The sequence below is a fragment of the Tursiops truncatus genome, chromosome 3 (genome assembly GCF_011762595.2).
Source record: "Tursiops truncatus isolate mTurTru1 chromosome 3, mTurTru1.mat.Y, whole genome shotgun sequence".
Taxonomy (NCBI): Eukaryota; Metazoa; Chordata; class Mammalia; order Artiodactyla; family Delphinidae; genus Tursiops; species Tursiops truncatus.
Window position 1 is genome coordinate 54,008,290 of NC_047036.1, and position 144,179 is coordinate 54,152,468.

Genomic DNA, 144,179 nt, shown 5'->3' on the forward strand with positions numbered 1-144,179 from the left:
TATGCACATTCTGTTTCATCACACAAAAAGGTCACAAATTCTTTATCAGCTGATGTTGTCTTTTATTTCTGTTTTAGTTTGTATTTTCCTTTCCCTTCTTCTACCAGCATTAATTCAGCCCCACAGCCAATCCAGAGTAGCATCGACTGATCCAGAGGACTGGGGCAATTCAAAAGAGTAAGCTCTCTTCTGGGCTAGAGTAAGATGGTTCCAAAGTCTTACAAACTCAGGAAGATCCCTGAGTTTCCACCACCTAACTTTGCTTACTAGATGCCAGGCACTACACAGGTGCTTTGTGTGAATTATGTCATTTAATCCTCCAACAACTCTATGAGATAAGCATGTAATTATTTCCATTTTACAGAGAAGGGTATTAAGGCTTTGTGTGGTTAAATAAATTGCCCAAGTTGACAAAACTAATAAAGGGGGAGACCAAGGAATCCAACCCATTTGTCAGCCAACAGAGCACAGATTCTTAAACACTACGCAAACCCTTCTAGTTTCCAAATGCCAGAATAATTTTTTTTTCCAAAATGCAAATCAGATTACATTACTCTTCTGCTTTGAACCCTTCAATAGCTTTTTATGTGTACAGGACTTTATTCAAAATGCATTTTCCATAGAATAGCATTTAAAGGCCTCTACCCTCCCCCCTTTCCTACCTTACATTTTTCCACCCATTCTCCTGGCTTGCACCTTAGGTACCAAGTTGCTTGCTTCTAAATAGGATGAGCTACTTCACTCTTACTGCTTTGCTCATACAGCTCTCCCTGCTCGGAGAGCTCACTCTCACTGTTTGCCTGGGAGATACCTACTCATTAGCATTTGATTCACCATCATCTCCTCTTAAAGATTTTTATGAACTTCCTCCCAGTTTCCAGTTTGCATATGTGTGTTAATCATATGTCTGTATGTATGTCTGTGCATAGGTATATGTATGTTCATGGTAGGTATTGTTACTCCCCGACAGATAAGGAAGCTACTGTAGCTTGATTGTAGCTTGCAGAGGTTATGTAAATGACAGAGCTGGAATTTGAACCTAAGTTTGACTGACTTCAAAGAGGAAAGGAAGGAAGGAGGAAAAGTAGAAGGAAGAGATACATAATTTCAAACAAAGGAATAGAAATACTCTATATGAGACAGAATGGCAAAATTGCCCCCATCAGAATATGAGCAGCGGGCTTCCCTGGTGGCGCAGTGGTTAAGAGTCCGCCTGCCGATGCAGGGGACACGGGTTGGTGCCCCGGTCCGGGAAGATCCCACTCCGCGGCTAGGACTGTATTTTGCAAATGAAGATAGAAGGAATAGGGGATCTTTCTTGGATGCTCAACTGATGGTACACTTTTTTGGGGGGAAAATTGAAAGCAAACATTCCTGCTGCCCCAGAACCATTTGCACAATCCCACTGCCAGGAATAAAGTAGAAAGGGAAAAAAAGGAGACGTTTAAAATCACAGTTCTTCCTTTGGAACAGACTGTCATTCTCTCTCAACAAATAAAAAATAAAAACCTTTACAGCAAACTACAACTAGTAAAGAAGTTCCTTAACCATAAAAAAAAAAAAACCTTGCCCTCAACTTTGTGAACAATCCCCTTAAGTTATTCTAATTTCAGCGTGCCATCTGTTTTCTGCTGGGATTCTGATTGATACAAATAGGAGCATATAATTCCCAGGAAAAGAACTCTAAATGGACAAAAAAAAAAATGAATATGCAAATGCACATTACAACAACAATGGGACAACATGTCCTACCTATCAGATTGGGAGCAATTTCCAAGTTTGATAGTACCAAGTTTAACAAGAATTTGGGGAGAAGTCGGCAAGTCTTGCTGGGAGGATTATTTGGTACACCTGCTTTGAAGAAAAATTTGGCAATGCACCGTGAAGTTGAAGCTTTTCCTTCACTTTACCCTAGAAATTTCACCCCTGAGTATATGCTTTAGGGGAATTCTTGCAGAGGTGCACAAGGAGACATGCACGAAATGTTCATAACAGCATCATTTGTCATAATTTAAAAATGGAAATAGCCTACATGGCCATCCAACAGGTGAATAAATAAATTATAGGATATCTATACTATGAAATTCTATATGACAGTTGAAGTGAATGAATTAGAACTACATCATGGATCCTGGAGTATTCATATGCATGAGTCTCAAAATCATCAGTTTAAGAGCAAGAAGCAAGATGCAGACTGGTATAAACAGTTTGACATTATTTATGTAAATTTTCTAAATGCAAGAAACAACACTCTATTTTGCTAATGGATATATCTTCAGGGAGTTAGTGCATTATAATATGGGCAGAATTAATACCAGCCTCAAGGTAGGAGTTACCTCTAAAGAGGGGTGGAAAACTACGATAATTTTTAATTTTTAAATATCTGAAACAACTATTACAAAATGTTAATAATTGTTCATCTTGAGTGATAAGTACCTGGAATTTTGCTATGTTAATATCTGTTTTGTTCAATATGTTTGAACATTTTCAAAATTTAAAAAAAATTCTTAAAAAAATCTAACACATGAATTCAGCCTTCTATCTAGATCTGTCCCATCAAATGTGTGTGTGTTAATAGCTGCACAATGGAGTAGGGTGTATTATGAATGCATGCTAGAGGAGTTCAGGGTACAGTGCCATCCCACACTCACTGAATGGGAACATTAGAATCAGCCCTCAGAATGTGTCTAACCACACATTCTCTCAATGAGCAAATTGAGGTCACCAGGAGTGATGGGCTGCTAGTTAATGACAAGGTGTGGACCTGGGTCAAGTTAAATTAATTAAACAAGGAGGCCATTAGACTGCGTGGGGGGACTCTAATGCCTTGGTGGCCAACTTAAGCAAACCAAAATCTAAGCCTGTAATGCCTCAAGGTTAGGAAATCCACACCTAAGGACAACCAATCTCAAACAGCCAACTAGGCTTTAAGCTACAACCAATCAATATTTTCCTTGCTTTGTTTCGGCCTTTTCTCTGGAAGAGTGCCTTCCCAAGCTCCTGTTGGTAGAACTCCTAACTGCTTCCGGTTTGGCATAGCCCAACTAGAATCAACTTTTGCTCAAACAGACTTAAAATTTTTAATATGACTCATATTTTAACAGGCATGTGAAACCTATGTCAATGTTCTTCCAAGATCTTGTGCCCCTTCTCAAAATCAAAATCAGGAGAAGAAGAAACACTTAGTGGTTGCCCAGTAAAAGCTCCTAGTATGTTCTTCTTTTCTCTTTATTAACGCTATATAAGTTATTATTTATTACTTTGTAATATTTATAGCAAAAAAATGAGAAGAAACAACTTGAAATGATTCCATCATTCCTGTCATCTGAAGGGGGAAAAAGGAAATTGTTATTTTGTAGAAAGCATTTCTGAACTGAACAACAAATCCCAGTTCCAAAATCGCCTTACCCTTTGTGTTTCTTCCTAGATGATTGTGGGGAGGAAATAGTTTGTCGTGCAGTTGGGTAGCTAAGACATTTTCCACAACTTCTCTCCAGTTTAATTTCACACACGAAAAGATAAGGGCTGCTGTTGCAGGCCAACGTTCACAGTTTCTCCCCACCACACACCCAGACTAACCACACCTAAGATTGCCCCAGGGTTACAGCAAGAGCCGTGACTGGCTTCCCTTCCTTTTCCATCATCTGTTCTGTAATCCCCTCTCTCCACATTGCTCTTACCTGCTAGTGTTTGGTTTTCTCCCAGCCCCCTTCTGTGCCCCTTCTGTCTGATGTCTTAATCACCATCACAAAATGACATTCTGTCTCAACATGTAAGCGGAATAGGGGTTCACAAAGCCAGACGTTGGTGGTCATTGCCCCATCTGAGAGTGACCCAAAAGGGCACCTAGAAAGATATCACATTTCTGCCATGGGAGGGAACCCATACTGTGAGTCATGCCGAGTCTTGGGAGAAAGCCACAAAGGGGTGGGGCCATCTAGGTGATGTCAGTGTCCAAAGGGGAATGTCAAACTCTGACATCATCAGAGCTACTGACACCTGGGGAGTTGGACAGAGATGGAGGTGACAGTGCCTTGTGTCTACATGGCCTATCCATTTTGAAGCAGGACACTAGCCAATGGCTGGAATATCCAGGACAGGCCCAGTCTATCAAACGATGAAAGAATGAAGAGCTCATCAGGTGCTCATTAGATTCACAGCACAGCTAAACGTCAAGAAGGAAAATAGAGTGTAACTCAGGAAACCAAAGCAGAAGATGCCGAGCTGTGTAGACCGGAACACAGCTTGGGTCAAGGAGGTGGATTACAGAGTGATGGCTGTGGGATGTCCAGGGCTGCCTTAGAGTCACAGCACAGCTAAATGTCGAGAAGGAAAATAGAGTGTAACTCAGGAAACCAAGGCAGAAGATGCCGAGCTGTGTAGACCGGAACACAGCTTGGGTCAAGGAGGTGGATTACAGAGTGATGGCTGTGGGATGTCCAGGGCTCATCCCCGACACATGGACTGTAGGCTCAGGGAAGCCAGAGTAATTCTGAACTCCACCCGTGGAGATACTGGGCTGACTGATAATCTCCCTATCTGGGTCAGGAGTTGTTCAACCATTGGGAAGGGCTGTGCCTGCAGGGAAGATTCTCAGGGCTGCTGCCTGAGAGGCTGGGGAGTCAAGTATTGACCCTCACGATTCTTCCAAGCATGGGAGACTGGACTTCCTTCCTGGAATTGCAAAATAAATCTATTCTACAATGGAGAGAGAACCAAGTATGCCTATTCTAGATAAATATATTAATGGCCTCAAACACCTTACACTATATAAAGTAGAAAGAACAGTTTGCTTCACTGATTGTTTGAGTTGGATCTATGAAACCGCCCTTTTTGTGTGTAAAAAAATGTGTCATATATCTGCAGTTTCATAGGATTCAGCCTTAGTAAATGTCCTACAGGCCTTGCACAATGTGACCTCTTTTAATGGGAACACATGGTGGCCATTTCAGTGGTCAGTAAGTGAACTTTCCTAGCTGACTCATTTCCTCGCCCGTAAAATGGAGATAGTGATCCACACTGCCCAGCCTTAAGCAGAAGTGCTTTGAAGCATACTGGTAATAGTAATCATCAATCTCTGGAAGAGACTATGAGATCAAGTTACTATCATGTTAATATTATACAGTGAATGTTATAATAACATCTATGGGTATTATCATAATTAATATTTGTGTTAACGGAGGCAAGCCATCCAAGTCGTGTCACTCCAGCCCCACAGTCTATTATCGTAGTGTGAATTCCTATTTTTACTGTGACGTCTTCCATTTCTTAACTCATAGCAAAACTGCCCATATCATTTCTCTGGTAATTAATGCTCTGCTTTATTTTTGTTTATGGTTCCATTGTATTGTTATTTAACATTTCTAGGTATCTACATGGTCTCACTAAATGAACTCTACAAGATCCATGAAGATGGAGACCTCATTTAAATTTTTGTGTTTAAAACCTATTCGGGGGAGCATGATGAAAATAGAAATATGTAGCAAGATAACTAGGATGGAGGATGCACCATTCCTTATTTTACTATCCAAGGCCTAACCCGGAGTTTCTCAACCTCCACACGATTGATATTTTGGGCCTGATAACTCTGTACTGAGGGAGGTTTTCTTGTACATTATTATCGGATGTTTAGCAGCATCCCCGGCCTCTACCTATTAGACATGAGAGGCACTGCTGTCCCAGTTGTGACAACCAAAAATGTCTCCAAACATTACCATTTGTCCCCCCGGGGGTTAAGGGTGAGAGAGTGGGGGCAAAACTGAGCCACTGGCTAAGCAAATCTCTAAAACATCTTGAACTTGCTTTTGTGTTGCTATGTCATTAAATTCATACATAGGTACATTTCATTCCTGTCCTGCCCCTCGGTTCTTCAGAACCATTTTTTTTTTTTTTTTTAGGTTCCATATATATGTGTTAGCATACGGTATTTGTTTTTCTCTTTCTGACTGACTTCACTCTGTATGACGTTAAAACAGATACAAATCTTATTTCACGTGGGACATATTTTCCTAAGACACCAAAAAGTGATTGAGTAAAAGCTCAGTCCCCAGGGCCTACGAGTGAGGCAGGCAGACCCCAAAGAGCAGAACTGGCTCCCAATGTCTATTTTGTGTCTTTTGAGAATTTCTCTAATATTCCGACAGCTGTACGTTAGTAAAGCCCTCCAGACAATCTCCTGAGGGAGTTGGTGCCTACTTATCTAAGTAGAGCTAGCTGGAATTCACGATCAAATTCCCAGCATCCACATTCTCCTCGCAGTTCATAGTTCCAACTCTCCATCTCCATGTGACTACAACTGTGCAGCCTCTTTCCCACGTAACCTTTGAGTAGACTAGTACCAAGAAGTCAGAGGAATTTCACCTTTTCCTTTCTTGTGGGTGTACCCCAGAGGCAAAGTCTCAGATCAGGCTGAGATTGAATAATCCGCCTCTGAATGATGGCATGTGGAATGTGCCTTAGGAGTCATCCTTAAATAAGATCTAAAATTATAGGCTATCTCTGTCCCTGGCATCTACCATTTAATAGAAATAATGACTTCCTTCTGGATTTAAAAAAAGTAAGGATGAAGTAACAGTTAACTTGGCTCTAGAAACATACTTAACAATTTTACTGGGAAGCTCCAGGGTTCCCGAGAAAGCATGGATGCAGGCTTGTTTCCTGTGAGGTCCACGTGATTGTAAGCTCCCTGAAGGCACGAAGCCACCAGATCCTGTCCTTCGAAGTACCTCCAGCACTTAGCATGGTTGTTGGCATGTGGATGTAATATACAGTAAACAGCTACAATACAATATTTTTCCTTAATTTTTGGTTCTACTTTTGAGATGTGATTTAATAAAAATAAATTTGTACATTATAATATGCTTTAGATATAAAATGATATAGAGTTATATAAGAATTTATTAAAATTTTATATAAATTTATATTTAATTATATAATTTAGTAGAAAGGGAAAAAGAATTAGCATTGAGCACTATGAAATGCCAAGCACTCAACTAAGTTCTTTCACATATTTCATTTAATTTACACTTGTGTATATGTTCCCTCTTACATCCTGAAGATGCACAAGAATAGCTACTGTTTATCCCAAAAAGGGCAGCACAATGAGTCAGAGTCAGTGATTATTTATTAAGCATCTTTTCTTTATTCATTTTTTATCCGTTTAACAATCAAATGCTTATCAAACGCCTACTCTCTGTAAGCCCATTATTAAGACCTGGGGATACAAGAAAGAATAAGATACAAGCCCCTACCCTCAAGAAGCTTACAGTCAGTCTAGTGGAAAAGACAGAAACCTAAGCAGATAATTATAATGCAGTGTGATAAGCAATATGGATATATCCAAGGCATGATGGACAGCCAGAGCAAGGCACCTAAATGAGCCAGAAATAGGAGTGAGGATGGCAGGACATGTCGCTGGTGGGAAAGGCAACTGAGTTGAGCCATTCAGGTGCAAAGGAAATTAACCAAATAAAGAAAGGGAGTGAGGAGAATATATGGGTTTCAGGCTGATGTGACTGCTAAAAATAATGGCATGGACTCAAAAAATATGTGCAGGAAATTGCACAGAGTCTGGAACTTCTGGGGCATTAGGTATCAGTCAGGATATAATGAAAGGTAAGGATGGAGAAGCAGAGATAAGGCTCAGACTGTGGGGACATCTGGGCTTTTTTCTGTGACTGGAGGAAAACCCTGGAAGGGATGGAAGCAGAGGCACAACGGGCTTAGGTGTGTGTGTTTGCTAGTTGACTTTGGCTGCAGAGAGGGTGAGAGGGATCAGACCTACCCAGGGCAGAGGATCAGTGAGGAGGCTGTGGTAAGAGCCAAGCAGAAGGTGAGGATGGCTGTGAAGGGACAGTTTTGCCAGGGATGGAGAGGAGGGAGGAGAGTCAAGGACACGTTCGACATCAGGGTTATTCATCTAGTCAGTGAAGGACCGTGAAATCGCTCCCAGGAACCCGTGGATCCCCAACATGGAAGCACGTGTGTGTTTTTGGTAAAAGGAAACCATCACTTCAATAGATTCTCAAGATTTTGACTTATAAGCAGATTCCGGGACATGATTTTACCTCCTATACAGAGTTTCCGATTCTAGTCATCAAAAAAGGATCTTCATTCTGACTAGCCGTAGGTGTCTGCTGGTGGGGAGTAGTTAAGATCCAGCTAATGGCAAAAAATTGATTTTAATTTAGCTAAGGAAAATAACCCTCTTCAATAATACAGCAGAGTCTAACAACTGAGGTTAGGACTAGTGAACTGAATAATGATACTGCTTTTGGGCTCATTTCTTCTGCCTTTATAATGGAGATGCATGATTTTCATCAGAGAAGAAGAGCTGGTCCTGTTTGCCATTAACTTCATCTACGTCCTCAGACCCAAATTAGAAATGTTACTTGTTCTTTGTTCTCGTCTTTCATACGGACATCCCATTTCCAATGGGAAATTGTCATCTGTCTAATTTTGAATTATCTCAGTGAGTTCTAATCCACTAATGGAGTTAGTTGTGTGGCTCAGTCCATTAGCTTTACCTGTTATGATGTGCGTCGCGGTAGATACTCATGGACAGACAAGGGCCATGAGGAATTACAAGGAGTTTTGGGGGAGAAAGATGAGGGTGTAACTTTTAATCTAATCTGGCAAGAATAGTCTAATGATTCTGATTTCCACTCTAAGAAGAAAGCATATTTTTTTCTACCCCTGTTTTCCCATGAAAGTGTTCTATACCCAGTTATACTAATGAATACCAAACTGTGATAATGCACCCCTACCGATAAAGACAGCTGAATGGAATCAGGTCATTCTAATGGAGATAGCCCACCCACTCTTGAAAAAGCCCTCTGCTGACTGAGGCAGAGCACTCTTCTGTAGGTCTTTTTGGGGGGAGGTGGGGGTGGTGGCAGGGGTCAAAAGGCAAATAAGGCTCCAATACAACATGTGCATGAACAAGATGATACAGCAGTATGTTCCTTTGATCTGTTTTTAGTCAGAAATATATTCTAGGGAAGTCTAACTGTACAAAAATCAAGGGCTAGAAAATACAGACTAAAGGCTTTTGCTAACTCTCCCATATGTAGTCTTCAGTAGACTGTTCAACGTCACAGGAAGGAAATAGGGGCCAGCGCTAAAGCCAAGGGCTACAGTTTGTTATTGCTGGTCACGTCATGCTGCTTGACCTTTGGCAGGGGGTATGATGAGGATGGAAATACTTGTTTAAAAAGTTACTTTGTGGTCATACCTTCTTTATACCCGGTATCTGCATTATGTTGTACTCAGTCTTACCCTAAATGTTTGCTCTGGTTTTTCCATACTCGGCTTCCCCTGTGAACATCATCTGCAAAAATAAGGGAAATGATGAAGTCCAACCTGATGTTTTCTACACAAGATAACAAATGTCTTATAAATCCTGAGTGTCATGCAAATCCCATGTCTTACGAATCCCGAGTTTTTGAGACAGTTTTTGTGGGCAATTTTCAAGCTGTTGTAGAATCATCTTTAATTTCCCACAGCATTCATAATGCCCACCTCTAGGTTAGGATTGTTGTAAAAATATTTTTTACTATGCTTATTATATGTAGTTATTGTTAGAAAGTAGGAAATTTTTGTAATACTGAGAATGGGGTGTGTGTGTACATATAGCGTAAGTTCCTCTCTGCTAAATGCCTAAGAAGGCAGAGTAAAGCATTAATTAAAACTGTTTAAACATATGTTGGCTGAGATGGTGCCCGGAGGATACACACACACATACATAATATATAATACTATGTATTGTATACCATATATACTATACATAAATTATGTATTTGTGTGTGTGTTTGGTATATATGTGTATTATTCAGGCACCATCTCAGCCCCCAACTTATGTTTATATTAATATTATATAATATCTAAATATAATTACATAAGTATTAATATATAAATAATATGGGTATAGAATAGTAATATATTAATATTATATGATTTGTATGTATACATATGATATATAATTTACATAATACATATGTTTATGTACACATATATTATCTCGTATACGTATATATTGTGTATATTATATATGTAGTTATATACAGTATATCTATACATATACTATATATGTATGTGTGTATATGTATATATAGTATATATACACACACATATATACAATGATGTATGTACACATACATATGTATCAATAATATATGTGTATGTATATACATATATAATATATGTGTGTATATATACATATACGTATATATGTGTGTGTGTATATATATAGTTCTCCACTGCACACATTATCTCTTTTAGAAGTTGCACTATTGCAGTTCACTGAAATACCTCTCTGACTCCAACCCAGAGCTGATCCACAGAGAAAGCTTTGGTTCTCTTCTCTGTGCTTAAGGGCTTCCTTGAGAGCAAATTAGGAACTTAGTTGCTTTATGTTTTCAGGAAGTAATAAGCTAGATGTGACCCCAGTGACTTAAAAGAGCATAGATTCTCAAGCATCATTTCACTCTCTGTATCATATATATACAAGATGGAAAACCAAATGCATGTACCCAAGTATCCCCAAATTACAACAAAATTCCTTTGGAATTTGTGATCATTGGCCTGAACCATGGTTTACCCTTGCATATTCTAGCAAAATAGGACATGTTTAACCAATTAATAATATAATTTATCATATTATTATATATATTATATAATACATTATTAGTATACCTTAATATAAATTAAAGTTTAGGGGTGTGATGATCAACAAGGTTTATAGTCCCCAGACCTGGTTTGAATCCTGGCTTTTCTGCTTGTTGTCAATGGAGGAACTTCTAACTCACTTCAGAGAGTGATTTTGATGGTGAAATAAGTTGATGTAGAAATCCCTAGTGTTATGGGCTGAATTGTGTCCCCTCTCCCCCACCTCAAAATGTGACTGTATTTGGAGATTTGGTGTTTACAGTGGTAATTACAGTAACATGAGGTCATATAAGTGGGCCTTAATTCCAATATGACTGGTGTTCTTATAAGAAGAGGAGATTATAACACAGACACATGCAAAGGGAAAACCATGTAAAGATACAGGGAGAAGATTACCATCTACAAGCCAAGGAGAATTGCCTCAGAAGAAATTAACCCTGCCAACACCTTGACCTCAGGCTTCTAGCTCCCAGAATGTGAAAAAATAACCTTCTGTTGTTTAAGACAGCCATTCTATGGTACCCTGTTATGGCAACCCTAGCAAACTAACATACCTCCTAAACCGTAAAACTCCATAAAAGCTGGGTATTTATTATCCTACCTCTGGCAACACATTGTTGTGGAGTACTTTGCTCCTATATAAATATATAGGTCCAAAATTTCCAGTTATAAGTAATTCATATTTCTTCATGTAAAAAAGGAACTCTGATCAGTCCCTCTGACTTAAAACATTTTAGGTATTACTTAATTTTCTTTGAGCTTCAACATAATGACACCTCATTTAATTTAAATCTTTCGGTGATTAACTCCAGCATTATTTTCATTTTCTATGTCTTGCATGTTTGAGACAGTGGGAATTGTGCACTTATGAAAATGCCTTGTAAATATCCAAAGTTGTGGTTGGTGTGAACCCTTGAATTCTTGCTCATTTGTTTATTGCATTCCTCTCTGGGTATTTGGAGCCCTTTATTTTTTAAATTTGATGCACAAAGCCCATTTTGCTGTATGTAAAATTTTAAAAATTTGAGGTACCCGATATACTGACAATATATGACATAATTAAAGAATGAGTCATGAGGGCAAAAATAAATTATACACAGTTAGTCACTGATGTTTGGGGACAAACAAAATGCAGGTTCTGACCCCAACAAAGGGAATATGTAGAAAGCGGTTTGGAAAGAGTGAAGAGAATGTCATTTTTTTTTTAAACATCTTTATTGCAGTATAATTGCTTTACAATGGTGTGTTAGTTTCTGCTTTATAACAAAGTGAATCAGCTATACATATACATATATCCCCATATCTCTTCCCGAAGAGAGGGTCATTGATGTCAAGAATAGAGGGTAGCAGTGAACAAAGGAAGGAGACAAAAGTCAGAATGGATCTGTGTTAGTCTGCTCATGCTACCATAGCAAAATACCACAGACTTGGTGGCTTAAACAACAGAAATCTATTGTGTCACAGTCCTGGCGACCCAAAGTCCAAGATCAGAGTGCCATCACAGCTGGTGTCTGGTGAGGCCTCTCTTCCCGCCTTGCAGAGGGCCACCCTCTCACTGTGTCCTCACATGGCCTTTCCTGTGTGTGAGTGTAGAGAGAGCTCCCTGCTGCCTCCTCCTCTTCTCATAAGGACACAAGCTCTCTTTGATTAAAGCCTCCCTTATGATGTCGCTTAACCTTTATACCTCCTTATAGGCCCTGTCTCCAAATACAATCACACTAGGGGTTAGGGCTTCAACATACAAATTTGGGGGGAGGGGCACAATTCAGTCTATAACACTTGTCCCTCTAGCTCTCCAAAATCTGTGTTCTTCTCATATGCAAACTGCATTCACCCCATCTCAACATCTCCAGAAGTCTTAACCCATTTCAGCATCAATTCCAAGTTGAAAGTGCCACTAAATGTCCTCTAAATCAGGTATAGGTGAAACTTGAGTTATAATTCATACTAAGGCAAAATCCTCTCCAGCTGTGACCCTGTGAAAACAGACTAGTTATGTGCTCCCAAAATACAATGGACAGGCATAAGACAAGCATTTTCATTCCAAAAGAGAAAAATCAGAAGAAAGGGGCCACAGGTCCCAAGCAAGTCCAAAACTTTAGCAAGGCAAAATCCATTAGCTCTTAAAGCATGAGAATAATCCTCTTTGGTTCCATGCACTGCTTTCTGGGCCCACTGGGGTAGCAGCAGCAACCCCACAGCCCTAGATGGCAGCCCCACCCCCAGAGGTCTTTGTGATACCCCACCCCTGTGGCACTGGGAGGGGGTAGCCTGGCTCTGCTGAAAGGGAGAAGGTGGCCCCGCCCTTTGAAACCAAGGAGGAAACAGCCTCCCCTCCTCAGCCCCCAAGTGTAAGCTCCAGGCCTGTGGTAGGAGTGGCAGCTCTACTGATCTCTGAATTGCCTTTGGGGTCCTTCTTCCCTTTTCTTGAGGGATAAAGCATATTCACAGGTGGATAGCTCTATCGTCTTGCCCTGTAGAACCCTGGAAATCTGAAAGCTTTCCTTCACTTCACACTGTCTCAGACTCCTTTTGTTCAAACTGGCAGTGTCTTTGCTGGTATTATCCCATCTCTATTCCACACTTCTGATGAGATAATTGATTAAGATCATGGGCCATCTCATTTTTTTTTTTTTTGGTAAGAAGTGGATTTATTTAGAGAGAAACACACTCCACAGACAGAGTGTGGGCCATCTCAGAAGGTGAGAAAGGCACCAGGCTATGGGGTTGTCCGTTTTTATAGGGGTGGGTAATTTCATAGGCTAATGAGTGGGAGGAATATTCCAGCTATTTCAGGAAGGGGAGGGGATTTCCAGGGACTGGGCCACTGCCCACTTTTTGATCCTTATGGTGGGTCTTGGAACTGTCATGACACCTGTGGGTGTGTCATTTAGCTTGCTGATGTGTTACAGTGAGCGTATATTGAGGCTCAAGGTCTAGTGGAAGTCAACTTCTCCGCCATCTTGGACCCATTGGTTCTAATCAGTTTATGTCACGTCCTTGGGCTGTGTCATTCTTTCAGAGGCTATGCTCTGCCTCCTTCCCCCCTGTTTCATTCCCCCCTCAAAGATTTTACTCCCATATTCTTAGGGGAAGCAGAAGGGAGACGGTCCATCTTCTGTAACTGCTTCAAGACTGAGCAGGTGTGTCGAAGATCATGGGCCTTATCTTTATGGAGTGATTGTCTAGCTACATGTTTTCTCATTTTTTGAAATATAAATAGGCTAAGAATGTTCCAAATCTTCAAGTTCTTGTTTCTTTGTGCTTAACAGTCTCTTCAATTTATCTCTCTCCTCTCTCATTTTACCATAAGCAGTAAAGAGAACCAGGCCACACCTTCAAAACTTTGCTTAGAAGTTTCCTCAGCTAAATAGCCAGTTCCATCACTGGCAACTCCCACCTTCCACAAGGCAACTCCTACCTTCTTTTTCCACAAGAACACACTTCAGCCAAGTTCTTTGCCACTTTTTTACAAGGATCGCCTTTCCTCCAGTGACCAGTAACATATACCTCACTTCCACTGAGACATCACCAGAATCACCTTTAATGTTCATATTTCTACCAACATTCTGTTCATGATGATATGTGTGTATCTCTAAGATAGATGATAGAAGCTTTCTGTACAGCTCCCTTCTTTTCTTTCTGAGCCCTCACCAGAATTGCTAATGTCCATATTTCTGCCAACAATCTCTTCACAATAATGCTCAGCTTCCTCTAGCAAGCACCTCAAAACTCTTCCAGCCTCTACACATTACGCAGTCCCAAAACCGCTTCCACACTTTTAGGTATTTGTTACAGCAGCACTCCACTTCACCGTACCAAAATCTATATCAGTTTGCTAGGGATGCTAACACGATACCACAGATTAGGTGGCTTAAACAGAAATTAATTTTCTCACAATTCTGTAGGCTCTAAGCCCAAGATCAAGGTATCACTAGGTTTGATTTTCTGGTGGGGCTTCTCTTTCTGATGCTGCCTTTTCTCTGTGTCCTCATTTGGTCTCTTCTCTCTGCATGCACAGACATTTCTGGTGTCTCTTCCTTTTCTTATAAGGACACCAGTCATATCTAATTAATTCCTTACCATTATGACCTCATTTAACCTTAATTGCCTTCTTAAAGGCCCTGTCTCCAAACAGGCACAGTAGAAGTTAAGGTCTCCACATATGAATTTGGAGGAAACACAATTCAGTCCATAACAGGACCAAAGGGGTGCATGTGAGAGCTTTACTTGGGTCTGGAGAGAAATGAAGGGTGGGCCAGAAGTAAGACTAGACTTGCAACCTCCTGGATCTGGAGAGAATCTCAAGAAATCATATATGAGCATTTGCTTCAGGAATGTCCAGCTAAGCCAGGAGAGATGACTTTCTATTCTCTTTTCAAGTGTAGAGCGTAGGGACTCTATACCCACATTAGATAGCATAAGTCAAGGACTTTTTGATGTTGAACAAAATATTTCATCTTTTCATCCTCCACAATCATCAAGAATGATTTGCACATACATACTCAACAGGAATTCAAATCACATCGTTCACATAGTGGAGGATGACAGAAGGGAAAGCCACGTCTCCTACTCTAAAGAAACCAAGGCGGTAGTTAAGGGAATAGGAATAGTCATATAGGTCTATTCATCCAGAGACCTCTGTCATCAAGTCACCTCTTTTGCCTTTGTGGAAACTGCATTAGATCAGAAGTCAGGGTACCTGAGCTCTGGTCCCAGTTCGACCCCCACTTAGTCAAGCAGACCTGATGAATTCATGATGTATCTCTATTTCCTTATATGCAAAGTGGTGGTGGTAGGAATAAGTGGTGGCAGTTGTACTCAAACATCTCTAAATACCCTTCGGCTCTTTCTGATAGTCCACATCTATTTAGTATATGTTTAAAAATTTTTCTGACATAGTCTTATAAGTTCAGTCGTCCAACACTTGAATTATTTTTGTGTTTCAAGTTACCATAAAGTGCAGTGGCCCACAACTGGAAACTGCATTTTAATGAAACTTTGACTAATTCTGAATATAGCAAAAGAATTATTTCTGGGCCTTGAATATCATTCTTCTTTTCTGATTCCTCCATATCGTGTCTCTCCTTTTCCCACAATGGAAGTTTGGCTGAGAATTGTGAACCTAAAATAGAGTTGAATATGATATGCCATAAAAGCATGAAAAAATCGGGGGAGGACTCAGTGACATTTACAGCCAGTCCAAAAGTAAAAATTATTTGTTTCTATAAGAAGCAAATTAACTGAATAATTGACAACACCACTCTTCCTTAGTTTCTATGGAGGCAGTGTTTCACTTACAAAGAATTAGAAACTTTATTGCATTGGGAAAAGAAATGAAACACAGTGTGAATTATGACCGTGACAATGATAATCTTTTCTTCCTTTGACTCTGCATGTCAAACCCAGCTCAAGTGGGAGGCCTGTCATTTAGTGTGTAACTTTTCAGAGTGACTTTTGCAATCCTGCATGTCTGAGGTTAAACCTGTTTGACATGGTACCTGGACCTAGAGTGCCTTGAAATTTGATTCCAAAGTTTGCATACTAAAAAATACTAATTTTTGAGGTAGGGGTTGTCCATGTTTAAAAACAATTGTTCCCTATTAGAAAGATCCTCAGATGATGTAATTGCCATATATTGCATTGCAATTTGAGAAGATCAGATTCAAGTCTCAAATTCTCAGACACTGGGGAAGGAGAGGCTAAGAATGTGACAGAAATGATAAGCTTGGTCTCCTGGAAAGAGAATTCGCCCTTCTTACTTTTCAGCACCTTTTGTTGCTGGATTTTATCCCCTTAATATGAGAATCAAAAAAGCTCTTAAAGGCTGACTGTGGTAAATGAAAAGGAAACCCAGAGTATTTGGAAATGGTAATTAGCTGACACAAAATACGACTGAGCAATTCACTTTGAGGAGTAAATAGGCATTTATTCTGTTTGCATAAGAAACACACAGGGGAGACCCGCATGAAATGGTGAGAGGATTCAGAGGCTGAATACTCAAAGTCTTGGTACAATGAACGTGGTCTTAAGCACAATATTTCATAACTCAAATTAGACTCTAAGAAAACAAAGTGGTCCAGAGAGGTGAGAGATTCAAGAGCACTTCAGAAAGCTTGACAGGAGAAGCTCCCTATTTCTTTATTTTTATCCTCATGATGCAGAATTCCTCACCGGAGCTCCGCATTCCTCAGGCTCAGACATGATTAAACACCATACCTTTTAAAATGTTTTACTATTCCAAGCTGAGGAATATATAAATAACCACTTTTCAGCTACCACTCCTTGGCCTGGAATTTAAGCCGAGTGCCTTCTGGGCTACAGTCTGCTTTGACCAGGCTCTGCATCAGAACAACTAAAAAAGCTGTCTCGCTGAGCAGCCTGGAAGTCTACATAGGAGAAACGAAGCAGACGTTGAACGGCCCAGGAAGGTGGTGGGGAGGGGTAGGCAACCAAATGCAGCTCATGAGTTTCTTGCTTCGGCATGTTTTAAGAAGCACTGATGACGTTGTACTCATGTGAGGGACTGAAGGAAATTTGAACCAGCCTAGAGGTAGGACAAAAGTTCTGAAACCCCTCAGGGTGGCTGAGGTTGATAAGGACGCAGGGCTTTCATGACCAGGCAGATAGGAAGACTTGGGTGTCTGCTGGCGTCAGAGCGCTTCAGAATGCACATCTAAGGTGATACTACACCAGCACGGCTCTGATCTGTACCGAGAAGTTCATATGTCAAGGGGCCCTGACTGGGGAGGCTGAAGCCTGCCCTACCTGATCCCGCGCTGACCTGCCTCCCGCTGTCACCCTGGGAACCAGCCAAACTGAATACTCTTTTTAACCCCCCCCCCCAAAAAAAGGTGGTTAGATTCCTTCTCCTCTGCTTTTTCTCACACCACGAAGGCCCTGTACCCGCCCTCCTCTCTTTTGTCTTTTCTTTTCTCTCTCTTCTCTCTCCCCCTCTCCCTCATTTAAGTATTGTTTTGCCCTCAAATCCCAGTTCAAGTGTCAAAGCGTTAATCCCTTCCAAAACAACTTCCCTGTAAATCATGGACCATATGTGCCTCAGAATATGAAATGCCAGTTTCTGAGCCCTCACCCCAGACCCGGAGAATAAGAATTTCTAGTAGTAAAGCCAGGAACCTGAATTTTGACGAAGTCCCCAGGTGATTCCAATGCTCACTGAAGTTTGAGAACCTCTTCCCCAGCCTCATGGCACACCCCTGTAGCAGGTACTGTCACTATCCTGACAGTATCGTACAGAAATGGGTCCTTCTCAGTGGGTCTCCAACTTTAGTGTGCATCAGAATCTCATGGAAAGCTAATAGAAAATGCAGAGGCCCCGTCTTGGTGAATAGGGCCTTTGTAGTGTCCCCAAGTTCCCCCAGGTGATCCTCATTTACACTAAGACTGAGATGGGAGGTTTCTGTGGAGGTGGGCGGAGTGAAGGGAGGACCTGAATGCAACCACATGTTTCCTTTTAAGAGGGAGTCAGAAGGAGATTTGAGCACACACACAAAGGAGGTGATGTGAAGACAGAGCAAAGAGAGATGGGAAGCTGCTGCACTAGAAGATCCCAGTGATCAAGCCACAGAAGGCCAGTAACCCCCAGGAGCTGGAAGACACAAGGGACAGATTCTCCCCCAGAACCTCCACAAGGAGTGTGGCCCTGGTGACACCTTGATTTTATCCGTTGATACCGATTTCAGACCTCTGGCCTCCAGAAATGTGAAAGAATAAATTTCTGTTGTCTTAAGCCACTAAGTTTGTGGCAATTTGTTATAGCAGCCACAGAAAATTAATATACCTTTTAATTAATTTAATGTGATGCAAATGTTGCTTAGGATAATTAACCTAGAATTAATGAGAATAACACGAGGAGAATAGCCACTAGGGTGACCGGGTTATGGGAACAGGGATGCCAGTTAGGATGTTTGCGGCAAAGGCCTCAGGTAAAGGGGCCAAAGTCAAGAATTGTGCTTGTGAAAATAAAGAAGAAAAGAAAATATCCAAGAGCCACTTTGAATAAAAAAATTGGAGGATTATGCAACAGAAGGCTTTCAGGTTTCTAAAAGACACAGATGAAGAAAGATGGTCTTCTTAATGAATGGTGCTAGACATCCGTTCAGAAAAAACAACAACTTTGACTTCTACTTCATACCATAGATCAAAATTAATTCCAGATAGGTTGCAAATTTTAACATGAGAGGTAAAACAATAACCTTGGAAGAAAATAGAGGAGAAAATCTTTGTGAACTTGAAATAGACAAGAAGCCTTCTAAAACAGGTCACCCAAAGTGATAATCATAAAGGAAAAAAAAAAAAGATTAAAAAAGCACCAGAAAGAGTGAAAAAGAGACACATAGTAGGAGATAATATTCACAATACACATATCTGACAAAGGAATCATACCCTGAATATATAAAGAATTCTATTAATCAATAAGAAATGGGCAAAAGACTTAGATTCTTCACCAAAGAAGATAGATGTCCAAATGGCCAAAATACAAATGAAAAGGTGTTCATCTTCATTAGTCATCATGAAATGTAAATTTAAACCCACAATGGGATAATTCTACACAACAACAGAATGGCTAAAAAGCAAGATGAGAAGTTTTCAAGTGTTTCTGAGAATGTGGAGGAACTGGAACGTTTATATACTCCTGGTTCAAATATACATCGGGAAAACCCCTTTAGAAACTTAGGATTTGCCAGTATCTACTAAAGCTGAATATATGCATCATCTATGACCTAGCATTCCTTTCTCAAGACCCAACAAAAGTAATACCCATGTTTATCAGGAGAAGTATACTGAAAAGTCCATAGTTCTATTCATAATAGTCCCAAACTGGAAATTATCCAAATGCCCATCAGTAGTAGAAAGGATAAATACGTTGAGGTACATCCCCACAGTGGAATACTGTACACCAACGAGAATGAACCATCTACCACTAAACCTCACACATACCTACTTATTTTTATTCTGTATCTTTTGGCATTGTTTGAATTTTGTTTTTTGACTTTACCATGTGTATTACTTTTCCAATCACAGCGTTAACTAAAGTTTTACCATGTGTGAGGGCTTGATTGTTCTCAGAAACATGAAAGAAGCCAGACATAAAAAATATACCCTGAGTGATTCCATTCACATAAAAGGGGAAATAAAGGGCAAATCTGTATGCTGTCAGAATACTAGATAGTGGTTACCTAGAGGGGAGAGTGTAGCTTGAGGGAACATGGGGAGGATCCTGGGAAGATGATAATGAATTCTTCCTTTATCTGGTTACTGATTACATAGGTGTGTGCAAATTGTAAAAATTCAAGCTGTACACTTTGATGTGCAATTCTCTGTACAGATTACTTTAAAGTTTTTGCAAGACCCAGTCTAATAAAAGACACAGATACATGCATGTAAGAATGTCTTATGAGTTCCTACATACCACACATGCACGGAACACTGCTTTTTTGGAGGACTTAATAATCTTAGCACAAACATTTTAAAGCTGAGCCCTGAAATTCCTTGTGTCCCTTGTGCTGACTTGCCCTTTCTCCTAATTTTATTTGAAGTCACGCAAAGTTTGGTATTTAGGCATTTCAGCACATTGCGCTTCTCCCAGTGGAGGGAGAAAAGGAAATGTCACATGAAGACTTCTATACCTCAGAGACAGTTCTGCAAAATGTTCTTAATCATCTTATTTTCATCTCTCAGCCAGTCTTGTTGGCTTAGAGGACTTATTTTTAGGTAGCTGCACAGTTGATAGTTTAGAATCCAGCCACTCCACACACCTCCTCTCTTTTCCCTGCCAGACCCCATTCAGTTGGGAATTTACATTTCCAGTGGTCCCAGAAGGATTATGATGACATTGGGATTGAACCGATGAGGAAAGGGCAACCACAGAACAGGACAAGAACCGATGTTTATAATGGAACGTTTAAAAACTAAAGTAATGATCATTTACTTTAAAACTGGGGCTTCATGAATTAGAAATGAGCTATGAAAATTTCACGTCCGGGTCACTGGGTCAAATTACAATTTATGTAACCAAATTAAATAACCCATAAGACAATTAATATCAGTTTTAAAAAATAAAGCACTCGACCATACACCATAACTCAGTGGCATTCCACATGGGGTGCCCAGGCCTGCAGCATCTGTATTCCCTGGCACTGGTTACAAATGCACAGTGCACATTCTCAGGCCTTCCCTAGACCCACTGCATCGGAGATTCTGGAAATAAGGCCCTGTGTCCTGTGGTTTAACAGGCCCTCCAGGTGATTATAATGCACACTCAAGTTTGAGAACCACTGACATACAAGTGTTCTATAAGGAATTCAAAGGTAACCATTGTGCTGCACAAGCAGAAATATTTGTCACATGTTAGAATGAGTGTAGTAGAAAACTACACTAGCATTGTGTAGCATTGTTTACTCGCTAGCATTGTTTTCTTAATGGCCCCATAGGCCAGAAATAGCAAAGGAATATCAGGCAACGCAAATTATCTTTATTTACAGAAACATGGATGTGAGTGGGTATGTGTAAGTCTTTGCATGCAAAGGCCTGCCCTGTCTTGGGTCAGTGGTGCCCCAGCGGCCAGCCTCCATGCATGTTGCTGTCCCCTGTGACCTGCTATTATCACATTTGCTTGGGTTTGAAAAATTCTTTCATTTTCAAATCTCTGCTCCCCACCGAGAGATTGTGGAAACACTCAAAAACAGGCCTACCAGCACATCAGTACAGTTCAGTTAAATTTAAGGCAAAGTTTAAATTCTCTTTCAGGAGAAATTATGCATGCCAGAAAAATCTCCCAGATAGGGTTTTGGAAATCACTTGGCGTATGTCACCAAGGAAAACCAACTTGGGCTGAAAGAAGAGGATCTTTGGATTCAAGTCCCCATGGAAAAAGCTCCGTCATTTACGTTTGGAAATGTTTATTTAAGTTTAATAAACATTTATCAAGCATCCATCATGTATAGAGACCAGCGGTCATCTTCGATTTGACGTGAAGATCAGAGTCCCCTGACGGAGGGCACAGCCCCACTGCCCTCTAAGTGTAACCCCCACTCCCTTTATAACAGGCCTATTACTGCAAGTCACAGAAAGCCAGCTCAAATTACTCAAGAAAAAAGGAAAGGGAAGGATGGCAAAGGAGGCCTGGAGATTTTATTGACTCAACAGATCAAGTTTGAGGAAGCCCAAGGATTGAATATGCAGAATAAAATTCTAGGGTCAATGACGCGGGCACTATCTGATACTCTCTGTCCATCTACTGTCTCTGCTTCTCTTTCTGTTAGCAGCATTCTCTCTCTCTCTTTGAAATGCTTTGTTGAGATATCATTGACGTGACATACCAGTGACCCATTTTTTTAAAGTGTACAATTCAGTGGCTTTTAGCATTTTCAGAAAGTCGTATGTCCATCACCATAACCAATTTTATTTTATTGAAGTATAGTCGATTTATAATGTGTTAGTTTCAAGTGTACAGCACAGTGATTCAGTTATACATGTATATATATATTTTCAGATTCTTTTCCCTTATAGGTTATTACAAAATATTGAGTATAGTTCCCTGTGCTATACAGTGGGTCCCTGTTGGTTATCTACTTTCTGTATAGTGGTGTATATATGATAATCCTAACCTCCTAATTTATCCCTCTTCCTCTTTTCTCCTTTGGTAACTATAAGTTTCTTTCCTATGTCTGTGGTCTATTTCTGCTTTGTAAATAAGTTCATGTGCATCATTTTTTTAGATGTCACATATAAGTGATATCATATGATATTTGTCTTTCTCTGTTTGGCTTACTTCGCTTAGTGTGATAATCTCTCGATCCATCCATGATGCTATAAATGGTATTATTTCATTCTTTTTTATGGCTGAGTAATATTCCCTTGTAAATATTATATATACCACATTTTCTTTATCCATTTGTCAATGGACATTTAGGTTGCTTCCATATCTTGGCTATTGTAAATAGTGCTGCAGTGAACATTGGGGTGCATGTATCTTTCTGAATTATAGTTTTCTCCAGATACATGCCCAGGAGTAGGATTGCAGGATCATATGGTAACCCTATTTTTAGCTTCCTAGGGAAACTTTGTACTGTTCTTCATAGTGGCTGTACCAATTTACATTCCCACCAATAGTGTAGGAGGGTTCCTTTTTCTCCACACCTTCTCCAACACTTATTATTTGTAGACTGTCTGATGATGGCCTTTCTGGCCAGAGTGAGCTGATACCTCATTGTAGGTTTGATTTGCAGTCCTCTAATAATTAGCAATGTTGAGCATGTTTTCATGTGCCTCTTGGCCACCTGTATGTCTTATCTGGAGAAATATCTATTCAAATCTTCTGCCCATTTTTTGATTGGGTTGTTTGTTTGATATTGAGCTGTATAAGCTGTTGTTTGTATATTTTGGAGATTAATCCTTTGATTAATCCAATGTCAGTTGCATTTGCAAATATTTTCTCCCATTTTGTAGCTTGTCTTTTTGTTTTGTTTATGGTTTCCTTTGCTGTGCAAAAGCTTTGAAGTTTAATTAAACCCCATATGTCTATTTTTATTTTTATTTCCATTACTCTAGGAGACGAATCAAAAAAGATATTGCTGCAATTTATATCACAGAGTGTTCTGCTTATGTTTTCCTCTAGGAGTTTTGTAGTATAAGGTTTTACATTTAGTCTTTAGTTCACTTTGAGTTTATTTTTGTGTATGACGTTAGAGAATGTTCTAATTTCATTCTTTTACATGTACCTGTCCAGCTTTCCTGGCACCACTTATTGAAGAGGTTCTGTTTTCTCCATTGGATACTCTTGCCTTCTTTGTCATAGATTAACTGACTATAGGTGCATAGGTTTATTTCTGGGCTTTTTATCCTGTTCCATTGATCTATAAGTCTGTTTTTGTGCCAGTACCATACTGTTTTGATGACTGTAGCTTTGTAGTATAGTCTGACATCAGGGAGCCTGATTCCTCCAGCTCCGTTTTTCTTTCTCAAGATTGCTTTGGCTATTCAGCATCTTTTGTGTTTCCATACAAATTTAAAAATTTTTTGTTCTAGTTCTGCAAAAAGTGCCATTGGTAATTTGATAGGGATTGCATTGAATCTGTAGATTGCCTTGGGTAGTATAGTCATTTTAACAATATTGATTCTTCCAATCCAAGAACACACTATATCTTTCCATCTGTTTGTGTCACCTTCAATTTCTTTCATCAGCATCTTATAATGTTCAGAGTACAGGTTTTTTACCTCTTTAGGTAGGTTTATTCCTAGGTATTTTAATCTTATTGATGCAGTGGTAAATACGATTGTTTCCTTAATTTCTCTTTCTGACCTTTTGTTGTTAGTGTATAGAAATGCAAGAGATTTCTGTATTAATTTTGTATCCTGCAACTTTACCAAATTCATTGATGAGCTTTTGTAGTTTTCTGGTAACATCTTTAGGATTTTCTACGTATAATATCATGTCATCTGCAAACAGTGACAGTTTTACTTCTTTTCCAAATTGGCTTCCTTTTATTTCTTTTTCTTCTCTGCTTGCTGTGGCTAGGAGTTCCAAAACTATGTTGAATAAAAGTGGCAAAGTGGGCATCCTTGTCTTGTTCCTGATCTTAGAGGAAATGCTTTCAGCTTTTCACTGTTGAGTATGATGTTAGCTGTGGATTTGTCATATGTGGTCTTTATTATGTTGAAGTAGGTCCCCTATATGCCCACTTTCTGGAGAGTTTTTATCATAAATGGATGTTGAATTTTATCAAAAGCTTTTTCTGCATCTAGTGAGATGATCATATGGTTTTTATTCTTCAATTTTTTAATGTGGTGTATCACACTGATTGATTTGCAAATATTGAAAAATCCTTGCATCCTTGGGATAAATCCCACTTGATCATGGAGTATGATTCTTTTAATGTATTGTTGGATTTGGTTTGCTAGTATTTTGTTGAGGATTTTTTCGTGTATGTTCATCAGTGATATTGGCCTGTGGTTTTCTTTTTTTGTGGTATCTTTGTCTGGTTTTGGTATCAGGGTGATGGTGGCCTCATAGAATGAGTTCAGAAGTGTTCCTTCCTCTGCAGTTTTCTGATATAGTTTCAGAAGGATAGGTGTTAACTCTTCTCTGTTTGGTAGAATTTGCTCATGAAGCCATCTGGTCCTGGACTTCTGTTTGTTGGGAGTATTTTAGTCACAGATTCAAATTCAGTACTTGTAATTGGTCTGTTTATATTTTCTATTTCTTCCTGGTTCAGTCTTGGGAGATTGTACCTTTCTAAGAATTTGTCCATTTCTTCTAGGTTGTCGATTTCATTGGCGTACAGTTGCTTGTAGTAGTCTCTTATGGTCCTTTGTATTTCTGTGATGTTGGTTGTAACTTCTCCTTTTTCATTTCTAATTTTGTTGATTTGGTCCCTCTCACTTTTTTCTTGATGAGTCTGGCTAAAGATTTATCAGGTTTGTTTATCTTTTCAAAGATCCAGCTTTTAGTTTCATTGATCTTTTCTATTGTTTTCTTAGTCCCTATTTCATTTATTTCTGCTCTGATCTTTATGATTCCTTCCTTCTACTAACTTTGGATTTTGTTTTTTTTTCTTTCTTTAGTTGCTTTAGGTGTAAGGTTAGGTTGTTTATTTGAGATTTTTCTTGTTTCCTGTGGTGAGTTTGTATCACTATAAACTTCCCTCTTAGAACTGCTTTTACAGCATCCCATAGGTTTGGGATCATTGTGTTTTTGTTGTCACTTGTCTCTAGGTATTTTTTGATTTCCTCTTTGATTTCTTCAGTGATCCATTGGTTGTTTAGTAGCATATTGTTTAGCCTCCACATGTTTGTGGTTTTTGCAGTGTTTTTCTTCTAGTTGATTTCTAATCTCATAGCGTTCTGGTCAGAAAAGATGCTTGATGTGATTTCAATTTTCTTAAATTTACCAATGCTTGCTTTGTGGCCCAGTGTGTGATCTATCCTGGAGAATGTTCCATGGGGTGAGTCTAGATTGAAAAGCAAGGATAGTAGACAATATGAGGGGAATTCATCCAGTTAGTCAACCATCAGATACTTGAAAAGAATGTGTTCTGCTGGTTTCAGATGGAATACTCTATAAATATCAATTAAGTCCTTCTGGTTTAACGTGTCATTTAAGGCCTGTGTTTCCTTATTGATTTTCTGTCTTGATGATCTGTCCATTGATGTAAGTAGGATGTTAAAGTCCCCCACTATCATTGTGTTACTGTCAATTTCTTCTTTTATGACTGTTAACATTTGCCTTATATATTGAGGTGCTCCTATGGTGGGTGCATATATATTTACAATTGTTATATCTTCTTCTTGGATTGATCTCTTGATCGTTATCAAGTATCCTTCTTTGTCTCTTGTAACAGTCTTTATTTTATGGTCATTTTGTCTGATATGAGTATTGCTACTTCAGCTTTCTTTTGATTTCATTTTCATGGAATACAGTTTTCCATCCCCTTCATCACAATAATCAATTTTAGAATATTTCTATGATCTCAAAAAGAAACCTTGCATTCCTTAGCTATCACCTCCCCCCAACCTCCCCTTCACTCCCAACACTAAATGACCACTAATCTACTTCCTGCCACACTAGAGTTGCCCTTTCTGGATTTTTCATATAAATAAAATCATACAATATGTAGTCCTTTGTAACTGACTTCTTTCACTTAGTGTAATGTCGTCAAGGCTTTTCCATATAATAACATGAATGAGTACTTCATTACTTTTTGTGGCTGACTAATATTCCATTGTATGGAGGTACCACATTTTATTTATCCATTCATCAGTTGACAGACATTTGGGTTGTTTTCAATTTGGGGCTATTATGAATAATTCTTACAGCATTCTCTTAAGCCAGTTTCTCTGGATGACAGGAACTCAGCCATCACCAGCACTGTATTCACTGCTAGTCCCTAGTCACAGCCAGAGAGAAGTGGAATCTTCCCTACAGGTTTTAGTTATAAAGAAACAGGGGAGGAGTATGATCGTCCTGACTCAATGCAACTTTCAACCAATCTAAAGGACCAGAGAGATGGAGGCATCTCACAAAGATGGCCACTCAATCACTTGTCTAGAGAGCAGGTGAAATGTTTCCCAAAGGAAGTAGGCTGACATAGACATGGGTACTGGAGGGACTTTTAGCTGGGCAGCCTCTCCCATTTTTGTGTATGTTAACTCTTTTCTACAACTTCAGTGAACCTCAGACATATAGTCAGGAGACTTGACATCTTTAGATGTGAAACCATAAAGCTACCAGCTCTACAGTCCTTCATAAGGTCCCAGAGATTACATGGGGTGAATCCAGATTGAAAAGCAAGGATAGTAGGCAATATGAGGGGAATTCATCCAGTTAGTCAACCATCAGATACTGATTACATACCTACTGTGAATTATACATCATGCTAGTAGCAAAGCTAAAAAGACACACAAAGTGATTTGGGGACTGCAGTGAACTTTCTCCAAGCCTTTCTTTCCTTTCTTACTCTTTATTCTGCTTCTCTTTTTAACTCATGGTGGCCAGTGTGTATAAAGGCTTGGCACGGTGTGCCCCAGGGTTTCAGATTTGTAGATTTGTCCCACTGTCAGTCACCCAAGTTTGCTCTGTTCTATGGCACCAAAATGCAATAAGCTCTTGAAGTTTAGACTTTGGACCAGGATAGAGATAGAGGATAGAGAACAATGGATGCTCAAATGTAGACCAAATACATGCTGAAAAACCAAGCAAAGTTTACCAGGTGCTAGGGTGTTTGTTTTGTTTTGTTTTTAGCAAAGATAAGAATTGAGCCTAGTAAAGAGGAATACCAAGAAGGATGAGACCCTTGGGTTACATGGTCCTGACTCCATTCTGTTGCGTTTCACCTTTCACCATTGGGTCTCTATCACCCCCACTGTCATTGTCCTAAGAAGTAGTACCCTTTAAATGTCTGGTTAAGTTCAGACAAAACCCTTAACAAAACTGAGACAGGCTAGAGCTGCCAAATACTATTTGGGAACAAAATTATAATAAGTAAACGTAGCAGAAATAACATTGGCTCTGAAGCTTGTCAAAAGCATTCTATAACTTCCTATCTGTGGGATCTTGGAAAGGCCACTTATGCTCTTTTAGCCTCTTTTCCTCTTCTGGAAAATGAGATTAATAATACCTATCTTGTAGGTTTATACTGAGTACTAAATAAGATTTATTCCCTCGACAAATATATACTGAGTGCCCATTAGGTGTCAGACACTGATTTAGATAAAACAATGACACACAGCCCCCCAAATCACAACCATATGTGACTTACATTCTTGTTAAGGGAGGGTAGACAATAAGCAAATCAATAAGTTAAAGGTATGAACTATATGTATTTCATGCAATGGGATAATCTATGAGTAGCAATGTCTAAAAAGAAAAAGTACATATAAAGTTCCATCTGAAAGCCACCTATTTATACCTATTGCTCAAGAATGTACTTTTAGAGGAAGTTGGCTTCTTTGCCTGAGAACAGCATTTCAAGGGGGAATTTAGCTATCCAAAGGAAAAGACCAGATTCCATTTTATAACCAAGACATTCCGGAGAATGAGAAACAAGGCTTCTATGCATAGTAATGCAAAAGGCTGGTCTGGGACATTAAGACAAGTTGAGAAAAACTTGGCCTAAGGTAAGTAAGTACAGAGTCGAGGGAGTTGGGCTGGCCCCTGACCAGTGTTGTAGGCTGGGATATCATGAGGGAGCAGCCAACAGCTGGTCCCTATGAAGTCTCTTAGTTCATGATTTCCAGGAGTAGGGTATCTGGTATATGGTCTGAATTTTCCATCTTGGCATGATAATCGTCTTATATTATTCTCAAGTCATTTGTAAAGTTTTGTCACACACTAAAGCCAGGTGGTAGTTGTGCTTTCTGGGAAAAGAGAAAGACCTTTGTTCACACCTGGAGTGCCTCTGGGTGGAGAGAAGACAGCAGGGTTGATGACAGAAGGCAAGGAGTGTAGAGAGATGGCTGGAGGAGAAGTCCAGGGTGAGAGGGGACAGAGGTCAGAATAGAGGGCATGTGGGCACATTTTCTGGCAAGACTTAGAGTTATTAAGAAAGAAGAGATTCTTGAAGATGAGATCATGTGGGATGGAGTCTCCATCTACATTCGTTGATCATTCAAGGGAAACTCCAAAGGCAGGAGAATTTGGGACCTTTTTGAGCACATATGGAACTTTCTGGACACACAGTAGACAATAAATGCTCATTCCCTTCTTCCTCCTCCTTTATTTCTGTAATAAAATGATAGGAAAAAAAATCAAAGTTGTGAGAAGCTGTTCACCCAATCAGGAATATTTTGTAGAGCAAGGCAATATTGATAGAAAATGTGTACACAAGTTTTCAAGGCTCCTTGCTTCCCAGTTTCTGGCCTGTTGCCACAGAAAGATCCCATTTTTATTTATTTATTTTGCTACATAAGAGTTGGTGTCCAAATGGCCTTGTCTTCATCCCTATTGAGGCCTAAGAGAATCCTCAGTGGACAGCCAACTCAAGACCCCAGCTCAGTCCTGGATTCAGGTTGTAAATGTCTTCCCCCCACATCAATGAGGGAAGTGTTGTATTTGATGACATGTATGGCCTCATTTCCAAGACCAGTCTTGTTCCCTAAATACAAGGTGGCTTCACCATATGACTTCCATGCAAAGAATACTTCAGTAGACACAACCATATCGCTAACATGGGAAAAACACTATTATCTGATTCTGACACAGTGTAGCGATCAATATATTTTCTTTTCTGGTGCCTTTCTTTGCTCATTATTCTGCATTTAAATGTTTCTCATCAAAGCAGCATGTGGTTTGTTTTTCTCTCCTCTCCACTTATTTCTTCGTCTCATCCCTTTGCTTGAGAGTTACTATTTACAGGTAAGCTTGGAGATGAGGTTTGGTTGTAGCTACACAATTTCATCTATTTTGTCTCATTGCGAGGCATGCTGGAAAGATCTTGAAGCTGGTGAGCATTTTTTTAAGAGCAGTAAATATCTTGTGGGCATTTTAATTTACTTTATAGCTTTTTTCCAAAGCTGGAGCATGTCTGCATTGGAAGAATCAGCTCTTCCTTTAAGTGACAGAAGGAAGCCATTTTCAAGTGGAAGGAACACATTTTAAAATTTACGATAGCTCAGCTTGGCTCGAGCAGCCACATTCTTGTCTACTTTGAGCTTGGCGGGCCACTCTAATATTTCTTCTGGGTCTGTAGATGAAACATCTCTTTTATTTTCCTTTGTTGGGATCTTGAAAAGCTCGAGAATAGAGTTTTTATTTGAGATTTTAATAAAATATACAACCATTATGTGAACAGTTGAGCTTTGCCTAGCCTGACAAGCCAGTTAATAGAATATATTCACAGCACGTTTATGTTTCACTGCCATGATACTGCAATGTCTGCCCAACCACTTGCTTCATCCAGAGGTGGATTTACAGTCAGATCCCGAGAGCACGTTATTCTACTCTAAACGACCTGTTCAGTAGATTCAACATGAAAGTAGGGTTTTAACAGAAATAATATTTTTGGAAACATATAGGCCCACAGTGCAAATGGGCTACTTTAAAATGGAGAGTTATCCCATTGATGTGGCTCAAACCCATGCCGTGAATCCTAGGGCAGCGCAGTGGCTGACACCAATCTTTCCTTCCATCCACCTCCAGGTACAAACATACAAGTAGATCACAACATATCAGAAGGAAATTTTGCTATAAGCAATGCACACTTCTCAGTATTTCACAATATCCCAAGAGAGCACCATTTTTCAGACTTTAATTCATTTAACAAGTAATTATTGAACACCTGTACGTGCCAGATTCTGTGAATGCATATAACAATAAATCAAAAGACAAACTTCTGTAGTCATGGAGTGTTCTAAAGCGGGGGAGGGGTGTGTGCTGGGTAGAAGACAATAATCAGATAACTACCTAATATAAGGTTAGCCAGTGATAAATGTTAAGAAGAAAAGTTAGTTTCCATAGGAATCAAACGAGGTGCTTGTTCTAAATGCAGGTTCCTGGGTCCAACCACACTGAACTAGAATATTTTAAACCCCCCATTGTACCCAGAGAAGGCTCTCCAATGTCTGTGAAGGAAGTCTGGCTCATCTAGAGGTCTACCATGCTCCCTCCAGCCCTGGCAGGGGAACATAGATATGGAGAGCAAAGCATTCTCCATTGCCCTCTGCATGGCCACCTAGGCCTGGAGAGTAATGATTAGTCAAAAGTAGTAGACTTTCTACCAGACCCAGGTCACTGCAGCTTTGGCTGGGACAGCGAATGTCTCTGAAGTCCACTGTGCTCTGAGTTCTTTCACAAGACTGCTATAGGCAAGGATACTGTAAGGAGAAGAAAGAAGGTGTTAGAGAGAAGCAGTTATTATTCAAGGGAAGGATCAGTTAGATTCTCTTCCTAATAACGCATGACCCAGACATCCCAGATAGCAGACCTTTCCCACTCAAATGACAGGGTTTTCTGAAAGGAAGACTAAATAGCCCATCCCATTATGAGAGCCTCAGATGGGGTGTGTCTGTGTGTATCTGTGTGTTTGTGTGTATGTGGGGGGGGGGAGTGGAGAGACACACACATACACACAAAGAGGCACAGAGAGGAGCAGGGGGAGAGTCAACTACAGAGCTCCTTTGAGAGAGGGCAGCTTGTTTCTCTATAAGGATGAGAGGAAAGGTTAGTAGCTTAAGCTGAATGTATGCTTTTATAATTTATAGATGAAAATGGTATCTATAATTTCATAGGTTATTAGTCCTGGAGCAAACCTTAACCAACACCTATCCAGCTTAAGTGAGGAAGGCAAGGACTAGCGAGGTAACCACATCCCCAAAGGCTCAGGGCAAGTGGAAGAAAGTGCCAGTGTAGTGCATGGCTCCTGGAACCAGCCCATCGTCACCTGTTGAAGATAAATCCTATACGGACACTCACACAGGCGTACTCACTGTAACCCTTTTATGAAATCCAAGGTTTATTTGATCAGAAATAACCAAATCCAGATGAACTGCACTGACCATTTACCATTGTACATGGACACCTAGAAGGACCCTGGAGTGAAGTTAACTCAGGTGTACCTGGGGAGTAGAGCGAGGCAGCTCCTGACACAGGTTGAAGTTCTGGGCCACTTCCCCCTGTCTACCTGTAATTTGGTGAGGAAAAACCTTTGGAGAAATGGGGGTGAAGGTTTAAGTTTGGAATGTCTGGTCTTTGTTAGCACAGTTGGAAGGACCATAAAGCATGGGGAAGCCTCACAGAGCCTCTCTCTGAAAAAACTCAGGGACACCGGTGACCAGGAAGGGGGCAGCACCACATCTGAGGATGCACAGCCTGTCATGGGGGCCCTGGATTGGGCACAGCCATCGTGAAGTATGGAAACCCTCCTCAGGAGAGGCCACTTAGAGAGGCAAAGGCCCAGTTCTGGCAACTTGGGTTAAAAGGAAGGAGATTTTGCTGAAAAAGAGGCCTCATTGGGGAAAATAAATAAATATCTCAAACAAGAACACCAAGGCTGTCCCTGCCTCCTGCCCACCCCACCCCACCCCCAGTAATTCTGAGCTGTGCCTATAGGCCCAGCTTCACACTCCAGAGGCTCATGGGACCAAGCTAAGACAATACCAGCAGAGGAATTCAATCAACTAATGCCCTTTGACAATAGTGATAAGAGCTGGAACCTACAGACAGTACTTGGAGTCATAAAGACCAAAAGAGGCTGGAACTAGGCCAGTGGGGCAAAGGGCAGGCATGTTCAGATCTCAGCCCCGCAGCCCTCTTCCCCTCCCCCATCAAAGCCCTAACTGCTTGTCCACACCCAGCCCGGACAGCAGTGCTCCAAGATCAGACTGATCTCCCAGACCCAGGACTGCTGCCCGTAGTCCTCTGTTATGTTCCCGAACTTCACCACCTCTGGTTAGGATTCTCTTCCCGTGGGTCTCCTCACAAGTTTCTGAGCAGGGCCTCATCTTCCTCACCTTGTTATATGACCCCAGAGTGTGGCCGTTTGCTTTGCCCTTGTGGGAGTGCAAAAAATTATTTGCTGAGTTGGATATAGAAGTACCCTTAAAGGCTTAAACTGTTAAGGCAAAGAATTTCAGCTGTCACTAACTGGGATTGCAGGAAAGTATTTCTAAATTCAAAATCTCATGTCCTGAGCACTGAATGCAAAAGCCCTCTCTTTTCTACAGGCCCTATTCCATGCTCACCTCCTTCCTGAGCACATTGCTCTGGTGCACGTAGCCCTCCCTGCCGTTGCTCCTCGGGCTCAGATTCTCTTCCTCTGCCATCTCTTCTACTTTGATCCTTTATTGCTTTCCAGTTCTCACATATTTTGATTACTATATGTCACAGAGATTAAGAACAAAGACTTTGCTGTCAAATAAATCTGAGTCCAAATCCTCAACTTCCACTTATTAATCACATGCTCTTGGACTTAGCAACTTCTCAAAGTCTCAGTTTTCATATCTGACAAATGGAAAAATAATAATCCCTGCCCCTGGATAGCCTCATCTGCCAGAGGACAGACAGCAGAAGCAAGAAGAACTACAATCCTGCAACCTGTGGAACAAAAACCACATTCACAGAAAGATAGACAAGATGAAAAGGCAGAGGGCTATGTACCAGATGAAGGAACAAGATAAAACCCCAGAAAAACAACTAAATGAAGTGGAGATAGGCAACCTTCCAGAAAAAGAATTCAGAATAATGATAGTGAAGATGATCCAGGACCTCGGAAAAAGAATGGAGGCAAAGATCGAGAAGATGCAAGAAATGTTTAACAAAGACCTAGAAGAATTAAAGAACAAAGAAACAGAGATGAACAATGTAATAACTGAAATGAAAACTACACTAGAAGGAATCAATAGCAGAATAACTGAGGCAGAAGAATGGATAAGTGACCTGGAAGACAGAATGGTGGAATTCACTGCCATGGAACAGACTAAAGAAAAAAGAATGAAAAGAATTGAAGACAGCCTAAGAGGCCTCTGGGACAACATTAAACACAACAACATTTGCATTATAGGGGTCCCAGAAGGAGAAGAGAGAGAGAAAGGACCCGAGAAAATATTGGAAGAGATTATAGTCGAAAACTTCCCTAACATGGGAAAGGAAATAGCCACCCAAGTCCAGGAAGCGCAGCGAGTCCCATACAGGATAAACCCAAGGAGAAACATGCCGAGACACATAGTAATCAAACCGGCAAAAATTAAAGACAAAGAAAAATGACTGAAAGCAGCAAGGGAAAAATGACAAATAACACACAAGGGAACTCCCAGAAGGTTAACAGCTGATTTCTCAGCAGAAACTCTACAAGCCAGAAGGGAGGGGCATGATATACTTAAAGTGATGAAAGGGAAGAACCTACAACCAAGATTACTCTACCCAGCAAGGATCTCATTAAGATTCGATGGAGAAATCAAAGCTTTACAGACAAGCAAAAGCTAAGAGAATTCAGCACCGCCAAACCAGCTCTACAACAAATGGTGAAGGAACTTCTCTAAGTGGGAAACACAAGAGAAGAAAAGGACCTACAGAGAGTTAAGTTGATCTGTTTAGGATTACACAGTTTGTGTTAGAACCAGAAGTGTAGTTTACTGATTTAAATTTAAATGCTTTTTCTGTTCAGTCCTTCTGTATTGCCAAAACTGGCACATTCTTCATTATGTCAATATAGCTTATCTTTACCCATTTAAAAACCAGCACATTTATCTATATGTAGATATAGATATATAGATACATGGATATAGATATCATTCCTTGTCCAAATATATATTAAAAACCTTTTCATCTTAAAAGAATGAAACACCTACAAAATTGTGGTTTCATTACAGATGCATGAAATGCAGGATATTAAAATCCTTTTCATGTAGGATAACTTTTAACCACTCATTTTTTCTCTTCTTTCTCTATAATTGTTTATTTCCCTTACTATGTATACTTAAGCATTGCTTTTGAATAATCCTAAGAGATTATGGGAAACTAAGATAGGCTGTAACTTTCAATGTTATCAGTTTGAGCCCTTCCAATCCCAAAGGTCATTTTAAGCCTATTTACTATTTAATATAAAATTACTTGGCTTTCTCAATGCAAAGTGATTGTTGGGTTTAATTATAATATATAAGCAATTTAGGCCATTTCATCTTGGTAATATATCTTGAGAACAAAAAGCCAGGATGCATTCATGGAGTAAGAGTGTAGAGTTACAGCCTTGTTGTTGCAGTCTGCAATCACTATGTTTAGAATAACCTCTGTGTGCAAAAATTAAAAAATCTCTAAGTCACAGGTCCCGAGTTGGGGTTGCGTATAGTGGTGGTAGGATGAAATGGAAAGAGTCCATATGGTTTCTGCTCTCATAGAACTTTCTAAGTGATTTCACAGTTGGTCTAGTGCTCTTTAGTATCTTTCCTTAATAAGTAAATGCCTATAAATGAAATGGATAATCGTAAAAAGTAATAATAATAATAATCCCTACCCCCTAGGGTTAGTAAAGTGCCTAAAATAAATCCTAGCACCTAGTAACACAATAATAAGTGTTAGTTCTCATTTTTACTACAAATAAATAATGAGTAGATCCCCCGTTGTTGGATATTTTTAAGGAAATGAGTCCCTTTGAATATCTGATGTAAAACCCTTGACATTCTCTCCTGAAAAAATACACGTACACAAAAGTTTTGCATATAATTTCAGGGGAAACATGGAGACCCTGAAGCCATCCTTTGATCTCATTTTACGATGCCCCATTATAGAGTGTACCTCACCTTCCAAAAAGAGTATATGATTTTTGAGGGCTTAAATCATGTCTTCCAATTTTCCTACTCCCCATAGCACCTGTAATGATGCCCTGTACTTGGGAAGGCACTCCGTGAATATTTGACGATTTGCTGATGCTAAATTTCAGTTCTCCGTTGGATGTTGGAATTAAGCATTAACAGTTTGGACTTAATTTTCTCTATTCAGGGAGGAAAAAATGAGTTTTGCTTTCATACTCTTTAGAAGACTTGATGTTGGGACTACTTTTGCCCAGAGCATGAGTTGTCAGTTCCAAATGGGACTCTCAGGTTCCAAAGCTCTGTGGCCAGTTCCAAGGAAGGACATTCAGGCCCCAAGCCAAGTCACACTCAGTGGGGAGAGAGCATGTTCTCAGCCAGCCCCTGAACCAAGGGCTCCTCCGTCTGTGCTGACAACCAGATGTCACGGTGACCTGTGGCAGTGGCTTACATTAGGTCAAGTTTGCTACATGTCAATTTTTTTTTTTTTTTTTTAAAGAAGATGTTGGGGGTAGGAGTTTATTAATTAATTTATTTTTGCTGTGTTGGGTCTTCGTTTCTGTGCGAGGGCTTTCTCTAGTTGTGGCAAGCGGGGGCCACTCTTCATCGCGGTGTGCGGGCCTCTCACTATCACGGCCTCTCTTGTTGCGGAGCACAGGCTCCAGACGCGCAGGCTCAGTAGTTGTGGCTCACGGGCCTAGTTGCTCTGCGGCATGTGGGATCCTCCCAGACCAGGGCTCGAACCCGTGTCCCCTGCATTAGCAGGCAGATTCTCAACCACTGCGCCACCAGGGAAGCCCGATACATGTCAATTTAGAGCAAGCCTAACTTATGCTAAATGGGCTAGACATTGAGGCAAAAATTCAATAAGAACTCTGACAATAATTAACTCATATCTCTGAATACCTTTGTAAATGTAGACACACTGTAAACACATGTTCCTTTGTCCAAAAGAATTGATAAAACAGATGTTTGTCAAGATGCAAATGTAGTCACGTGACAGGACCTACATACCCTTTATGTTCCTCCCTCTCTCCCATCCTTTCAGGGTTTGGTTATTCCTTTCTGCTCACCTCCTCTTAGTAGTCGTGGCACATTTAGGGGGAAGCAGAGACTGACTGCGAATAGCTGATCTTTTTTTGCTCTGTTATTGAAATTGGTTTCTACCTTTCTTGAAGTGATGTATCCATTAATCGTGCACTCTAAGACTTAATAACAATGCACACTGAAAATGCAGTAATCATAGTTAAAGAGAAGAAAAGAAACAGTAAATGTTCTTTTTACAGATCTTGGCAGAATGAAAGCTCAGACTTCAGCATTCCTGTTCCTCTTTCTTTTCCCAACGCAGGCGTGATAGAGTCTAAGCAGATTCTTTTTCCTGAGCCTTGGTGCTCTTCAAACTAAATGACTCTGGCACCCTGTGCACAAGAATGCAAAGCGGGCTGGTGAGCAAGCGTTGACTTGTTTAAAACACAGCTGAGAGTCTTGGGAGTGGAGACACGAGGAAGTGTGAGCAGCTTTTGCTAATTCTGACCTTCTGTTCTGCACCATCTTCTAGCTTCGGGGGAAAGAGATCCAAAGTCATGTTTTGTGGGCTTTCAGTGCAAGAGAGGAAATAAACTAATAAGAGATTTTCAGCACAGACTTCTTACATTGACCTTAAGACACAGAAACAAATGCAAGGTGACCTCCAGTCCCCCACAGGGCACCACGTGCCCATGCACCACCATGCACGCATATGCACATACACACACGCACATACGCACATCTGCTCCACTACCTAAAATAAAACTTCTACATATACTGTGTTCATGAAAACATACTTCTATTTTTTAAAAAAAGAAAAATTCCTGAACCCCAGTACTTGGTCCCTCCACTCTCACCCAGATGCTAATTCCCACCATCTCTCTTGACTGGGAGCGGAAATCCGAGGAGCCCCTCAGGATCCAGCTCCCGACACAGGCTCCCAGGCTCCTGGGAGATACTGGACTGGACTGTCTCTTTCTTCCTGTGCACCCCAGCAAGAAAACCAGAGCTTTCTCCAATGTGTTCCTTTCCTCCTGCCTGGTAGTAGCCCCAGAGGCCCACTGTAGTCACTCGTGAGTTAAACTTTCTGCCTTCCGACCTGACCCCACCTGTTAATAATCTTGCTTACATATAACTTATGTTTGGAGACAGAAAGAAGTAGACCCAGTCAATAAAAAACCTGTGTTGATGTGTTGAGAACAGAGCTTTGACGTAATCTCTAGAACTAGGAGCGAGTCAGACGAAATGGGGAATTTTGCTTAGGTGGAACCCTGGAGCCCCGGCTGGGGCAGAGTGAGTGGGTTACTGGGGCTGGATTCAGGGTGTGTGAGCTGAGGAAATCAGCCTTGCTTCTGACTCCCATCAGGAGAGCTGGACTCTCCACTTTGCATTCCTTGAATAGCTCTGACCAGCAACCTGAAGCTTGGCCAGAAGCCAACAGGACCTGGTGCACCCAGCCAATCAAGATGCCATTTTTTTCCTGGTTCATGGTATCTCCAGGTTTCTAAATATGAACTTCCCTTCTTTCAAACCAGGAGGATTACATTTTCTAAGCAACAAATCATTGCAGAGAGCAGGGTGGACAAAGCAGACTCTGCAGTCTGCTTCTGTGCGTCTTGATACTAGCTCCGCTTGCCTCCATGCCATGGCCAGCCTGAAGTAGGCTCAGACACAGCAGCACAGAGGAACTGGACTCAAGAACCCCGATCTCTGCTGCCTGCCTGGGGGCTCAAATGACCAAACCAAATGACTATAGGGAATCACTCTCTTTCCTGCCCATTTCAAGGACTCCAGAAGTCCAAGGGAGTTAGATTCACACAAGGAATCTATTTTCACTTTGGAAAACAGAATATTTTTATTTTTGCTAATTACCAACATGCAAAAAGCCTAGTCGTGAAAGCAAAAATGTGATGCGGATGGAACTGATGGAGCTCACATTCATCAGACCTTATAGACCCAAAAGAGTGTTGTCCTCTTGGACATAAAATCTTCATTTCATCAGATATTTAACACTTTAAGAGGCCATGACAGTTTTGTCTTTTAATATCTTCAGTGGTGGTACATCTTTACCCTTTGAGGATGGATTTGGTTTTTGAAGGCACCAAAAGTCATTTGGACTTAAATCTGAAGACTACAATTGGTCATCAAGTTGGTTATCTGTGGTAGGCCGCGAAAATGGCCCCAGTAATCCTTTCCTCCTGGTATTCACACCTTTATATAATCCCTGACGCTTGTCTTGGGCTGGACCCACTTCTAAGGAATGGGATGCAGTTCACTTACAAGAACGGGTTACAAAACATCTGTGGCTTCCGTCTTGTTCACACTGTCTTCCTATCTATGGCTCTCCCCCGTGTTTGCTCTCTGAGGGAAGCCCGGGCCCTATGACAGGCAAGGAACTGATGTCTTCAGCCAGCAGCCAGAGAGGACCCAAGGTCTGCTGACAGCCACTACAGTGAGCTTGGAGCAGACCTTCCCCATTCAGGCCTTGAGGCTCTGCAGCCCCAGCGGCACCATGACTGCAACCTGGGAGACCCTGTGCCAGAGGACCTGCATAAACTACACACAGATTCCTGACTCACAGAAATTATGAGATGATAAGCATTTGTTGGAGGTTTTGAGGGCAATCCGTTACATAGCAATAGATAACAAACAGATTTGTTAGGATTAAACAAGGATGTGTCCATTGAGCAAGGAGAATGCTTTCTTTGGCACCTTGGAACTGACCACCCCTAATTAGCTGTCTTCCCATCTTCACAAGCATGTTGTCTCTGGGGGCACCTATCCTCAGGGATGCAGGTCTAACACCTCCCCATCCCTGCCTGCCTCAGCCTCACAGGTGGATTCCTGGCCTTTTCACCGCTCATGTCTCTGACCGTGTATTTAGGGCATGGACCAATGTAACAAGCTGTTCCCAAGCGGATCTGAGTAGAAGGTTACCTAGTAGGATACTTAAGGAATGCCTCTTGGGCCTTCTATTCCTATCCTTCCTGTCCTCCTGCCTCAGTGAGGATGGGGAGAGAATGTTTCAGCACACCTTCAGGTACCAGAAGGGTACTTCTGTCAAAGGCATGAGCAGACCAGCTCTGGCTGAATGATGGGGAACTGTGTTCTGGTGATGGTGAGGCTGAAGGGGAGCAGCTGTGTCCCCCAATATTTAAACTCACACCTCCATCTACCCTGCCCTTATCATCTCCACTCCTTAAAGCCAAACTGTTCTCCAGTCGGCCTTCTCCGTAACTAAATCAGAGAAAACAGGTCATTCTAGTTGTTCACCAGGAACATCTTCACACATTTAGGCTTCTTTTCCCTCCCTCCTGGGAGATGCTGTGAGGTCCATGGCGTGCTCTGCTGGCTAAAGGGAGAGGGAAAATGGAAAGCAAGGTAGAGAAAAAAACCAGAAAGTGATGGTGAAGAGATGAAAGAGATGGATGAGTGGGGAAGAGCCACTCACCTGCCCTGCGCCTGGTTACCACAGTTTCTCAAGAGTCCTGATAATGGACTAACAGATGCATGCTTGGTTTGCTCGTCCCTCCATTTGAGATTACACGTGACATCACTTAGTCCAGAGAGTTGAAACTGCTCAGAAATGTGGTCACAGTATATCTCCATTTCTATTTCTGTCATCAAGCTTCCCTACAGAACTCTGACTGACCTACTTTTAAGTGTCCCTGCTTTTCTTTGAGTGGGAAAAATAAATACTTCTTTAAAATCTGGAATCATTGTTCTATCGACTCAACAAAACACTGCTTTAAAAAAAACCAGACTATAATTTCCATGGTAACCCCCTGGCCATGGGGCTGATTCTAGCTGTCTATCTTAGGTGCCGAATTTATAGTGCTGATTTTCTAATGATAATATAAATGGTTTCTGGGCTCAAGATTTCATGGGAATAAATTGGGGTTTGTGTCCTTTTTTTATGATAGTTGAATAGCTCTAGAAAAAAGTACATAAAAATCTTTTAATGTGAATTTTTTCTAGCCTAATTTTAAGACTACTTGCTGTTCAACTTTCTCTTCCTTTTGATACCACCAGTGTACCTCTCATCTAGAACCTTCCTTTTGCATACTGGTATCAGGGCTCTGAAAACGTCTGCTAAGCTGCCATGCAGAACAAACAAGCCATTCTCCCAGAGCTGAGGAAGGTACTTCTCTAAGAAGTCACAAAAGGCACCTGTGAGGCAGAGGCTCTTCTTCTTGGCCCCAGGGAATGCACGGTTATTTCCAGTGGGAATCGGGAAAGTGATGTGTGCCTGTTCCCCTCCCGATGGTAATGACTAAATTCTGAACCGAGAAGGATTTTCTCTGATTTTAGCCTTCTCTTTCATCATCATTCTTCTGAATCAGCAATCTCACGTCTATAACAAGAAATCATGTATTTCAGGTTTGTTTGGGACGTGGGAATTTATAAAGAGGTAGATTTTGAGAACTCAGTGTATGTATTTGAGGGTCACTCAGTTGTCTGCCTGGGGGACACCTATCAGCCTACTGGAAAGGAACCATAGCAGCATTTGAGACCCCAGCTTCAGGCCCATAGAGAGATTGAATGGCAGAGATCCTTCAAATCCCATGACCCTCCTACTGCTAACACCTTTGGCAGAACTTCCCATCTGGCTCTCTGCTGGCTGCATGGGCCCGGTGACACTCGCACAAGCTCCTGCCATGGGTACCCGGAGGGCACATACAAGGGAGGGGTCTAAGCTCTAATTCCCCTCATTAAGAAAGCAGTGCTGCTGAGTTACGATGATATTACTAGAAGGCTGACGATATTGAATCTGCCATCACTTGTATTTTTAAAAAATATTTAAATATTTTATTTACTTCAAAAATCAAATAAATAAAGCATTCACATGTGTCAGTATTTCCAAACAGTACTAGCAGCCTGTTGCCTGCCACCCAGCCCACCAGATGATGGAATGTAGCTCATTCCATCCCTGCAGGCTCTGGATCTCAGGTCTTCACTGTGTAACTTGATCACATTGCTTATCCTCTGAAACTTGGTTTCTTTTGCAAAATGAGGATGAAAATAATCCATAGTCCATGAGGCTGTTGGGATTATAAAATGCTGTAATACACATTAAGCTTTTTGCAGAATATTAACTATTAGGAAAGCAATAGTATGAATAGTTCAATTATGGCAAAAATTGTGAAAGTGTTCCATGCCTAAGGGTCATAGAATATTGCCCACCCCACCTATCTATCCCTTTGACAATCTCTTGGTAGCCTAAGATCAAGCACCCAGGTTGACAGACTACAGCCCATGTGCCAAATTCAGTCCACCTCTTTTTGTAACAAAGTTTACAAAACTCACTAGCATGCATACCGTCTATAGCTGCTTTCAAGCTACAACAGCAGAGTTGAGTATAACTGAAAAACCCAAGATACTTACCTCATGGTTCTTTACAGAAAATGTGCCAGCCATTGGTTTAGCCTGTTGTGGGGCACTGATGATATCTCAACAGAGCCTGTACTGATACAGCTTTTCTGCAGAACCAACTACATAATTTGTAGGGCCCACTGCAAAATGAAAATGCAGTGCACCTTCTTCCAACATTATTAGCAATTTCAAGACAACAACAGCAAGTCATTCAATCAAGCACAGAGACCTGTGTGACTGCAGAGGTGACACACCATGGAGCCAGTGCTGCCTCTATGTTGTCTAGACTTCACTCCCTAGTATAAACTCCATTTTTATTTCATCCCCAAAGGACTCTTGAAGCAAAGTCTAGAACAAAAAAGGAAACGTTACCAAAGTTATGCCATAAAATAATTCCAGACAAATGGAGTTGGGAATTACTATTAAAGGGATAACTGTTCATTTGAACCACACTTCCTTCACATTGCACAAGGTTTTTCCTCTTTGTTCTTTGTATTAAATTATTGTCCTAGATTTGCTCTAGTTTTTATTATTTGACTAAACATAATACTCACTTTATTGATATTGTTTAGCTGACCCAAGGAGAGTTGTCATATTTGGTGTTCAGAGTCTGAAAACTATTAATGCATTTTTCCTTGAGCAAAACAGAATGTATTTCGTATTTTTAACCTTATGAAACTTAGAAGTATCCTAAAGGCCAGAATAGCTTGTTAGTTACAAAAATTCAAAACAAAGTGAAAACAGTCAAGTTGTCTTTTTCTCGTCTTTTCTATAAAACATCACCTCCCATCCAGGTTCTTAATTTACAGCCTTTTTTAAAATAAAAATAATAGAAATTGTATAGGTCTTTTCAAAGGTTTGAACTTTTAAAGCATTTAAAGATTTCTGTCCCATCAATGTCAGGATTTTAAAAAGGCTTAGAGTTTCAAGATCAGCTAGAAAATCATTTTGCTGGTTATATCGATACGTGTGAAGCCAGTCAGAGAATGTCCCTCCTCTTTGTGTCATTTATGCTAAAATAACATGTGAGATTAAGACACAAGAGAATTAAAAAGAGAGTAAAGTGGAGCAGACCCTCATTAGATCAGCATCCTTCCCAGACTCATGTTTTGTCTCTGGCAGAAGCAGGGATGATGAAGCCAAGGGTGGAGCAGAGAACAAACTTCTGTTGTAGGCAATCCTTCTCAGTCCCCTCTTCCCCACCAGCTTCGAGGGCCAAGAACAAGAGCAAGGCTTTCTGGATAGTAACCAAGAGTCAAGACACTCAGCTCCTCCTCTGTTTCGCACCTCTCTAGGCCTGCTCGCCCACTCTCATACTTCCTGTTATTTGTTTTCAGCTCCCTTTTTTTGAAAAACTGAAAGCTTTTAAAAAACATTTATTACTGAAGTATAGTTGATTTACAACGTTGTGTCAATTTCTGCTGTACAGCAAAGTGATTCAGCCATGCCTATATATGCATTCTTTTTCATGTTCTTTTCCATTATGGTTTATCATAGGATATGTTTTTTGTACAGTAGTAGGACCTTGTTGTTTATCTGTTCTATATATAACAGCTTGTATCTGCTAATCCCAAACACCCAATCCACTCCTCCCCCCACTCCTCCCCTTGGCAACCACAAATCTGTACTCTATGTCTGTGAATCTGTTTCTGTTTCGTAAATAAGTTCATTTGTGTTGTATTTTAGGTTCCACGTATAAGTGATATCATATGGTATTTGTCTTTCTCTTTCTGACTCATTTCACTTAGTATGATAATCTCTGGGTCCATCCGTGTTGCTGCAAATGCCATTATTTCATTCTTTTTATGGCTGAGTAATATTCCATTGTACATATGTATCACATCTTCTTTATCCATTCCTCTGTCAATGGACATTTAGGTTGCTTCCATGTCTTGGCTATCGTAAATAGAGCTGCTATGAACGCAGGGGTGCATGTATCTTTTCGAATTAGAGTTTTGTCTGGATATATGCCCAGGAGTGGCATTGTTGTTTTCAGCCCCTTGAAGTCAGGGAATTTTATGTGAATTTATCGAGAGTCAGTCAAGCTTTTATATTCTTGTCTCCACAACTCATCTTGACCCTCCAGCTTCCACAGACAAATGGCCTACTGTCATGCAGTTAGACGAGTGACCCTAAGATGCAGGAAGAGCTAGAGATTATCTGAGAGAGAGATGCACTTAAGAGCTCAAAGCATCCTGGTGGTGCCTGGCCAGGGTGGCCTCCTCACGACATTCTCCCTGCAGCGCGGTCCTGAGTGCTTTTCTGCTCGTGGACTCTGGCTTATTTTCTCCTTTTTTTCTCTAGCCTTCCCATCCACTTTGTGAGCCCCCTGGTATCCTTTTGATCCATAACTTTGCTGCTTTAAGTCACCAGAACTAGCTTCTGTGGTTTGTAACCGAGAGCCCTAATGGATACAGCTGGTCTTTGAGAAGTTGGGCAGTAAAAGAAAGGACAGAAATAGCCCAGCAGTTTAGAGTGGGGGTCACACCCGCTAAGGGTGTGAGGGCATCTGTGCTGACTTGGCATGCCATCAAATTACCTGCTTCTCTGGCCAACAGAGTCCTGGGTTCAGTGCTCTGTGGCAAGCAGGCCTGTAGCTCAGGCCCAATGGTCAGGACTCAGCTATCCTAAACTAGAGATCAGAGAGAGGAAACGTTTAAGATGGAAAAGATTTGTTTGATCATAGCCTACCGAGCCTTCACACGCCTCCTTCCCTCCTTCCCATGATGGTCACTACCACACACAAAATGAATTAAAATCAGAAAAAAAAAAGTTATCAGTGGAAAAAAGTAGTCATTCATGTTCATCTTTTCATCTGTTCACCTTTTCTTCTTCAGAGTAGGAACACCCGGCAGTTATAAGCAATGATTTTGAAGACAGATGACCTGGGTTCAGACTCCAGCTCTGTTTTTCACTAGACCCGTGATTCTCTCTAAGTTCTCTGGGCCTCACTTTTCTCACCAGTAAAATGAAGATTAAAAATGGCATCCGCCTCACGAGTGTTATGAGAAATAAAAGAGCTGCGTGTAGAGCATTTAGAATAGTGACTGGTGCCTACCAAGGGCTCATCAAATGTTTGTTGTTGTTGTTATTACTGTATGATTTCAATCTACACAGTGTTTGGTGGTACCCAGCATTTTCTCTGTAAGGGGTGGGTTACATGAGTGGGAAAATTATCAGGTGATTCTTTTCACATGCAGAGGAAATGCATATTTTCAATGCAACAATAGGATTTCATTTTACTCAGAAGCCCCACGTAGAACATAACCAACTGTTCTGGGAAGTGGTGCGGGTAATTATAACTCAGTCTCACTGACAATGTGAAGCAAGGCCTCTGTTTCAATGGGCTCTCTTGGCATTTCCCATGGCTGCCTGCTGCCTCTTTGTTCCAAATGTAGTTTAATCTGCCATTTTGGAACCAAATAGAGATCACTGACATGTTCAGATAGACCCACCTCTTTGTTTTTAACAGATTTTAGTGCATTTTGATACAATCGAGAAAAGTTTCAGAGATACGTAATTTCTGGGAGTGAGGTGGACCATATCTAGAATTCCCAGTTTGGGGGACTGAACTCTGCTGGGTAATCACATGACCTAAGGTGGGAGAACTGTTTTGACCATGTAAGGAGAAGTGACCCTGAAATCAAACTTTTATTCCAGAAAGAAACGTAGAGTACCTGGCTCTGTTTGTCATCTGAACAATCCCGTATCACGTGACGACCCCACCATTCTGGGAATGAGGCTTTTCTTTCTGGGAAATACAGACCTGGGGTCACAGCCCTATGGTTGGGGAAGCATGTGACCATGTGGGCACCATGGGAAATGCACACGGGTTCCCCGGCAGATTTCCCCTGTGAACAAAAGCAGAAATCCACCAAGAGGACAGGGAAGTTAGATTCATGGCTCTCAAAGGGGAAGAGGGAGCATGAGACGTGTGTGTGAGCAGGGTGACGCCAGGTAAGTGGAAAGAAAGGTCAGGTGCCAGGAAGGCCAGAGTCAAGGGCAGGATGAGATCACAGAGATAGACTGCCAGGGTTTGAATCCTGGCTTCAATGTTTACAAGCTGTATGACTTCAAGCAAATAAATTTAATTATCCGTGCTTTATTTTCCTCATCTGTAAAATGGGAATGAAAATAATACTCTATCTCATAAGGTTGAGGTGTTGATTAAATGGATTAATACATGAAAAGTGCTCAGAACAATGCCTAGCGCATAGTAGCTCTAAGTGTTAGCTGTGATTATCAGTGCTTGCTGTTCTTACCATGTTGAAATGCTTTGCTATGTATAAAGCAATATACAAATGTAAGGCATGGTGCTGTATGGATCAGTGTATTAGTTTGCTAAGGCTACCATGACAAAGTATCAATACCACAGACTGGGTGGCTTAAAGGACAGAAATTTATTTTCTCACAGTTCTTGAGGCTGGAAGTCCGAGAGCAAAGTGTTGGCAAGGTTGGTTTCTGCTGAGGCCCCTCTCCTTTGTTGTAGATACTTGTCTTTTCCTCTCTGTGTCTTCACATGGTCTTGCTGCTGTGTTTGTGTCCTGATCTCCTCTTCTTATGAGAATACCAGTCGTATTGGCTTGAACCCACCGTAACGACCTCATTTAACTTCATTCTTTTTTGAAGACCCTGTCTCCAAATGCAGTCACATTCTGAGGTTCTGAGGGTTAGGACTTCAACATATGAATCTGGGAGGTGGCAAGGGAGACGGATACACAATTCAGTCCATAACAACCAGTTGTCCATTTGGTTAAGTTGGAACTGGGTTTCCCTTATCCAAGTGATCCCTGGCTAGAGTTGGCCAAAAGAGGTACTTCTACAGAAGAAAAACAGTAGCCACTGCTCTGTGGACACCATGACAGTTAGAAGAAGTGACAGATGGATGCAGAGATGCCAGCAAGATCCAGCTTACCCTGGCTCTCCTCTGCTCCCCAGCCCTTCTTCCAGATTGCTGACCCTAGTGACTGACAGTGGCCCTGACCCATCACTAGGCATGAGGCTGAGGACCCAGACTTTCCCATCCTCCTCCTGACCCCACTTCAGTAGCTGGACATGCTTGGCTTCTAGTCTGACTAGCGGGTGAATCCTCTGGTCTTCCACTTCCCCTCACTTCCCACAATTGTGTAAAATCTAGTTACAAAGTAAATCTCCTATCCCGTTACACTCACAGTCAACCTGCTTGCATGACTGAACCCTGACTGCTACAGGAATAATAATGATAATAATAATAATCTTCTGGGCATACTATCACTAAACCTGAAAAGAACCTATGACTCACTCAGAAGCGTGCATTTGAAGTTGTAATTACCTCAAGCCTGAGCTCACCCCAAAGTCCTCTAAATTTTTCTTTTCACTTTCATCTCTCCTGACTCCAATATGTCCCACCAACGGCTGCCAGATAAAATTTCTTGACCTCATTTATATCTTCAAGTGACAATCAAGGGAAGTCCCCAGACAGCTGAGTAGCAGGCCTAGAGAACAACAGGTTCAGATGAGAGCAAAAGCATGGAGGGTTCCCAGAGGAACGTCTCCAGCGGGAGAAAAATGGAATGGCTGCAAAGTATGGGAAATATTAAGAGGGTGGTTTACAATGCCATTGGGTCATAGGGATGAACATAATAATGGGACATAGAAAACTGAGAATTTTTTTAAAGTAATTATTCCGGGACATACAAAAAAATCATACAAGAAAAAATATATGCAAATTACACTACTGTACTCAAAAGTGGAGCATTTTTCGGCATAATATGTAATAGAAGCACATCTAATATCATGACTATGTATATAACATTAGGTTGCAAAGTAAGCATATGGGGAGAACGAGAAAGGGGATGAAAGGGCAGGGCAGGAGCCACACTGGTGTCTGAAGGCTTTGCCGAGACAAGTCTTCAAAGAAATCAGACTGTGATGGGAAGCTGAGAAATGGGGCAGCAGCTAGAGGGGCATATGGGACAAGGGAAGAATCTGGGGAGATACAGGCGCATATTTGTAGACTTTGGGACTGATCCAAGAGAAGAGAGCTGATAGCAGGAGAGGAGATAACATGGAAGAACCCTTGAGAGGGGAAGGGGGATGGATTCATAGCCCAGATGCAGGATCTGGGCTTTGCTAGGAGACAGAGGCACCCTCCATTATATCAGGAGGAAAGAAGCGGCTGGATCCAGATACAGGAGGGTTTGTATATCTGGGTCAGAAGATGAGGGTGTCTTCCTTTTTCCCCCCTCATCTCCACCTTTGCTGCCTTAGGTGTGAAGTCTCAAAGCACTTCCCTAGAGCTGCATCTTTTCCCTACATGTTTGCAGAGGTCAAAGCAGAGGAGAGAAAGCTGGGCTGAGAGGAGGCTGTAAACCAAGACGGAGATGAATGAACTTGTTGGAGTCACACAGCTAATTAGTGACAAAGCCAAGACTGGAACCAAACTGGCTCCTAGCCTAGTACTCTTTCACTACCAAATTACCATGTAATATTGAACAGATGGGAGCAATTAAGGTTTAGGACCATTAGAAAGACTAACACAACCTGAGTTACATGAAATAAGGAACCGAGTAGAAATCGAGTGGAGAGATTTAAGCTCCACATCGCAGGAAGGGGTAATTTTACCCACTGTGAGCCCCTGATTAGATTAGGGTGAGTTGAACTAAACTGTCAACTTTAAAAATGCACTGCCTTCAGTGTTCCCTAACCCAGCTGGCCTGGGAAAAGCCCTGGCTGCAGGAGGTGGCACGCAAGGCAGAGGACTGAGATAAAAGTTAGCCGAGAACACTTCTCAGCATGAACCCAAATTAACTCTTTAAATTAGAGACCCTCCGGCAATCCTTGCCCCACTCCATTCAGAAGTACTTACTAAAAATGCTGAAAAGTACAAAGTGCTGAAAAATAGCAGGTCCTTCTCTACCTCCCTACCCATGCGGGCCCTGCCTGGCACGTGTCACATTAATTAGAAGAGGCTCTTTCTCAAAAATATTCTTTCCTTAGACTTGCCCTTCACGAAAGAGTCATGCGGCTCTTGTTCCGTCTGCAACGAATGTCTTCCGTTGTTCCGTATCTGAATTTCCAAACAGTCTTCCGCCCTGGTGTTTATTTTGATTGACATGTGGTTATCCGTCGTGCCACTATGATTTTCCCCTCAGTATCACTTAATGTGATGGATAATGAATTCTGAAGGCTGGTATTGGTCGGGCAAGTTGGTCTCCCTTTCACGTGACTTTGTGGGGTGGGTAGGGAGGCAGGTGTGTTAATGTCCACTTTGACAGGTCATCATCAGGTTATGCTACCTCACAGTCCTCTCTGACTTAAAATCCTTCTGATTCGATTCTCAGTGTTCATAATGAATAGTGATTTCTAAATATCCAACTACTGTTCCCTTTTTCCACTAATTCTGAACCACCCTGGTGCCCTGACCCCCAGCCCAGTGCTCTTTTATTCCCCAGTCTCAGGGCGGAGCTCCTGGACCAGGGAGACCTGGAAGAATCCCAGGAGTTGCCAGATTGCCCCAGTCGTTAGAGGAATGCACCCCACCAGCCAATATCCATTCCTATTAGATTAAGACTCTTGCTAAAGTATCATAATCTTGCCTCAGACTAGAGGAATACAGTTGTATATCCGGGTCTCACTCTCACCTCACAGGCAGGCTCTGGAGCATCTAGGGGCAAATAATACAATGGACACCATATGGAGTTTCATTCCCACCCATCTCCCCAGGAAAAGGGTGTAACTTCTGGTGAGGGATAGTGAAAGGATTATGAAGGCAGAAGCCTTCCCTGACCACCCCATCTAAAGAAAATACTCTCCTTCCTTTGTGTGCTATGTTATGTCACAACATCTTGTGCATTTTCCTCATTGCATTTATCACAGTAATTTGGATTTCAATTTTACTTATTATCTGTTTCCTATACTAGAAGACTTCTAAGGAAAGGACCCATGTCTGTCTTGTTCCCTATTGAATCCCCAAGTGCCAGAAACAATGCTTGGCACAGAGTAGGTGCTAGATAAATATTAATTGGATGGATGGATGGATGGATGGATGGATGGAAGGAAGTAATATGCTCTCTTGTCCCACAGGGAGCCACCTGTTTACGAGGCATCCCAACTCTGTATAACTAGATGGGTTTCAGGTGACATATATATAGCAGGGAGGATGATGAGGTGATAACTGTTTAGGTCCCACTGAGACTTACACTTGAAAGAAGAAATAAAAGCAGATGAGGAATTGGGGAAGAAACAAACACCAGCAGGAATAAAGAGAACTTTTAAACTGGAAAACCACCTTTTGTCGTGTGTCTTAGGAGACTTAGACACAACGGTGAATTGGACAAGTGGGGGGAATTAGATTGAGGTTAGGAGATATTTAACAAATACATTTTGATTGACTAGCTGAAAAAGCAACGACAACCAGAAATGAGTGGAAACACAAATTCAATATAAGACCTGTTAGGGTGGACTTTCACCTGATCGCTGTGCTCTTACTGAGGATCTCGCATCATGATGAAGTAGGGAGAGTTGTGTTTGGGATCCACCCCCAATTCCTGCCATGCACAATCCTGTCCACACCAGTAGGCTCATGCTGACATCCTGTGAACCCAGCTTCCCAAAGGCTGCTTTCTCCATCACAGCCTGCCCACTTGGTAGAATATTCCAAGAATCAGACTTTCTTCCTCCCGTCAAAAATACTGTCCTGGGTCTCAAGATTCTGAAGATAAAAGTTAAACTGAAAAGCCCTCACTACCAGATCATTTCCATCCAGGGAAAAAAGGGCTATAATTTTCTCGTCTTAAAAATAATAATTTTTGACCTCACTTCCCCCTCTAGCTACAGTTCCATTTGCTCTCTATTTCTATGCTCTTTTTACAGAAAAAAGCTCATTGAAAGTTTTGTCCATGTGTGCCATTTCCAGTTTCTTTCCTTTCATTCTCCCTGAGTCTATTCCAATCAGGCTTTTGTCTCAACCATTTCACGGAAACTGCTCTTATCAAGGTCACCAACGACGTCCAAGTTCCTAAATCTAGTAGTTATTTCCAGCCCTCAATTTGTTTAGCCCATCAGGAGTATTTGACACCGAGGACTGTTCCCTCTCCCTGGATACACTTTCTTCTCTGGACTTCCAGAACACCACCCTGTCATGACTTCCTTTCTATTCACTGGTCACTTTTTGGACACTTTTGCTCCTCTCCTCATTAATCTGACCTTGTAGTTAGGACTCAGTCCTTTGTCTTCCCATCTTACCTGTACTCACTCCCTTGATCTCACCCAGCCTCAGGGCTTTAATGGCTATTTATATGCTGAAGAATTTATATGTCTCCAGACTAGATTGCTCTCCTGAACTCCAGACTAATAGCTTCTACTGCCTACTTGGTAATTTCACTCAGATGTCTAAAACTCCAGATTTTCCCGCACATTTCTGCTGGTTTCTGTCTTCCCCACATCAATAAGGGCAACTCCGCTCTTCCAGATGTTCAGACTCAAAAGCCTCAGTGTCATCCTTGATTGCTTTCTTTCTCTCATACCCTATATCTGAACATCCACATATTCTTTAGACTCTATTTTTCAAAATATATCCAGATTTAGACCATTTTTTTACCACCTCCTTAATTACCATCCTGGTCCAAGCCACCAAAATCTCTCTGCTGGATTAGATTAAGAACCTTCTAATGAATTGTCCTGCTTCTGTCCTTGCCCGCCTGGAGTCTATTCTCAGCACAACAGCTAGAGGAGGGATCCTTTGAAAAGGAAGTCAGGGGATGTCACCCCTCTGCTCAAAACCTTCCTGTGGTCTCACATCTCACCTAGAATGAAAGCCTGAGTCCTTACAATAGCCTACACAACCTACGCAACCTAACCCCATTCTCTCTCTACTCATTTCTTACTATTTTTCCCATCATTCACTTCTCTAGCTGCTCTGCTCTTCCTATTGTTCCTCAGTCTTGCTAAGCATGCTCCCACAACTTTATACCTGCTGCGCCGCTGCCTTCGTGCTTCCCCCGCACCCCACCCCTAATCTCCACATGGCTTCCTGCCTCATCTCCTTCCATCTTCTAAGTGAGGCCCTTTCTGAGTTTTAATCACAACCATCTCCTCTCCTGCCACTTCCCCTTCCTCTCCTCTGCTCTATTTTTTCTCCAAAGCATTAATTACCGTCTATTTTTTTAACATCTTTACTGGAGTATAATTGCTTTACAATGGTGTGTTAGTTTCTGCTTTATAACAAAGTGAATCAATTATACATATACATATGTTCCCATATCTCTTCCCTCTTGCGTCGCCCTCCCTCCCACCCTCCCTATCCCACCCCTCTAGGTGGTCACAAAGCACCGACCTGATCTCCCTGTGCTATGCGGCTGCTTCCCACTAGCTATCTATTTTACGTTAGGTAGTGTATATATGTCCATGCCACTCTCTGACTTTGTCACAGCTTACCCTTCCCCCTCCCTGTATCCTCAAGTCCATTCTCTACTAGGTCTGTGTTTTTATTCCTGTCTTATCCCTAGGTTCTTCATGACATTTTTTTCCCCTTAGATTCCATATATATGTGTTAACATATGGTATTTGTCTTTCTCTTTCTGACTTACTTCACTCTGTATGACAGACTCTAGGTCCATCAACCTCACTACAAATAACTCAATTGCATTTCTTTTTATGGCTGAGTAATATTCCATTGTATATATGTGCCACATCTTCTTTATCCATTCATCCGATGATGGACACTTAGGTTGTTTCCATCTCCTGGCTATTGTAAATAGAGATGCAATGAACATTTTGGTACTTGACTCTTTTTGAATTATGGTTTTCTCAGGGTATATGCCCAGTAGTGGGATTGCTGGGTCATATGGTAGTTCTATTTGTAGTTTTTTAAGGAACCTCCATACTGCTCTCCATAGTGGCTGTACCATTTCACATTCCCACAGGCAGCGCAAGAGTGTTCCCACAGGCAGCGCAAGAGTGTTCCCTTTTCTCCACACCCTCTCCAACATTTATTGTTTCTAGATTTTTTGATGATGGCCATTCTGACTGGTGTGAGATGATATCTCATTGTAGTTTTGATTTGCATTTCTCTAATGATTAATGATGTTGAGCATTCTTTCATGTGTTTGTTGGCAGTCTGTATATCTTCTTTGGAGACATGTCTATTTAGGTCTTCTGCCCATTTTTGGATTGGGTTGTTTGTTTTTTTGTTATTGAGCTGCATGAGCTGCTTGTAAATTTTGGAGATTAATCCTTTGTCAGTTGCTTCATTTGCAAATATTTTCTCCCATTCTGAGGGTTGTCTTTTCGTCTTGTTTATGGTTTCATTTGCACTGCAAAAGATATGAAGTTTCATTAGGTTTCATTGTTTCTTTTTATTTCCATTTCTCTAGGAGGTGGGTCAAAAAGGATCTTGCTGTGATTTATGTCATAGAGTGTTCTGCCTATGTTTTCCTCTAAGAGTTTGATAGTTTCTGGCCTTACATTTAGCTCTTTAATCCATTTTGAGCTTATTTTTGTGTATGGTGTTAGGGAGTGTTCTAATCTCATACTTTTACATGTACCTGTCCAGTTTTCCCAGCACCACTTATTGAAGAGGCTGTCCTTTCTCCACTGTACATTCCTGACTCCTTTATCAAAGGTATGATGACCATATGTGTGTGGGCTTATCTCTGGGTTTTCTATCCTGTTCCATTAATCTATATTTCTGTTTTTGTGCCAGAACCATACTGTCTTGATTACTGTAGCTTTGTAGTATAGTCTGAAGTCAGGGAATCTGTTCCTCCAGCTCCGTTTTTCTTTCTCAAGATTGTTTTGGCTATTCAGCGTCTTTTGTGTTTCCATACAAATTGTGAAATTTTTTGTTCTAGTTCTGTGAAAAATGCCAGTAGTAGTTTGATAGGGATTGCATTGAATCTGTAGATTGCTTTGGGTAGTAGAGTCATTTTCACAATGTTGCTTCTTCCGATCCAAGAACATGGTATAAGTCTCCATCTATTGGTATCATCTTTAATTTCTTTCGTCAGTGTCTTATAACTTTCTGCATACAGGTCTTTTGTCTCCTTAGGTAGGTTTATTCCTAAATATTTTATTCTTTTTGTTGCAATGGTAAATGGGAGTGTTTTCTTGATTTCACTTTCAGATTTTTCATCATCAGTGTATAGGAATGCCAGAGATTACTGTGCATTAATTTTGTATCCTGCTACTTTACCAAATTCATTGATTAGCTCTAGTAGTTTTCTGGTAGCATCTTTAGGATTCTCTATGTATAGTATCATGTCATCTGCAAACAGTGACAGCTTTACTTCTTCTTTTCTGATTTGGATTACTTTTATTTCCTTTTCTTCTCTGATTGCTGTGGCTAAAACTTCCAAAACTATGTTGAATAAGAGTGGTGAGAGTGGGCAACCTTGTCTTGTTCCTGATCTTAGTGGAAATGCTTTCAGTTTTTCACCATTGAGGACGATGTTGGCTGTGGGTTTGTCATACATGGCCTTTATTATGTTGAGGAAAGTTCCCTCTATGCCTACTTTCTGCAGGGTTTTTATCATAAATGGGTGTTGAATTTTGTCGAAAGCTTTCTCTGCATCTATTGAGATGACCATATGGTTTTTCTCCTTCAATTTGTTAATATGGTGTATCACATTGATAGATTTGCATATATTGAAGAATCCTTGCATTCCTGGAATAAACCCCACTTGATCATGGTGTATGATCCTCTTAATGTGCTGTTGGATTCTGTTTGCTAGTATTTTGTTGAGGATTTTTGCATCTATGTTCATCAGTGATATTGGCCTGTAGCTTTCTCTCTTTGTGACATCCTTGTCTGGTTTTGGTATCAGGGTGATGGTGGCCTCGTAGAATGAGTTTGGGAGTGTTCTTCCCTCTGCTATATTTTGGAAGAGTTTGAGAAGGATAGGTGTTAGCTCTTCTCTAAATGTTTGATAGAATTCGCCTGTGAAACCATCTTTTGTTTGTTGGAAGCTTTTGTTTGTTGGAAGATTTTTAATCACAGTTTCAATTTCAGTGCTTGTGATTGGTCTGTTCATATTTTCTATTTCTTCCTGATTCAGTCTTGGCAGGTTGTGCATTTCTAAGAATTTGTCCATTTCTTCCAGGTTGTCCATTGTATTGGCATAGAGTTGCTTGTAGTAATCTCTCATGATCTTTTGTATTTCTGCAGTGTCAGTTGTTACTTCTCCTTTTTCATTTCTAATTCTATTGATGTGAGTCTTCTGCCTTTTTTTCTTGATGAGTCTGGCTAATGGTTTATCAATTTTGTTTATCTTCTCAAAGAACCAGCTTTTTTATTGATCTTTGCTATCGTTTCCTTCATTTCTTTTTCATTTATTTCTGATCTGATCTTTATGATTTCTTACCTTCTTCTAACTTTGGGGTTTTTTTATTCTTCTTTCTCTAATTGCTTTAGGTGCAAGGTTAGGTTCTTTATTCGAGATGTTTCCTGTTTCTTAAGGTACGATTCTATTGCTATAAACTTCCCTCTTAGAACTGCTTTTGGGGCATCCCATAGGTTTCGGGTTGTCCTGTCTCCATTGTCATTTGTTTCTAGGTATTTTTTAATTTCCTCTTTGATTTCTTCAGTGATCAGTTCGTTACTAAGTAGTGTATCGTTTAGCCTCCATGTGTTTGTATTTTTTACAGATCTTTTCCTGTAATTGTTATCTAGTCTCATAGCATTGTGGTCGGAAAAGATACTTGATACAATTTCAATTTTCTTAAATTTACCAAGGCTTGATTTGTGACCCAAGATATGATCTATCCTGGAGAATGTTCCATGAGCAGTTGAGAACAATGTGTATTCTGTTGTTTTTGGATGGAATGACCTATAAAGATCATTTAAGTCCATCTTGTTTAATGTATCATTTAAATCTTGTGTTTCCTTATTTATTTTCATTTTGGATGATCTGTCCATTGGTGAAAGTGGGGTTTTAAAGTCCCCTACTATGAATGTGTTACTGTCGATTTCCCCTTTTATGGCTGTTAGTATTTGCCTTATGTATTGAGGTGCTCCAATGTTGGGTGCATAAATATTTACAATTGTTATGTCTTCTTCTTGGATTGATCCCTTGATCATTATGTAGTGTCCTTCTTTGTGTCTTCTAATAGTCTTTATTTTAAAGTCTATTTTGTCTGATATGAGAATTGCTACTCCAGCTTTCTTTTGGTTTCCATTTGCATGGAATATCTTTTCCATCCCCTTACTTTCAGTCTCTATGTGTCTCTAGGTCTGAAGTGGGTCTCTTGTAGACAGCATATATATGGGTCTTGTTTTTGTATCCATTCAGCCAGTCTGTGTCTTTTGGTGGGAGCATTTAATCCATTTACATTTAAGGTAATTACTGATATGTTTATTCCTATTCCCATTTTCTTAATTGTTTTGGGTCTGTTATTGTAGGTCTTTTCCTTCTTTTGTGTTTCTTGCCTAGAGAAAATCCTTTAGCATTTGTTGTAAAGCTGGTTTGGTGGTGCTGAAGCCTCTCAGCTTTTGCTTCTCCGTAAAGGTTTTAATTTCTACATCAAATCTGAATGAGATCCTTGCTGTGTAGAGTAATCTTGGTTGTAGGATTTTCTCCTTCATCACTTTAAATATGTCCTGCCAGTCCCTTCTGGCTACCAGAGTTTCTGCAGAAAGGTCAGCTGTTAACCTTATGGGGATTCCCTTGTGTGTTATTTGTTGTTTTTCCCTAGCTGCTTTTAATATGTTTTCTTTGTATTTAATTTTTGACAGTTTGATTAATATGTGTCTTGGCGTGTTTCTCCTTGGATTTATCCTGTATGGGACTCTCTGTGCTTCCTGGACTTGATTAACTATTTCCTTTCCCATATTAGGGAAGTTTTCAACTATAATCTCTTTAAATATTTTCTCAGTCCCTTTCTTTTTCTCTTCTTCTTTTGGAACCCTATAATTCGAATGTTGGTGCGTTTAATGTTGTCCCAGAGGTCTCTGAGACTGTCCTCAGTTCTTTTCATTCTTTTTTCTTTATTCTGCTCTGCAGTAGTTATTTCTGCTATTTTATCTTCCAGGTCACTTATCCGTTCTTCTGCTTCAGTTATTCTGCTATTGATCCCTTCTAGAGTATTTTTAATTTCATTTATTGTGTTATTCATCATTGCTTGTTTCATCTTTAGTTCTTCTAGGTCCTTGTTAAATGTTTCTTGCATGTTGTCTATTCTCTTTCCAAGATTTTGGATCATCTTTACTATCATTATTCTGAATTCTTTTTCAAGTAGACTGCCTATTTCCTCTTCATTTGTTAGGTCTGGTGGGTTTTTATCTTGCTCCTTCATCTGCTGTGTGTTTTTCTGTCTTCTCATTTTGCTTATCTTACTGTGTTTGGGGTCTCCTTTTTGCAGTCTGCAGGTTCGTAGTTCCCGTTGTTTTTGGTGTCTGTCCCCAGTGGGGAAAGTTGGTTCAGTGGGTTGTGTAGGCTTCCTGGTGGAGGGGACTAGTGCCTGTGTTCTGGTGGATGAGGCTGGATCTTGTCTTTCTGGTGGGCAGGTCCACGTCTGGTTGTGTGTTTTGGGGTGTCTGGACTTATTATGATTTTAGGCAGCCTCTCTGCTAATGGGTGGGGTTGTGTTCCTGTCTTGCTAGTTGTTTCACATAGGGTGTCCAGCACTGTAACTTGCTGGTCGTTAAGTGAAGCTGGGTGTTGGTGTTGAGGTGGAGATCTCAGGGAGAATTTTGCCGTTTGATATTACATGGAGCTCGGGGGTCTGTTGTGGACCAGTGTCCTAAAGTTCGCTCTCCCACCTCAGAGGCACAGCACTGACTCCAGGCTGCAGCACCAAGAGCCTTTCATCCACACGGCTCAGAATAAAAGGGAGAAAAAGCAGAAAGAAAGAGGATAAAAGAGAATAAAATAAAGTAAGATAAAGTAAAATAAAGTTATTAAAATAAAAAATAATTATTAAGAAAAAAATGTTTTTAAGTAAAAAAACAAAACAAACAAAAAAAAAACGACGTATAGAACCCTAGGACAAATGGTGAAAGCAAAGCTATACAGAGAAAATCTCACACAGAAGCATACACATACACACTCACAAAAAGAGGAAAAGGGGAAAAAATAATAAATCTTGCTCTCAAAGTCCACCCCGTCAATTTGGGATGATTCGTTGTCTATTCAGGTATTCCACAGATGCAGGGTACATCAAGTTGATTGTGGAGGTTTAATCCACTGCTCCTGAGGCTGCTGGGAGAGATTTCCCTTTCTCTTCTTTGTTCACAGCTCCCTGGGCTCAGCTTTGGATTTGGCCCCGCCTCTGCGTGTAGGTCACCGAGTGCGTCTGTTCTTCACTCAGACAGGACGGGGTTAAAGGAGCAGCTGATTCAGGGGCTCTGGCTCACTCAGGCCAGAGGGAGGGAGGGTTACAGAGTGCGGGGCGAGCCTGCGGCAACAGAGGCCAGCATGACACTGCACCAGCCTGAGGCGCGCTGTGCGTTCTCCCGGGGAAGTTGTCCCTGGATCCTGGGACCCTGGCAGTGGTGGTCTGCACAGGCTCCCCGGAAGGGAGGTGTGGATAGTGACCTGTGCTCGCAAACAGGCTTCTTGGTGGCGGCAGCAGTACCCTTAGCGTCTCATGCCCGTCTCTGGGGTCCACGTTTTTAGCAGTGGCTCGCGCCCGTCTCTGGAACTCCTTTAAGCAGCGCTCTTAATCCCCTCTCCTCGAGCACCAGGAAACAAAGAGGGAAGAAAAAGTCTCTTGCCTTTTCGGCAGGTCCAGACATTTCCCCGGACTCCCTCCCGGCTAGCCGTGGTGCACTAACCCCCTGCAGGCTGTGATCACGTCGCCAACCCCAGTCCTCTCCCTGCGCTCCGACCAAAGCCTGAGCCTCAGCTCCCAGCCCCGCCTGCCCCGGCGGGTGAGCCGACAAGCCTCTCGGGCTGGTGAGTGCTGGTCGGCACCGATCCTCTGTGCGGGAATCTCTCCGCTTTGCCTTCCGCACCCCTGTTGCTGTGCTCTGCTCTGCAGCTCTGAAGCTTCCACCCCTCCTCCACCCGCAGTCTCCGCCCGCGAAGGGGCTTCCTAGTGTGTGGAGACCTTTCCTCCTTCACGGCTCCCTCCCACTGGTGCAGGTCCCATCCCTATTCTTTTGTCTCTGTTTATTCTCTTTTCTTTTGCCCTACCCAGGTACCTGGGGAGTTTCTTGCCTTTTGGGAGGTCTGAGGTCTTCTGCCAGCGTTCAGTAGGTGTTCTGTAGGAGTTGTTCCACATGTAGATGTATTTCTGATGTATCTGTGGGGAGGAAGGTGATCTCCACGTCTTACTCTTCCGCCATCTTCCCCCTCTTCTCCTACCATGTATTTTTATTATTTTTATTATATTGTTATAACAATTTTTATTGGTTATAATGCCTGTCTGCCCACATTATTGTGCAAGCTCCATTAGGACAGGAAGTTTTGTTTCTTTTGTTCATCGCCTCATCCCCAGAGCCTAAGACAATGCCTACCACGTGGCAGGCAATCAGTGAATATTCATTGAATCAATGAAAAAGCCATTTTGCTTTTACATTTACACCAATGTGTAAATGATTCCTAAAAGGAGCAGCCCAGGCTCGACTCACTCTCCCAACCACAATTGTCTAACCCAAAGAAGGACCTCTAATGGAGGGATGTCAGACCACATAGACTGAGACTATAGCACCAGACCATCTAATGGAGAGATATTTTGGGGTGGTTGGGGACTTGTGGTACCCCTCAGATTACACTGCATTGTTGACTGCTATGTGAAAATGACCTAGAGGTGATAGTAGGCCACATCCTCCGTATGAGTCACACAAAGAGACCCAGTGTTGACTGCACTAATGGTAATGTGTTTTAATGGAGATCATAGTCCCATTGTTTTCTGATCTAACGAGACCACATTGGGAGGAGTATTATGTTCACCTTTGGGAGGTTTTTTTTTTTGCGGTACGCGGGCCTCTCACTGTTGTGGCCTCTCCCGTTGTGGAGCACAGGCTCCGGACGCGCAGGCTCAGCGGCCATGGCTCACGGGCCCAGCCCCTCCACGGCATGTGGAATCTTCCCAGACCGGGGCCCGAACCCGTGTCCCCTGCATCGGCAGGCAGACTCTCAACCACTGCGCCACCAGGGAAGCCCTGGGAGTTATTTTTTAACAGGAATATTGTTCAGAGAAAGTCAGCCAGGAGAGTGAAGGCTCTAACCATGATATATGAAAAACAGCTGAGGGAATCAAGGGTGCCCAATGATTCCATTACACTTAAGGACAAAGTCTGAAAACATGCACTACCTGTGCAACCACTCTCACCTCCTTTGTCCATGGCAGACATTATTAATCAATCATGATTCTCTTTCCTGCTGCATTTGCCCAGCTCGTAGCCCTCCAGGCAGCCACAATCCAATCTACTGGAGTTGGCAACCGAGACAAAACTTGTTAGTTGTTCTGGCTGGGAGGGAGGTATGATTATTTTTTCCTCACGAACTATTTATGATATGAAAAAACTAAACTAGTCCCATCTAGTTTCAGAGGATAAAACTATGAGGAATAAAATCCAGGATAGCATTCTAATGGTAATAACTGTCCAAATGTGAGGTCTTGGAAGGTAGGGAATCTGGAGGACCACCTGCCAAGGATTAGTGGAGGAAATCTCCTTGTTAGGTGGTAGACTGGACTGGATAATGGTGCAACTTCATCTGTCCCTAAAGTTCAATGGATCTTTTCCTACTTGGCTCTGCTAGGCAGTGCCAGGGTGGCGGACTGGTAAAGAAAGTCTGCAGAGCAAACGTTCACCTTTCAATTGCAGTTATTTCGCTGAGAAATGTACCAGAAAACCAGAACAAAAAAAGACAATGGGTTAAGCACAAAGGGATAAAACGATTATTTCTAAGCTTAATAACAAGAGCAACAAAAAACATTTTTTAGCGTTTGGAAACTCTTCGACTTTCCTTTATTTTAGTTCTTTCCTATTCCCACATGCCTTAACCCCCTATTTTTGGTCAGAAGCCAATTAACTTCATTAAAAACAGTGGATGCCAGAAGTGGCTCTTAGTGTGTTCCAAGACTTGGAAATTCCTTCCCTAATGACATAGTAGAAACTGTTGCCACAGTTAAGAGCAGGCTAGAGACAATTATTATATTTAAGTCGTGCTTTGCAGGTTATCATACCCACATCTGCAAGCTATTCCCTTTGTAAAGCATTTGGGGTTATTTGCCACAGAAAACTCATTGGAAAGTGCCAGCAACTGCGTGAGGACCCATGACTGAGAATCTTCCACGTGGCTCCGGAAGGCAAACAGAGAACTGTCGTCTCAGCAACTCCACACCCACTTCTTGGAGCCAGGCTCCTCTTATCGAGACAGGAAGTCTAAGCTTGGGGTGGAATGAAGGGGTGGTAAAGAACAAATCCTCCAGCAGTCACCCACCCAGGCCTGTGAAAGGAGAGAGGCCCATCCAGAGAGCTGGTCAGCTTGAGAGCTACCCTCTGAATAATCTGTTTGACATCTATAAAAGGAAGACAACGAAAGGACAGGACCTCTGCACAGGATGGCATTTTCTAACAGAAATCAGAGAATATGCTGCATCCGTCTGCACACTGGACTGCTGGCAGCTATGGCCTTGAGCACGTGACAGCTGCTCTGGGCCTTGGCTCCCTCATCCGTAAAATGGGGATAACACCGCCTAACCTTCATGCCCTGGGGGCACTGGAAAGATTAAACAGATGAGAAAGCACTTGGAAAAGAGTTTTAGGCATTGTACAAATGTTAGGATTATTATGATTATGAGTGTTCTTTTGAGCCTGTTAGGTTTTATATGGTGATGACTACCCTAAAACCAAGATGAAATCAAGACCAGTGTCACTCTAATGCCCTTGCTTGGGACCTTTGATTGAGTCCATCCTTTCTGAATTCGTCCCTTTCTGAGTTTATCCAGAATGTGCAGCTCTAGAGTTGAGTCCTTGAGTTCCTCACTTAAAAACTGAGGGTCAGTTACTGTTGGAAGGAATGTGTCAGCCAATTGGGATATGCAGTCACACACAGACCTCTTAGAAAAACCACACTTCTGTCTGTTGACCAATGGGACACCCACTTTGAATTCCACCCCACCCTGCGCCTTGTCTCATCCCACCTACTCCCATCCTCCCTCCCTAGTAAGTTAGACTTAATTGGATCTACCCACATTCTGTCACTGCTACCAAATATGCATTTGCAAGACATGCAGACACCTCAATTTTTCCTGGACTGATTATTCTGGTAGTTTATTTTTTTCTTATAATCTCGGTCCTTTACATCTCCATTTGCTTCTCATCTGCCTGAATTTTAATTTTACCCCCAAGACAGCTAGAACCAGAAGAGAGAAGAAATTAGACTTCTGAAAAACTATTTAACAAGGACATAGAAAAAATAGGGAGCTGGTACGTAGGGAAGGGAAAAGGAGTAAGAAGTTAGGATTGCAACACTATTTAAAAAGAGGTTCATAGATACCATTTAGTCTGGTATTGGTGTTACCAGTTACCATCTATGTGCTGCCAAAATCTGTGGCAAAGCAACTGTTCTCAGAGATTTTCCAAGACTTCCCAATAAGATGAATGAACTGTTCTAGAACATGGTTGGTTTTATGCCCATAAGATAGAGTCCTGCAATATTAGTTAGACATCAGGCTCTTTAAATATTATGATTCACTGTAGTCATGGAAATCTACAAAATACCAAATAAAACTAAACACCAACACATTTTTCTAAACTAGTTCAACAACTAACAAATGACACAGTGCAGCGTTATCTTCAGTCACTTAAGCTAACTCGACCTCTACCAAATTTAGAACCAAATTTAGAACCAAATTTAATATATACTTCTAATCTGGTTGCATTGAATGTGTCATAAGAACATGATGAAGAACATGTGTGCTAATATATTTTATTACAGTAAGTCAGAAGAGAAAAATATTGAATCAGGCCCAGCCAGTTGACAAATAAATTCACCACATCTAATCTAAGTGTCACTTTAAACCTACTTGTCTTACTTCCTATTGTAAATATGGCTGGCGTGTAATTTGATATGACAGTGTGAGCTTATGACAAATGTATCTTTGTGCTCTCACATTGATTACTTTAGCTAGCAAAGAAATCACAAAGCATTAACCCAGAAAGGACGAAACCTTAGAAGACATAGAATGAGATGTATATATATTGAAGGACTCTGACTCCAGCAATCACTCAATAAATATTCATTGTTTCTTTTTCATGTTCTTTGCCTACCTCTTCTGATCCCTTATTCAAGATGTCAAGACTTAAAGGAATCCTGTAAATAGCTAGTCTCCAGGTCCACAGAAGTCCATAAAGGTGATACTAGAGAGACATAAACTATTTTCAATATCTGAAAAATCCTAATAGATGTCATCCATTTCTTGTGATAAATGAAATGTCAGTTTCATTAGCTTAATTTAGTTAGCCTATGTTGATTATATCTGAGTGGCAGTTATATATGTCTTTTTTGAATAAAATATGTGAAACAAGCAATTACTTCTCAGTAAATGCAGTTAGATAAGTATGTGAAAAGGTAGGGTCTGTGTACATGGAAATGCAATAACAAAGGGGAATAATCCTACATCAGTCTTGGCTTGGTGGTAAAAATTTTGGACAGTCCTCAAGTAGTAACTTCTTGGGAGTACATTGTGGAGCAGATAAGAAACAAGAATTATTTCAGGCTGATATGTCCCCTTGGTACAAGGGATTCCTATTTTCCTGGTAAGATTATTAATTTACTTCCTTAATTCTTTCTTATTCTCATCCAGGAGCAAACTCAATGGTAGTAACTATATAAATAAAATGATAATCTGCACAGACACACACGTACAGACACAAACACGCAAGCTCTAAATATCAGAGGAAATCTAAATAATGTGGAAATGAAAGTGATCATATCTTGCCTGGTATGAAACATGTTGAATATAGAACAGACTGGAAATCTTAGAAATAAACCACTACTGAACTGATGCTTCCTTAAGAACACGTCCTTTAAGAGAATCCGTTAAAAGTTATGCATCCCTTATCATGTTTGAAGAATCCAGGATCTTCTTTGCAAAGGAAAAGATAGCATGCCAAGGTAGCTGAGGGAAAAGTAAGAGCCAGGCCCTAAAAACAAATCAGTTCAGACTCCTAACTGAGGCCCAAGCAAGTTCACTTGGTCAACAATGATATACATTTGCAGTGTTAATAGCCTATCCCTATTTTGTTCATTCATTTACTTACTCTTTGATTGATTTACTTATTTTTCTTTTTTAATATAATATGCAGCAGCTATTTCTGAGTACCTATTATGTTCTCATACTAGTTGTAGAACTATAATGATGAATATATTACAGTCCATACTGCCTAAGAGCTTATAGTATAACAGAGGATTTGGTGAAGCAAATGCCTATTGAACACTTGCAATGCACTAGGCACTGTTCTAGGTGCTGGGACACAGCAGATTAAAGCAGATGCAAATCCCAGCTCTGGTACAGCTTGTCTTGTGAAGACTGCTATGGTAAAGATATGAACCAATCCACATGTGGAGTCTGGTGATGGAGTAGACTGGATTCTGTGATATTCTTGGCTCCTAAAGAACAACAGCCACCCCAAAACAAAGCCTCAACCTGTCAAGATATCAGAGAGACTTTTAGAAAAGTAAGTTGTGGTGAATAAAAAGGTGTGTTGTGAATTTTACAACATGTTTGAAGTAAATGATAGCGTTAGGTCCAAAAATGATTGTTTACCGTTGTTATCTCAGCAGATACTATTTAATCCACCCAATCAAATGTGATCTTTCCACAAGTCTTTAGAAAACCAAGATGTGAAAATGCATTAAATCTCACCAGTGTCATCTTCCTGGAGAACAGAGCTGACCTCATTATAAGCTTAGTTCCCTATAAAACAAGGGTTATCGAAAAGATGGTGGCTGTGATTCTTTGAAGATTTGTGCAAAATCTAACAATCTGTTTATGTGTCCAAAAACTTACATGTACCTTTTTATATACATACGTATGTATATTAATTAAACACAGTTCAAGAGATACACATACCACATCATTAGCAGTGGTTGGCTTTGGAGTATGGAAATAAGATTGGAAGATTGAAGGGAGAGACATTCTATAGTGTTTGAATTTTTAAATGATTACATAGTTATATGTTATTCATATAATTGTCAAAACATGTAGTATGCATATGAAGGGAATTGTCTATGTAAAAATAGCGAGCAGTTAATGTATCTAAATCTCTAAATTTCATTTTAATCATCTAATGGCCTTTTTACTTTCTACTAAGTAAAATGTGCTCGTCTATCATCATTTACCCAGAGATTTTCCTGATGAGAAAATACAGAAGCATTAGCAGGAGCTCAGGGAGCTGTGAGTTTTATTAGGGGTAGTAAAGGAGGGAGGGATAAGGATTAATGACAGGATCTCTTTCTCACCCACTCAGGTTTCTTCTGCATCTTCTCATTGGAATAGTAACATGCAAAGGAAGTCAGGAAAATATTTTTTAATTGAAATTGTAGAGCTAGAAGATAAAATTATTATTACTTCATAGGTAATTTTTTATCTCTAAGGAGAATGAGTCCCCTTAAAGGTTAAGTGACTTGCCCAATGTCAGGTGTTGACCAAGTGATAGGGTGACACTGGGAGCCAGGTCTGTGTCACACCCTTTCTACTGAAACTCTCTGCCTTTTAGTCTCCAAGTCTTATAAAGTCTAATTGAAACAGCTTTAAAATGCAAGCTTTACCAAACACAACTGCAGTTTCTTATGATTTGGACACCAAATCAGGAGATGCTCTGCCCCATCGTAACAGTTCACCCCAAATTCCCCCCAAAAAAGCCTCTTTAAAGTGTCTCTGGAGGTCCAGGTTATCACTTCAACTTCAAATCTCTTAACTGTTGGGTATTTCTCTACTTCTGGAGAGCCCATGTCAGTGTCCCTGCAGGTGTCTTTCAGTCCTATTCAACTGGAGGGCATCCAGGTCTGCACCTGCACATGCCTTCATGCCCTGGTGACCTTGGTCTGGAAGTTTCAGTGTCTTCACCTCCCTTCCTTCTACCTTCTCTCTAAAATGCAATAGGAGAAAATACATGTAAATTCCATGTCTTAGAGAACTGCTTTACATGACTTAGACTCCCAACCCAACTCTTTAAGGGTTAAAGTTCATAATTGCACTCCAAAAATGAAGTCTAGAGGCAAAAACACCCAGTAAATCAAATTCAGAAGTGACAGTAGAAAGGAGACCAAATATTTTTATAGAAAAGTTTTGTCAGCTTGGGGAGTGGTAAGAGAGAGTAGGATTGCTCAAGCTCTTTTTCAACAGGCCCAGTTGGGGGAACAGAAATTTAATACTACATTTGGTGTTACAAGGAGCAGTAAAGAGGCACACAGTTGCATCAGGTGTTCGGACTCAAGCACTACATGTATTTCATGTCATTTGTCAGAGTTTTTTAAGCTGATGTTGTTAACAACAGCAGAAGAGCCTATGAGTCACAGCCCGAGCCTGCAGCAGAATGCCACACACGAGCAACTTTGACCTAATTGGACCGAAATTCAGAAGCTACACGTTGACCACTGAAGCAGATACATTGGTTGTCCTTCTGGAGTTGGCCCTCAGTTAACAAAGATATGAATTTGGACTCATTCACATGCCCCTCATTTTTTCAAGTTCACTCAAGCAAAGACATTTTTTTAAATGGTTGAGAACAATGCCCATTGAGCAGCATCCTGAGATCAGCTGGGCAACCGGAGAGGCTATTTTTTGAAGTCCTCTTCTGTGTCACTCATTCTTTCTCTCCAGTCAACCAAACATCATTTTCCTGGACCCTGTGGGGATCTTGGGTTGATACCTAATAGTTTGCCATATTTACACCCAGCAGATGCTTGCAAGATGGAAGATGGGGATACGTCTATTCCCAAAATGGAATTTCTTTTAATACTGGGTGAAAAACATTTGAAAACCGAAGAAGGCTGCAGAAAAATGACATGTTGGGTGATACCATGCTCCAAGGGGTGTTTTATACTTACAGCTTTTTTCTAAGCATCCGTAATGAGATGAGTACTATTCTCTGGGAAAAGCTAAAACTTGTCACCATCCAAATCTTCATCTACTTAAAAAAGAAGAGAGTCTACCCATAAGGAACTCATTTACAGTACACTTGTCATGATGGTACATTTATTTTTCTACTTGATTCTCTCTCTCTAACAATTTTATAAACCTATATAAATGGTAAGATACACAAATTTCAGGTTAAGATATGTTTATGCGTAAAATGCCTTTTTCCCCACATAGTATCGTGTTCAAAAGACCTGCTGTCAAAACTAGCCTACATTATTTCTAGTTGCATTAAATTTGCTTAGGAGCTTTAAACTAAGAGAGATTCAAAGTAACCGAGATTAGAGGGATTGTTACGTTTGTTAAACCGAGGTTTTATAGTACAATAGAACCAGCTAAATCTGGATGCAGGCCAGCAACTTTTTATCCCTGTTTTATTGAGATGTAATTGACAAACATCACTGTGTAGTTTAAGGTGTGCAGCATAATGACTTTACTTACATATATTGTGAAATGATTACCCCAATAAGTTTAGTCAACATCCATCCTACAGATACAAAAAAATAAAGAAAAAGAAAGGTTTTTTTCTGTGCCATGAGAACTCCTAGGATCTACTCTTTAATACCCAGCAACTATTTTTTTAAATTAATTTATTTTATTTTTATTTATTTTTGGCTGTATTGGGTCTTTTCCGGATGCGCAGGCTCAGCGGCCATGGCCCATGGGCCCAGCTGCTCCATGGCATGTGGGACCTTCCTGGACCGGGGCACGAACCCGTGTCCCCTGCATCGGCAAGCAGACTCTCAACCACTGTGCCACCAGGGAAGCCCTGTATTGGGTCTTAGTTGCTGTGCACAAGTGTTCTCTAGCTGTGGCTAGTGGAGGCTACTCTTCGATGCGGTGCGCGGGCTTCTCATTGCAGTGGCTTCTCTTGTGGAGCACGGGCTCTAGAGCGCAGGCTCAGTAGTTGTGGCGCTTGGGCTCCGTGGGATCTTCCCGGACCAGGGCTCGAACCCGTGTCCCTTGCATTGGCAGGTGGATTCTTAACCACTGCACCACCAGGGAAGTCCAACTATTTTTAACCTAGAAATGTTTGGGTCCATGTGCTCAGAGTATCTGTGTCCTGGCTATTATCTGGACAGTTGGGAACATGCTGTATTCCCATTCCCAGAATTCAGAAATACACTTGAAGTTATTAAAATATCATTGTCCCTATCAGATGCAGAGAGATGAAAATATCTTTTAAGAGGGTGTAAATTTTATCTGGCTTCCAACACGTTCCCCCACTAGACACAGGAGTAATTAGAATGATGAGCCGCCAATAGAGCTTCTCCGTTCTTCCCAAGAACGCTGACATCCTCCTCCAGTTGCTTCGTCAGCTTAGTCTCCACATCCTAGTTTTATTTTCATTTTACTTTTCCATTTTACTGTACTCTCCACAGATACTACTTATTTTCAATTCATGATCATGGTAAAGCTACAAATCAAGTTCTATATTTTCTTTCTCCACATTTTGTAAGAGGTGGATCAAAATGGAACAGTTTTAAAGTTCTAAAATTCTGATTTTTATTGTATCCAGGAGTGCATCAGGCACATGTCTTTGAAATCTTCACATGGCAGGGACAAATTCCCCTTGAGGCTTTCTGAGCTAGCTGCCCCTCAACTTGGCTTCACGGGCTCAAATGGCCAGTATTCTGAGGTTAATACAAAGCACCAATTGCACAATAGCAATAGAAGCCAGGGTGGGGTGAGTGAGCACGTGTTTATCTGCACACACTCCTCTCTGGAGATCTTCCCTTCAGATCTCCAGAGTTGGACCAAGAAGTTTCCAGATTTGATTTAACGGAACCAGATATTTGGAATTGTTTTTTAAATGAATACTAAAATTCTAACTCCATATGGTACCACAAACCAAGATGACAAAAGGTGACTAGTGTGACTACAACCCAAGCTATGGACAAGTGAATGAAATTTCTTTTCACAAAAGAAGATTCAAAATGTGGTCCACGGGCACTATTTAGAAACATCTTCATTAATTAAGGAGTGAAACTGTAGTCTTTAATATGGTCACAGATCCATGCAGTCGTTTAATCTCCAGAAATTTTAGTTAACTACACAGATGGATTTCTAACAATCTCTAACGGGTGTAACTTAAGATGGAGCAGATAACTCTACCAGCGGATTAATCAACCTCTTCCAAACTGCAAATTAAAAAAGAAACAAATCAAACACTACGTTTTCCTCGCAGATGTAGAGCAACACATAGTCTTACTCCTGTAATTACAGCATTAAAAGAGATTTGCCAATATCAAAGAACCTAGGGGAAGACAGGAATAAAGATGCAGACGTGGGCTTCCCTGGTGGCGCAGTGGTTGAGAGTCCGCCTGCCGATGCAGGGGACACGGGTTCGCGCCCCAGTCCGGGAAGATCCCACATGCCGTGGAGCGGCTGGGCCCGTGAGCCATGGCTGCTGAGCCTGCACGTTTGGAGCCTGTGCTCCGCAACGGGAGAGGCCACAACAGTGAGAGGCCCGCGTACAGAAAAAAGAAAAAGATGCAGACGTAAAGAAGAGACTTGAGGACACGGGGAGGGGGAAGGGTAAGCTGGGGCGAAGTGAGAGAGTGGCATGGACATATATACACTACCAAATGTAAAATAGCTAGCTAGTGGGAAGCAGTCGCATAGCACAGGGAGATAAGCTCAGTACTTTGTGTCCACTTAGAGGGGTGGGATAGAGAGTGTGGGAGGGAGACATAAGAGGGAGGGGATATGGGGATGTATGTATACATTTAGCTGATTCACTTTATTATGCAGCAGAAACTAACACACTGCTGTAAAGCAATTATACTCCAATAAAGATGTCAAAAAAAATTACCAAATGAAAGCTGATGAAAAACTAACAAGAGATTGAATAATAATATTTTTAAAATCTCACAGCCATAGAACCTCTTATTGATTTCAATTATATATTCATTACTTTCAAATAGAGAGGCCTGGAGTGAGAATTAAATGCAACTCCTGTGGGGACCTCAGCTCTGTTCTAACTACACAGTATCTGACTAAATTCATCTCCAGCATCTGCAGTTGACTTTTTTTTAAAAAATCAAAAATTTTTTCTTTGTTTGTTTGGCCAACCTTCATTTGAGCTTTTTCTACACCAGAAAAAAAAAAAAAAAAATCAGTAGGGATGCCCTGAATCTGGGATATTCAAAGCAAATGTTATAAATTGGCCTTCACAAGTGTTTTGAACACAAACAGCAGATTTTCACAAGGGATTTCCTATCAGTGACACTCCTGCAGGACTTCCTGGAAACAAATGAGGGTCAGAGAGGGCTAATCTCTCAACAGATTTATTAGCAAACGTCCCATTCCTTCATCTCCTAATGCCCATGTGACTTTACCACACTAAGTCCTGGTAGTATACCCTAGTATTGTCCAAGGTTAGACATCACTTGTGCTGTCTCAGTCTTTAAGTGGCAGCCAATGAGCGTTCCTTGGTATCACTGCTGAGAACTCTCAGTAGGATGGGATGGTAGAGCAATGGTAAATCAAAACTATAACTACTCCAGTTCCCGCCAGTCTGTCTCCACTCAAAGCGTCCATTTAGCCAGGAAGCACAGCAAGATTTATAGCCTGGACTTTTATTGTGTGGCACTTTAACACTGCGAGGAACCCTATACTCAGGCCTGAAATCCTTTAAGAAGGGCAGACCCTCAATTTGTTTTAACCTATAGGCGAGTTCCGTAGTTGATGCTGCCGTAGGCCTGAAATTCATCAGTTTGGCATTCACAAGTCCCTTCAACTATCACTTTGCATTTTACTTCGGAAGATGCCACCAGTTAAAAAAGTTACTGTCTACAGCAACAGTTCAGTTTTTTATTCATTTCTTTTCTGCACGACATATTTGTCAAACATTCGAGATGAGGGATGTTGTCTGGGAAACACTTTTAGAATGCCAATATGTAATGTTCAGGTCTCTCCCTTCTCTCTCTTTAATTTTTGAGTGTTTTGTCAATGAGGTCGATGAGGTGACCCATGTAAAAACTCTAACTTCTCTTTACTCACATTCTCAGGAGCCCTTCCCTGCGCACCATGTAAAATGTCAATACTTCCACAACCCCCAAGTACACAGATACATCTTTCCCTGCTTTATTTTTTCTCCCTAGCAGTTATCACCATCCAACAGACTACCTGTGTACACAGTATATACACATTTCCCTTCTTGATTTGGTTTATGATCCGTCTTACTCAGTGGAATGTAAGCTGCATGAGGACTGGGGTTTTTTCTGTTTCATTCAGTGCTGCATCTCCAGCACCTAGAGCAGGGCTTGGCACACAGCATGTACTCGATAAATACTTACCGAGCGTAAATTATGTTGCCATCATAAACGATTGATGTCAGACAATGATTATTTCATTTCTTCACTCCCAATTGGTCTCCATCCCAGACTCCCAGGGCCCTCTCCTGAAACATCAAACCCAGCCTAGACCTTTGCTCAGCGACCCCACCCCCATCCCATCCACCAAATTCCACCTAATCTAGTCCTGGCAGGTAAGCTGATCGACTAAACCCTGCAGAATAATAGTAGTTGGATGCATTACTCAGTCACAATAATAAACAATCGCTTTGTGCTTTGAAGCCTTAGCCTCAAGCAGTAACTATTGTAACAGATCAAGTCCCAAGTGCCCTACTCTTATCCCTATCTCTTCCCACCATTGGGACAATGTAGATCAGTCAGTCTAGAAGAAGTTTTCAGAGGCTCCTAATTCAATCTGCGGAGGTCATCAGGCAGAGAGGAGGGCCAGTCTCACAGAGGGGAAAGTCAGAGGGCAGTATTGCTAGTGCAATACCAGGGGTCAGAAAACTTTTTCCTTAAAGGGCCAGAAAGTAAATATGTTAGGCCTTGTGGACCGTACTCAGTTCTGCTGTTGTCATGTGAAGGTAGCCATGCCCAATAGAATCCTGGCTGTGCTCCAGTAACACTTGATTCACAAAAACAGACTGTGGGTCAGATTTGATCCATGGGCCATAGTCTGCTGACGCCTGCTCTAGATCCAGGGGAAATGTAAACTAATCCCGAACCCTATTCTCTAGGATCTTAAAATCTAAAGGGGTTCTGTTGCTTATTTAGTGCATTTTAATGTAACCAGTAATCACATGTCTCTGCATATCTACTGGTTATTTTTAACAAAAGAAAATAGATGAACCCTATTTCTTGATAAAATAAATTGTCATTCCTTCTCTTTTTATGTGCTCACCCACAATTCTCCAGCCCCCAGGACAGCATGCCCGCACACTGCTCAGACCTCCCTTCAGGAAGGAACTTGCCACTAAGCTTCAAGGAGGAGCCCTGCTAGGTGACAGCCTCCAGGGCCAGTGCCTTCAGGATCTGCCAGCCTCACTCTGAGACCGTGGTCTTCCCGGGCAGCCCTCAGCCAATGACTGAGCCTAGTGCGGACTAGGATGTGACCATTCCCACCAGGGGAGGACTCCTCCCACAACCACCTTGGCTCTAGAAACCCCCATTGTGTTGACCAAGCTTTATCAGGTCTGAGTTGCAGCCTGTGATCTCCTTGCCCAATTCTGCTTTCTCCTCCCTTTTCTCTTTTTTTTTTTTTTTTTTTTGCGGTACGTGGGCCTCTCACTGCTGTGGCCTCTCCCGTTGCGGAGCACAGGCTCCAGATGCGCAGGCTCAGCGGCCATGGCTCACGGGCCCAGCCGCTCCGTGGCATGTGGGATCTTCCTGGACCAGGGCACGAACGCGTGTCCCCTGCATCGGCAGGCGGACTCTCAACCACTGCACCACCAGGGAAGCCCCCCTCCTCCCTTTTCTTTTCAAGGTGTCAGATCTGAATCTCCATCAAGAGGTTTTCCCTGCCCAACTCTGTTTCCTCTCTCTTTATTTTTCACAGACTTACCTCCGACCAAAAACAACCCCCACTGTACTCCTAATTCCTGCCACTGTCTGCCTTCCATCCTCACCTACCCCTCACCATACTTAATTGAACTTGACTGAGATCCTTCATACATGCATGTTACAAAGAAAACTCCAGTGTGTGTCTACAAATATTGTGATGAAAACGAGGAAAAGAAAATGTTTCCTGCTTCTGAAGGATACCTTCATATAGTTTTGGATATTTAAACGTACTCTTCCCAAATTATTCTCAAATTATTTTTAGGAATCAGGGGCGTGATTACAGCACCTGTTCACCCCATCCAAAGGGTACGGAAGGTCAGGACCATTTTAAGAGGCACCACTCCTGAAGCAGCAGTTTCTAGCCAGAGACCTCAAGTTTCAGTACTGGGCCGTGAATCATACAATTAGGACCTCCCAGTGTCCGGAAGAGATGTGACATTCAGGTCTTGAACCTGTTGAAATGAGGTCTGTTTAAAAATTTCCCTTATAGGGAAATTCAGCTACAACCACTTTGGAAGCCACTTGGAAGCACAGGTATCAGAAGCACTGGCTGCCTTGGAGCCCAGAGCAGGGCCAGCCAACTGGGAACCCAGAAAAGGCCAAGGCTCCCTTCTCTCTCCCCTGCAGGCAGAGTGCTTTCCTTGGAGAGGAGGGCTTGAAGCCTGCTTTTCGGGGCTCTGCTCAGCCTCCAGAAGGGCTGCAGCAAAGCCCGTAGTGCTTTTGCAGAGATGCTGATCCCAGCTGGTCCCAGGGGAGGTTTCTTAGTATGTATGTCATTGTGACTTATAATTTGCCCTCTCACCATGTATTTGACGATATGAAAATATGAGGAAATAGGACTAGGGGATGATGAAGGAGGGGCGGGGTAGGGGAGAAGAATGGGGGAGAGAAGAAGGCGGAGGATGAAGAGAAGGAGAAGGAAACAATTTAAAGTAAGGTAGAAAAGCAGCTAAAAGGTTAGACTGGTGTTCAAGGTACTTGTCGTTAATTAATCATTGCAATTGATCATTAACTTCTGTTCTGAGCTTCCTGACCACCTGAGGCTTAGAAAAGAGCCAACAGTTCTTCCGATGAGTCAAACTCCTTGTGGGCCTAGAGCTCGGGGAACGTATATTCAAGAGAAGTACAGCCAAGGCATTTTATCTCCCCAGGCCTCAGTCTCCTTATCCTAATAAGAGTGGGGCTTGTATTCCGTGGACACCATGGTCCCCATCACAGCTACCATTCTGTGATTAAGTAGGGCCCAGAGAAGCCAGCCAGTGCCCCAGAGTTTATCAACTCACTCTGCCTCCTCGCATTCCTATAAACCTATGCGAGGTTTTAGGGGCCAAGCCCGGAAGTGGAATGTCTATTTTGTCCCATGTACTATTGCCCAGAATTCAGTAATTCCTCCCCTCATCTGCAAGGAAGTCTGGGAAATAGAGTCCACGTGTGCACTCGAGAAGAGAGAAACAATTCGGGGAACACGCAGCCAGTCTCCACTAGCTTATCATTTTAAGACTCTGCTTCAGCATTCACCAGGAAGAAGTAGCTACTCTGTCCTTTGAGCCTCTCTTCTGCTTCATTGATGTTTCCATCATAACTGTCTCCACCAAGAGAGGCCACAGATTTGTCTCCCTGTCTCCTCTTATTGACTATACGAACCTTGAATAAAATTCAGATCTTATCTACCTCTGAGCCCAGAGCCTAGGGCACAGTAATTATTCACTTATTTTAAAATAAGTAAATAAATAAATATAAGGAATGTTCTGAATAACAGCAGAGTGCACCTCTTTATTTAAAAAATACCTTCAAGAGCTCCCAATTGCCCAGAAGGTTAAATCCAAATTCCTCATTATGACATTTAAGGTAATCCTTTCTTACCTCCCCAGTCTTAAATCTCGTTACTTAATTTCACCAAACTGCTCACCAGTCATTTTTTTCTTTCCTCCCCTCCTTCCCTCCTTTCTTTTCTTGTTTCTCTCTCTCCTTCCCTTTCTTTCCCCTCTTCTCCTTTCCCTCATTTTTTTCTTTTACTTGCACGCATTGAAGTAACATTTGAGCATCTACTGTGTGTCAGGGACCAGGTCAGGTACAGGAGATACACAGGTGAATTGTCCTCCAAGTCTACTGGAGAAGATAGATGGGTAAACAGACACTTGAAAAGTGCTATGAAAGTCAAGGTGGCTTAGTAGCTCAGAGGAGGGGACTCAGACTGAGGACAAAGGGGCAGGATGCGTGGAGAGCTGAGAAGGTTCAGAAGAGATGATAATCCCTGAATGTTAGAGATGGAATGGGGTTGTTCAGGCACAGGAAGGTGGGAAGGAAAATGCTGGCAGGGAGAAGTGTGTGCCCAGGTAGAGAGCCATGAGAAAGCGCAGCTCATGTGAGAACACGTCTTTCCCTTCTCTGCAGAACGAAAGCAGACTTTGAGAGATGGGGCTGGTCAGGAGCTAGATCATGAAGGTAATGTTATGCTGAGAATTTTGGAGTGTAGCCCAAAGGTGCAAGCAGATTTCCGCTTTAGAAGCAGCCCTCTGATGGCAGGGAGAAGGCCAGTTGATGAGAGACGAGGAGATGGTCTGGAGGGTAGAACGCAGCACAGGGAAGATACAGGCCTGCCCTGAGGCAGGAGCTTTGGGAAGGGAGCTTCAGAGAAGGGGAAAGAGTCAACAGATATTTAGGAGGAAAAAGTGGCCAGATTTTGTGACAACCTGAATGAGAGAGGGAGACAGATTATGGAAGGAAGAAAGGAAGGGAGGGAGGCAGGAGGGTGGTCTAGTTCCGGGGCTTTGTTCTTGGATGGGCAGGTGGACCATGGCTCCATTGCTGTGGCCAAGGATGCAGGAAGAAGACTAAGTTGCAGAGGCAAGATGATGAGGTCAGTACTGGATCTTCTGGGACTGAGCCCCATGGAGGACATCTAGGCAGTGATGGCAGGTAGATTCTTAGAGGCGCTCTTTTTCATATGGGAAAAGCCATGCACAGGGAGGTTACGTGAACAAGCCAAGGAGGAGTCGAGGGCCAGGTGTGCTAACGCCTAGTCTTGAGCTCTTTCCACTACATCTTTTACCTTCATACTTTGCAGCAACGGCACAAGATAAGGTCTCTCCCATCACCCACTAGCAAATCACTCATTCATCTCTGTGGTTACACATTCAAATGTGTGGGGAAGATAAGCCTCTGGAAACCTCACCAGAAAGTCCAAAATCATTTTAGATTGTGGGCACTTAAACTAATATTTAATTGATTGACTCATTCTATAATCTGATAGACAGATTTGTTCCATTTTTGATTCCAAGTATGCAGACCCAGTTTACACAGAATCTATTTCTAATTTCTCAACCTCTGAGTTGATTGAAAATATCCTCAGTGTGACTCAAAATACCAACTTCAAGAAGATGTGGTCATAAAATGTTATTACAGCTTGTCCTTAATCTCCCCCCTTTCCCCGTCTCAAGTTCAATTCCAAGTATAAAACACAGGCAAACAGAAAATCTACTCCCAGAGGGAGGTCCTCGCTTACTCCTATCTCAAGAAAGTTGACATTTGGGGTGACGTGGGTTTCACTTTATCGGAATTCGTTGATCCTCAGATTTTCCTCATGGTAAAGGCAAGGACAGCAAACGTCATAAGAAAGTCACGTTTTCCAGTGTTTTCTCAGTATGCTTCACAGAGTAACCATCCTCATAAAACAGATTTCTCTTTCAACTCCTCAGAGATGTGCCCAGTATATGAACTTGAGAGCAGTCGCCTAAGAACTAAAAGCATCACCAGAGTGTGATTTACTTCTCCAGTTGGCATTTTCCAGGTCTAGCGGTGAGCTCATCACTCATTAAATGGTTAAATAACAGCTAAAACCATAGAGGTACACTGGCAAGAATTTCTCAACCTAGCTTGCAAAAGGCCAAATTTTCAGTACATTTACCCCATCCTTTATTTTAAGTGCTCTTTCTGGGGAGCTCTCTAGTGACACAGAAGCATTTTGACCTTCAACAAGAATTAAAAACTTGGGAGAGGAAAAAAAAAAAAATACCTTCCAACCCTTTGATGAGAAGAACGTGAAGAAGCTGCTGGAGGAGTTTACACAGAGTAGAAGGTATTAGCAAATACTGAAAGTAATTTGCTGTACGTGAGCCTTAATAATAATAATTTAAAAAAATACAGCCTAATATTTAAATAGCTCCTTCCACCCAGAGCTCTCCAAATATGACCTCCCTTGTTCAGCAGGTGACCTGAGGGTCACTGACTCATCCCTTTCCTATGGGGGAAGTTCTCACCAAGTCACACTCTGGAGGCTCCCTCCGCCACATCCCCAAATGGAGTCCTGTTTCCACCCTTGTTGAGATTCAGTCATTTCTCATCTGCTGACTTCTCTATTTTCCCTCTCGCCAGCGCACAGAAATGGCCAACAGGTTGTAAGTTCATTCTGGCAAAACCAGGCTTCCATCAGCTGTTTTACAAGCGCTCCTAGAGACGATATTCAACCCCTTCTGTCAAGAACCCAGTGAGTTCCCCACAAGCTCCCTTCAAGGTCATTTCTCTTAAATGTGTCCAATCTAAATCGCTAGAGTTTGAATTGTGTCCTACTTTTATTTTTTTCTATTTCCTGAGGTGGAGAACAGCTGGTCACCAACTTCATGTGATCCCCTTTTGCAGACTAGCCAATAGAAATGTTTATATTCTTTCATTTTACCTCCCCAATCAAAGTAATTTGGGTCTCTTTCATCCCTTTCCATATTCTTTGTACCACATTCTTTCATTTTATACCATCTTCATCAGGCTTCGCTTTCCCTCCTCACTTGACTCGTGAGTTGCTAACTGAGTACCGTCCTCTCTGCAGGGCCTGACCGTTACTAATGTGTTAGGAGATGTCCTCTTGGCTGCTTCACTGATGTACGCTCCAGCCTTGAATTGGCCTTTGGCAAACCACGTCTGGTTTTCTGACTCGTGTTTAACTTTTGATACCCAATTCCTTGAACATATGTGAAACCAGTACTGCATCTGTGCAGTCACTTTTTCTCCTTGCTCTGTAGCCACCTCATCTGCCCCCATTCATTTGGTGTCCTCCAAACAGTTCGGCAAGTTGGTTTTGAGTTCTAATGCTACCTTTCGCTGTGTTTGAGGACATGAATTTGGCTGTGGGGTCCCCATAATTATCAAGCTTTTTTTCTGTGTCATCCGTATCCCTTAGCCACCAATACTGTCTCCTTCCCCACACTTTGCTCAAGGGAATTTACAGAAATATATAGAGCTATATATAATCAAGACCAGGTTTTCAAAGTTTAGGTATAGATATCTTTTGAAGGGAAAAAAATGTATAAGGTAAACATGTGAAGCTATATTATTTAATAGAAGTGTTACTTAAATATCTATAAGCATAAATCCAGGTTCAGACTCCTTATATCTATAGCTCTTATACAACCACCAAGCCAAAATAAAATTATAAATTGGGTATAAACCAAAAATGCATAAAATTCAAATAAAGTCATTTAATGGAGACAGTGAAGTTGCTTTGCTGGAATGAAATCCTCTCACTCAGTGTGAAAAGAGTAGTACTTCCAATAACAAAGATTCTTTTGAGCTCTGCACACCTGTAGTATTGTTTCTGATTGGGTGATTCCATTTTAGCAAGATGTTTTTCCATCCAAACTTCTGCAAAGCCTTTGTCCTTGTGATGTCTTTGCACCTTCACTTGGCTGGAACACATCATTTAGGGTTAAATTTCTCTTCCTTTCCATCAGACTTCTGGGTTACTCTGCTGCAATATATCATTTCCATAGTGTCCCATCATATTATCAGTGCATTAAATCACTTACAAAATTGAAGCCTTACTTTATGAAAATGTCTTTTAATTGAAAGTGTTTGATATAAAAGTGAAGTTTTGTCATTCAGATGAAAAAATTCAACACGAGTGTAGTGGTAGACATAGGACATGGGTTATGGATTTGAAAATAGAACAAACCATCATAGGTAGCTAGAGAAGTTTCCCAACATTTTTAAAGTTACTTGAAACTCCTTTAGGGATCAAAAATACAACCACCAAGTGGAGGCTACCAAGTGTAGATGTACGCTTGCAAATAGAAAAATAAATGCAGGTGCTGAAATCTGCAGACATGGTTTTATCATCCAAATGATCAAAACTTTGCTTCTTTTTTGTCATCAAAATGAAAATTTAAAATTTAGAGTTTTTCATTGGGAACTCGCAGACCCAGGAGACTATGTCCATAGACCTTGGAATCAAAGAAATTCAGTGTGAAAAACAACCAGGATTTTTGGTGTAGAAAGGAATCCTTGATAATGCGTATGGAGACTAAATCATCTTGGTTAGTCCCTTCAACTTGCAATGAGAGAATAGGGAACTAAGGAGGTTAAATTGTTGTTTGTTGATCGACCTACTTCTCTGGATTCCAAATTCACGTGCTTTCTACTCCATCAACGTGTACCCAGTAGTTTTACATTTAGGATGCCACCTCACATAGATAATTTATACACAAAAAGCCTCCTGACTCTCACAACATATTCTTATAAGCCAACACATCATATTCTTGACAACAAATCCTATAAAATGCTAGCACTTCGAGCCACTTAAATGATTCTCTAATGAATATCTAGCTGTGGAGACTATATTTATTAAAAACCTTTGTATAAACTGACACTTCATTTCATTTGTCATAAGGTTACTTCTTACTAGTTTCAAAGATTGTCTGGAGCTTTTTTTTTTTCTTTTTTTGTGGTACGCGTGCCTCTCACTGTTGTGGCCTCTCCCGTTGAGGAGCACAGGCTCCGGACGCGCAGGCTCAGCGGCCATGGCTCATGGGCCCACGTGGGATCTTCCCGGACCAGGGCACAAACCCGTGTCCCCTGCATCGGCAGGCGGACTCTCAACCACTGCGCCACCAGGGAAGCCCTTGCCTGGAGCTTTTAAGTATGTTCAAATCTCTGCCATCCTAAAGGACCTCTGGGTTCCTTCTCAAATTATTCTCTTCTCTCCTCTTATTTCAAGTCCAAGTTTCTTGAAAATGGAGTATAAACTGTATGTCTCCATTTCTTCTAGTAACCCACATATGTGGGCCTCTGTGTTCATTGCTCTATTGAAATTATCTCCTCAAAGGCCACAGTGAACTCTTGCTCCATCTAGTAGACTCTCTATACCATTCTGTTTGACCTTCCTTCAGGTCATAGGCCACTTCCCTCCTAAAACTCTTCCCTGGCTTTTCCAATTCTTCTCTGTGTGCTCTCTGGATTGCACATTCTTTGTCTTCCTTGGTTTCTTTTCCCAACTTCATAAATATTGATATTCCTTAGGATTTGTCATTATTCTTGTTCTTACCTTTCTATACATAATCTCTATGGTGACTTTATATAGATCCATGTACTAATGATGCCCAAATATGTCCCTGTAATCTATCTCTTTTCTGAGGTCCAGATAAGTATTTCTGGGAAACCTGAATATTTGAGAGACAAGCATAGGATTCTAAGCCTCAAAAAGCTAAAGATATAATAAAGATTTTCTATATGGAAGGAAAAATGAAGAGGAAATGAAGGAAGAGTTTCAAGAAAGGAACAACCAGCTGGTTCAAATGCAATGGCAATGTCAAAGAAGATGAGAATGAAGGTATTCTCTTGACTTAGCTAATTGAAGGTCACTGTAACCTTGGCAAGAGCAATTTGGGATCAAATGCAGATTGAATGAGTTGACAAGTGAGTTAGAAGAGAAGAAATGCAGACTGTGAATGTGGGGAGGCTATAGAAACTTAACTGTGGAAGAAGGGGAGATATAGAAATGGAAGACAGAGAGGAATCTAGGGTCTGAAGAAGGACACATTTTATTGGCTAAGGAGAAGAAGTCAGGACAGAGAAGGGGCAAAAGATACAAAAGAGAGGATGCCTGACCAATATTATGGACTAGTGAGCCTTAGGCAGGAAAAGAACTACCTCTTCCATTGACTAGGAGTGATGGAGGTGAGCATAGTCGTGATATAGTTTTTGTTTTTCTCTTTGAAATAGGAAAGTAAGAGGCAAGGTCATCTTCTGCAGTTCATAGGGAAACTGGTGAGGGTTTTGAGGAGAGTTGGGATTTTAAAAGGACCTGACAAGGGTCCACAATTTGTACCTTGTTCTAAAATATAGATCCAATCATGATACTCTGGGACTCCCAGGTTCCTACAGACTTAAATCTTACCCCACAGCCCGTTCCATAGAGCCATCCATGACGGAACTCCCACCTGCATCTCCAGACCATCAACCTCTTCACTTCATCACCCCCTCCTGCCCCAGGTCCTAGCATCATGGTTCTCCCAACATGCCACATACCAGAACTCTCAGCCTAGAATTCTTTCAGCCTTGCTTCTCTTCCTAGAAAACCTTCATCCACTTTCCAAAATCCAGTTTAAATGTGTCTGATCATTCTTGGGTATCCCTGACTTTTACTAACCTGTTTTCCCTTTGCCCCAATTTCACCCCTTCTTTGCTTCTGCATTTATTTTGTTTTACACTGTGACTTTTAGGTATTTCTGTATGGTGTCTCAAATCCCCTTGGGGCATATGGTTTTATTCAATTATTTAATTAGCCAATTAATATGTATTAAGCAAAATACAATCCATAATTTCAAGAAGGCCCCAGGACAACAGCCCACCATACTGCACTGTGACTTGAGCTGTAACTAAGGACTAACCGAGGAAGGGGGGAGAGAGGCGACTGATGAGGAGGGTAGAGGAGGCCACCAAAGGCTTCAAGTGTACACGTGCCTCTTAATGCCCCTTTTACAAAGGGGTTCCATGGTAAGCTCCATGAAGGCCAAAGCAGAGCCTTGCCCAGTAGGGTGTGCCCACGTGGACCATCACACGGCAGTTACTCTGTAAATGTAAACTGTCCTTGTATCAAAGGAGTCACTGCGTAGCTCTTACTTTCAGGAGTTTACAGACTCCTAATGAAATCCTTTTCAACTAGAAAATTAATGATCCTTTCTTATGTTTTGTCCCTTCCTAAAATATCTGTTCATGGCCCCTGACAGCAAAAAAAAGTCCTTTCTGATGCCACCCTGAAAGTCAAGTCATTACTACCCTCCCCACAGCCTTTGTTTCTCACCCTGTTCCCCCTTTTCCCTGAATCCCAGCTTCAACTTTCCTCATCACAAGGGCCCAGCCAGGTTCCTCCTCTGTGCTCAGCACCATAGATTTGGCTTCTTTTTTTCTTCACTTCTTTTCTCTATACTAATAATTTTTGTTGTTGTTGTTAAGTTGCCTAAAAAGGTCTGTGATCAATGTGCAGGACTTCTTTAAAAAGAAAGAAGGAAAAGGAAAAAGTCCTGCTTTCGCCTTTCAGGGTAGCCCCTTCCCATGCCAGGTTGGGGTCGCTCAATAGGAGAATCACTGTTATCTGTTTAATTTGAAATCATGATTTTCCTGTGAACTGTTCTAATCTCGGCTTTACCAACAGATGGTCTTACACCTAAAATAAGACTAGTTTCACACTTACTTGTTTTCTGTTTAAATTCTGTTTTACAGGAAGATGAAAGGCTGCAGGTTAAAATGTTCTCTTTTGCTGTGATCACTTGTTGCAGAAGTTTCCACTCTTGAAAGATGCAGCGGTAGAATATACAATTGCAAAGTCTGTATCACCCAGTCTCACTGCTGCCCATCCACGTCTCCCCAGGCCCTGGCGATGTTTGCATAGAGTCTAGTGGACCCAGTCACCCAGTACCTGTCTTAGCACACCGGCCCATGAAGATTCTAGACACTAATTTTTTCTTAAGGTGGGAGTCAACTTCCTGCAATACAGTCCTCTCTTTCTGACCATCCAACTCTTTCAGGTTGCATGTACAGTCTGATTTCCTCCTAAGATTAATTTTCAGCAACAAGGCAACTGTAGAGTAGAATTCCCTTCTTAACAAATAGGAGTACATTTGGAAGACCAGTGTTTCTTGGAGTGAGGAGATGAGAGTCCAAGACTCGTGTTAGAGCAGCGAGTAGTAGACAGTCATAGAGAAGGTGGGTTTGGTCAACTGCAGAGTTCTTGTCTGGTTTGCTGATGTGGCCATGCAACTTTGGGGTAGAACTGAATTTCTCAGAACAGAAAAGAGGTTGAGAGCTGCCACCTTCTCAGCTCTTCCCCCAGGGGCAGCCCTTGGCCTTCGTTCTAAGTAAATGTTGATCAAATATTTTAACAGCACTGTTTGAAGAGGTGCCAAATTACTAGCCTATCACAGAACCCAGTGTCTTCATTCCTTGCTTGGTGGTAACAGATAGATCAGAGCTCATCACCTCCTAGCTTGTGTTGCTTTTTCTTTAACGCATTCTCTTAGATCATTGCCAGCGTTCAGACTCATCAGTCACTTCTTTGATGACCTGTATCCTACCAAGGTCTTCTAGAGTTTTCCCTCTTTGGACTTGGCATTCCACTTCTGAAAAAATTTCATTTTAAACTCTTTCTTCCACAATATGCTGAATAAAACTAGCTGTGGCCCATTTTGGGTCCCCCCATACCAACCCCCCATTCAGAGAAGGTCCCTTTTCTTTGGGCAGGAGGTTGTAAACATATGGAATTTGTTACTGGAAGAGTTGTTGGTTCAGGCTGTTTCCGATCCCTAAGCCAGTTCCCTAGCCATGACAAAACATTCCCCACAATCTCATCATGACTCATTTTTATTTTTAAATAACCCCTAGTGTGGAACTTTGTCAAGGCTTTTCAAAAGGTTAAAGAAATTATGTCCGCATGCTTTTGACCCCCTCAGAGAATTTTAGTAGATTAAGCACATTCTCTCCTCCCAGAAATAACTGGATATATTTGCTGAATATCCCATGACTGCCCTGTAACTCATGGACGTGAATTTCTCTAAACTGTAATGTGTGCTCATCATTCTACCCGCTATGAGGGGATATAAAGGCATAAAGATACACAGGCATAGTCTTTGGTATTAAACTGCTTGAAATCAAGTTAGAGAGGCTAAAAGAAGTCACAAAATCATGAGTGAACAACAACATACATAAGTGTGGCAGTGACTAAGATTATAAAAGGAGTTCAGAAAATCAACAAATGTGTTCGGAGAAGGATGGAAAAATGGCACCCTTAAAAAGAAAGTGAGCTAAAAATGGGGAAATGGAATACCGTGTTGGATCATATTGCCTTGTACATATTAAAAATTCAAAAAATAGCTGTTGAATAAATGAGTGGAGGAGAGAGCCCTCGAGTTTGGTCTTGAAAGCTGAGTAAGATTGATAGAGGCAGCGAGAAGGGAAGAAAGGGGCTGCAGGGGGCTTGCAGACATTTGAGAAACCAAAGTCAGGGAAACAGCATGAACAAAGACTTCGAGGTAGAATCATCTGGAGTGGAGTGGAGTGGAGGAAAACACGTGAAGGAGTCTGGTAAGTGGAGAGAAACCAAATTAAGAAAGGCCTGGAACAATCAGCCGCAAGAGTTAGAACCTGACAAGAGAGGTGGTAGTCATGAAGGGCTATATTTAAGCACTTAATGTTTCAAAGAAAAGAAGTGGTTGACTGGTGGGAAACAGAGATGGTTTATTGAAAAGCCATCAAGGCAAGCCACAATTGAGAATTTTAAATTTGTTTAGATCAGAATAGGATAAGCATGAATGAAAACAGAAATGAAAGAGCTCAAGAAGGAGAATGGAAGAAGCGAGGGATGGTAATAATGGATGTGAAATTCTGAAGGAATTAACTCCTGGTACCAAAATCTGTATGTTTCCTGGGGCTGTTACAGCAGAGCACCACAAACGAGGTGGCTTAGAATAAGAGAAATGTATTTTCTCAGTGTTCTGGAGGCTAGACGTCCCAAATCAAGGTGTTGGCAGGGCCATACTCCCTTGAATGGCTGTGAGGAAGAATCCTTCCTCACCTCTTCTAGCTTCTGGTGGTTGCTGGCAATCCTTGGTGTTCCTTGTTTCATAACTGCTAACTCCAATCTCTGCGTCCATCTTCACACTGGCTTCTTCCCTGCATGGCTGTGTCTCTGTAAGTCCTCTTCTCTCCTCATAAAGACAACAGTCATTGTATTTAGTGTTCACCCTAATCTAGTATGACCTCGTCTTAATTCATTATATCTGCAAAGGCCTTAGTTCCAAATAAGGTCACATTCTGGGGTTCTAGGTGGACATGAATTTGGAGGGAACGCTATTCAACCCAGTGGACAGGGGGATATCCAGAAAGCACATGGAGGGGTTAGTCTTACAGGACTTCAAGGGGAGGAAAGTGTAGGAAAAGAAACTTCTTTCTACCTTCTTAGATTTGAGCAGAAGAATTAAACTGACGTAAGACAGGGTAACGGAAGAAAAGCATACGGACTTTATTTAATATTTTTTCACGTACACAGGAGTCTTCTAAAGGAAAATGAAGACACGAAGAAGCCGTTAGTCCCCAAAGCTTACTTAAGCATTTACTATGTTTCATTTAAATTACTCTCGCCTCTTTCAGAGGTTCTGATAACTTGGGGCAGAGGGAAGTAAAAAGGAAACTCCTCATTCCCTCCAACTCCTCTTTGAAACCACTGATCCTGCCCAATCCCTTTGTTTTGAGAGTGAGGACATGGGGACAGAGTCCTTGCTCGAGAACACATTTTGTTAAAGCAGAGGCCAGGCGAGACCCAAGGCCATTCGCTTCCCAGACAGTGACCTCCCCTCTCTGTGCAGTAGCAGGCTTCTTTTGGTATCCGTGTCACCTCAGTAAATCAGGGCCATTTTCCACAGCTATTTTCACAACACTTGGGGGAACAGTCAGGCAGCTGTCGTCGGTATTTTAAAGCCTCCCACAGCAGTGGGGGACACCAGGTCTCCCAGGGGTGTTGTATAAATTCACTAGAACAGCTGGCTCACCCAACTTTTCCTTGTGATACTTTTGAATATGAACTGGCTGGAACGCATTGGCCCTGCTGCTGGTTCCTGTTCTTGGGACACAAGTGTCGAGCCACACCACACGATTAGGTCATGTCAGATTCCCTCTGTCATCAGAGTGTCAAAAACCTTTCCCAGGACCCAAATTCAGTTGCCCTGAAAGTTGTCTGATTAAACTTTTAAAAACCTCAGGGGTTGTGCTCTTTATGGCATGTGTGTTATTCGTCAATAAGAAGTTTGTTGTTTTTTATAAATCTGCAGATTAACTGCCTATGTCACGTGTAAGCACTGAGAACAAATCGAAATCCGCATGACATTCTGCTGGGGAAACTAGATTTCTTGCACCAGACTAAGAGCAGACATTTAGTCCAGCTTTAAGAAGACGTCACTTCTACTGCCTTTGACCTCAAGTTCTTACTTTTGACTTTCCTGATGTTTGTTAGGTTTCATCCACGTGGTTGTTTTTTACATTAGCAGGCTATAGTAAAAATATTTCTTTCCTGTTTATTCAGTTGGTCCTGGACTCAAAGGAAAACTATGAACAAAAGAAAAATGTATGGCTAATGTTGAAATAATTGCTAAACATAATTTTGTACATGTTTATTGGAAGGGGGTATCAATAAGGCTGCCTTGGAGATAATTAATATTGTTTTTATTATTCAGTTTTTAGAAACTTGCTTATTCCAGTGTTTTATTCCAATTTATAGGGAATGGACCTCATGCTTAGAGGTTAGAGCAAAAGCTTTTGTGGATCATTTGGGTTTGAAATCCTGCTGTTCCGTTTACTAACTTTGACCTGGTCAAGTTAATCAACCTTTTTGTGCTTCTGATTTCTCCTCTGTAGATATGGTGATAACATCTAAATCATAGAATGTTGCCAAGGATTAAATTAAATGAGATAATTTAGATAAATCATTTAGCACAGTCATGCCTGGTACACTGTAATCACTTCAGTACTCTTACTATCATCATTATTAATATATTTTTTTATTATTCCCTGAGCTGCTTCTCCTACCTTCAACTTATCTAAAAACTTGGATTTTCCCCAAAAGTAATTTTTAGTACAGTTCCAGCAGTAAATAACCTGGTACTAGTCAAAAAGCAGGCTCCACATATACTTGTTCCATGAATAGGACATTCCATGCCACTCATTTATTCAACAGCTATTTTTTGAATTTTTAATATGTACAAGGCAATATGATCCAACACGGTATTCCATTTCCCCATTTTTAGCTCACTTTCTTTTTAAGGATGCCATGTATCTAAATAACCTCTTCCAAAGGAACACTGTAATATTGGTTTAGTTAATATATGACTGTCACACACGTTTGGCCTTAAAGGTCTCTCTCAGGATAAAGTGCAGTAACAGTGCTGATGGTTTAGAATGGGCACCAGGAGTCCAGGAATCTAATCTCTGCTGTACAACAAAAAATTAGTCTGTGGTTTCAGGGAAGTCATTTCACCCCCATGGACATCAGTTTCCTTGATTGTGAAAAGATGGTCTTTGAATAGCCTGGTAGTTTTTAATCATTTCGTCGAACTGTATCCACGAGTGGATCTAATGATATTATTAGTTCCTCTACGGAAACATGAACATACCAAGTCATAATTAATATTCAATTTCAAAAGTTCCTGGCCATCCCTGAAGCCCACCTGTGAACTGTGGAGGTCCATGGACCACAGGTAAAGAATCTCTGGGCTAGAATAAGGCTCTCTGATTCACTATTTTGAAATTCTAAACCACACCGCCAACAGTCTGTCACCCGAAATTAACAGGATCGAAGGCTCTTCCTAGATAAAATGTCATTCCACACCTCCAGATAACTCATCTTCCACCACTTTCTCTAATGGCAGTTACTGCCCCAAGTATGCTGATAGGAGTACAAGATCTCAGGGAAAACATTTGCAGTCAAAACCCTTGTGTGGGTCTTGAGTAATTAGTTACCTTTAATTCCATGGAAACTAATTAAGAAACCTCCCGTAGGCACTGCAGCTTCCTAGTGATTACCAAGGCAGCAGCTGTGCTCATGTTCTTGGCCCTCCAATCATGAGACCCAGCTATATCCACCAGAAGAAGCAGGTGACATGTCTTCTTCTATGAAGGCAGCATCCAAGGGAAAAGTGAAAGCCTTGCTGACCAGTGAGTATGTTAAAGTAGGAAAGAAAGGGTAATGGGTAAAGAAGAAGGGAAGCTGTCCAAGAGCACAGACAACGGAGTATATTCATATTTTAAAATGATGTTATTGCAGATGATACCGGTTTCGTGGACCAGTCCAACTGACCTCAGACGTCAGAATAATCCAACCTCTCACACGCCACATATGCTCTCTCTCTCACACACAGCACACACACACACACACACACACAATGGACAGTACCTGAGCTCAAGCCAAAGCCCTGGAATAAGGAAATGGCATAGACAAAATTCTAAGATGATCCCCAATGATCTTTGCCCTTGAATACTTTCCTCCTCTCGAGTGTGAGCTGAATCTGAATATAGTAAAATATACCCCATGATTACATTAATTTGGCCAAAGGGATTTTGCAGATGTAATTAAGTTCCTAAATCAGTTGACCTTAAGAGAGGCAAATTACGCAGGTGGGCCTGACCTTATCCCATAAACCCTTTAAATCTGGGTTTTTGGATCAGAGAGAGAAGAAGCCAGAAATTTGAAGTGGGCCAGAAGGATTCAACTTGCCGTTGAAGATGGAGGGCCTGTGTGGCAGGCAATGCGGGCGGCCTCAAGAAGCTGAGAGCAGCCCCCAGCTGACCGTAAGCAAAACTACGGAGACCTGAATGCTACAACTGCAAGAAACTGAATTCTGCCAACGACAAGAATGAGCTTGGAAGTGGATTTTTCCTGGGTCTCCAGATGAGAACTCAGTCCAGAAAATACTTTGATTTCAGTCTTGTGATACCCTGAGCAGAGGATTCAGTCATGCTGTGAAGGACTGCTGACCTACAGAACTATGAGTGAATGAATGGGTATATTGTTTTAAGCTGCTAAACTTGTTATTATTTGTTACACAGCAACAGAAAAGTAATGCAGGAAAGAAAGTGCAAAGTTGGCTGTCTTGATCCCTGGTGGCTCAGCACACGGAAAAGAATATCTCTTCTATCCATCAAAGAGCCAAATGCCTACAGCCTCAGACTGTGCTTGATTTGCCTAAACAGTCAAGTAAAACTGTTATGTTTGCAACAAATATTTATTGAGCTTCAGGGATATTTTAGGATCTATGTATAGAGATATGGGTAAAATTAATAAGATTTGACTTTTTAATATTTTAAGCCAGTCGACCATTAGAGAAGTAAAAGTGACGCATTTCAAGTGACTTGGTTTAACACATTAGTAGTGTCATCCCATACATCTGCCTACATTTTAATATACACCCACATGTATGTCATTTATTTTTATAGGAATTTTTATAATTTATTGGCAGTGTATGCATTTGATAACTTTCATCTGATAACATATAGTATCTCACAAACAATATCATGATTTTTAAAGTGGTTCTCTATGACATCAATGGAACATACATTGAATTTTATAATGAATTTGAGGTTGTGTGGGGTGAATGTGTTCATTCATTCACCGAATATTTATTGAACATCTACTGTGTATCAGCTACTCTCTTAGGCCCTAAGTATAGGATTGACTTAAGGAGCTTATAGTCTATGGAGACACCAATATACAATAAACAATTTTACATTTATTATTAATATACATGTATATATTCATATGTATGCATGTATATATGACCAATTTCCCTCATATATATGAATCTTTTTCCCTTTAAGACCAAACTCTGTGCCCTCTGCAATAGTTTGTATTAATATTAAAAAATCAAATCCTAATTATTTGTGATGCTCTTGCATCACAAATATTTAAAGAGTGTGACCAGAGTTTGGAGTGACTAGAGTACCTCTTACTTGAACCTCAACACTCTAATCGCAGTACTAGGCCCACAGGGCTCATCAGGGTACCACTGGCACCAGCCAATCCCAGCTGGTCACCTGCCTGTGTTCTAGCCAGTAGCTGACTTCCCTGCCAGCTCCTTGCTGGCTACCCATTGGAGGAGCATTTGTATCATGTGGGTGGAAACTAAGACTATTTGCCAATGAAACGCGCAGGAAGCTCTGGGGTTGCGGAATAAAGCTCCAGGTGTGGCAGCTGCAGCATCAGAGCCCCAGCCTATGAGGGCCTGTCTGGGCTGGTGCCGGGAGCCAGGCTGCAGACCACCAAGACTACAGGCCTAGCAGACGGGGTCTGGGAGATGTGAACAGCCTGTTTGAGACCACCACAAGCTGGAATCCTCCACTGCTTGACATGTATGATATTTCTGTTTACTGAATATCTTTTTAGTTTAAAAAAAAAAAGTTATTTTCTTGTTTCAAGTCCAGACGGTTGGGATTACTATGTTCACCCTCAGCAACCCCATAAGGAGGAAAAGTGAACACACTTGTCCTGGATGGTAGGGGATGTGATGCTCCTGGCAACTGGGAGGGGATCGGGGGAAGAGACCCACGGTCTGTAGACTTCAGTGGAGAGAAATTTATGTGTGGAGGTCAGGAAGGAGACTGGAGATGGTTTTTCTTTTTTTTACCAAAAAATATCAGCATGACTGTGGCACAGAGAATGTAATTTGGGGAATTTGCCAAAATTCCATTCTCAGTTATCACCAATGTACTAGTGACCAATTTGCCAATTTTTCAGTTCAGCAAAAGCTTAGTTAACTTTGTCCAAATATTATAGCCCACCATTTTCCATAAAGGGTTGCAACAGCCTTTAAGGATGTTTCTCACCATTTAATTAGTTTCAGTTGAGGCAATTTGAAATTCACAAGAAATGCTCATTCCCCAAATCATAAATCCAAAGGACTTAAAGTACAGAAACTTTGGCTGGGCCCTGAAAACGAAGTTAAATTACTTCCGTGAGATTAGACTAACAGGAAACTAATGGAAAACAGTGTTTATATATGATTTTACATTGTTTAAACTTTTTATCCCCCCCAGTACCCTCCCACGTGTTACCAATGGTATTTATCATTCTTTCTGGCAACCCACATCTGAATCCCCTTTCAGTGGGGTTGTTCCCTAATGAGGCTGGAATGCTAAAAATACCAGCTACTCAGTTCCCTAGCTGGCAGCTACATGACTTGCTATAAAACGTATAAAATGCTGTAAACATTACTTTAAAAAAAAAAAAAAACTTAAATATCGTTATCAAAGAGTTTGGAATGCTCTTCCCCTAGATCTTTCCATGGCTGCCTCCTCCGACACCCCCTCCCCACCTGCAATATAAAGTTGCTTCTGTCCATACTCTGTGCCATAGTGTTAAATGAATGGATTGATTAGTCATAGATGTTAATTAGAAGCATTTTAAGAAATGATATTCAATGAAATGAGAACCAGTCAACTAAAGCATGGCAGAAATCATCAGAAGCTGTTTAAAAATCTCATTCAACGTAAACTGCCACAAACTATACTTAAAAAAAAACACACACACATTTGGGGGGAATGTTAATATTTTGGGTATCTTTAAGATTTTGGTTTTCTAGTTAAATTTGTTTCCAATGAATCAATTTTTGGCAACTTGACCTAGAACTAAACAAGGGCAAGAGATGGTAGGTGGAGCAGTGTGAAGGGACCAGATCTCATGTGCCCTTTCCCGGCCGTGCTCAGGAGTCTGGACTTGATCCTGAGAATATCTGGGAATCCTTGAAGGAAACTGACTTGGTCTGATTGCATTTTCGAAGAGCTTGTGTAGCCAGATAACCTTAACAGCAGTTACATGGAGCAGGGAACAGGAAAAATATTGGGAGGTTATAAATTCTTTTATCTTTTGGTTTATTTGACTTCTCTAGTAAAACAGCAAATCATGCATTGATTGGAGGAGAAAACGGGGAAGAAAAATAAATTCTCACATTTTCCTTGGGTTCTGTATACATAAAAGTGACAATTGCTAGATGGCTCTTTGTACCTTTTTATGCTTATTTCTTCATACTATTGCTCTATCTTCAGTAATGAAAGCTAAAACTAATATCCCACTATCAGAAAGAGAGCTTTGTGCATGATTCTTCCAGTAATTTTGAATATTACTCACTTTGAATATTACACACTCAACTCCCCTGTAATAACTGGCACTCAGCAGATGATACTTAGTAATTCGCTGTGTCTCTGCTAGATTACGGTTAACTGCTACACCCGTGTATCTCAAAACGTGTTTCTTTGGCCTACCAGCAGCAGTTTCACCTGAGATGCTCATTAACAATGCAAATTCCTGGGCCCCAAGCCAGCCCTACTGAACCTGCATCTGTGGGGTTGGAGCTTCACGGTCTGCATTTTAATGACAGCTCCCTCTGTCACTCTTTACCACAGTGATGTTGGGGAACCACTGCTGGAGTTAGTGCTTTCCCTATCAAGTTGGGTTGGAATCACCTGGGGAATTCATTAGACATCCACCCTGGGTGACTCCCAAAGAGTCTGATTGCATAAGTCTGGGCTGGGCTCAGTCTTTGAAGTGCCCAGGTAAATCCAGTGGGATTGATGGCTTCACCTTGTACACTTGATACCCCTCACGTGGGCACTCTAAAAGAAATGACGGCATTTTTCACAGAGTCCCTCTTCTCTCTAGACACACGGTTGAGTGAACCTAAGGGTATCTTACCCTTTGATATTCACAGTACAGGGAAGTTCGGTGTGAATCCACACAAAGTCTTGGCCTGAATTTCAGTTGAATCTTTCAGTGTATGTGATAAACATTGAAAGTAGCAATAGAGAAGCTAGAATAAGTTCTAGCAACTAGAGTTTGCCAAGATCTGGTGGGATTTCCCCCTTTACACAGATAGCCTGAAGTGTATTTTAATATCCTTGAGGGCTGCAACCTAAATGTCATCTTCACATGACCAAAGAAAACTATTTTCTATATACGTATATACGCCTTTTTTCCTAAATGATAGCAGAAGTAAGTTACAACTAATAGAGAACTGAAATATGGTTTTTCTGGTGTGTCAAGGCCCTAAAGGCATTTCAGAGGTAGAAGCTGTCATCTTCACAGCATTGAAGTGGAATTTCAGGCAAATTACTGTTGCCTGGCATGAAAAATAGATGAAATCCTGGATGGCAGATGAGAACAAAAGCTTGAGAGGGCCCGTAAATCATGGAGAGCTTGGTAGCTGCTAAAGATAATTAATTCGCTTAGAGACTAATAAATAAAGATAACAATATGTTGCATTATGCTTAGCAGGTCTGGTACCTCAAAATTGAGAATCAAAGAAAAACTGAAATTGGAGTCAGCAATCCTAGCTGGAAAAGTCGCCCCAAAAGGTGACTGATTCTCAACTGCTTTTTTCATGAAATCAAGCACTGCGCTAGACATAATCACTGGCCTTCAGCTCGGGTCAACGTGGTCCTCGCCGGTGGGGAAAGGTGGATTATGAGCTTTCAGGCAGCTGAAGAGTCAGGTGGCACCAACATTGTGAAGTGGGTCAATATTTGGACAATCGATTTTCTCTCTCTCCCTCAGTCTTCACATGTTAAAGGGCCAGGGACAAGGGCAGAAGGCTCCTGAAAGTGAAGAACAACAGAAAAGACCAAGAGCACAAGTATGAGTTACTCTTATTAAGTTGTCATAAAGAGACCAAATTTTAGTTACTAAAATCAGAATTTCAGGATTGGCTAGGCAAACTAAAATTGACTTAGGGCACCTTATTTGCTTTCTAAGCATAGGATCAGCGGGAGTGAAAATGTCATTAAATGAATGTAGTACTTGTTTCTTAAGTATGGGTTCTACTGTAGCTACCCCACTGACTACTTTCAGGGTTTCTTTGACTGAGATCTCATCTTTATATAAAAATTCAACTAAGTTGTTTTTCCCAAAAATATGCTGTTTTACTTTAGTCTTTTTTTTTTTTTAGTGAAAAAGTGTTGCCATATCAGAAACAAGTGTAGAAATTAAAATGATTTGTCAAACTCCTAAACCCTGTAAAATTCTCGTGAACACTTTCTATGTGCCAGGCCCTGGGTCCGTTACCTGGAGTAAAGGAACTGACAGCCCAGTGAAGGAGAACAGACACCTGAACAAATATTTAACAAATCATTTTAATAAAATGTGGTGTTCGGATATAGGTACATAAATAATGTGAATAAATTGGAAGTAAAACATCTTGAAAGAATAGAAATCAATATGATCTGGAAGGTTTAGAGCCCACATTTCTAAAGAACGGTGTTAATAAGTCACCTTCACTGCATTTATCCAAGTCAAGAAGACAAAATAGGTGGTGAAAAGCAGGAGAGATAAAAATTGGGGAAATTTTCATTTCACAGACTATAATTTCTAGATTGTATTATGAAACAGAAAGTACCTCATAGTAGAAGAAAATAAGAACCTCATAACATCTAATATGGATCAGCAGGAATGATGCAGGCTGCTGGAGTTACGGAGCTAATAAGCTTGGTCCTTGAGTCGCTCTGTCTTGAGGGAGAAAGAACAGGCAGATAGCAAACTGTAATATTGTATAAGTGTTACAATCCTTAAAGCACAGAGAGCTGGGTTTTGGTTGTTTGGTTTGTTTCTTTTTCTTGAATTTGTATTGGCTAGCAGAGAGAAATCTCCTTGGAGAATACCAAACAAAAGTACAACCATCGGGCTTCCCTGGTGGCGCAGTGGTTGAGAGTCCGCCTGCCGATGCAGGGGACACGGGTTCATGCCCCGGTCTGGGAAGATCCCACATGCCGCGGAGCACCTAGGCCCGTGAGCCACGGCCGTTGAGCCTGCGCATCTGGAGCCTGTGCTCCGCAACGGGAGAGGCCACAACAGTGAGAGGCCCGCGTACCGCAAAAAAAAAAAAAAAAAAAGTACAACCATAATTAGGAGCAGAAGCCCAAACCCTGGAAGTAGGAACATTCTTTTGCCTCCTCTGAGTTGGTACAGATCTGGCAGGTGTGAATTTGCATATAAGTCACCACTTCAGGTAGACACAGGTCAGCACCTGCATTCACAAACACAGGTGGTTGGGCAGCATTTTTTAAAATTTAGCTACTAAATTACAGTCTCCTTTTCCTACACTGTGTTAATCTGTCTGATTTTCTAGGCTCCTTATAGAGAACCTGGAATTTAAAACCATTCAAGGGGCAAAGAAACCCAAACACAGTTAATTCCCTGCTCTAGTAGTTCTCCAACTCTGATCATGAATTTGTTAAAAATGCAAATTCCTGGGACCATCCCATATATATTGAATTAAATCCACGGGGTGTGGGGCCTGGGGGATCTGTTGGTGTGGTCCCCCAAGCAAAGCATGTTGAGGGGCTCTGATAAACATAGCTTATAAACCTCACTTTGATTATACAAACATGTATAAAATCAAGTATTTTGGCCTGAGAGTGAGATAATGAATGACTCAGCCATGGTTTTTTTTAAATAACTAAAATTATAGTTTTAAGTTTCATAATTAATATGGCTGTTCATTCTCCTTATACAAATTCAAACAGGGAATTACATAGAGTAAAAAGTGCCAAGCTCCCCTTCATCCCCCTCCCCCATGACACTCCCCATCCTACACTCCTAATCATTGGGTGCAGACCCTTCCAAATCTGTCTATACCATTTCTGTAAGTATGATACAATTAAGTTTTACTTTGTTTTCATTTTACAGAAATGACAACCTTTCTTCACTTAACAATGTGTAGAGATGTTCCTAGTTAGAATTTATAAACACATTTCATTCTTTTCATCTGTTCTTTAATATTCTTGTATAGATACAATATAATTTGCTTAATTATTTCCAACAGATGTACATTTAGGTTATCCTGCCCCCTTTTTTGCCACCACAGAAAGTGTTTCAGTGAAACATCTTTGTGAATGTCTCTTTGTGCAAATGTGCAAGAATTTCTTAGCATAGCCACCTAGTAGAATTTCTGATTCAAAGGCATATGCGTTTTTTGTTGTTGTTTTTTAATTAATTAATTTGTTTATTTTTGGCTGTGTTGGGTCTTGGTTGCTGCGTGCGGGCTTTCTCTAGCTGCGGCGAGCGGGGGCTGTTCTTCCTTGCAGTGTGCGGGCTTCTCATTGCGGTGGCTTCTCCTGTTGTGGAGCACGGGCTCTAGGCGCGCGGGCTCAGTAGTTGTGGCTCGTGGGCTCTAGAGCGCAGGCTCGGTAGCTGTGGTGCACGGACTTAGTTGCTCCGCGGCATGTAGGATCTTCCCGGACCAGGGCTCGAACCCGTGTTCCCTGCATCTGCAGGCGGATTCTTAACCACTGCGCCACCAGGGAAGCCCCAGGCATATGCGTTTTAAGTAGTGTTTGTCTTCAGACGCTACCCTTTACCACCACCTGGTCAAAACTAATCATCCTCTTTTCTTTCTTAACCAATCTGATAGGTGGAAATTATTTCATCATTTTAGTCTGCATTTCCCTAATCATTACTAGATTGAGATCCTTTTGAGAAGGATGTGGATCTGTTATTTCTGTGGCTTGCCTGCTCATTTTCTTTGCATACTCCTCGATGTATGTCTGCTTTTTCTTGTTGATTTATGGGCCATTTTAAATAGTCTGGGTGGTAATTCTACCTGAGAAATAATGGTAAAAGTAAGAAGAATATCAATCATAGTATTAATATGATTGGGGCTATAAATATGAAATCAATATTATTATAAACAATATCTTATGTGGTAAATTATCTTTTTTATTTATGATGTGTGCTGTCATACAGTGCCGTTTTCTATTTTTATCTTGTCACATCTGACCATCATCCTCTCTATGATTGTAGATGTGCTTACTCTCTGTCTTGCTTCCGATGTGTCTGGGGAGGGGCCGGGATTTGCCGGGGTGAAGGAGGGAGAGCACGGTACAAACTGATCGGGTTTTTAGCTTCAGTGACTTGGTGGTCAGTAACTGACATCCAGGATTGAGGAAAAGAAGCAGCTTTGAGAAGGAAGGGAATGGTTGAGTTCTGTGTGGGACACGTTGAGTTTTAGATTCCGGCAGGATATCTTGGTTATGTCCAGTAGAAAGTAGGAAATACACCAGTCACTCACCAAACAAGCAATCTCACTGTGGGCGTTTGCAGCCCAGTGGTCTGGTTTTGCTGCGTGAATCCACTTTCTTTGCTTATATGAGATGGGAGCCTGGCCATCAGATCAAAGCACATGATGTCAAGTTCCTAGAACGAGACTGACTAGATCTTTGGTGAGTGAACACTCTGAGTCCTTTTTCTTTTGTTGCAGTATAATATTGCATATTTTTTAAAATAACAACTTTCGGGCAAAAATTAGTCCCAAGCTCTTTGCAAAGGTTACTACTTATTTGTCCTAATGTGCACAATTTCCAAACCACTGGTAAGGAGCCAGCACTCATAATGTAGCAGCTACCAAGTCTTCCTGCTTTGGGACTTCTTACCTTTTATGAAGGTGGACGGTTTATAGCTGTTGATAGGGTATATTATCAACATCCATGATTACTTACCAGCTTGATACTTGCACAAACTTTCGCATAGCCTTGCACATTTTACACTGACACTGAAGCTCAGAGACAGTGAATGTCTTGCCCAACATCACACAGCTGGTGAGTGAAAGCATCAGGAGTAAAACAAAATCTACCTGGAGCAAGAGGGAGTGATGTTCATACAGAATAGTGTTTAAGCCTAGAGCACAGAACAGGGGTCTGGGCTGGAAACACAGACCTAGGAGACACTGTGCACTGGAAGTTCTACAGTTGAACACAGGGCCGGCTTCATGAACATGCAACTCGTGCAGTTGCCAAGGACCCATGCTTGAAACCCATGCTCTGCTCATGTCATCTTGAAATTTGTAATCATTGTTGAGCAAAGGACCCTGCATTTTTCATTTTGCCCTAAGCCTCACAAATTATGTAGCCAGTCCTGGGTAAATGAGATTGCTCGAGGGATGTGGATAAACGAGGAACAACAGCAAGGCAATGGGCAGAGTCTGGGCAAACTCCACCTGGGAGTACTGGCAGAGGTTAAGTTGGCCATGAAGAAGACTCTGGAATAATAATGAGAAAAATAGGAAGAAAACCAAAGGGAAGGGATGTGATGGAGGGTGAGGGAGGAGTTCCAAGAGAGAAGAGTGGGTCTGCAGTGTCACCAGCTGTATAGGGGTCCAGGCAACCGAAAACCAAAACAAAACCTTTGTCTTTTGAGGGGTCAGAAAGTGGGAAATGGTGCTGGCGGAGGCCAGATGCAGCTCTGTGATAAGATGGTCAAGGAACCGAGTTGGTGTGTGTAGACTCTTTGTGGAAGAATTTTGGTCATGACAGGGAGGGGAGCAGTTTGAAGGAGCTTCAGGGTCGAGGACAACAATTATATAATGAGAGAAATAAGAAAATAGCTGCGCCTGAGGAAAGAAAAGAAGGGCAGTAAGTAGAAAGAAAGGAATTTATGATTCAAGGGAGTTTAATATTGTCCTGAGGTCTGAGGTCCCACATAAAAGAATGAGGTGATGGGCAGAGTCAGCCACGCAGAGAGGAAAGGAGACCAGTGAGGATGGATGCAGACGAACGAGGGAAGGTGGAAGGTAGGGAAACCGAGGAAGTGTGTGCTGGATGACCTCAGTTTTTTCCAATGACATAGGAGCAGGGTTCCAAGTGTGGAGATAGGAGAAGGGCTGAAAGTCCTTTCCCATTGGAAAGGGAACCAATCAGGCATGAGTAACAGAAGAGTCAGGCTTTGGGGCCACTGGCTCCCTGAAGTTCATGTCAAACCCCATCTGGCATTTTCTTCCACAGCTCTTATGAATTTGAAGGTGAGAGTCATGTTCACATTCCTGTCCAATTGTTTCCAGTTGTTCAGAACTGTGTAGAAAGTAATGTGTTCCCTGACTGCTTTTTCTGGGGTCTGGATCTGAAAATTATCAGCAAGGCTAAGCAGAAAGTACTGGATCCTCTGCTTTGGGCAGAATGGGAATTCCAGGAAGTCTTGACATCTTAAGTTCTCTAATCATACTAACCTTTGGATCTGTGTCATTTTTATGCAAAAATACTAGGCTCAGTGCATATGAAAATGCCTGGTCTCATTTAATCCTTTCAAGGCATTTGTAACATTAGCCTAATTATACAGATGAGGAAACTGAAACTCCAAGAATTAAGCAAGCTGTTCAGGGTCACAGCTGTTACCAGAGTCGAGATTGAAACCAAGCCTGACACTTTTGTGACCCTCCCTGACCATATGCATTAAAAGAAACTCACGGCTTAGAGTAATTCTGCCCACAACATCCCACCCAATCTTCATAAACAACCCTGAGAAATAGATATTATTATCCTCATTTCGCAGACTAGGAAACAGGTTCAATGTAACTTGCCTAGAGTTACCCAGTTAGTAAATGAATTCAGCCTTTTTTGCTTAAAAGCCTGTCCTTTCCATAAACTAAGTTTAGGGCCGTACTTTTCCCAGTGAACTTTGTTAGTTTATGTATAACCACTGAGCTCATGACAGTGATGCTATCTGAGGTGGCACAGCCTAGAGGTGGTTTTCTGAAAGGAGGGAAGTGTATTGGTTAACGGGAGTTGGGGGTTTCTCCAAAGAGGGTAGAGTTTGGAATTAAAAAGAACCAGAGAATTGGGGAAAACATGGCAGCTGTTATCTGTGAAGAGTGTAAGATGCTCTGGGGTCCCCAGAATGGAGAAGGGGAGAGTAAGGCACAGTCCCCCCTTTGTTTAAGGGATCTGGTTGAGGTCAGTGCAAGAAGAGCCTTTCACCCTGAAACTGCAGGGAGCCCAAGAGTCAGTAAGGAAAAGACCATGATCCCTTAAAGTGGACCTGCCTTGGTTTGGGCTGAGAATTGAATAAGCCTCAGAGGTCAAGCCTAGAGGAAGAACCAGAGCCTGGAGGGAAGCGAAAGAGGGAGGGCCTGGCCCAAAACAAAAGTTAATCGTTGAAGCCTGTGCTGAGCTATAACTTACAAATCTCTGTGTAGCCCGAATGCCCTGAAGTGTCTTGCATCAGAGTTCGGATGCATTGTGCTTTTTAATTCATTATACAGTGCAGGGGACAGGAATGCAGCAGAACTAAATGGAGAAAGCCAGTAACTCGCCAAAGTGCCATCTCTAAGGAGACTTTCTTTTTAGTTTGGTTGAGTGGTGATGCAGCAGAAAGTTTGGGACTAACCATCAGCAGTACCCAGGAGAGCGCCTCCTACATGCAGTCGGCCACCCTGACACCATTTGTACTTAATCATGATCTGTCCCACCGCCACCTCCAGTGGCCACAGCGTGACCCCTTATCTCTCCCCCCAGTTTCAGGCTGGAGTTTATCCAGCTTCTCTCACCAGTCCACACTGACCTTCTGCTTATTCCTAGCCCTGGCTTGGGAAGCTTGCTAAGTCAACGCCCCAGGTTTCCCACTCAGTTTAGTAACTCAGAAGTGAAAAGATGCTCAGATGGTCATAACACAGATTGCGTCACAACTATGACCTTCAGTCTTGGTGGAGCAAGAGAAGATATCTAGGCTTCTATATGTAATTCTGTGTACGAACATGTGTGTGTACGTACACAGTGCCATCAGCGGCTTGTTTAAAATAGATTTCCCACGGGGGTAACGAAAACTGGAAGCTTCATCAAAATAAGGACGACATAAGTAGCACATGTTGCCAAAACCATTAAACCGAGTGAGAGAGTTAGGCTCCTGGAACAAGGCCACCCTGCTTAGCCTCCAGTGCTGCCGAAGCCCTGCCGGTTCATCAGCCACCCTTCCAAGAACAGCTGCTATTTGCTCGGTGAATGCATTTCTGTTTGACACATGTGCTCAGGTTGTTGAATACTCGAAGCGTGTTGTTCCTCAAAGCAGACGCGGAGGATCATATTCCTAGGACTTGACCAAAAACATAGCTGACTAGACGTGATTTTTCTTTAGAAACCTTATCTTATACTAGTCACACTATTTAATTCCGCATATTTTCCATTCATATAATTTACCCCCCCAAAAAATGGATGTTGGAAATGTTTAAAATGTTCGGAGAGGTACACCACTTTGGAAAACAGTTTGTCCTTTGCTTAAAAAAAAGTTAAACAGACTCCTACCATACGAACTCAGCCATTCCTCACATACATATTTACCCAAGGAAAATGACAGTGTAGGTCCATAAGTGACTTGTATAAAAGTGTTCCTTAGCAGCTATTTATAATAGAACACTTCCAAAAGAAACCCAAGTGCCCAACAGGTGAACAGATAAAAACAATTATGTTCCATCCTTATGATGGAATACTACTCAGCAATAAAAAGGAATGAGCTATGTATATAAAAAAACTTATGAATCTCAAAATAATTAGTCTGAGTGAAAAAATCCAGATAAAAAAAGGACCTATTGTATTATTCCATTTATATAAAATTATAGAAAAGATGAACTCATCTAAAGTGATAGCAAATCAGCAGTTGTCTGGGGGCACAAGAAACCAAGTTATTATTATTTTTTATTGAAGTTTATTTTGTGTTATGGATATGTCTCTCCACCCCCTTTACCTCTTCCCACCTCCAGCCTCCAACCCTATGATTGATTAAATAGTGTTATTTATTCACCTTTGGATTGGAGATATTTTGGTTCGTTATGAGGAATTTCAGCTTCTGTTAATATTTTTCTTCCTCTTGATTTAGTGTGGGAACTCTGATACCATGCAGATAAAAAAAATTGGAGGAAAATTTGAACATGAAGTTGAGAGAGGGTAATTAATGGAGCAGCTAATAGTGGACAGAAATGAGAACTTGGATTGAGAAGTTCACCTTGGAAAGAAAGAAGAAACTTTTTTTTAGGAAAGCAAAACCAAATAGGGGAAGGAATAGGGGGTTAGAAAGGAAGTTGGAGCACCACTTCCCAAATGATCTTCTCTGAGTTAGTGGGTAGTCTTGAGATCAAGATAGAGGATAGGATGGAACGCTTGGGAATGGAGAGTTCGGAAGCCGTCCAAAAGGAAATCAATAGGGAATTGACAAGAGGTGAGGAAAAACAAACAAACAAGCAAAAACCAAAAACAAACAAAAAAAGCTTTTCAGCCCCTAAAGTCACCTAGCATGAATTTTTGTAGAGCCCACCCAGCATGGTTTTGTGAAATTTTCAATACTAGTGATATTCAATTAGAAGTACAGTCAGCCTTTATTATCTTTTCTATGGTGAAACATTTATATGTAGAATTAGTCAGCTGAACTCAGTTTAGGTGATCCCAATTTTGTGGGCAACACCAAAGCATCATGGTTGGGAACCAGTGGAACATAAGCCTTTTTCTCTCCATCAGGCCTGATCAGGACGTTGACCTCAGCCACGTCAGAGTCATAGAGCTTCCTCACAGCCTGTCTGAGCTGGTGCTCGTTGGCCTTCCATCTACAGTGAACACAGGTATGTTGTGCTGTCTCTATCTTCGTCGATTCGGTGGTCAGGCAGGACGTGATGACAGTGTAGTGGTCAAGCGTGTCTCTCCTGCGAGCGCTCTTCCGAGGATGTTTGGGCAGCCTTCGGCGCAGCAGTATCTTGGCCTGCCATGGGTGGGTGACGTGTGCCTCTTCTTTTTCTTGTGCTTGTGGGTGGTGTTCAGTGCTGCCACCTTGGCCGTCAAAGCCTTTGCTTTGGTTTCAGCATTGGGAGGGGCAGGGGCGTCACATAGCCAACCTTCCTTCTTCGCTTTCGCTGCCGTCTTCGTGAAAAGGTTCAGCCTTCAATTTAGAAGGAAAAAAAAAACTGTGTTCTCGGACTTCCCTGGTAGCACAGTGGTTAGGAATCTGCCTGTCAATGCCAGGGACGCGTATTCGAGCCCTGGTCCGGGAAGATCCCACATGCCGCGGAGCAGCTAAGCCCGAGCGCCACAACTACTGAGCCTGCGCTCTAGAGCCCGCGAGCCACAACTGCTGAAGCCCAAAAGCAGCAACGAAGACCCAACACAGCCAAAAATAAATAAAAAATTTTAAAACTCCCTGACACTTTAAAAAAAAAAAAAAAACCACTGTGTTCTCATCTTAAAAAAAAAACAAAGACTTGAAGTCTGTCCTCAGACAGATAAGCCATTACACTGAAAATAATTGAGTTGCACTGTTTAAACTGTTTCCAAATTTTCAAATACCTTCAGTAAGTGTATTGTGTCTCTCACACATGAACTTTATGTAGTAATTGAGTATTTTTACAATTAACTATAAACACAGTTATTTTAATCATCTTTGCTAACATTTGATGCCTGCTTACAACATGGCAGGCACTGTTTGAGGGACTTTAAACATATTAACTTATTTAATGCTCATAACAGCACAGTGTCATACTTTACAAAGGAGGAAACTGAAGCAGAGAAAGGTTAAACATTCAGTAAAGACAAAGCTAGGATTCAAAAATCTGGCTCCAGAGCGCCCAGTATCTAACCTCTACAATATATATAGAGGTTAGATACAATATAGTACCTCTCATAGATCATGTCACGATTACACCAAACAAGCAGGACTCAGGGGATGTAATCAGAAAACAACTTTCTTTTTGTTTCCCTCTGCCCTTTTACATTTATTCTAGTTGTTTCCCTATCCTTGAATGAAATTTAGGGCCATCTCATCCCCTGTAGAGTCACTCTGAATAACATAAGGTGATCTTAGTTTCCTCTAGTTTTGGGGTTAAGGCTATCTCTCAGAGGCATATTTTTGGTTTTTAGCAATCCCTCCCCCATTATCAGGGGTTTCTCACCTGTAGTTCCCTGGAGTGGCGAGTCCAACTGATCATTAGCTCCTTCCTCTACTCCCTGGATATCTGACAGTTTCCTTCTCTTGTGGTCCTTTACCCATCGAGGCAGTTCTCTCGAACAAGACTTGTAAAGGCCCTACACAAGCACGTTCTCCATTGAACTATATCTCATGCATAAGAAACATTCCAGCATCATTTGCCCTGACCAATTCTAATGGTCCAAGCCACTAGTACAGCCACCTTTCCTTTGCTCAGCCATCCCCTTTGCATTTCCCACAGGAAGTCAGGAGCCCTAGTTCACCTAGAACCATAGGCTGTAGAGGACACATTTCTTTAGTTTCTTTAAATCCCGAATATCTTGCTGGAGATGAAGGAGAAAGTAGCTCCCACCCATCTCTTTCCATTTGGTGGGAACGACTCATGGCGCATCCCTAGTTGTCTCCAAAAAATCCTCCTGTGATCTTCAACTCCAACTCGTTCATTCATTTTATTTTTTTTCCAGTGAGGATTAAGAGTTGGGAACCTAGATTTCTAATAAGAAAATTCAGTAAGGTTCCTAGGTATAAAATAAAATTACTGCCCCAAACTCAAGAGTGTTCCTACATGATATCAATAACAAAATAGAAAAAAATCTCATTCGCAAAAGCAAATAAAAAGCAAAAAAAATAATAAGGTATTCAGAAATCTAACAATCTATAAGACAGTTATGGAGAAAGTTAAAACATTGAAGAAGGGCCCAATAAATGGAGAATTATGCCATCTTTATAGATAGGATGGTACCATGTCATAGTTATTTCCTCCAAAATTATCTATAAATGCAATAATATTCCAATAAAAAAGAAACTACCTTAAAATATTTTTCATTTGACAACCATATTCAAAATATATGTGAAAGATTAAATAGTTGAGAATGCCAAATAATTTCAAAGAAAAAAGAATGGAAACCATTACCTACAAGTTGATAAGACTTACTTTAAACTTATGGTAAAGTTAAAGGGATGTATTGGTGCAGGAATAGACAGATAATTTAAGGAACAGTACAGAGAATAAAAAATAGATCCAAGCATATAAGAGAACTTGTTATAAAATGTAGCATTAAAAATCAGTTGGAAAAGGATAAATCATTCATTAAATTGGAGCAAGTAGATAAAAATAGATCCGAGTCTCAAAACAGTCACAAACATAAATTCCATAAAGATTAAAACCTAAGTGTTAAAAGCAAAACTTTTGGAACAGAATATCAGAACTATCAGGATATTTGGGAAGGTGGAAAATTTTTATCTGAGATACAAAAAGCACAAAACAAAAAAGATGGGAAGTTGTGACTATGTTAAAATGCAAAATATACCAGTCAAAAGACATACTAAACAAAGCAAGCTACAAAGTGAGGAAGGAGATTTGCATGCATATTACAAACAAGGGCTTATCTCCAGATTACGCAAAAGCTTCTATAAAGTATAAGAACAGTATAAAGAATGAAAAACCTGGATGGCCAATAAGCCTATTAAAAGATGTTCAACCTCACTAGTCTTTGAGGTGATGGGAATTGAAACAAACTACATTCTTTTTTTTTTTTTAACATCTTGATTGGAGTATAATTGCTTTACAATGGTGTGTTAGTTTCTGCTTTACAACAAAATGAATCAGTTATATATATACATATGTTCCCATATCTCTTCCCTCTTGCGTCTCCCTCCCTCCCACCCTCCCTATCCCACCCCTCTAGGTGGTCACAAACCACCGAGCTGATCTCCCTGTGCTATGCGGCTGCTTCCCACTAGCTACCTACCTTACATTTGGTAGTGTATATATGTCCATGCGTTTCTCTCGCTTTGTCACAGCTTACCCTTCCCCCTCCCCATATCCTCAAGTCCATTCTCTAGTAGGTCTGTGTCTTTATTCCTGTCTTACCCCTAGGTTCTTCATGACATTTTTTTTTCTTAAATTCCATATATATGTTAGCATACGGTATTTGCCTCTCTCTTTCTGACTTACTTCACTCTGTATGACAGACTCTAGGTCTATCCACTTCATTACAAATAGTTCAATTTCATTTCTTTTTATGGCTGAGTAATATTCCATTGTATATATGTGCCACATCTTCTTTATCCATTCATCCGATGATGGACACTTAGGTTGCTTCCATGTCCTGGCTATTGTAAATAGAGCTGCAGTGAATATTTTGGTACATTCTTGACATATTGTAGTGGAGATAACTAGAAAGTCTAACAGTACTAAGCACTTCCACTCACTGCTAGTGGAAGAACAAAGTGATATAAAAGCAGAGTGTCTCTTTAAAGCTTTGCCTTAAAAAAAAAAATGAGGCAAATAAGGCAGAATGTTGACATTCATGGTAAATACACTAATTTTTATCATATTATACCTAAATTTTAAATTACTCATTTTTTAACTTTTAATTTTTGAAACAGTTTTAGACACACAAGAATTTTTTTGAATAGCACAAAGAATTTCTATATACCCTTCACCCATATTCCATAAATGTTAGCAATCTTGCATAACCACAGTACAAGGGTTAAAATCAGGAAATTATTACTGATACACCACTATTGTCTACTGACCTTCAAATATAAATATTTTTTAATTTAAAAAATCCTGCCATCCTACAATTCATGTCATTTAAAACTGAACACTGGGAGTTAACTTACAGAGTGGCACAGCCCAGTTGCTATCAGTGAGGAGAAAATGTATTATTCCTGGGCATGAACGCTACCTATTTAGATATTCTGTACAAGTGATGGAAAAAATGTCTCCTTTTCCTGAAGATATGCAGGAGAGATGAGGGTCATATAATTGATACAGCTCAAGAGAACGGTTTTATTCTGTAGATCTTCATATCCCTAAATGCACCAAACAGAAAAATATTATGAGAAAAGTCATTTATAGATAACACACCTTGTATTTTTTACTATGAAAATTTTAGAACATACATAAGGATAATACTTTTTTCTTCAAGTAACAATGGAATTTTAAATCTAAAAGTAAAGAATTTTAAATCTAAAGGTTTATGAGTCTTCAGAAGTGAGGCCTGAGCAGGCTTAGTAAATTTTCAAAGTACAGCTATCGCATTTATTCATTCTGTTTTTCTCAACAAATACTTAATTTTCCCTCTCTCCCTAGCCAGGTTCTAGAAAGTTTTCACTACTGATGCAAAATTGTCTAGATGCTTAATAAAGAGAGCAGCTGGAACTTGGAATTTTCCTTTTTTATAGACTTTTAGGTGAGGATTAAAGAACTTTACATCTCAAAGTTTACATGCCTGGAAACTAGATTGGGCATTAGATGCTTCTTCAAAAACTTCCAGGCCTCTGACTCTGTGGTCAGAACTGTGGTTTGACATCAGGGAAGGTCACACACACACAAGCACGCACACACCCCTCTTACATGCGAGGATCCAATGTCAGGCTGCGATGGGTGCCCCATGAAGGCTACATCAGTGTTTCCCAGATTTGCCAGATCATAAGGATCACGTGGGCTGTATGAAAAAGACACTTCGACTCTACCACAGAACCACGAAATCAGAATCTGCATTTTTTGCAGGTGTCCCAGTTAAGGCTTAGAAGCAGGAAAGTTTGGGAAGCAGGAAAGGAGGCCTCATCTGGCAGGTTTGCTGGCACCTGACTTGAGCTGGTGAGGCAACCCCAGTCAGTATGTCTACCGAGCAGTGTTGTAATCTTGGCAGAATCCTGTCGAGGGCCCATAGGTCCCCGGGAAGGAGGGGTGGGCAGTAGGGAGAGGATGCCTATGCAAGAAGGGGCTAAAATAGTTCAAAGAGATCGGGAGGTGCCAGGAAGGTCACAAAACCACCCTCCTGTTCATCTAGGTGCCCCCATTTCACTTCAAGTTCACTGCTTCCAGGTTCCTACAAAGTTCCACCCCACCCCCCAGGGCTCAAACTACCCACCTGGCTGAACCCACCAGGGTCGTGGGGGAAGACATGAGAGGGAGTGCCTAGCTGGGCAAGATGTCTGGTGGTGTTAAAGGATTCTTCACATAGCAACCGAAGCCAGTTACTAGCCTCTGGGGACAGTGATTTGTGCCAGAAGGATGCCATAAGTTCGGAAAATTGCTCATATCATGGGTCTTCAAATCTCAGGAAAAAGAAACAGCAAAGACACACACACACACACGCACACACACACGCACGCAGACAAGCTGAGAGGTTGTTAATTTATCAATCTGCAAACCTGGGGCCAGGCCAAACTCTGTAGCTGTCAAATCACGTATGCACCCGAATTAAAAAGCTTTATTTGTCTAGTAATGTTGCATAAGAAGGCCCTTCTAGGAGTTTAACATATAAAAATTCATGGCGACAAGAAGCATAAAAGGGTTCAAAAAGGCATTTTAGGCTACAATGGAGGAAACAAAGTCAACATGTGTAATTATATTTCATGACACTTATCTACAGTATGTATCATAAATTACTTTAGAAATTGAGGAAATTGGAAATAGTTCCAATTTTGGAACTATTGTTAAAACTGGGGAGAATATAATTAGGAACATAATAATTGCCAGGGTGGCACAGACACCAGGCCAGTCACGCTAATCACGCTCTGTTTGCTGTCTCATTCAGTCTTCAGAACAACCCTGTGAGATAGTGACTATTATTATGCCCATTTTACATACAATGAAACTGGTGGATGGAGATGTTCAATTACTTCCCCAGGGGGACTGCTTTGCAGAGGCCATACACTCTGTCACTATGCTGTTCATCAAATCCAGCTGTTTTATAGCTAAATTTCTTGGACCTGTATCCCACTTCCTTAAGATGCCTTCTCCATTTCTGTGCATTATACTGGCATTTCACACCCCACCCACCCCAGCTTATCCTGACATTCATTGTTTGTGACGGTCCTTCTGCTCTGTCGTCTCTCTAATATTGCTATTTAAACGCTTCTCTTGGTGCGTGTCACCGCCTTCAGTGGATCCCAAGCTACCTGGGGCTGAGATCATGTCCTATTAGTTTGTCCTCTTTTCCCTGAGCTCTCTACGGTAGCAGGTATTCATTAGATAATTTTTACATACTTACTATATCAATGATGATCTTAGTACTGAAGTTATTGTAGCTTAAAGAATGACAAAAAGTTACTAACAAAGACATTTAGAAAACCAACTACACGGATGTAGAGAACAAATGTATGGACACCAAGGGGGGAAAGCGGCGGGCGGTGTGGGTGGTGGTGTGATGATTTGGGAGATTGGGGTTGACATGTATATACTGATGTGTATAAAATGGATGACTAATAAGAAAATAAATAAATAAACATTAAAAAAAAAGAAAACCAACTAACTTATTTGGAGGTTAAAGTCTTGTGTTCTTGGGGAGGACAATTTTCGAACACAAGAGCTAATGGCTCAAGATTATTTTGTTACTAGGGAAAACGAATGAAAAAGTAACTACAAGCTTTGCGGCCCATGTGCAATGGAATACACGTTTTGTAAATCATTTCATTGTCAATCTCTGCTTAGTCAGGCTTGCCTTGCCAGCGTTAATGGCCATGCCTATTTTCTCTATAAAGAAGCAACAATTTGAAAAATGAAGATGGATTGAGCTGCAGTATCCTCACGTATAGCTATTTATCATCACTAATTACACTTCTGACTCTATAACTATTGCAAAGTAATACATAAGAACGGAATTCATTATTCAGAGAAACCAGTGACAGATGTCAAGGATGGGGAAGTTACAGCCTGCATGTCTTGCTAATCAGCATTCCTCTTCTTGGGCCTGCCGCATTGCTCAATTCACACCATGATCTTCAATAAGCATCATTCACAGAGAAAAATCTGGTGGCCGTCCCTGAGAGTCAGTGACCACCCTCTACCATGCGGCTCCTTCACATTTCAAGCAAAAGATCAGAAGTAAGTTTGTCTTACTTCCATTAGACAGAAGAATTTCTTCCAAAATATTTTCAGTGAAACGGGTAGAATTGCTCTGTTGGATTACCTAAGTGGGCAGCTAAGCTTCTTATTGCGTCATTCATGAGGTACACAGTGAGATGTTTCTCTTAAGACATGCTATTTAATCATTCTTAAAGTGAAGCTCTCTTTCTGTGTCATATACTAAAAAGAACTTCTCTTCATTGGCACACTAAAGCGGGTGGCTTGTTAATAGATTATAATCCAGTCTGTTGCTATTCACATCTCTACTTCTGTGGAATCTACTTTGGTGGGATTTTTTAAAAGTGATGGCTTTATGTACACCCTGAGTGCTCGATTTGCCACTTAGTAAGTCACTTAACCTAGACTGGCTCTGCTAAATTAAATCAATTTGGTATTCATTGCTAATGAATAAAGATGTCACAGGTCTGACCCACTAGAAAGCATGTATGTGATTTTAAAAAAAATAATCCTGAATTAATTATATTGGAATATATTTAAAGAAGCAAGAAATGTATAAAGGAAATTTGATTTTGTTCATGAGAATAGTACACATGAAAATATATCTCCCTGCTACAGACAGAAATCATGCCTATTATTATTATTATTATTGAGAATGGCATGGGGAAATCTGGGCAAGAACAGTTAATTCCAGAGAAAATACCTCTGTAGGAACACTAGCAAGGTCAGTGTTTGCTTAATTATTCACCGCCAACTGTCATTCTAATTGCAAATAATAGATGAGTCTTGCATGTTGAAAGTCTCTATATCTCTGTATTTCAAGGCTATTCCCAACTCTTTATGATCTGGACTCAGGAGTCGAAGCAAAAGCAGTAGATATCTGTTAAAACCACTCCTGCTGAAAAGAGAGTTTCCTTTTTACTTTTTGTCTTGTGTGTCCTCAGAGAAAGGTTTTGGGTAATGAGATGCTAGGAGATTTAGCTCACGTAAGCTCTTTGTATATAAGTTCAACAAACAAATTTTACCAGGAGCAGGAAAATATTCATCATATTATATAAAGGGTGTTATAAAACAGATAAAACCTTTGGTCCATACATAAAGCAACAAGCAAGTCTTCTGGAGTTAAGTTGGTCCTGCAAAATTCAAGATTATAAATCATGTTTACACGAGGCTGGGCCTGAAAGAAGTTAGACTATTAAAATGTAGGCTCTATATCATAGTAACAGGCTGTACATCTTTGGATTATGAGTCTTGGCTGCCAGTGGAAGCACAGGGTGAATCTAAAATGGCTCATTATCTTTGTCTACACAAACTCTTTGACAACAATTTGCAGTTTAGCTCCATGGTTAGAGCAAATCAGGGTCATTGCTTGAGTTTCCACCAGAGTGCTCAGCTGTCCTTGATAACATGCCCATGGGCAAGGATTGCCAACTCAAAAACTCAGGAACAAAACAACTAATTCCCATGAGTAAAGTGGCCCTGGGGTAAATAACAGGGAGTGGTGAGGACTGGCAACGTGGAGAATTCAGACCCCATCTAAAGGGGCAGCTCCTATCCCGATTCCAGCCTGGTTACTGAGAGGAGATATGAGCCCAGTGTTGTTAGATCTGACTTATAAGAAAAGCCAGAAACCTGGGACTTTTATGTAAAAATATTCCAATTTTTATGTAAAAATATTCCAATTTTTCATATACTCAACTAATTCAAAAATGTTAAAGCACCATGGAGGGCAATCAGAACACATCTCTTGACTAGAGCTGACATTTGGTTCACCAGTTTGCAATCCCTGCTTCAACCTCTAAGTTAGGCTAGTTGGTGTGCATTCATTTTACATTCAGGGTGAAGGAGGCAAAAGCTTATATGTATACCTGTATAAATCCATCACCACTACTGAGAAAGCAACTTTGTTACCTTCAGGACTTCTTGACTCTGGGTCCTGTGGTGAGTCAGTAGTGGCACCCAAAAGGATATGTCCATGTTCTATCCCCCCAGAACCTGTGAACGTCGTCTTATTTTGAAAAAAAAAAAAAAAAAAGGTTTTCGCAGATGTAATTAAGTTAGGGATCTTAAGATGAGATCACTGAATTATCCAGGTGGGTTCTAAATCCAATGACAAGGTCCTTACAAGAGAAGATAGGACAGATTTGAAGAAGAGAAGACGAGGTAAAGATGGAGGCAGAGATTGGAGTCATGCAGGCACAAGCCATGGAAAATCTAAAGCCACCAGAAGCTAGAAGAGGCAACGAACAGAATCTCCCCTGGAGTCCTCAGGTGGAGCACGGCCCTGCTGACACCTTCCTTTTTTACTTCTAGTCTCCAGAACTGTGAGAATAACTTTCAGCTGTTTTAAGCCAGCAAATTTGTGATAGTTTGTTACCACAGCACTAGGAAATTAATACAGGGTCAGTAACGTCATCTTTCTAAACAGGGCTTCTATAAGCATCACCCCCATCATCTGATATCCAAAGGTACCTCTGAGGATGTCTGCTGCATCAAGAATGTGTGCCGAAAGTTAAAAATCACCTCCGCCATTGAAACTCTAGATTTCATGACATCAGCCCTAAAATAAGAATGCTCATATATCCCACAGAGAAAATTAAACTTCAGAGAAAAATACCATTCAGGAGAGAGATACATTGAAAACCAGACACTGGGGCCGCTCATGGTCTATACCTCAGAAGACAGTACAGGAATGAGTGTCATCACATCTGAATTCTGCCTAATGATAACTGTTCTTGATTCTTTGCCTCTAAGTTAAAAATGAGAGCTATAACCAAGACATTTTGATGGATCTGAAGACTACTGAGGCAATAGTCATTTTCTAAATTCTAGATACTTAACTAAATGTGAGTTTAAAAACCAAACCTGACATAGAAAATTACCCAAGGGAAAAAAATTAAAAAGACATCTATTAGAGGCCACTGAGTATTGGGATTATTCAACCCATTTATCACCCTTTCTTAAGTAAGCAAGCACTTGGAATCCCCTATGCTGTTCCCAACGTGGTTTCCCCTAAAGCCCACTAGATCATCAGGTATATTTTATTTTTTCATAGTGTTTCTTTCTATCCAGAAGGAGAAAGGGCAAGGCTGTCAGACAGGTACATGTGTCATGTTTCTGGAATCCATATCTTCCCAAACGCCTGATTTATGATGTACTTTCATACAAACCATGTGGAACCAGAAGCCACTTCTCCCTTAGATTTCTATGGTCCTTTGTACCTTTTTAAAGGCTTTGTTTTGTTCGTTCACTCCACATCTTTTGTGCATTTCCATTCACTAGTCAGTGGGCTAGACCTTCTCTCAGGGAGTTTACCATCTAATAGAAGAGACAGGCAGGGAACAAATCATCACAGAACAGGAGGTGAGGATCATGATAGAGATGTGCTGTGGAAGGGCTATGGAAGCAAAGAAGAAAGAGTGTCGACCGATCTGGAGGTAGTTTCTTAGAGGAGATTCCCCTGGAGCTGGGTCTTGCAGCATCATTAAACGTGAAAGAGTCAGAGCATCATGTACAAAGATACAGAGACACAAGAGGGAGTGGGCACGTGGCCTATTCAGGGGCAGGTGGGAAACTTGAGATGGCTTCAGATGCTGGTGCTGGGAGTGGGGAGGGGAAGCGAGTGGCTGTCCTCCTCCTGGTGGTTTTGGCATCCATCTCCTGCACCTCGTTCCTGACTTGGGTGAGACCGTCATAATTCCCTGCCTGCCCCTCCACGTGAGCCCCACCAAGCCTCGAGTCTTACTCTTCACAGAGCCATCAGAGCGAGCTTTATAAAACGCTAGTCAGCTCGTATGACTCAGCTGGATAATATGATTGAACACTCACCAGTCCATTCCTAGTGCCTCTAGGATCTGGCCCTACCGACTCCTAAGGGCTTGTATTAGTTTTCAGGGCTCCTATAACAAAGTACCACAAAGTGAGAGCCTAAAACAACAGAAGTTTATTGTCTCACAGTTCTGGAGGCTACAAGTCTAAGAGGTCAAGGTATCTCCAGAAGTGGTTTCCTCTGAGGGCCTAAAGGGAGGGATCTGTTCCAGGCCTGCTCCTTAGCTTGTAGATGGCCATCTTCTCCCTGTGTCCTAATCTCTTTTTATAAGGATACGAGTCCTATTGGATTAGGGCCCACCCTGATGACCTCATTGAATTGAATCACCTCTTTAATGAGCCTAACTCCAAATACAGTTACATTCCTAGGTACTGAGGATTAAGATTTCAATATATGAATTTTTAGGGGGACACAATTCAACCCAAAACAGGGCTCATCTCCTATCATTGCCCCCACTCACCCCACACCATATGTCATACCTTTACACTATTTTCTCTGCTTGAAATGTCCTCACTACACTTGGTAGAAAGGCAGTAGAGTGTAATGGTTGACAGAACTGACTCTGGAACAAAAATGTGGTTTTGAATCCCAGCTCTGCCATTCATTTATTGTGTGACTTTGAACTCAAATTGGGAAGGTTAAGCAATAAGTTTTCTCATTTGTACAATAGGGACCGTGCCTCTTACCCTAAAAGATTAAAATTAGGCAATACGTGCAAAGCACCTAAAGCAGTGCCTAGGATGCAGTAAATGCTGATTAAGAGTCAGCTATGGTACTTACTGTGCCCTGGTGAACTATTCATCGTGGAAGGCTTGGGTCAAACATCATGTCTTCTGAGAAGCCTCCTCTGACCTCACATTCTGCTTCATGTTCCCACAGGACCATGTACCAGTTAATACTTATATGTTTGATTATTGGTTGCCTTTGCCACTAGTCTGTGACCCTTACGGCCAGAGACCTCTCTTCTTAGAGATCAAAAACTCAGTCTCTGAAGTCAGACTGGGCTCCCACCCCAGCACCAACAGTTACTAGCTGTGTGTCCTTCAGCAATTTAATCTAAACTCTGTAATCCTAGGCTTACTTATCTGTAGAACAGATATAACAGTAGTACCTACTATTGTAGTAGGTATTGTGAGGATTAAACTGTATTAGACACATAAAGGATACATCTGCTACAGAGTAAGGAGTAATGATTATTAGCTATTATCTATTTTTATAAGCTTTGTATACTCAGCATCTAGCACTTGCTGAGTACTGATTAGGTGTGCAGTGATGTTTAGTTTGAATGTGATTGAAAAGACTTGAGTAGAATTAAAACAGATTGAAGCCAGATTGGTCAGGCCTAGAAGTGGTCTGAAAAAAAAAATAATGAGGACATGGGCTTCCCTGGTGGCGCAGTGGTTGGGAATCTGCCTGCTAATGCAGGGGACACGGGTTCGAGCCCTGGTCTGGGAGGATCCCACATGCCACGGAGCAACTAGGCCCGTGAGCCACAACTACTGAGCCTGCACATCTGGAGCCTGTGCTCCGCAACAAGAGAGGCTGTGATAGTGAGAGGCCCGCGCACCGCAATGAAGAGTGGCCCCCGCTTGCCACAACTAGAGAAAGCCCTCACATAGAAACAAAGACCCAACACAGCAAAAATAAATAAATTAATTAATAAACTCCTGCCCCCAACATCTAAAAAAAAAAATGATTAAAAGAACAGGATTTGGTTTAAAAAAAAAAAAATGATGAGGACGTGAGCCAAGGCAGTAGAGGCAAGAATAGAGAGATAGGAGAAAAGTGTAGTGAAATTTACAAGCTTGAATGTACTATTGGTTGATGATACTGTTGGTTGTACTATTGGAAAATGAAAGACGGGGGACTCAAACATGATTCCAGTGATCCTGATGACTGGGTGGATCCTGATGACTGAATGCCATTGTCCCAAGACAAGAAACATGGGAGAGGAAACAGATCCATACCGAAAGATAAATAACTCAGTTTCAGTTGTCTTGAATTTGAGATACCAGTGAGATACAAAGTGTCGGTGTCCACTGAGGGTAAAGGTTTGGATGTGGAAGGCAAGGCCAAGCTGTGGTAGGGAGATTTGTGTTGGCACCAGAGGATGATTGAAGGACAGCCCTCAGATAAAGACCCAAGGACGAGAAGTACAGTGAAACCCTTGGCTTCCTTCTCTTTTCATCATACCTGTTGGTCCCATCTCCAGTGAGAGCCTAGAACCTCTCTTCATTCTGAGTCAAGGGTCCACAGCCCACACAGGCATGAAAATCTCATTTCTCTCCATATCTTCACCTCTTACTCCTCCTTCCCGTAATAGGTTTTCTGTGGCTTCCAAGAACCGAATCTCTGCTGAAATATTAACCCAGGAGATACAAGAGACACAAGGCCTACAATTCACTACTGGGATAATAGTGACCTTAACCGTGTACATTGGAAAATTTAAGTTTCTTAGGTGTCTGAATCTAGTCTCTTTTTAAGAGACATCATCTAAAAGCCACTATCTCTAATCCCCCGGCTTTAGGGAAACATGTGAACAGAGGACTTTACAATGGGAAGAGTCAAGAGGTGAACAAGGAGGCCAGACCAAAATACTTTTGGTTTTACTTTAATACAAAAACAGATAAAATTCCATGGACAAAAGCTAAGTAGGGAAAACATGAGCAGATTCAAGGGATTTTCCTTAAACCTTCTGTCCACAGTCTGTCCCAATCTGACTTCTCCTCGTCGGCAGGATTTTCCCTCAGTCCACGTCTCCAACATCATCTCCTTTCACAGAAGGTGAGGAGAAGTTGATGCCCTCTGATATCTTTTTTTAAAATTAATATTCTGTGATTGTCTTGTTACAGGTGCAGCATATGCTCATCAGAAAACACAGCAAAAAAATATATATATATAACATTTCTTAACATCAGTAATCCTGCACATCCAGAGATAACTGATGTAAACACTTTGGTGAATAGCCTTTGTATTCTATATAGCTATAGACAGAGATATAGACTCTAGATCTAGATCTAGCTAATAGATTATAGCTATAGATAGGTTTATAAGTACAGACATAGCTCTGTGCACATCACTATCTGTCTGTAGTAGCACTACCACATACAACTGTAGAGGATGTTCAGGCTGACGGCACTTTATTGGGTGGAGGGGCATATTTCGACTCATAATCTGCCTTTTTCATTTAAATTAACACAACAGCTTGTTTAATCCCAAATCCTTTCCCTCCTAAAGCTTTATATTGGGTTGTTCTACACTCGTCCAAGTCTAGCTTTGCTCTCTCCAGCTATAATTTTTTCAGCTGTAGCCTTTCCTGTGAGCCCAGCTCCTCTGTGGGTAACCAGGTCCAGGGAGTCTTCAGATTTTCCTACCACAAAGAACTGGCTGCTCATGTTCTGTCTTGGCTGAAGTGACTTGGCCTGAGAATTTCAAATCAAATGTATTCAGCTAGCAGCTACAGTTTCTTTTTATTCCCTCAGACTCAGGTGTGACCCTTGAACACGTTTCCCAATGGCAAAGATTCTTTCTAAAATTGGGGCTGATGGAGTCTTAGATGTAATGACAAAAATAATCATTATAAATTATAGATAACACTTTCTTTTATCTGCAAAGCTAAGGGCTTCGTGATTCACCCTTGGAACCACTCTTTAAGTAGATACTGTTATTGTCCCCAGTTTACAAATGAGAAAACCAAGATTTAAAGAAGTATCTTATCTAAAGTTTGATTCAAACTCAGGATTACCTGTCTCCTTAGCCTGGATCATGCTACACTGCTTCTATCTGTGAGAGTTTCTCATAAAAGATTTAGCAAAAATCCAGGGCATGGATTCTAGGTATTAAAGTCCTCTTTCTCAAGGTTTCAGTTCTTTCTGGATGAGGAAGAGCTATATCAGCAGATTTGCAGGAGGATCTTAGTCAAGGGAGGTAGGTCATCTCCCAGGGATGCCTCAATGGTTTAGAAGGATGATGTAGCTTGATAAAATTTTAAACTGAATAGATTTTATGTATCTGATGACTGGGGGAATCCTCTACAGAGTGCTGAAGGCCAGGCTCAGCAATGGTCAGGCTGGGGTTTTACCTAAAAACTTATTTGACTTGGAGTGCTATTTCTCCAAAGACCATTCCTCTAGGGAAGACTTAGTAATTATACTGCACAACTCCTGACCAGACCCATTTATAAATATAGTTTACTACTGTTGAAATCAATTGATTTGGCATGAAGGACTTCCTAGGGATAGGTTTCTCCTGTTGAGGATCTTCTGAAGTTCCTTTATTACTAACTTCCATGAGTGCTTTTCCTTCCCCTTTCCTATCAACTTACTCTTGACAGAGCTGAAACTGGTCCTGATGTTCCCATGTGTGGATAAAAGTGGACCTTGCTCTCAAGTCCTGGTTTGATAATGACTAACAGGAAACAAACCAAAAAATTACAAAAAAAAAGTATAAATCTTGGGTAGGTTAGCAATGAAGTATCCAAACTAGAATCTGGAATAGCATATTCAAGAACTTAGCGTATTTGTATTTCATCACAGACTTTCTTATCACTTGCCTTCTAATTTGCTGATAATAAGTATGAAGAGCCTAGATGTAGTTGTGAGATCCAATTATGAAAATAATGTTGGGACATAGTTCTTTAAGCAGTGGTCTTAGAGATGTTGCAGAAGCATAGATTGTAGCTGACACTTGGAAAATGTATTTCTCCTCAACTCTCCTCCTGTGAAAGCTGCTCCAGCAGCGCAGAGGCATCAACTTTGTTCAGAGAGGGACACCTCTTCTACTGCAGCTGAAGGTAAGGAGGTGGGGGCAGTGAGGAGGTAGATAGTTCATTAAAATGAGCCCTTGGGTTTTAGGGCTGTCATACATGATGGTTTTAATTTTTTCTATGAAATAAGGAGACAGAAGAGATGAGGAAGATACCTGGAAGAGAGTAGTGAAATTCTGGTCCTAGTGGAGATGAGAAGAGGGCTCAGAGAAGGGAAATTTTTTTAAAGGATACAGAGGACACCAAGGAGCAGTGAGTTTGGAGACCCTGTATGTATAGGGGCAGCAATAAGCAGTTGAGTGACAGATAAAAATAGGAGATAGCAGATAATTTGGTTGATCCAGTTTTGGGGATGGGGCAGACACATACAGCAGAAAGTGGTGAAAGTGATGCGTTTGTGTGTCTGGTTTGGATTAGGAAGGAAGCAAAGCCACATGTGGGGATAATCAATGGGGAGAGAAAGGAATATTGAAGAACTAGTGTGTTGAAAGTAAGGGGATGAGATTGAATGTAAGCAAAAGGGGAATATGGGACGAAGAGAGCAAAAAGGTTAGAAGTTGGTTCATGATTGATAAGTTTGAGCTTAAGGAGAGTTCTAGGTGGTAAGATCCAGGGTATATCTGTCAATGGGAATAGGTGGCTGATATGGAAAGAACATGAAGTATTAAGGACACAAGACTCTCAAGGCCAGTTTGTGGAAAGAGTGGACCAGCAGCATTTGAAGACATCTATGACGATGGCCATGCTTTTTTTTTCCCCCTAGTAATAGTGTCTCACTATTTTCTTGTATGCCTTCCTGTTATGGGCTGCTTCTAAGACTTGTGAAACAGGAAAATAACAAAATAGGTAGAAAGCCAGTGAGAAGGACAAAATATAAGTCATCATGGGATATAAGAAGTGGCCTACACCATCACTCTGATACCAAAACCAGACAAAGATGTCACAAAGAAAGAAAACTACAGGCCAATATCACTGAAGAAGATAGATGCAAAAATCCTCAACAAAATACTAACAAACAGACTCCAACAGCACATTAAAAGGATCATACACCATGATCAAGTGGGATTTATCCCAGAGATGCAAAGATTCTTCAATATACACAAATCGATCAACGTGATACACCATATTAACAAATTGAAGGAAAAAAACCATATGATCAGCTCAATAGATGCAGAAAAAGCTTTTGACAAAATTCAACACTGATTTATGATAAAAACCCTCCAGAAAGTAGGCATAGAGGGAACTTACCTCAACATAATAAAGGCCATATATAACAAACCGACAGCCAACATCATTCTCAGTGGTGCAAAACTGAAACCATTTCCACTAAGATCAAGAACAAGACAAGGTTGCCCACTCTTATCACTCTTATTCAACATGGTTTTGGAAGTTTTAGCCACAGCAATCAGAGAAGAAAAAGAAATAAAAGGAATCCAAATCAGAAAAGAAGTAAAGCTGTCACTGTTTGCAGATGACATGATACTATACATAGAGAATCCTAAAGATGCTACCAGAAAACTACTTGAGCTAACCAATGAATTTGGTAAAGTTGCAGGATACAAAATTAATGCACAGAAATCTGTTGCATTCCTATACACTAATGATGAAAAATATGAAAGAGAAATTAAGGAAACACTCCCATTTACCATTGCAACAAAAAGAATAAAATACCTAGGATAAACCTACCTAGGGAGACAAAAGACCTGTATGCAGAAAACTATAAGACACTGATGAAAGAAATTAAAGATGATACAAATAGATGGAGAGACATGCCATGTCTTTGGATTGAAAGAATCAAGATTGTGAAAATGACTCTCCTACCCAAAGCAATCTACAGATTCAATGCAATCCCTATCAAACTACCAAAGGCATTTTTCACAGAACCAGAACAAAAAATTTCACAATTTGTGTGGAAACACAAAAGACCCCGAATAGCCAAAACAATCTTGAGAAAGAAACACGGAGATGGAGGAATGAGGCTCCCTGACTTCAGACTATACTACAAAGCTACAGTAATCAAGACAGTATGGTACTGGCACAAAAACAAAAATATAGATCAATGGAACAGGATAGAAAGCCCAGAGATAAACCCACACACATATGGTGGTCACCTTATTTTTGATAAAGGAGTCAAGAATATACAATGGAGAAAAGACACCCTCTTCAATAAGTGGAGCTGGGAAAACTAGACAGCTACGTGTAAAAGAATGAAATTAGAACACTCCCTAACACCATACACAAAAATAAACTCAAAATGGATTAAAGACCTAAATGTAAGGCCAGACACTATCAAACTCTTAGAGGAAAACATAGGCAGAACACTCTATGACATAAATCACAGCAAGATTCTTTTTGACCCACCTCCTAGAGAAATGGAAATAAAAACAAAAATAAACAAATGGGACCTAATGAAACTTCAAAGCTTTTGCACCGTAAAGGAAACCATAAACAAGACAAAAAGACAGCCCTCAGAATGGGAGAAAATATTTGCAAATTAAGCAACTGACAAAGGATTAATCTGCAAAATTTACCAGCAGCTCAGGCAGCTCAATATCAAAAAAACAACCCAGTCCAAAAATGGGCAGAAGACCTAAATAGACATGTCTCCAAAGAAGACATACAGATTGCCAACAAACACATGAAAGGATGCTCAACATCACTAATCATTAGAGAAATGCAAATCAAAATTACAATGTGGTATCACCTCACCCCAGTCAGAATGGCCATCATCAAAAAATCCAGAAACAATAAATGCTAGCGAGGGTGTGGAGAAAAGGGAACCCTCTTGCACTGTTGGTGGGAATGTAAATTGATACAGCCACTATGAAGAACAATATGGAGGTTCCTTAAAAATCTAAAATTAGAACTACCATATGACCCAGCAATCCCACTACTGGGCATATACCCTGAGAAAACCATAATTTAAAAACCATAATTCATTGTGGTCATGTACCACAATGTTCATTGCAGCTCTATTTACAATAGCCAGGACATGGAAGCAACCTAAGTGTCCATCGACAGAAGAATGGGTAAAGAAGATGTGACACATATATACAATGGAATATTACTCAGCCATAAAAAGAAATGAAATTGAGTTATTTGTAGTGAGGTGGATGGATCTAGAGTCTGTCATACAGAGTGAAGTAAGTCAGAAAGAGAAAAACAAATACTGTATGCTAACACATATATATGGAATCTAAAAAAAAAAAATGGTTATGAAGAACCTAGGGGCAGGACAGGAATAAAGACTCAGATGTAGAGAATGGACTTGAGGACACGGGGAAGGGGAAGCTGGGAAGAAGTGAGAGAGTGGCATGGACTTATAAATACTACCAAATATAAAATAGCTAGTGGGAAGCAGCCACATAGCATAGGGAGATCAGCTCGGTGCTCTGTGACCACCTAGAGGGGTGGGATAGGGAGGGTGGGAGGGAGACACAAGAGGGAGGAGATATGGGTATACATGTATATGTATAGCTGATTCACTTTGTTATAGAGCAGAAACTAACACGCCATTGTAAACAATTATATTCCAATAAAGATGTTAAATAAATAAATAAAAGATAAGAAAAGAAAAAGAAAGAAAAAAGAAGTGGCCTAAATGATGGGGATTACCTAGTTCAGGGACCTTAATCACTTCCTCATGTTATGGGGCTGTGTACATTTCTTATTTGCTCTCCTCTACTATTGGTTCCTTGGAAGGAGGTCTGTGGCTCATCATCTGAGCATCCTCTTCCAGTTCTGAGCATATATAGCCCTTCTTCAAAAAAAGTTCATTGAGTTAATAGCTTGCCAGTGGTTCTGATAAATCTTTAGATGTCTGTACATGGCTTTTACAAATGCTTGTATTAATGCTCAAATATTCACATAATGCTTTCTGTATGTGTAGCTTTGGCCCACTTGCATAAGTTGGGAGATTCAGCGTGACCACAAGAGTAGGTCTAGACACCGCTGAGGGAAGGGGAAGTTCCCAGAGGACACGGGCAAGCTTTCTCCTAAAGCTTCTAGATTCCCAGCCTCTAGTACAGGCCCCTGTACTTAATAAATGCCAAAGAATTCCAGATTAGAATGATGATGCCTCACCTTCTAAGGAATCTACTTCTGACTAACTAGACACTGAGAGGTAACAAGTGTCAGTATTACCAGAAGCACAAGGCCATCTGACCACCCACGGACTTAGGTTCATAAAATGCTTTTTGATCTTCAGATTAACATACCATATGTATTTTTTATATAAATTTATTTATTTTATTTTATTTATTTATTTTTGGCTGCACTGGGTCTTCGTGGCTGCGCATGGTCTTTCTCTAGTTGCAGCAAGTAGGGGCTACTCTTCATTGCAGGTGCAAGTGCTTCTCAATGCGGTGGCTTCTCTTGCTGCAGAGCAAGGGCTCCAGGCATGCAGGCTTCAGTAGTCATGGCACATGGGCTCTGTAGTTGTGGCTCGTGGGCTCTAGAACACAGGCTCAATAGTTGTGGCGGCAAGTGGGATCTTCCCCGACCAGGGCTTGAACCCATGTCCCCTGCATTGGCAGGCAGCTTCTTAACCACTGTGCCACCAGGGAAGTCCCCAGTTTTTTAATGAAGGCAAGTACTTGAATTATTTTACAAATATAAATTAAATAAGTAAGATTCCAGCTGGGCAGTATTTACTATATTGTAGGATAATGTGTTCTGAATGCTGCCGATTTCAAGTCCAGAAATGAGGAGTAGCATGGTTTTGATCCCATTCTGCTGACAGTTCTTAGCCAGTCTTTGAAATTGTTGGAGGCTCGTGGATGCTTCAGCTCAGTGAAGGGACATCATGACAAAAAGGCAAACTTCTTGTAAACACTGGTGGTACAGGCCTGGGCTGGGCTGGGCATCTTTCCCCTTGATGAGCTCTCTGTTTAGAACCAGAACCAGGGAAATTGGAGTAACAGTGTAGGGGTGAGCCCTGAAGTGGTGTGTCAAGATCTGTGATTTGACAATACATATTTTTTGGTGACCATCTGGGGATTAAATTAACATATTTAAAGTTCAAAAGGGAATAGAAATTCATTACTAGAATGGGAGAGGTCATTTTTTTCCTGGATCCCTCCCAAAGAGAAAATTGAGAACAGGATTTGTTACAGGAAAAACCCAAAGGGATTTTTTTTTTTCCTTCAAAGAAGCCAGCAGATGTTTTCATTCTTTTGTAGAGCCAACTCTTGGTTAATCAGCATTTGGATATTCAGTTTTTCAGTTATTCAGTTTTGCTTTTCTCGTTCATGTCACCAGACCTGACAAGAGCTTCTCCTACTATTTGAGAGATTCTATTGTTTGTTAGAAAATCTACCACCAGTTAGATAGAGCAAAAAGAACAGAAAACAAGGCTTATTTTCCAGTTTATCAACATTTTGCCTTCTTTTATTCTTACCTTCTCCTTTTTCCTCTCTACATGAAACTCCCTCACCGTATCCTTCATGCCAGCAGGTGGACAGGTCCTCAGAGTTTCATCATCCGCCCCAATCCTCTCCCCAAGACACATAGCCACTTCCTCACAGCCACTCCCCCTTCACGTGATTACACAGTTAGAAATTTAGCACAGGTCTCAGAATTTTTAAATGCTGAATAACCTTGCAATGAGTTAACCTCTAGAGGTCTCATTCACTGACGTACTTTTTTCCCAATTAAAAAAAACTTTTTTGAGTAGCATCAAAGATAGTGTTGCTGTTCAGTTGTAGCACTAGATCAAAAACTCAAGGTCCAAGATCATGGTTCACTGGGATACAGATATCTTGTAAATCTCATCTTCCCGTACAAAAGAGAAAGAAGGAACGTATAGAGTACCGTTACATCATTATTTAATTTTCTCAACAGTATGCTGGGCTATCACTAGTCCCATTATACAGATGAAGAAATTAAAGTTTAGAGAGTAAGTAACTATTCTGAGGTCACACAGCTGGTAGAGGGCAACCAGCCTTCAAATTCAGGTCTGTCCGGCATCAAAGCTTTGTTTGTACATGACTTTCCTTCCTAATTCAAGAAAGGACATATAATGACTTTAAATATCATCTACCCTGACTTATTTGCAAGTGTATGTTATCCTTTTTTTCAGTGGTTGTGGATTTTAGGGGTCAACTGGGTGCCCATTTAGGGCACCTGTCTAATGACAGCAGTGGTATCAAGTCAAAAGGAAACTTGGAATAAATACAGGTGATTGAAAGTGTTTGCATATGTTTCTGTTTGACTATCTGAGCAGTGTGGATATTGCACTATATCTAAGAGTGGACTGGCGGTGGGTTTTTTGATGGCCTGGAGGATGAATAATTAGGAGAAAAATATATATGACTGAGCCCAGGGTCACAGTTGTTGACGGTAACAACTACAATGATCTCATGGAAGGTCGGAGATGGAAGGGATTTAAAAACCATCTAGTTGACCCTATCATTGAGCCAGTGCAGAAACTGAGGACCAGATGTGTTGTGACTTGGGTGCCTATCAGAACACCTTTGAATAATAGTTTAATGGGGAAGCAGAAGACAAGAGCAGTTAAAGAACTACCCACAAGTACAAAGCTAAGCCCTGCTCAGGCTGGACTAGAGCTCTTTGTGGTCTTGTTCATTTATTCCTTCATTTGCCTCTTTGCTTGTTTCAGACACCAGTTGTTGGGGACTTACTCTGTATCAGGCACACTGATAAACAACTATTCTGGATTATCTCAATCGTCACAACTCTTTGAAGCAGACAACATTTTATTATCATTTAACGCTGGAGGAATCCAATTCTTAAACGGATTAGGTACCTTGTCCAAGGTCAAATTAAATGATGGCATCAGAGGCAAACCCAGGTGCTTTGACCCTATCCAGAGCTCTTAACCCTTGCAATACTCTGGAAGGAGAAAGAGGGTGAGTTGCTATTTTTTCCCAGAAGAACTGAGACCTAGTAGTGTCAGTAATTTCCTCCAGATCCCACAGAAAGTGGGAAAACCAAAACTAGATTCAGAGTCTTGTAGCCCTCCAACAGTGTCCTTTTTTTCATGACTTGATGAGGGGTCCGTGTATTTTACATCAAGGCCTTAAAAGTATAACCCAGGTACAGTAGCCTGTGGCTGACAACCTCTGCTTTTCCCCTTATGCAACTTGAAATCCATTCAGCCATTCAATAATTCCCTCCAAAAGATACAACCTCATACTACAATGATGAAAAACAGATCTTTTACTAAAAGTTTTGAGGGGAGGCAGGAATTGTTCACCACAGAGTAGAACTCTTAGCACAACCATCAGTACATATCTTGGTTCTCCCCTGAAGGGTTTCTCTTCTTGCAGCTGCTACTTCTAGTTCTCTTTCCTCACAACATCTCTACAAATTTCTTCTCATGGAGCTATTCAGCTCTAGCCCTCTGCCCTAATACCCCACTTGATAACACGAAAGCCCAGTAATTAGCTAAACAGTACTAAGCCTGTCTCTTATGAGGCTTGGTTCCTGCCATGCAAAAGCCTTACCTGGTCGGCCTCTAAATCCACAGTTGCTGCAGCATCACCTTCCGCGAGTCCCCCCTTTATACCTCCCTTCCCTCTTGACATTTTCCTCAGGGGGTGGGGAAGGGAGCTCAGGAAGGGATTCTGGACAAGGAGTTGATGCTGCCTCCCTTCCCCCCCAACATTACCCACTTCCACCCCACACACACACCCTTTTCTTTCTTTTTCCAGGGGTGTATTGGCTTAGGAGAAATATAAACGAGTTTCTCCACCTTTTTTTTTTAAGTTACCTTATCAAAATACATTAACGTTTTTTTAAAATGGAAGTGTAGTTGACTTACAATGTTGTGTTAGGTTCAGGTGTCCAGCAAAAAATAAAACTAACTTTTAATGTTAAAAACTAGGGAATAAAACAAAACAAAAAAGCCTGTGTCTTAAAATTGAAAAATCCTTTTGTAAACGACCCTTGGAATGCAAAGGAAATCAAAAATTGGAAAATGACTAAGAAATGCTGATAATAGAACTACATAGCAGCATCGCTGGTGGGAGAGAATGCCAGTCAGCCGGTTTCGGAACAATGTGATACATAGCTACGTATTTTAGAAAAACAAGAATTACAACAGCCAACCTATGTTGCCCTCAGTTACATTAATAGCCAGCTAAGATCCAGCCCCACTCACCAGCAGGCCAGCATTAGCTTTGGAACACCTAGGAACCCACAGCCAGCCATGTCAGGATCTAGCTCCACCCACCAGCAGGCTGACACTAGGCACAAAAACCCTGGCCCTGCAAACACCCACCCCAGAACCCAGCTCTGCCCACCAGTGAGCCAGGACTAGCCCTGGGACCCGTTGGCTTTCCGCAGCCAGCCGCATCTTGACCCAGCCCTGCCAACCAGTGGCCAACAGCCTCCACACGAGGCAGGTAACCCGCTAACCAACCAGGCCAGCGGCCAGCCACGCCTACAAGACAACCCCCAGTAGTCAGCCCACACAACAGAAGGACCTTGCAGCCCACATAGGCGGCACCCCTAGAGCATATAATTCTGGTGACCATAGGTGAGTGTGCTGCTGGGATGCATAGGGCATCTCCTATAAAATGCCACTTTTCCAAGGCTGGGAAACATAACTAACCTACCAGATACATCGAAACAAAATCAGCAAGTTAGGTAAAATGAGGCAACAGAGGAATATGTTCCAAATGAAGGAACAAGATAAAGCCCCAGGTGAAGAACTAAGTAGAGATAGGCAATCTCCCCAAGAAAGAGTTCAGTTCAAGTTCATGATTGTAAAGATGATCAAAGGACTCAGGAGAAGAATGGATGAATGGAGCAAAAAGTTATTAACGAAGAGTTAGAAAATATCAGGAAGAACCAAACAGATGAAGAATGCAGCAACTGAAATGAAAAATACACTAGAAGGAACCAATAGTAGATTAAATGATACAGAGAAACAGGTCAGCAAGCTGGAAGACAGAGTAGTGGAAATCACTGAAGCTGAACAGAAAAAAGAATAAAAAGAAATGAGGACAGTTTGAGACCTCTGGGAAAACATCAAGGATACTAACATTTGCATTATAGGGGTCCCAAAAGGAGAGAGAGAAAGAGGCAGAGAACATATTTATTTGAAGACATACTATTGAAAATTCCCTAACCTGGGCAGCAAAGGAAACAAACATCCAGGTACAGGAAACACAGCGAGTACCAAACAGGATCCACCCAAGGAGAACCTCCAACAGGACACATTGTAATTAAGATGGCAAAAATTAAAGATAAAGAGAGAATATTAAAAACAGCAAGGGAAAAGCAACACTCTGGGCATACATCCGAAGAAAACAAAAACACTAATTCAAAAAGATACATGCACCCCAATGTTCATAGCAGAGTTTTATTTACAATAGCCAAGATATGGAAGCAACCTAAGTGTCCATCAATGGATGAATGGATAAAGATGTGGTACACACACACACACACACACACACACACACACACACACACACACACAATGGAACACTACTCAGCCATAAAAAAGAATGAAAATTTGCCATTTGCAACAACATGGATGGACCTGGAGGATATTATGCTTAGTGAAATAAGCCAGACAGAGAAAGACAAATACTGTATGATATCACTTATGTGTGGAATCAATCTAAAAATTAAAACACACGAATGAATGTAAGAAAATAGAAACTGACTCACTGATATAGAGAACAAACTGGTGGTTACCACTGGGGAGAAGGAAGGGGAAAGGGGCAAGACAGGGATAGGAGATTAAGAGGTACAACTACTATGTATAAAATAAATAAGCTACAAGGATATATTGCACAGCACAGGGAATATAGTCAATATTTTATAATAATTTTAAATGGAGTATAATCTATAAAAATTGTGAATCACTATGTTGTATACCTGAAACTAATACAATATTGTAAATCAAATATACCTCAATTAAAAAAAAAAAACTATGGGGCTTCCCTGGTGGTGCAGTGGTTAAGAATCTGCCTGCCAATGAAGGGGACACGGGTTCGATCCCTGACCCGAGAAGATCCCACATGCTGCAGAGCAACTAAGCCCATGCACCACAACTACTGAGCCTGCGCTCTAGAGTCCGCAAGCCACAGCTACTGAAGCCCATGCCCCTAGGGCCCGTGCTCCGCAACAAGAGAAGCCACGACAATGAGAAGCCCGCGCACCGCAACGAAGGGTAGCCCCTGCTCGCCACAACTAGAGAAAGCCCATGCGTAGCAAGGAAGACCCAACACAGCCAAAAATAAAAACAAATAAATTAAAAATAAATAAATAATTTTAAAAAAATATTTAAAAAACTATGTAGCAGAATCTATGGAACATAGCTAAAGCAATGCTGAAAGGAAATTTTGTATTTATATTAATGAGAAAGAAGTACTTAATTAAAAAATTTAGAAAATGAACTAGAAAAGAAACTCAAGGAAAAAGTAAAAATAATAGCACAAATTAATCAATTATAAAGCAAAACAATGTGGTAAAACCAATAAATTAATCTAAGAACAAGGAACCCAATAAAAGAGATAGACTATTAGCTAATCTTTTTTTTTAAGTTGGGGTACAGTTGCTTTACAGTGTTGTGTTAGTTTCTGCTATACAACGAAGTGAATCAGCTCTACATATACATATATCCCCTCCGTCTTGGACCTGCCTCCCACCTCCCTTCCACCCCCCCATCCCCCCATCCCACCCATCTAGGTCACCACAGAGCACTGAGCTGAACTCTCTGCGCTATACAGCAGGTTCCCACTAGCTATCTGTTTCACACATGGCAGTGCACATACGTCAATCCCAGTCTCCAAATTCATCCCGCCCCCCTCCCCCCACCGTGTCCACACGTCCATTCTCTACGTCTGCATCTCTATTCCTGCCTTACAAATAGGTGCAGCTGTACCATTTTTGTAGATTCCACATATATGCGTTAATCTTAACAAGAACAAAATAAAGCAAAAACATGTTCAAAGGAAGGAAGAATGGGTAAATAATTGCAGCTAGAAAGGAATACAAACAATGGTAAACTGAACTCTAGACAAGTGAAATTGAAAATCTGGATGAAATGTATGGTTTTCCAGAACTGACTCCAGAAAAAAGAAAAAAAGTAGATCAATTTCCAAAGAAGAAATAGGAAAACATGTCAAAGAGCTACGCTCTAAAAACATTCATTTATTTGTAGGAAGCTTTCTTTTTTTCCTATTCAGATGAGTTTATATAACAGTGGAGTTAGTTCCATAACAGTTTGGTAAAATTCAACTATGAAACCTAATTTGGGCCTGGTGATTTTTTAGGGAGTAATTCTGCAATAAAAATGACATTTTCGGGGCTTCCCTGGTGGTGCAGTGGTTGAGAGTCTGCCTGCCGATGCAGGGGACACGGGTTCGGGCCCCAGTCTGGGAAGATCCCACATGCCGTGGAGCGGCTGGGCCCGTGAGCCATGGCAGCTGAGCCTGCGCGTCCGGAGCCTGTGCTCTGCAACGGGAGAGGCCACAACAGTGAGAGGCCCGTGTACCGCAAAAAAAAAAAAAAAAAAAAAAAAAAAAAAAAGACATTTTCTCAGTGGGAGAAAATGGAGACTATTTGAATAAAGGCATTGGGACAACTTAGAAAAAATTTTTCCACCATCTTGTTACATTAAAAATGTATGTGTGATTAAAGATTTAAATGTTAAAAAAATCATTAAAATATGAAATAATGTTTCTATAATATCAGAGTATGAAGTATCTCCTAAGTATGATACAAAACCCAGAAACCACTGTTAAAAATTGAAAAATTAGAATATGTAAAAGTCAGATTTTACATGTAAAAATATACCATAAATAAGATGAATAGAAAAATTAAGTGCGTGAAAATATTTGTAAAACACGTAAAAGACAAATGGCTAATTTCCTTAATTCTTTTTTTTAATTTATTTATTTGTTTATTTTAGGCTGCATTGGGTCATTGTTGCTGTGCGCGGGCTTTCTCTTGTTGCGGTGAGCGGGGGCTACTCTTTGTGGAGCATGGGCTCTAGGTGCGCGGATTTCAGTAGTTGTGGCACGTGGGCTCAGTGGTTGTGGCTCACGGGCTCTAGAGCGCAGGCTCAGTAGTTGTGGTGCACAGGCTTAGTTGCTCCGCGGCATGTGGGATCTTCCCGGGCCAGTGATCGAACCCGTGTCCCCTGCATTGGCAGGCGGATTCTTAACCACTGCGCCACGAGGGAAGTCCCAAATTACCTTAATTCTTAAGTAATTCCTAAAAATTCAAATACACATTAGAAAAATAAGCAAAGCTGGTTCTAAAGAGATGATACCTAAAGTGATGCTCAGTCTCACTCATAATAAGAGAAATACAAATTCAAGTTATCATACGCTATTCTCCACGTATCAGATCGGCTTGATGCACATATATTGGTGAGTGGCGGGGAGGAGGGGTAGGCATTCTGTCATATAGTTTTGAGTGGAATGTAAATTAGTGCCACCTTTTCGGATGGCAGTTCATTAGTAACCAGCAAAAATTTAAATGATTATCTTTCAACCCAGCAGTTCCACTTCCAGATTGTATTCAAACATGGGGAATTGATATTAACGGTTGATTGTAATAGGGAAATACTGGGAACAACCTAGATAGGCGTCATTAGAGAACTACTGAATAGTAAATAAAACATGATCATCCAACTATGGAAATACCACGTAACATGAACAAAGAATGAGGCAGCTCTATCCATAGGATAAGCGCCAAAGTGCATTGTTACGTGAAACAAGTAAAGCAGAGCAGGATGTGTAACCTACTGCACAAATATAAAGCTAGCATATTGAAACAGCGTGACTCATGGAGTGAAATCACAAAGCGACTTTATTTTGTGTCCCACTGACCCATTAAAATGTATTCAATGGGGAAGGTCTCCTGCCCCTAGATGACAATTCAGTTCCATGATGTTTCTGATCACTTGTGAATTATACAAAGTTTTGTATCACATTAGATCACCAATCTCAATTTAGATTTCTCAGCCTCAATTAAGAAATTCGAATGCCCAGACCCATATCAGAGTCAAAATTGCGAACTCATGTTAAGTTACTGCTGCACCCCTCTCCCAAGTGAGGCTTGCTCTCTTTAGCTCGCTGCTACTTATTACTAATTATTTCTGACTACTCTAGGGTAGTCAGAAAGGGGAACAGGAAAGACTCTGCATTCTAAGGATGGCTTTACACGCTCTATGTCTCACAGGTGATTGAAACAGATGAGTTTTCCTCAGGCGTAGTGTGACCAACTTGTCCCAGGTTGCCAGCGTCTTCCCAGTTTTAAAATGAAGCCATGTCTCTGAAATTCCCTCAATCCGCGTCCATTGGGATGGCTGTCATCCTACTCAGAGGATACTGCTGTGGCTTTTTAGGGCAACCCTCCCACTATTGGAGGTATCTCACCTGCATTCCTTTGGTGCATGTGATGCGCTCTCCTTAGGAGCATTGCCTGCTCTTCCTCCTATTTACAGTCCACCTCCAGCTTCTAAATCCTGAGATCTCTTTCCCATCTAGATAGACTATTGTGTGTGACTTAATGTAATTTTCTCCCTTGCCGTCCCCATCTCTCTGTCTCTGTCTCCTGTGTGGCCCATACCTGGTCCATGAAAATCACACATCCTTTGTGTTGACACACTGTGAGCTTCCGGACCCAACCCACGTGACCCAAACTCCCATGGCTCCACCCATCTGTTGTCTCTGGCTCTCAGGTGAGAGGGAGACACCACCACTTGTCTGTCACTGGCAGGGCCGCGTGTCAAAGGGAGTCCCATGGAAGGTTCTCTCTACACCTGAGGTGGGTGGGCAATAGGATGCCCTGCACTGCTCTCTCCAAAGAAATCATCTTCACAATCACAAATCCATCTCACTTTTCCCTTCCATCAGCAACCCACCATTTTATACCCACAAAGTGGGTACAAAGTTTGTCATTAAACTGGTTTCTATTTCCACTGAAGATTTATATTTTGGTATGACATTCAAATTGGAATCTGGCAATCTAATATCTGTCATTTCAGAGTCATAGCTGAAAGCGCCATTTTAACGTCTTATTTCTATATTTATATATGCGTAGAATAGCACCGGAAGGATGTGTAAGAGATAGTGGTTGACTCCAGGATGGGGAAGTAGCTGACAGAAGAGGAAAGGGAAGGAGACTCATTTATCACTATTTACATTTTTGTATCATTTATGACATTTAAATGTACATACTGTGTGTATATCACAAAAACAAATTAGTATTTCTTAAAAGGTAATGGTAGAATGCCTATGATTACACTTAAGCATAGGCCTTGTATAAATTGCCAAATTTTGCTAAAAATACTAAGTTGATAATAATTAGTAGATGTGGTTCTCTGCAGGAATAGATAGATGAATCAAAACAACAGAATGGAAAGTTCAGAAACAAACCTTAGGCTATATGTGAACTTACCATACGCTAAAAGTACCACAAATCAACAAGGGGGATCGATTATTTTAAAAGTTGTACCTGAGCAACAGGTCAGCCATTTGGAGAAACATAAAGTTAGGTCTCTTGCTCACTCCTAAACCAAACCAATTTCAAATAGACTAAAAAGGTGAACAAAAGAAAGTAAATCATTATAGCAATAGCTAAAAACAAAACTGAACAGTGTTATAATCTTGACATGGGGAAGGATATCAAGTATGACACAAATAGAGAAGCTATGAAGGAGAGGTTGAATAATTAACTACATAAAAATTAAAGCCTTCAAAATTTCCCCAAATGTAAATAATGACAAAAATACATTTGTACACACACAGAAAAATAATCCACAAAGCCATGTACCATAGCATTCACAGTAGCTTGATTTTGTGGCAGTATTATGCAGGTGATTTTAATTGTCCTTTTTTCTTATTTCCTGGGTGTTTTTTTCTTGAAATTAATATGCAGTACTTAGTAATAGATTTATTTTAGATTGCATCAGAAATAATTTGTGATATGTTACAATAATGACTCCCTATTGAAACACCATTTTCCAGTAAACCATAGACTAAATATGTTTGCTCAGGCAAAGGAAATGTTTTCATAGCAGGTATTTTACCCCCATGGTCCTGTTCCTAGAGTTACTGATCCTCATCAAGAAAAGGGCTGAAACTCGAATCCTTCCGTGCACTTACTTACTTTGAGCTGACATTAATAGTCCACTGTCCACAATGACATTTGAGACAGGTTCTATTGAGGAACCTGAAACTGGAGAACTTGGTTATAAGCAGCTCCCAACAGAATGCTATTGTGAAGGGTGTACATGCCCTAATTGATTTATTCTTTCACACCCAGGTTAAATTTTTCTAATTCCAGCTTTAGAGAAGAGGGCAAGGCAGATACTTTTAGCCAGAAATTTCAGAGAAGGGGAAATTATGGTTATACTGCTTCAAAAAGTCAACATTTGCCATGTTCAGAAGTTGTAAAAAAAAAAAAAAAAAAACAACTTATACTCCACAAAAGAAAAGCTCTTTTCTAAAAAAAACTATGGGATAAAGTACTAATAAGAGCCACAAAACAGAAATGAAGATGTTCCATTAGTAGTAGTGATGGTGACCTTTATTGAATGCCTACCATGTGCCAGGCACTGTGCTGTATGCTCTATTCCATTTTCTCTAGCCAGAAGTAACTTCTTTAAAAACAAGCTCCTTTACTGATTACTTTTCAAACAGATAATTTCATAAAAATTAGATTTCTTTTGAGACTTCTCTAGCTCATCACTTAGTTTAGAAAATTGTTGCTGAGTACAGACATAAATAATAAGAAAGGTCCTAATACCTACTAAAATTTCTCTAGGAAGTTTTGAAATATAAATGAAGATCTTTGGACTCTTTCATTTTTCCGTGGTGAAAAACAGAGTTTATAGCAGAGTCAGACACTTAAATTCCTGCAAGGAGCTGGAAGACGATGATGACGGTGATAGCTAGTACTTAATGAGCCTTACTCTAGGTCAGGCACTATTCCAAGTGCTTTCCACATGTGAATTAATTTAATCTATCCAGCAACTCTATGAGGACTTACAAGTATTATCTCTGTTTTAGGAGAATGAAACTGAAGCATAAAGAAATTTTCAAACTTCTCCAAGATCATGCAGCTAGTGAGTAATGAGCCTGGTAATTGGATCCAGATAGTCTGGTTCTAGGGCTCTTACACAACACCACACCTTGGAGACCGGCCTCCCTAGCCCAGATCCCTTTGGGACGGGGTGGGATGGGGTGGGGTCGGATGGGGTATCAAGTTATCAGACTTGTAGAAATAGGTCTGCATCCTTTAACTAGCTTTTCGAAATGAATAGCTGAAACAATCATTTGGGCAAAATCAGTCCCACATTCTAGTATGGAATTAAACAAAAATCAAGCTGCCTAAGTTGCCGAGATAATTGTCTCAGGGTTTTCTTATCCTCTGCTGCAAGACACCTACGTAGAAGAGCACATTTCTTTGGATACCCACTTCCTCTGTGAATCTGAAAGACCAGACTTTCACTCGGTGTCATTGTTCTTCCCTGGGAAAGTTAGTTTGCCTTTTATCTGAATCAGTGAGATATTGACTGGAATAGTAACACTGTTATAGGATATACATACTTACTATACATAGCAGAAGTCAGAATTCCTACTATGCAAAACCATCCGATGTCTCTGGAAACAGCTGAGTCTAAGTAATGTAGTGACTTTGCAAGTCAGAACGGATTTCAATGCTGAGCCCCCAACTTACTAGCTCTGAGACCTTGGGAAGGTAGCTTAACTTCCCTCAGCCTCAGTGTTTTCATCTTCAAGATGGGGACAAAACATACCTACTTTACCGAGTTGTTGAGAGGGTCAAATGAGATACCATGTCTGGTACAGTGACTGGTAAGCAGTCCATAATTGTTAGCTGTTACCGTTTTCATCATCTTTATCTTCAACATCTCATCATAATTAGCCAACACCTGCTCTCTTGTCACCATTCTTCAGCATTAAAAATGATTTTCAGTGTGGTTCTCACCTTGCTTTTAATTTTTAAGTATGGACAATGAGATATGGAGACAGGAGGCTATCAAATTTTCCATCTGAAGCATCTTGTAAACTTAAACCAACAGGAAGGAAGGACAAGACAAGATGGTAATGAGGAAAGCCCGTGCCACAGAGCATCCTTGTGGCCAAAGCGCTTGCAGTAAATGCAGAGCACATAAGACGGAATGTCCCCTTATGTCACAGCTGAAAACTGTCACATAAATATTTTTGTCAGTTGGCTTTATTCTACAGATGTTTTCGAGAATTTGTTGTTGAAACAGCCAATCCACTCCTGAATAAAAAAACCTTTGGCAGTACTCAAAGTGTCAACTAATTAGATCCAAATTGCAGCTGAACATTTTGAAATGTATGCATCGCCCACGTGAATACTGAGTGAATTTATTATAAATAGAATTTCAATTGCATGAAAGGACCCTCAATGGCACAGGAGTAAACTAATTGGTGAGCATTTATTAAAAACCTTATTAAGATCTCAGCTCACAAGGGATGGTGCGCAATGTATTAAATGATGGGTATTCCAGCCGTGTACTCGGGGAAGGCATTCTGCGTGGGAGTCAGAAAACCGCTAGAAGTTTTGTGTAACAAACTGGATTCTAATCCCATTTCTGCTACTAATTTTGTGAAGGTTAAAAAGTCACTTATCCTTTTTGTGTAAACTGGACCCCTACCTATCCTGTTGGCCTAATTCCCCCTGCAAACTTTTTTATAAGTGAATTTGAGTGGCTTGAGGTGATGCCACCCATTCTCATTCGCAAGACCTGTAGCTTCTTACAAACTCAGTGGGCAACTTCACACATTTATGCTACCACCTGCTCTGAAGATAAAGAGTTGATGTAAACTTTGGGGATCTCAGCTTCTGCCTTTGGATAAGGTGCACTTTGACCCATTTACCAAAGTACATCATGATATGTGATATAGATGACAGAATTCTAGATGGGGTGGTTGATAAAAATATTGTAAAATAAGTTAAACAACCAAGCAGAAAAGTCTATTTGCTCATTATATAAAGAACTCTATAGCTTTTAGAACCATCCAGAAATGAAGCTGTCTGTTTTGTAGGTAGTGAGTGATTTGTCACTGGACCTTTGACGGTCAATGCCCGAAAATAATCTGCAAGAGGTTTGAAGAAGAGACTTTGGTATAGATATAGGTAGGTGTATTAGTTTCCTTAGGCTGCCGTAACAAAGTACCGCAAACTGGGTGGTTTAAAACAGCAGAAATTTATTGTCTCGTGGTTCTAGAAGTCCAAAATCAAGGAAGCAGTAGAGCTCTGAAAGCTCTAAGGAAGGATCTTTTCTTGCCTCTTCCTAGTTTCTAGTGGTTGCCAGAAATCCTTGCTGCTCCTTGGCACGTAGCTGCATCAATCCAGGCTCTACTCCTGTCTTCATAGGGACTTCTTCCCTCTGTGAGTGTCTCCACATCTCTCTCTCTCCTTCTAAGGGTACCAGTCATCGTGATTAGGGCCCACCCTAACCCAGCATGACCTCATCTTAACTTGACTACATCTGTGAAGACCCTATTTCCAAATAAGATCACATTCACAGGTATAGAGTATTAAGAATTCAACCCAGGGTTAGGGGGTAGGGAGAGCACATAGTTCAACTGACAACAGTAGGTATGACTAATTGACTGATTCTAGGAGTTTATAATTCCTTTCTACCAAAATGATGTCATTAGTTAACCCAACAGTTGTTAACTAGCTCCCTTAGTACTAGACAGAATAAAGAGAATAGAAAGGACTTTTCTTGGTTTTTTGTTGTTTTTGTTGTTGTGAGGTCTTGCTAATTCTTTAGGTCTTGTGTTTTATGAATGATTAGGGAAACTTCGGATGCTGTCTTGAGTCAGAGCACAAGATGTTATTTACTGTGTTTTTTGGTTGCTTTTTTTTTTTAAATTGGGATATAGTTGCTTTACAATGTTGTGTTAGTTTCTGCTGTATAGAATCAGCTATATGTATACGTATATCCCCTCCCTCTTGGACCTCCCTCCCACCCACCTAGGTCACCACAGAGCACCGAGCTGAGCTCTCTGCGCTATACAGCAGGTTCCCACTAGCAATCTGTTTTACACGTGGCAGTGCATATCCGTCAATCCCAATCTCCCAGTTCATCCGCACCTCCCCACCCTGCGTCCACACGTCTGTTCTCTATGTCTGCATCTCAGTTCCTGCCCTGCAAATAGGTTCATCTGTACCATTTTTCTAGATTCCACGTACATGCCTTAATATACGATATTTTTTTTTCTCTTTCTGACTTACTTCACTCTGTATGTTTTTAATTCGTATTTGAGCTTCCCGGCCTCACATTTGCTTGTATTCAGAAATACAGATGCACAGTACCAGACTTATATGTTGAACATGAGAAAGAATAAACTTCTAAAAATTTATTAGAGTTTTAATAATAAACCAGCCCACAAATATTAGGCCTTTATTTGCCTTTAGAAAATGACCGACTGGTCTCACTGGTAGATCAGAAAACAGCTTCATGGCTTACACCTGCTATCCTATACTGATTTGTATGTATCTTGTTTGCAAACTGTGGTGTTTTAGATGCATACATTTAAGCGATTTAGCATCCCTGTTTTGTTTTGACAGGCAGTTTTTATACCTGGAGGATTAACTGGAGGGTTTCTCAACCTCAGCACCACTGACATTTTGTGTTGGATAATAATTTGTTGCGGGAAGGCTGTCCTGTGCATTTTAAGATGTTTAGCAGCATCCTTGGCCTCTACACACTAGATGCCAATAGCACCTTTCCCCACAACCTCCATCCACCCAGTGTGACAACCAAAAATGTCTGCAGACATCTCAAGTGTCCCCAGAGGGGAGAGTGGTCAATATCACCCCTAATTGGGAACCATTGCTTTGCCAACATTTTTTAAATTGATATTCTTGGTTATTCCTTCCAAATGTGTCTCCTCAAGCCACTCAAATCTGTAACTCAATTTAAGATTAAGCCATGAACAGAGAGACTAATTAAGGTTAGTTTAATTCTCATGCTTCTGAGTCTCAGGACTCCTTAACATTTAAAAACTGAGGACCTCAAAGAGCTTTTGTTTATGTTGGGTATAATCCATCCATATATACTGCATGAGAAAAAATTTAATATTTATGTGTTCATTTAAAAACAATAATAAACCCATTACATGTTTATATAAATAGCATATTTTATGAAAATGAACTATATTTTTCAGAAAAATTAGAAGCGTAGCATTGTTACATTGTTACAAATATCTTTAATGTCCAGCTTAATAGAAGACAGCTGGATTCTCATCTACTTTCATCTTGTTGATAAATGTTGCTTTGGTTGAAGTATGTAAAGAAAATTCCACACAGATACATAGTTGGAAAACAGAGGAGTATTTCAATTGCCTTTTCAAGTAGTTTTGGATATATTTCTTTAATACTTCGCCAAACTCTCCATATATATAGTCATTTCTTAAGGGTTACTTTGTCATATTAAAATTATTTTCTCTGACATCACTAATTATTAGAGAAATGCAAATCAAAACTACAATGAGGTATCACCTCACACCGGTTAGAATGAGCATCAGCAGAAAATCTACAAACAACAAACGCTGGAGAGGGTGTGGAGAAAAGGGAACCCTCTTGCATTGTTGGTGGGAATGTAAATTGATACAGCCACTATGGAGAACAGTATGGAGGTTCCTCAAAAAGCTAAAAATAGAATTACCATATGACCCAGCAATCCCACTGCTGGGCATATACCCAGAGAAAACCATAATTCAGAAAGACATATGCACCCCAGTGTTCATTGCAGCACTATTTACAATAACCAGGTCATGGAAGCAACCTAAATGCCCATCAACAGATGAATGGATAAAGAAGATGTGGTACATATATACAATGGAATATTGCTCAGCCATAAAAAGGAACGAAACTGGGTAATTTGTAGAGACGTGGATGAATCTAGAGACTCATACAGAATGAAGTAAGTCAGGAAGAGAAAAACAAATCGTATATTAACGCATATATGTGGAATCTAGAAAAATGGTACAGATGAACCGGTTTGCAAGGCAGAAATAGAGACACAGATGTAGAGAACAAACATATGGACACCAAGGGGGGAAGTGGCAGGGGGGTGGCGATGATGGGATGAACTGGGAGATTGGGATTGACATATATACACTAACATGTATAAAATAGATAACTAATAAGAACCTGCTGTATAAAAAGTAAATTCTTTTGTCTGTCTTTCACTTTGAATGGCTCTTTTATCCATGCATTGGTCAGGTGAAAAATACTGGTTCACTGAGTTACGTGCTGCTTCTAAAATTTTTGACACATTAATAAAGTTTATTGTTCTAATATCGAACACTCATGATCGTTAGCATCACCACCAATCTCATCAGCAAGTATTAGGTTTTGTCAAGCTCACAGTGGTAGATATGAGTTTTCCAAGGTTCTAATTTTCACCTGACAAATTCGATTTTTTTTTTTCTTTTGGTACGCGGGCCTCTCACCACTGTGGCCTCTCACGTTGCGGAGCACAGGTTCCGGACGCGCAGGCTCAGCGGCCATGGCTCACGGGCCCAGGCGCTCTGCGGCATGTGGGATCTTCCCAGACAGGGGCACAAATCCATGTCCCCTGCATCGGCAGGCGGACTCTCAACCACTGCGCCACCAGGGAGACCCCAAACAGCTTCGATTTTATCATTGGCAAAAATACTGCTGGGTGTTTCCCTTGAAGTGACAGAGTCACTTCATTAATTTTTGAGAAAATATTTGACAAATACTCAAGTATGAATAACCATAATGTGTTAGTCGTTCTTTGTGTCAGTCGACTGTGTTCTGTGAAAAATAGCTAGTTAGCTTGCAACCCATACAATTAAATGTGCACTTTTCCTCAAGATGAGCATCTTGTTTCAGTGGGCAGTAGAGGTGTCTTATGTGCCCCCCCCATTTTGTCTAATGGAATACTTTTTAAAGTGTACTTAATCGTTGAGATTTAATAAGATTAATCATTTTTATGTTCGATCAAAGACGTTCTTAAGTGAAACTCGTTCTTTTTTCACTGCAAGTGCCTGATATTGAAGAAATCAGTGTCTGCTCCCGTGGTTTGATGCCACTGTCGTGGTTTGTGCTCAAGCACCAGCAGGAATTACACCGTTGGCGCAAATATCAACACAGTGGAAAGGGCAAATGATGTCTTAGAATTATTATAAAAAATGTTGCTTACCTTTGGGACCTCCAGAGGCCCACAGAGACTAACTCTGAGAACTGCTGGTCTGTTAAAATCATTCTACTCCATACTTCATTTGAATAATATAGAAAATAATATAGAAATATATAGAAATACATCTTCTGATAGACTTACACAGTAGCAGATATACTTCCTCAAACTAAAACTCAGTATATCCCAAGAACTGGACGTGGCACTCCAGGAGCATACCTCCCACCGCCACCAAAATTTTGGGAAGATATGGTTGTTCTCCTTGACAAGAGTCTCGGAGGTTAGAAATGTGTCTACTTCATTTTAGTTTTTCTTGATGGAGCTGATATTTGTGAACTTACCTATATCTTTTTTGAAATTATTTCCACATTTAGCCTAGACACTCTTGGACTAGTAAGTTTTGAAACCTTGTATGTCAGCACTACTTTCTTGCCCTTTTTCCCCTTAAAGAATAGGTTCCGGGACTTCCCTGGTGGCGCAGTGGTTAGGAATCCGCCTGCCAATGCAGGGGACATGGGTTCGAGCCCTGGTTCGGGAAGATCCCACATGCCAAGGAGCATCTAAGCCCGTGCGCCACAACTACTGAGCCTGTGCTTTAGAGCCTGCGAGCCACAACTACTGAGCCCGTGTGCCTACAGCCCGTGCTCTGAAACGAGAAGCCACGGCAATAAGTCCGCGCACTGCAACGAAGAGTGGCCCCTGCTCGCTACAACTAGAGAAAGCCTGCGCGCAGCAACGAATACCCAACGCAGCCAAAAATAAATAAATTAAAAAAAAAAAAGAATAGGTTCCAGTTCCAAGGAATCTGGTAAAGAAGTATGCATTAACTCATTTTCCAACACAGTGCTGTGCTCAAATTAGGCACTCAATAAATATTTGTTGACTATAGAATTAATTTGTTTACCCTTTATAATCTTGATAGTTTTATGGTCTGATGATGACTTTCAACCTCCATCCAACTAGACAGAAGAGGACTATTTTTAGACCTCTGTAACATTTGAAGGCAAATTAAGGCTCTATACTAAAAACAGAATGACTAAGGAAATTTCGACATACTAAAAAGTAAACCTGCTACCTTACCCAAGGCCTTTCCAAGGCATGGCCATGGCAGCCAAGACCCTGGCTGCCAGTCTTATCCACACACTCCTATCATCAGGCAAATGAATGATTCTGTCTGAGAAAACTGATAAGCCCAAGAGATAAGACTTAAAGATAACTGGCGGGCTTCCCTGGTGGCGCAGTGGTTGAGAGTCCGCCTGCCGATGCAGGGGACGCGGGTTCGTGTCCCGGTCCGGGAAGATCCCACATGCCGCGGAGCGGCTGGGCCCGTGAGCCATGGCCGCTGGGCCTGCGCGTCCGGAGCCTGTGCTCCGCTACGGGAGAGGCCGCAGCGGTGAAAGGCCTGCGTACCGAAAAAAAAAAAAAAAAGATAACTGGCATTTGGAGTTTTCCCCAAAGAACCAGATGGTGGACTTTTCTAGTGGCACAGTGGTTAAGAATCTGCCTGCCAATGCAGGGGACATGGGTTGGATCACTGGTCTGGGAAGATCCCACATGCGGCAGAGCAACTAAGCCCGTGCGCCACAACTACTGAGCCTGCGTGCCACAACTACTGAAGCGCACGTGCCCTAGAGCCCATGCTCTGCGACAAGAGAAGCCACTGCAATGAGAAGCCTGCAGACCGCAACAGAGTAGCCCCTGCTCGCCGCAACTAGAGAAAGCCTGCACGCAGCAGCAAAGACCCAACACAGCCCAAAAAAAAAAAAAAAGAACCAGATGGGTCTTATGTACAGAAAGGTCTACCATTTGAGAAGCCCCACTTCATACAGAAGAAAGAGGAAGATGGTATCCAGCAGAAGAAAGGTGATAAGAATTTCTAGAATGTTACTGAATGAAGTCCTGGGATAACAAGTAAGTCAGATTGATACAAACTGGAGCAGTCCAAGAGGGATGTCTCCAAGGGGGGTAAAATGGAACACAGAAATTACCCATTGAATTTGACCATATTGAGGGAAATTTTAGAGACCTAAATGGAGAGTTTAGAGATAAATTAATAGGTAAATAGAAAACTATGCAAATATAAAAAACACAACTCCTGGAAAATTTTAAAGTTATGCGAGAAATGTGTTCCATGTACCACATGGCTCAGCTGAGAACAATGTTTATATGGGCCTAATAATGTAAACACTGTACATTGATTTAGCCAAAAATCATGAAAGATTTATGCTGGGAGGAGAGTGGTGGTAAAGTATATGTGTGTACTAGAGTCTAGAGGTGGTAGTTATAAAAGAGCCAGATCCTGATCTAGCAGAGAAAATCATGTCTAATCAAAAAGTAGCAGTATAGGTATGGTACTTCAAAAAATGGAAGTTAAACCCAGAAGAGCATAGAAAGTTGAAAGTAGTTCCTTTAGGTTGTGGAACTCAAGAATGGCAGAGTTAGGGAAGGTAACTATTATTGTTCATTATAAACCTTATAGAGTTATTGATTTTAACCTTCCTACATAGGTTTTCAATTACCTTGATAAATATAAAAAATGGAAGTTAGCAAGTCAAGGGCATTTCACTTTCCATGTAGATGGGTCTGACTGCATAACTAGACTTGTGCCTAAGAATCTCTTTTAAATGACTCTGTTTTGATTTTCTCCATGTAGAGACCACTAGCAGCCACATTCCTGAATTTCCCTGACATCCTTCCATCAAAATGTATCTGCTGTGCATCCTATTTCCTCAAAATTCTGACTTTATATAATTAGTTAAATTGCAAATTTGATCTAACTTCCCTTTCCAACCTGATCCCGCTGTATCCCATGTGAACCATTCTCTCTGGCCAGGCTGCTCTGCTTCTTACCACTTGATTATGTCATTCTCATTTGGCCAAGGTTAAAATATCCCCCACCCCTCCAAGTCTTTGCCTACCAAGCTTTCGGTGGTAGCCCAAATCCTAATTCCTTGTGGAATCTACTCTTTTTGTTTAATCGTAGTTGATTTGCAATGTTGCGTTAGTTTCAGGTGTGCAGCAAAGTGATTCAGTTATACATGTATTTTTTTTTTAGATTCTTTTCCCTTATAGGTTATCACAAAATAGTTCCCTGTGCTATATAGTAGCTCCTTGTTTGTTACCTCTTTTATATGTAATAGTGTGTATACGTTAATCCCCAAATCCTAATTTATCCCTCCCTGCCTCTTTCCCCTTTGGTAACCATAAGTTTGTTTTCTATGTCCGTGGGTCTCTTTCTGTTTTGTAAATAAGTTCATTTCTATCATTTTTTTAGATTCCACATATAAGTGATATCCTGTGATATTTGTCTTTCTCTGACTTACTTCACTTGGTATGATAATCTCTAGGTCCATCCATGTTGTTGCAAGTGGCAAAATTTCATTCTTTTTTGTGGTTGAGTAGTATTCCATCATATATATATACCACATCTTCTTTATCCATTCCTCTATTTATGGGCATTTAGGAATCTAATCTTTTTTTTTTTTTTTTTTTTGGTTGCGTTGGGTCTTTGTTGCTACGTGTGGGCTTTCTCTAGTTGCGGCAAGCAGGGGCTACTCTTCGTTGCGGTGCATGGGCTTCTCATTGCGGTAGCTTTTCTTGTTGCGGAACACAGGCTCTAGGCATGCAGGCTTCAGTAGTTGTGGCTCGTGGGCTCTAGAGTGCAGGCTCAGTAGTTGTGGTGCACGGGCTTAGTTGCTCCGCGGCATGTGGGATCTTCCCAGACCGGGGCTCGAACCCATGTCCCCTGCATTGGCAGGCGGATTCTTAACCACTGCACCACCAGGGAAGTCCTGGGAATCTAATCTTGACCACTTCAGTTGGAAGTGATTTGCTCCTTCTCATATACTATCTGGTTTCATTAACTTCCAACTTTTTATTGTAAAATGTACCTTCGATATAAAAAGTATGCATTATGTATCTGTACAGCTTAGAATAAAATAAGCATCACATAATTCACCTCCCAGTTTAAGAAACAGGACATTACTCTTCAGAATTGCATCTCCCCACCCCCACCTCATAGGAGGAACTGCTATCCCTATTGGGTTATTCATTGTCTTGCTTTTCTTTATGGCTTTATCATAACTAGGTGTATCCCTACATAATCTCTTAAAATGTTTTGCCTTGAACTTTATATAAATGGAATCCCACTTTATGTATTTTTCCTTAGACTTTCTTCTTTTGCTCAAACATTGTTTTTGAGAATTAACTATGTTGGTGCATATAAGCTATAGTTCCTTCTTTGTCATCATTCTACAGTGTTCAATTGTCTGAATATACTGTGAGCTATTTATAGTATCTGTTGTTCATTGACTAACAGGTTGGTGTCAGAACT